The 144,179-nt window shown below is 45.9% G+C and overlaps 1 protein-coding gene across 2 annotated transcripts; it reads left to right on the top strand.

Annotated features, from left to right (window-relative positions):
- Positions 1–80,616: 80,616 nt before the first annotated feature.
- On the top strand, positions 80,617–139,098 carry JUP (junction plakoglobin). Of its 2 annotated transcripts, none has more exons than XM_077252473.1 (15): positions 80,617–80,717; positions 116,408–116,628; positions 119,367–119,617; positions 119,750–119,988; positions 120,092–120,293; positions 125,002–125,146; positions 126,391–126,494; positions 128,986–129,324; positions 129,856–130,011; positions 130,761–130,880; positions 133,007–133,157; positions 133,236–133,357; positions 133,494–133,533; positions 136,267–136,415; positions 137,213–139,098. In XM_077252473.1, the coding sequence occupies exons 2-14, from the start codon at positions 116,415–116,417 to the stop codon at positions 136,398–136,400; spliced, it is 2,217 nt and encodes a 738-aa protein (XP_077108588.1). In that variant the 5' UTR covers positions 80,617–80,717; positions 116,408–116,414; the 3' UTR covers positions 136,401–136,415; positions 137,213–139,098. The 2 variants fall into 2 exon arrangements, with proteins under 2 accessions (XP_077108588.1, XP_077108587.1); XM_077252472.1 differs by having other exon boundaries at positions 80,642–80,764.
- Positions 139,099–144,179: the final 5,081 nt, after the last annotated feature.

Genomic DNA, 144,179 nt, shown 5'->3' with positions numbered 1-144,179 from the left:
GATCATTATACAGTATGGAGAACTGTGTGGCCATTATACAGTATGGAGCATCATGTGCAGCCATTATACAGTATGGAGCATCCTTTGCAGTCATTATACAGTATGGAGCATCATGTGCAGTCATACAGTATGGAGCATCATGTGCAGCCAGTATACAGTATGGAGCATCATGTGTGGTCATTAGACAGTATGGAGCGTCATGTGCGGTCATTATACAGTATGGAGCATCATGTGCGGCCATTATACAATATGGAGCATCATGTGTGGTCATTAGACAGTATGGAGCGTCATGTGCGGTCATTAGCCAGTATGGAGCATCATGTGTGGTCATTATACAGTATGGAGCATCATGTGTGGTCATCGTACAGTATGGAGCATCATGTGTGGCCATTATACAGTATGGGGCACTGTGTGGCCATATTTTTTTGTATATGAAACAGTGTGATCAGCAGTGCTAAATGGGTGTGGTTGGGACGTGGATATGGATGTGACTAATTATGAATGGGTGTGGTCAGAGGCGTGGCCTAAAATTTGCCACGGCGTCTTCAAAAGTTGTGAGGTATGCCTAACAGCGTGTAATACACTCACTGTCAGGATTCAACTCTGCTTGCTGGTTACAGCCACCTCAATCATAGGTGATTTTTATACTTACGGTCACATGACAAACTACCTTTTGATCCTCCTTCTGAGAATTAGGAAGAGCAGCTAGTCAGCATGTTACTGTAATTGTGCAAATCGCATATGTGCTTGGGGGGTAGGGGAGGGGAGACAAACTGAATTCTTGCCCTGGGGGCAGGAAAATCTAGATACATTTCTGCTCTCAGAAAATCTTATTTTCACCTAGAAGAATTATTTCTAGATACAAACATTATAGGAAAGATACACTGACCACCAAGACACAGCAGAAGGCGGCCCCAGTGCATGAACAATATATGGGGGCCCTTTTGCAGGCCAATAGCTCTTTATATTGCACAATTCTACCTGCTTTGGAGATGAAAGTGCCCCCTCACCTCTTGGTTCTCGGTGCAGCTGCCTTAATGATATGTCCACCCCCTTGCTGACCATATTGTAATGATATATACTCTTTACATCGATTTTCCATAGTGGTTTGTACCTTTAACATAGTGCACACATAAAGCAAGGAAAACATGCTTCAGAAATACTTCTCAATGATGTACTGTCACATTTCTGTCTTGTTGCGCAGTAACATAACCCATGTGTTATTGGAGGGATGTTTTACAGCTACTATTTGAATTTTGGCCTCCGCCCTTTGCCATCTGACTCCTCGCTTCTGGGACACACCTGGATGAATAGAGACAGCACCCTGCCTTAGAGGCCTGTACATGTGCTGACGAGGCAAGATGATGGCTCCTTGTAACACAAATCTCTTGCACACAGCTGCCTCTCAGGTGAAAAGAATTTCACCACTGAGAAATGGAGAGGAATGTCTGGTTTGAAACCTTCTAGTTCTTAATGCAATGTGATCCAACTTTCTAATCATCTGGACCTGGACTTCAATTCCACCAGATCTTCTCTTTCAAATCATTTTTGTATTTCCTTTGGAGCAAAATCTACTATAAGATCCCCACCCCATTCAAAAACCAAGAACAAAAAAGCCAAAAGCAACATATCCTGCTTCAAACTTACCTTTGTTTATTCAACGTTTTTATAGATGATCTAGATAAGGGAGCTGAAAGTAAACTAAACAAATTTGAAGACAATGCGAAGCCAGGAGGGACAGCTAAGGCTAGTGTCACACTAGCGTTTTAAGGAGCTGCATAGGGCTGCGGACTCCCTCCGTGATGCCCCGCCCTCGGCAACACCTCCGCCGCTAGCTCCGCCTACTTCTGCATGCGACCTGCATACTTATCTTTAACATTAGGTACGCAGGTCGTGCAGCTGTATGTGGATGCTTCTGCATGCGTCATTTTGACGATGCGGAGAAAAAAAAAAGAAATTGCAACCAGCTGCGTCCTACGCTGGTCGCCGCATCGTCAAAACGATGCATGCGGAGGCATCCGCATGCAGCCGCACAACCTGCATACCTAATGTTAAAGATATGTACGCAGGCCGCATGCAGAAGTAGGCGGAGCTAGCGGAGGAGGTGCGGCCGAGGGCGGGGCTTCACGGAGGAAGTCCGCAGCCCTCCGCAGCTCCTCAAAACGCTAATGTGAAACCGGCCTAATAGGGATGAGTGAACAGCTTCACATAACTCCTTATCTGAATAGCTATAGCGCTTAGCGAATAGCTGCATCAGGAACCCGGATACCTGGAGCGCTCATGATAATCAGCTGTTCGGCTCTGCAGCTGCATGTGTCACGACTGTGTGACAGTCAACACATGCATGGAGAGCTTGTCTGTTGGGCTCTCCTTGCACGTGTTGTGACTCTCACACAGTCGTGACACATGCAGCTGCAGCACCGAACAGCTGATTATCAGGAGTGCTCCAGGTATCCGGGTTCCTGATGCAGCTATTCGGTAAGCGCTATAGCTATTACAATAAGGAGTTATCCTAAGCTATTCGCTCATCCCTAATAGCTAAAACTAGAGAAGACAGAAAGAATTCAGAAGGATCTAGATAAGCTTAAACAATGGGCAGTGACTAATAAAATCGTATTTACCAGGGAGAAAATTAAAATTCTACATCTGGGCGTTTTGAGGAGCTGCGTGAAGTCCCGCCCTCGGCCGCACCTCCGCCGCGAAAAATGAAAAAAAATTACATCTACAGAATGGGAAGAATAGAACTAAGCAACAACATTTGTGAAAAAGATGTATTAAGAAAAGCATAGAGTGTAGATCACATGAAGTAATTATCCCCCTCTACTCCTCCTTGGTCAGACCCCATCTGGAATACTGTGTACAGTTCTTGGCACCACATCTAACAAAAAAAAAAGACATACAAAAAACTGGAGTAAAGAGCTACCAGGATGGTGAGCGGACTCACTATGTCTTACGAGGAACGGTTAAAGGATCTGGGAATGTTTAGCTTGCAATATAGAAGGCTAAGGGTAGACTTAAAGGGAACCTGTCACCCCCAAAATCGAAGGTGAGCTAAGCCCACCAGCATCAGGGGCTTATCTACAGCATTCTGGAATGCTGTAGATAAGCCCCCGATGTATCCTAAAAGATGAGAAAAAGGTTAGATTTTACTCACCCAAGGGCGGTCCGATTCTGGTCCGATAGGAGGTGCCGTACCGGACCGCGACGCCCATCTTCATCAGATGACGTCCTCTTCTTATCTTCACGCTGTGCCTCCGGCGCAGGCGTACTTTGTCTGCCCTGTTGAGGGCAGAGCAAAGTACTGCAGTGCGCAGGTGCCAGGAAAGGTCAGAGAGGCCCAGCGCCTGCGCACTGCAGTACTTTGCTCTGCCCTCAACAGGGCAGACAAAGTACGCCTGCGCCGGAGGCACAGCGTGAAGACGAGAAGAGCATCCTATGAAGATGGGAGGCCCCGGACCGCGATGCCCATCGGATCGGACCACCCGCATGAGTATAATCTAACTTTTTTTCTCATCTTTTAGGGTACATCGGGGGCTTAGCTACAGCATTCCAGAATGCTGCAGATAAGCCCCTGATGCTGGTGGGCTTAGCTCACCGTTGAATTTGAGGGTGACAGGTTCCCTTTAATAGCGGTCTACAAATATCTGAAGGGATGTCGCAGTATAAAAGATCACCCTTATTCTCATTTGCGCATGGACACACGAGAAGCAATGGAATTAAATTGAAAGGGAGAAGATATAGATTAGAGATTAGAAAAAAAACTTAGCAGTGAGGGTGATCAATGAGTGGAACAGGCTACCATGAGAGGTGGCGAGTTCGCCTTCAATGGAAGTCTTCACACAGAGGCTGGACAAACATCTGTCTGAGATAGTTTAATTAATCCTGCATTGAGCAGGGGGGGTTGGACAACAAGAACCCTTGAGGTCCCTACCAACTCTAACACTATAGGATTCTATGAATATGGTAATATACACATTCTTTAGAGCTTCTTGGGCTTTTGATTGATCTAAAACAGGGTTGGTGGGTATGTGTACATGTACCGTAATTGCAAGTGGCCGTTGTTATTGAACAATATCTAAATCTGGCCACACATTAGAGACTCCATTTTTTTAATGACTTATCATTCATGGTCACTCCATCAAGGTTGTCAGCCTGGACAATAAAACCCTAAGCTAATATGTTGAAAATGATAAAATGACCAATTGATCTATGTTTTCTGTGGTTTAGTCAGGACTTCCAACTACAACACCAGACATGAAAGATGAGATAAAGAAGGTAGATTTTGAATACAATAACTACAAGCCAATAATCATGTTCAATTATATGCCCGGGTAAACAGGCTGACAATCAACCGACAAATGGACACAATGATCTTTTAATCACACAATTTGATTTTTCTTGCATAAAAATAATTGTTATCGAGAGCACAGCACAAACAAGTGATGTGCTGCAGATGTCAGCTATTATATGTTGAGACTTGACAATCACATTAGCAAAAATTGTGTCCCATCTTTGTTTGTCAGGATAGTAAATGACTACTAAACTACTTAGATAGTCAATTGGCATTTATTTCTGCTCTGACATTGGCCATTATTCATGTTCTGATGACTTTTAACCCATCAGTGCTTTCAAGTTTTGAAGAAGAGTTCATTTTCACTCTCCAAGCCATATAACCAGTGAAGGTCATTATGCCCTTAAAACACTTCTGCAGAAAAAAAAACCTTTCTAGAAGTAATTTCTTGTGCTCCATCCTTTCATATTCAAAGACAAGGAATGGTAAAAAAAAATACAAAAAAGTAATATATCTTGGAGTAAACATTTATGAGAATCCCTGATAATTTCGGTGTTCACAAGGTGGATGTCATGTGTCTGGTTTCGAACCCTTTAACCTGTGCTTTGTGGTCAGCTTGTTTGTTTGCCGAGCCACAGCAGATAGTTCTTTTCTTCAGGTGTTTAGATTCCGCTATGCTTGCTTCAGTCTTTTTAATGTAACAGGCGTTTTCATTTGTTTGCACTATCATCTTTCAGGTGCTGCTTTATATATTTTCCCCCTGCTGGTGTTTCCTGCTAGTGATAGTCTCATTTCGATCTCCAGCTATACTTCTGTAGTTTAAGCTAGTCAGCGAAAGACCAGCTAGGGATTATCTCTTTGCTGTTTTTTGTTCTTTACCCTGCATCTATCATGTGTTTCTTTTTAGGAAGTAGGTGGATATTTTCTAACAGTACATACTTAATCCTTTATTTTGTATTTCATGATTTGTTTTACTCACTTTAGGATCTCTCTTTCTATTTCAGCACAATTTCCCTTCTGTAGGTAATGTACACTCTGCTCTCTGGTTCTTTAGGGGGAAGGCGAAGTGCTTGACTGCCTTTCAGGCAGCATAGGTCCAAGTTGCCATCGTCTAGACTTTGGTTAGGGTTCTCTCAGCTCACACAGGAACCACTAGGGTCTGCGGGGTCAGGCTCTCTAACTGTACAGGAACTGGTAGAATTAGTTGCAGTTTTTAGTTTATCTATTTTCCTGAGTGAACTGCTAAACTATCATATGAGCTGCTGACCAACCAATCGGCTGAATCATCCAGTGCCGGATTAAACCCTATGGGAGGACCCTAGGCATTTGAAACCTTGGCGCCCCTCTGGCAAAATTATTTTCTAGAAGAAGTTGAAATTGCTCAAGCAGAATTGAGGGCAACGTTATTAATCAATAGAGTACTGTTAGGGTATGTGCACACAATGCGGATTTCCTGCGGATCAGCAGCATTTGTACCATGCAGAAACGCTGCAGACCCGCAAGTGATTTACAGTACAATGTAAATCAATGAGAAAAAAAAACGCTGTGCTAATGGTGCGGAAAAATCCGTGGGGAAACCCTGTGGATTAAAACAAGTAGCATGTGACTTTTTTTGCGGATCTGCAGCGTTTTTGTACCCATTCCATTATAGAAATCCGCAGGGGTAAAAAAACGCAAGAAATCCGCGCTAAATCCGCAGCAAATCCGTACAAAAAACAAACGCGACAAATCCACACCTGCGTAGTAGAAAATATCCATTATGTTACCTATGTATAGGACCGTACTGGGCTAATCGTCCCTTCTTTTTCCTCCTTTTTGTCTCTAATTTTGACGATCATGCAGCCCAAAGTAGATTTAAACATGTAAACACTATTATACAAACATATCATTACAGATGAAAAGGAGAGAAAGTGCGTATTTGCAGTACAAAAGAGTGCAGGACACGGTACAAGCTCCTACCACAGTAATAGATTTCTAGCAAATGGCCACTGCCCTTCACCCAATGAAATAGTTGACAGTTACTAATAAGGGAGCCCACAGTCAGTACCAAGTTGTAGGGTGTCAGGCATCAGGTAGTCCAGCCAATAATAAAGCCATGTAAGTACAGAGAGGCATAGATAGCATAAAGGTATTGGACTGATTATAACATACCTAGTGAAGACACCACAAAGGGAGAGGCTCAGCAGCATGTGTGTCCGCCCCGATGCGCGTTTCGGACCTGGCCGATAGCTGCTACTGCGCATGCGGCGCAATCTTAGAGGAGGATTTTTTTTCTCTAGCAAGATGGCGCTGCTGGCGCCTGCGCAGTAGCAGCTATCGGATCACCAATAGCTGCTACTGTGCAGGCGCGGCCGGCGGCATTTTCAAATGGATTTTTAAGAAACTTCAGGATTACATTAAACTAATGTGTATATAATTCATTACATATGCGATCATGCTGCAGCACAGGTGCCACCGCCTGCCTGCAGAAGGGTTTTTTTTTTCTCCAAAATATATATAATATTCATTACCAGGTATCATTGTAATCAGTATAACGGTGCCGACCTGACACTGCATGTAGGTTACTGTACACAATCCTGCTGACAGGTTCCCTTTAAAGGATAGGGCCGACCCCCAAATTGTCCTTTATAAATATCTATACTTACACCCTAACAACTTTTCTAATTAGTTTTATTATAATATACCCTACACTTCTTCCCATCTAGCTAATACCTAAATGTGTTTGGTTTTTTTGTTTTCGTTTTTTTACTTCTTTTCCTATACGATTTCATTTGAGAGGAATTTCAAATGTGGTGTCACAGGGGCTAGGGCTGCACTCACTTGCAGCGAATGTCACCCCTCCTGAAACAGGACGTCACCAGGGGGAGGCGCTACAGTTACTTAATACAGTTTCTTACATCGCCACACACTGAAGATGTCCTGGATTCATGGTGATAGAGGCTTCGGATGAAATAAGCATATCGCTGGTGTCACTCACTGCTTCTGATTCGCCTGTCAGGGCCGTGGGGATACTCGGTACCGGGTCTGGTACTTAAAGGGGATGTCACGGTGGTGGCAACCCGGTCTATGGCTCTGGGCGCCCAAGTAAAAGGGAATGTCCTTAAAGGGGTTTGTAATAAAGTTTGTGCTCATGACGCCACCTGTGGTATTCAGTCAGTGGGGTCCGACACTGCTTAAAAGGGGTCCTCTGGGGTGATGTTATGCCAGCTAAGATGGTATAACTTCGAACAGGTGAAGTAGGTCCCCAGGGCTCCCGGTGTGTAGATGGAGATGGTGAGTGGTGCAATAAGAAACTGAGGACACAGGTTTGCAGTCTCTTTACCTGGTTTCCTGAAGACTCCAGGCAGCCACAGTCCAGGGCACCAGATCACAGGTGCAGGCAGAGTCCGGCCAGCTTGGAAGCGAGTTCAGAGTCCCCTTTACCAGATGGAGTTAAAAGCCTTCCTACTAGCGCGGTTGTGGTTTATTTCCTTGCTGCTTTTGGCTTCTGTCAAGGTCCTCACAAATCTCTGTCCTCCTCAAAGGGTTGGACACTAACCCATATGACAGGTGCAGGGCTGCCACTAGAAATTTCGGAGCCCCATACTGGCAAAATTTTCGAGGCCCCCTTGAGACTCCGCCCAGGCTCCACCTCAGCCCCGCCTCCACCCCTCAAACTGTCCACAGTCCCACCGCTCTCTCTTGGAAAAACTCTACTTCTCACCTATCACACATTAACAGTTCCCATCACCATATCACACATATAGCCAGCAGCTTTTGTTTTGGCCAAAAGATTTTTTAAGCCACCACCATAACACGGTAGACACTTTTGGCCGGGCCCTACTCTACTGTAACCTACTAAATATTTGTTAAAATATGCAATACAATTTAGGTATATTTTTAATTATTTTTCAATTTTTAAAATGACCAATAATATCACATACAAGGAACAAATACAACACCATGACCAGACCACAAATTACCACCAGTGACCGAATAATATCACATACAAGGAACAAATACCACCGCACCATGACCAGACCACATATTACCACCACATAGTGACCAAATAATAGCATATACAAGGAACAAATACCACCACACCATGTCCAGACCACATATTACCACCACATAGTGACTGAATACAATACTGATCAGTAATAAAAAAAAAACACAATACTAATATCACCATCAGTTCCATTATACACAGGAGATGTGTACTTAGTATGCAGTGTCTGTGTACAGGTTATACAGTGATCACCAGTGACATTATACACAGGACCTCTGTATATAGTATACAGTGTATAGTGTCAGTGTATAGGTAACACACTGACTGACCAGTGACATCTCTAGGTGAAGTCCTTCTTTCATCCAGCACAGACCGCCATCACTTCATCCAGCCAGGACTTGTCTCTGCAGGAAATAACACAGTTATCTCGAGCTCCGCTTGCAGAACACATTACTTAATTTTTTCCAACTTCTACATTACACCACATGAAGAAAAAGAGGCAACATAGTGTCACTCTACACAGTAACAGGACCGCCCCCCCCATTTAAAACAGTGTCCTCAAAAAATAAAATAAATACATAACTGCAGTAATAATATCCCTTAATTAGCCCCTATGGTAATAATAATATCCCCCACCCTGGCCCCGTGTGTCTCATTCCTGGCTTCAGCCATATGTTCACCCATCCTGCCCTCATGAGTATCCATCCTGCCCCATATGATCTCCCCATCCTGCCCCATCGTATCCATCCTGTCGCATGATCCTGCACGATCTGTCTCCAACCCTGCTCCATCTGTCTCCAATCATGCCCACATGTCTTTCATCTTGCACCGTGTCTCCAATCATGCCCACATGTCTTTCATCTTGCACCGTGTCTCCAATCATGCCCACATGTCTTTCATCTTGCACCGTGTCTCCAATCATGCCCACATGTCTTTCATCTTGCACCGTGTCTCCAATCATGCCCACATGTCTTTCATCTTGCACCGTGTCTCCAATCATGCCCGTATCTCCATTCTGCCCCCTATGGCTCCAATAATGGGCCCAGCATCTCTGGCCCAGCATCTCGCGTCCAGCATCGCGCGTCCAGCATCGCGCGTCCAGCATCGCGCGTCCAGCATCGCGCGTCCAGCATCGCGCGTCCAGCATCTCTGGCCCAGCATCGCGCGTCCAGCATCTCTGGCCCAGCATCGCGCGTCCAGCATCTCTGGCCCAGCATCGCGCGTCCAGCATCTCTGGCCCAGCATCGCGCGTCCAGCATCTCTGGCCCAGCGCGTCCAGCATCTCTGGCCCAGCGCGTCCAGCATCTCTGGCCCAGCGCGTCCAGCATCTCTGGCCCAGCGCGTCCAGCATCTCTGGCCCAGCGCGTCCAGCATCTCTGGCCCAGCGCGTCCAGCATCTCTGGCCCAGCGCGTCCAGCATCTCTGGCCCAGCGCGTCCAGCATCTCTGGCCCAGGGCCCCCTGGATCGCCGCTCTAAAAAAACCAACAAAAAAACCATGAGTTCTTACCTGGCCGTGCTCCTGCGGTGGGCGAAGCTCACTCCCTCCACGCAGGTGAAGCACGCACTCGCCGGCGGCTGACAATGACGTCAGACGCCGGCGACATGCGCACTGCGGCTCAACTCAGCTGCCAGCCTCCGACTGGCTGGCGGCTGTTAACTATTGATGTGCGGGCGCGGGCCTGCACGTCAATAGCATGCCGCAGCGCCTGCAGGGGGGGCCCGGTGAGCAGATGAGACGGGGCCCGATGCGGGCCCCCTCTGCCCACCGGGCCCCATACACCAGTCATGGCTGTAATGCCCTGATGGCAGCCCTGGACAGGTGGCTCGAGCCTTTTTACAGGGTCTCTATCACAACCCGGGCTCTATGCGCCACTGTCTCCTGGGTATTAGGGCGGACAGGTTAAGTGTAGTCCAGCTGTCCTGCTGGTTTCTGCTGTGCCTCCTGGAGTACAACAACCTCAGTCTTCCGGCTACCAAAATCTGCGCTCTGTAGGGAGGTGTTATGATCCCAGTGGCTTAGGATCACAAATCTAACCAGCTAAGTCAGAGATAATAGGACAAGCTCTGGGGATGTGGTAACTGGACTGACCGCAAACCTGATTCTAACCAAAACACACTAAAGGTAGCCGTGGAACGTTTCCTGAAATCCTAGACGTCTCTTCACGGCCTGAGAAACTGACTACCCCTAAAGAGAAAGTAAGACCTCACTTGCCTCAGAGAAATACCCCAAAGATATAGAAGCCCCCCCACAAATAATAACGGTGAGTTAAGAGGAAAAGACAAACGCAGAGATGAAACAGGTTAAGCAAATGAGGCCCGCTAACGCTAGATAGCAGAAAATAGCAAGGGATCTGTGCGGTCAGTAAAAAACCCTATGCAAAAATATCCACGCAGAGAATGCGAGAACCCCCACACCAACTAATGATGTGGGGGGGAGCAACTCAGCACCCCAGAGCACCAGCAAGCAGGGAAATCACATATTAGCAAGCTGGACCAAAACACATCATATACTAGGACACATCTTGAACACAGATGAGCAAAAATAAGCAAACAAAACTTAGCTTCTCTTGGAGAGACTGATAACGGATGTAGCCAGGAGCAATCAGAATAGCACTGAATACAACGACAGCAGGCAACCACTGAGAGTCCAGCTGAACTAAATAGGAACCAGCTAACAGATAACGAGACAGCTGATCCAACCTCAGACCTGCAGAATGACACAAAGAGCCACCAGAGGGAGCCCAAAGACAACGCTCACACAGTACCACTTGTGACCACAAAAGGGAGCCCAAAAACAGAGTTCACAACAGTACCCCCCCCTTGAGGAGGGGTCACCGAACCCTCATCAAAACCCCCAGGGTGATCAGGATGAGCCACATGGAAGGCATGAACAAAATCGCCGCATGAACATCAGAGGCGACAACCCAGGAATTGTTCTCCTGACCATAGCCCTTCCACTTAACCAAATACTGAAGCCTCCGTCTCGAAATACGAGAATCCAAGATCTTCTCCACCACGTACTCCAATTCGTCCTCAACCAGCACCGGGGCAGGGGCCTCAACAGAAGGAACCACAGGCACCACATACCTCCGTAACAAAGACCTATGGAACACGTTATGAATGGCAAACGACGCTGGGAGGTCCAAACGAAATGACACCGGGTTAAGGATTTCCAAAATCTTATAAGGACCGATGAAGCGAGGCTTGAATGTAGGAGAGGAAACCTTCATAGGAACATACCGAGAAGACAGCCATACCAAATCCCCAACACGAAATCGGGGACCCACACCGCGACGGTGGTTGGCAAAGCGCTGAGCCTTCTCCTGTGACAACTTCAAATTGTCCACCACATGGTTCCAAATTTGCTGCTACCTATCCACCACAGAATCCACCCCAGGACAGTCAGAAGGCTCAACCTGACCCGAGGAAAAACGAGGATGAAAACCAGAATTGCAGAAAAAAGGCGAAACCAAAGTAGCAGAACTAGCCCGATTATTAAGGGCAAACTCGGCCAATGGCAAAAAAGTCACCCAATCATCCTGATCAGCAGAAACAAAACATCTTAAATAAGTTTCCAAGGTCTGATTAGTTCGCTCGGTTTGGCCATTCGTCTGAGGATGGAAGGCCGACGAAAAAGACAAATCAATGCCCATCTTAGCACAAAAGATCTGCCAAAATCTGGACACAAACTGGGATCCTCTGTCAGACACAATATTTTCAAGGATGCCGTGCAATCGAACCACATTCTGAAAAAATAGAGGAACCAAATCGGAGGAGGAAGGCAACTTAGGCAAGGGCACCAAATGGACCATTTTGGAAAAACGATCACACACCACCCAGATGACAGACATTCTCTGAGAGACTGGAAGATCCGAAATAAAATCCATGGAAATGTGCGTCCAAGGCCTCCTTGGGACAGGCAAAAGCAAACCGCTGGCACGAGAACAGCAAGGCTTAGCCCGAGCACAAATCCCACAGGACTGCACAAAGGAACGCACATCCCGCGACAAGGAAGGCCACCAGAAGGACCTAGCCACCAAATCCCTGGTACCAAAAATCCCAGGATGGCCTGCCAACACCGAAGAATGAACCTCGGAAATAACTCTGCTGGTCCATCTATCTGGGGCAAACAGTCTCTCTGGTGGGCAACGGTCAGGTCTATCCGCCTGAAATTTCTGCAGCACTCGTCGCAAATCTGGGGAAATGGCAGACAATATCACTCCCTCTCTGAGGATACCAGCCGGCTCTGAAACTCCCGGAGAGTCAGGCACAAAACTCCTATAAAGAGCATCAACCTTCACGTTCTTCGAACCAGGCAGGTACGAGACCACGAAATCGAAACGGGAGAAAAACAACGACCAACGAGCCTGTCTAGGATTCAGCCGCTTGGCAGACTCGATATAAATCAGATTTTTGTGATCAGTCAAGACCACCACACGATGCTTAGCTCCCTCGAGCCAATGTCGCCACTCCTCAAATGCCCACTTCATAGCCAACAACTCCCGATTACCAACATCATAATTCCGCTCGGCAGGCGAAAACTTTCTTGAAAAGAAAGCACAAGGCTTCATCACAGAGCAATCAGAGCTTCTCTGCGACAAAACAGCCCCTGCTCCAATCTCAGAAGCATCAACCTCGACCTGAAAAGGAAGAGAGACATCAGGCGGACACAAAACTGGAGCCGAAGAAAACCGGCGCTTCAGCTCCCGAAAGGCTTCCACGGCCGCAGGAGACCAATTAGTCACATCAGAACCCTTCTTGGTCAAATCCGTCAAGGGTTTAACCACGCCAGAAAAATTAGCAATGAAGCGACGGTAAAAATTAGCAAAACCCAAGAACTTCTGAAGAATCTTAACAGATGTAGGCTGAGTCCAGTCATGAATAGCCTGGACCTTGACTGGGTCCATCTCAATAGTAGAAGGAGAAAAAATAAAACCCAAAAAGGAAACCTTCTGTACTCCGAAGAGACATTTTGAGCCCTTCACAAATAAGGCATTAGCACGCAGGACCTGAAATACCATCCTGACCTGCTTCACATGGGACTCCCAGTCCTCAGAAAAGACCAAAATGTCATCCAGATACACAATCATAAATTTATCCAGATATTCTCGGAAGATGTCATGCATGAAGGACTGGAACACAGAAGGAGCATTAGAGAGTCCAAAAGGCATCACCAAGTACTCAAAATGGCCTTCGGGCGTATTAAATGCTGTTTTCCATTCATCCCCCTGCTTAATGCGCACAATGTTATACGCACCACGAAGATCTATCTTGGTGAACCAACTGGACCCCTTAATCCGAGCAAACAGATCAGACAACAATGGCAAAGGATACTGAAATTTGACCGTGATTTTATTTAGAAGACGATAATCTATACAAGGTCTCAGAGAACCATCCTTCTTGGCCACAAAAAAGAATCCTGCACCAAGAGGGGAGGAGGACGGGCGAATATGTCCCTTCTCTAAAGACTCCTTTATATAGCTCCGCATTGCGGCATGTTCTGGTACAGACAAATTAAAAAGTCATCCCTTAGGGAACTTACTACCAGGAATCAAATTTATAGCACAATCACAATCCCTGTGAGGAGGCAGGGCACCGGATCTGGGCTCATCAAATACATCCTGGTAGTCCGACAAAAACTCAGGGACCTCAGAAGGAGTGGAAGAAGCAATTGACACCAAAGGAGCATCGCCATGAATCCCCTGGCAACCCCAACTTGAAACAGACATAGCTTTCCAATCCAGAACTGGATTATGGGCCTGCAGCCATGGCAGACCCAAAACGACCACATCATGCAGATTATGCAGCACAAGAAAGCGAATCACCTCCTGATGTACAGGAGTCATGCACATGGTCACTTGAGTCCAATACTGAGGCTTATTCTCAGCCAATGGTGTAGCATCAATACCCCTCAGTGGAATAGGGAATTCCAAAGGCTCAAGGACAAAACCACAGCGCCTGGCAAACGACAAATCCATCAGGTTCAGGGCAGCACCTGAATCCACAAAAGCCATAACCGAGTAGGATGACAAAGAACAAATTAAAGTAGCAGACAAAATGAATTTAGGCTGTATAGTACCAACGGTGACAGATTTAGCAATTTTTTTTACGCGCTTAGAGCATGCTGAGATAACATGAGTTGAATCACCACAGTAAAAGCACAACCCATTTTGACGTCTATGATTTTGCCGCTCAATTCTGGTCAGAATTCGGTCACATTGCATAGACTCAGGTCTCTGTTCAGAAAACACCGCCAGATGGTGCGCAGACTTGCGCTCCCGCAAACGCCGATCAATCTGAATGGCCAAAGCCATTGAGTCATTCAGACTTGCAGGCGTGGGGAACCCCACCATAACATTCTTAAAGGGAACCTGTCACCACGTTTTTGGAAGATGGGATAAAAATAGCGTTAAATAGGGGCAGAGGTGGGCGTTACATTAGTGTGTTTGTTATGCGTTTATTACCCACCTAAGTTGCCGAAATACCTTTGCAAAGTCTCCGTTTTCGCCTGTCAATCAGGCTGGTCTGGTCAAAAGGGCGTGTTGTCTTCCCCCAGATTTTGCGTAGTTTTCCGTTGGTGGCGTAGTGGTGTGCGCATGCCCAAGGTCCCGAATCCTCTGCCAGGGGATTTAAAAGAGCGCGCTGTTCGTTATTTCATTGGTGATCGGTGGGCGCGGCCATCTTCCTTTGGCCGCGCGTGCGCAGAAGCGGCGCTCTGCTGGCCGCGGCTTCAGGAAAATGGCCGCGATATCCATCTGCGCACGCGCGGCATCCCGCGGCCATTTTCCTGAAGCCGCGGCCAGCAGAGCGCCGCTTCTGCGCACGCGCGGCCAAAGGAAGATGGCCGCGCCCACCGATCACCAATAAAATAACGAACAGCGCGCTCTTTTAAATCCCCTGGCAGAGGATTCGGGACCTTGGGCATGCGCACACCACTACGCCACCAACGGAAAACTACGCAAAATCTGGGGGAAGACAACACGCCCTTTTGACCAGACCAGCCTGATTGACAGGCGAAAACGGAGACTTTGCAAAGGTATTTCGGCAACTTAGGTGGGTAATAAACGCATAACAAACACACTAATGTAACGCCCACCTCTGCCCCTATTTAACGCTATTTTTATCCCATCTTCCAAAAACGTGGTGACAGGTTCCCTTTAATGGCTTCAGAAAGACCTTCACTGAAATTTGCAGCCAGGGCACACGCATTCCATTGAGTAAGCACCGACCATTTCCGAAATTTTTGACAATACACCTCAGCTTCATCCTGGCCCTGAGAGAGAGCCAGCAAGGCCCTTTCTGCCTGGTTCTTAAGATTAGGTTCCTCATAAAGCAATCCAAGCGCCAGAAAAAAACGCATCCACATTCAGCAATGCAGGATCTCCCGGCACCAGGGAGAAGGCCCAATCTTGAGGGTCGCCACGTAACAGGGAGATAACAATTTTAACTTGCCGAGCGGAATCACCAGAGGAACGAGGTCTCAAAGAAAGAAATAATTTACAATTATTCTTAAAATTCAGAAACCTAGATCTATCTCCAGAAAACAACTCAGGAATAGGTACTTTTGGCTCAGACATAGGACTGTGAACAACAAAATCCTGAATGCTTTGCACCCTTGCAGCAAGATGATCCACACTAGAAGTCAGACTCTGAATATCCATGTCTGCAGCTGAACTCAAAGCCACCCAGAGATGAAGGTGATGAGAGAAGCTGGACAAACTGCAGCAAAGGGAGAGGAAAAAAAAAAAAAATTGTACTCAGGACTTCTCTTATCCCACTTCTGCGATGCATTAAACACTTTTCAGGCCTACTGTACTGTTATGATCCCAGTGGCTTAGGATCACAAATCTAACCAGCTAAGTCAGAGATAATAGGACAAGCTCTGGGGATGTGGTAACTGGACTGACCGCAAACCTGATTCTAACCAAAACACACTAAAGGTAGCCGTGGAACGTTTCCTGAAATCCTAGACGTCTCTTCACGGCCTGAGAAACTGACTACCTCTAAAGAGAAAGTAAGACCTCACTTGCCTCAGAGAAATACCCCAAAGATATAGAAGCCCCCCCACAAATAATAACGGTGAGTTAAGAGGAAAAGACAAACGCAGAGATGAAACAGGTTAAGCAAATGAGGCCCGCTAACGCTAGATAGCAGAAAATAGCAAGGGATCTGTGCGGTCAGTAAAAAACCCTATGCAAAAATATCCACGCAGAGAATGCGAGAACCCCCACACCAACTAACGATGTGGGGGGGAGCAACTCAGCACCCCGGAGCACCAGCAAGCAGGGAAATCACATATTAGCAAGCTGGACCAAAACACATCATATACTAGGACACATCTTGAACACAGATGAGCAAAAATAAGCAAACAAAACTTAGCTTCTCTCGGAGAGACTGATAACGGATGTAGCCAGGAGCAATCAGAATAGCACTGAATACAACGACAGCAGGCAACCACAGAGTCCAGCTGAACTAAATAGGAACCAGCTAACAGATAACGAGACAGCTGATCCAACCTCAGACCTGCAGAATGACAAAGAGCCATCAGAGGGATCCCAAAAACAGAGTTCACAACAGGGAGGTAGCCCAGTCGCAGCTATTCTCCCCAGTTGTCATTCTCCTGTGCTTTGCTCGCCTGCACGCTCTCTACAATGTGTTTTCCTCTGTATTCTCTCTATCCTGGAGCTGCAGCACCCTCTTGGCTGCACCCTCACACTGCTCTCTGCCTCAGACTGCTCCAGCTGCTGTCTGGCACTAACTGACTTTCCCTCCAGACCAGAATATTTATATAGGGGAGCCACCCACAATCTGGATCAGAGCTCCCCCTTCTGGCCTGGAGTGTGAACATGTTGTATGTTTGTGTTTACCTGATGAAAGATCTTCCTTCGCTTCCAAGCGTGACATCACTCTTCCCGTGAGGAAAGAAATGCCACTTGTGACAACCAATGACCCCGGGGTGCTACACTTCTACCTCTGTTCCCTGATGAAGTCTTGTTTCACAGTAAGAAGTAAGAAGAAGCGGTGGCGGAGATATAAGCAGAAAGCAGGAGCTGTGCTCACCGCTTCTATCACCATGAGCATGGATCCAGACCATTTTCACAGGGCAGCGATGCAAGAAACAGTAGTAACTGCGTTGACGTCCCCTGATGATGTCCTGTTCCAGGAGGGTAAAAGACAATGCAGGGAGTGAGTGCAGCCCCAGCTTCCAGTGACGTCCTTTTTAAGACTCCTCTTGAACAAAACATCACGGGGAGGGCAGTTAAAAAAAAAAAAAAAAAACCCACACACACCACAACACATTCAGGGATTAGATCGGTAGGGAGAAGTGTAGAGTATTTTATAATAATGGTAATTACAAACGTGGTCAGGGTGTAAGGATAATTAGAAAGGACATTTTAGGTAGTGGACCACCCCTTTAACTTTATGGCCCAATCTACGATGGCAGGACATGAAATTAGTTTGAACTGAGCACAAGGACATTTACAAAAGAATCTATCAGTGAGGGTTGCTATGTTGAGATAGGAGGAATATGAGCTACTTATCTACAGATAGTGAAGGTCACTCATTACATGTACATTTTCTCTCAGTTTACCTAATGAAAGGAGACATTTCTTCTCAAATCACCTTGTCTGAAGAGCTGCTGAGGCATTATAATTGACAGCCTCTAAACTTCATCTTCTTTGGTTTCAAGGGAATCAAATTTCTTCCTTATGCAAAATTTGAGGTTGGTGCAAGAGGACAAAAAAAAAAAAAAAAGAACTTTGATAAGAGAGGACTTCGGCCAAACTTGAACCACTGAAGATCCTGAAGTTTGTAAAGCTGCATTTACTTGCAAAATAATAGTGAACGAATGTTTTTAAAATTGCTTGCTTCACATCTTGCCATGTAAATAGGCTGCCTATCACCCAAGGAGCAAAATGCTCATTTATCAGATTAAATTATTTTTTTCACAACGCAAACCAAAAAAAAATCTATTTTTTGAGGGTGTTCGTCCCTCTGTAAACAGGACTGGCTGAACAATCTCTATCTCTTATAGATCTCTCAGTGTGCATTGTTTTCTTTGGGCTGCCTTTGTAAACAGGCATTTAAACAACTGCCAATCTGTCAAGGTTTACTGATCACTGATCAGCGGTCACATCATGCTGCTGGTCATTCCATATAAACGAACCTTTAGTATAGCGTTAGCTCATGAGTCTGAATTATAGAGATTCCCTTTTTCCACTCTGAGTATCATTGTTCTCAGCAGCACGTCTTGTTTACATAGGACAAGCTGCTAAGAACGATTATTTTTAGGCAAGCTTAAAAATAATCATACCATCGAATAAGAATTTTATTGGCTTATTGGTCGATTGACAGCCTGATTCGAGAGGATAATTAGTGGTAGCAAGTGTTCATGTGAAAACGTGTTCCTGATAACTGTCCAGTGTAATGAATTTTTTAACTGGTCAAAAAGAGCCCATGAATTCATTACGCAGATTCTCAGAGCTAGGAAGGGAAGAAAAAGTATTGAAATAAAGAATCAAAAGTATCGGAATACAGACGACCATAGCAATAAGGTCAACAGATTTGGTGGATTTGGTGGTTTTCTGTTCCTCTTGGCATAGGTTGTAATAAGTAAATCCTTTTTTTGTTCTTTTATTGTGAAGGAAAAGGAGATGCTCTAATGGATTGCTGTAATATCAAGACATTTAACTGTAACTAAACTTTAATTTATTTTTATTTAAATAATTTTGCCCAGTATGGAAAGTTATCAAACTTTTCACGATTTTAAAAGGGATTTGATTTCATTCCTTTAATAACATGGCATGTAAATGGTTTCCATCCCTTGCTTTCCATTCTGTTTGCCTGCCTTTAGCTGCATTGACATTAGAACATACTCAAATGGAGTACAGATGATGGCAGTGAAAGGGCCACCACCTGTCTCCTCCTCTGAGTGTTTTGCTTACCAGAACAGTCTCCTGCAGCAGCTTATTCCAACTGGAGACACAAGTGCTCACTGCCATCATCTGTACTCCAAATGAGCATGTTCTGATCTCAATTCAGCTGAAGGCAGGCAACTAGACTTTGGGAAAAAGCAGGGAGCCACTAACAGGTCAAATCTCAAGTGATTGTCACAGTTTCATAAACTTTCCAAAATAGGAAAACTGGACAAAATCATAAAAAAAGTAACTCTTTAGGGACCTTCTTCACTTTACATCCTAGTATCCAGTGTTTTATGCTGTAGCATGAGTTTCTCCAGCATTTGAGAACTTGCTTCAAGAAACAAGTCCATTGATGAAGATCCATCAGCATAATCTGAGGTCTGGGGTATTGTCTGGGATCTCTACTGTAGTTAGAGCTATTCTCGCACTATGTACAATTTTCTCACACGACATCGCCAATCACTCAAAGTTATTCACCGTTTAACTATGCAACAATTAGATTTTTTTATGGTTATGAGTCTGGCCAGGGTGCGGAAAGGCTGGGGTGCTGCTGATATCACTTACGCATCATGCACCGCCCCTGTTTTCCTGACTGTAGCAGAAGATGATACAGGGATATTCCGGGCTGTAAATGGAAAACTGATGTAACCTGTATTTCCGTAAAAGCCATAACCCCGGCACATAATCTTCTAGGCTTGGTTTACGCGCAGGATCCTGATGGGGATTAATGCAGATTAGAATATATTATGTAGCACACAAATGATAACAAAATAGACTGCCACCAATGCTACCAGCTATTTTGCTGAAATCTATTGTTTGCTGTCAGGACATGAAAGGTGTGGTGTTCTCCTTCACAAAGCCCTGTCAGAGAATTGCATTATTGGACAGCCATTCCTTTCTTCCATTGGTGATCCTGATTGGAGACATGTTTTAAAGAGATTGTTCTTCCACAAAACATGCCACATCTATCTATAGGTTGTCTTGGGCATTGCACCAAAAGCATTAAGCTACTTACGGGTAGCTGCGTTTTTCGGAGGCCCATGACAGCACTACGAGAGAGGGGATCCGCCCTTCAGGAACAGGAAACCTACAGAGATACAAAAGGGCGGCACCTCTCCCTATGCATCAGTTGTATATTAGAGCCTGAGAGGACTACCGCGGTTAGTAGCACACAAATATTATATACAGTTTATATACAAAACTAATCCAATACAAATACCACACGTGAGATCTATATATATATATCTCATTATATACATTATAGGAAGTGCAACCCCCCGTGAATAGGGAGGGAACTAAGGGTGCTGTCATGGGCCTCCGAAAAACGCAGCTACCCGTAAGTAGCTTAATGCTTTATTCGGACTCCCATGACAGCACTACGAGAGAATTACAGAGATGTAAAACTACCTTAGGGAGGGACTATAGCCTGCAGCACCCTTAACCCGAAGGTGAGATCAGAGGAGCACCCCAAGTCCAACCGATAGTGCTTGAAAAAGGTGGAAGGGGACGACCACGTAGCTGCCTTACATATCTGGTCGATTGATACTCCAGATCTTTCCGCCCAGGATGTAGCCATGGCCCTGGTGGAATGCGCCCTCAGATTCTGCGGAGCCGGACCTCCACCTGCAGTATAAGCCAGAGAGATAGCCTCCCTAATCCACTTCGCTAGTGTGAACTTCGAAACTCTAAGCCCTTTCCTAGGACCTTGGAAGGATAAAAATAACGCATCCTCTCTCTTCCAAGCGTTAGTGACTGTGATGTATTCTAACAGGCATCTCCTAACATCTAATGTATGGAGTAGTTCTTCTTTGGCGTTAGAGGGGTTAGGGAGAAATGATGGTAACACTATCTCCTGTGATCTGTGAAAATGTGAGGCGACTTTTGGCAAATAGGCGGGGTCCGGTTTTAGGACTACTCTGTCCTGTAAAAACTCTGTATATGGGGAGAGTCTAGAGAGCGCTTGAATGTCCCCTACTCTACGAGCAGATGTTATCGCTACCAAGAACGCTGTCTTGAGGGACAATAATTTAATTGAAGCAGAATGTAAGGGCTCAAACGGTTCTCTAGTCAAGGCTGACAGGACTAGGTTGAGATCCCAAGGTACCGACCTGTTCTTGTGTATAGGTCTAGCTCTACTGGAAGCTTTTATAAACCTTGATACCCAATAGTTATTAGCAACGTTACAAGAAAACAGGGCCCCCAGGGCTGAGACTTGTACTTTTAGTGTACTCGTGGATAGGTTTAACTCTAACCCTTTCTGCAGGAATTCTAAAATTTGGTTAATTGGTAACCCTTCTTCAATTCTGAAATCTGAAGAGGCCAAGAACTTCCTCCAGGTTCTAGAGTAGATCTTTGTTGTTATATTTTTTCTACTCTTCATAAGGGTATCAATTAAGTTTGGGGAAAAACCTCTGTTTTTTAATAATGACCTCTCAAACACCATGCCGTCAAATGGAGCCCCTTCACCTGCGGATGGGTGATCGGACCTTGATGGAGTAAATTGGGAATGTCCGGAAGTACCCAGGGGTCTTCCACCGACATGGTCCTGAGCCACGCGAACCAAGCTCTCTTGGGCCAGAAAGGGGCGACCAGTATGACCCTTGCTCGGTCCTCCCTTATTTTCCTGACCACAAGAGGTAATAGGCCCAGCGGGGGAAACGCATAAGCCAAACGGAAGTCCCATTTGATCAAGAAGGCGTCCACTGCCAACGGATTCTCCCTGGGATTCAGAGAACAGAATTTTTTTGTTTTTCTGTTGTCCCTGGTGGCAAACAGGTCCACGTCTGGATGACCCCACATGTGGACAATCTGACCGAAGATGTCTCTGTTCAGGGACCATTCCCCTTGTTTTAACGTGTTGCGGCTTAGAAAGTCCGCTTTTATGTTTTCTTTCCCTTTTAAATGTAGAGCAGTTAAAGATAGTAAATTGCTCTCTGCTGTCTGGAGAAGGCGGTCTGCTACTTCCATCAGAGATTCGGAGTGTGTTCCACCCTGGTGGTTTACGTAGGCTACTGCCACCCGGTTGTCGGAGAGGATCTTGACATGGTGACCCTGTAGATACACGAGGAGTTTTTTAACTGCTAGCTCAATAGCCATTAATTCTCTCTGATTGGAGGAAGCTGATGTTTGAGGGTCCCATAGCCCTTGAACTACGATGTCACCCATGTGCGCCCCCCATCCCGAAGGGCTGGCGTCAGTTGTTATTACACGAGTCACATGTGTCACCCAGGGAACTCCTGCCGACAGATTGCCTTCTACTAGCCACCATCTGAGAGATGTAAGTACTACTGGACTTAACGTCACCTGACCCTGCAAGGACCCCTGTAAGGCTCTATCATTGTCCAGAACCTCAAACTGTAAAGGTCTGGTATGGAATTGGGCCCAACGGACGGCAGGAATGCACGAAGTTAGGGATCCTAACAGTGACATAGCCTGTCTAAGGGTCATGGATGGTTTATTAATCGCCTTCAACACCTGTTGTTGAATGTGGAGTAATTTATCAGGCGGCAAACAGCATTGTTGGGTCTCTGAATTTAATAACAGTCCGAGGAATCTCTGAATTTTTAGGGGCTGTAAACGGGATTTGTCATAATTTATAATCCAGCCCAGATGTTCTAGTTTGGCTATGGCTGTCATTGTTTGCGAAAGGCAATGATCTGCTGAATTCCCCACAATAAGGAAATCATCCAGATAAGGTATTATGAGGATATCGGATTCTCGCAAATATGCCATAACCTCAGCGACTACCTTGGTAAATACCCTAGGAGCTGCAGAAATGCCGAAGGGAAGGGCTCGATATTGAAAATGACGAACAATTCCCTCTATAGACACCGCCACCCTCAGGAACCTCTGGAAGTTCTCATGGATAGGAACATGATAGTATGCGTCCTTAAGATCTACAACTACCATAAAGCAGTGTTTGAACAACATCTTTATTGTAGTACTGATAGACTCCATTTTGAAGGTTTTATTAACCAGGAATTCATTAAGAGATTTAAGATTAATGATGGTCCTAAATGACTTATCTGGTTTTTGAATCAGAAATAGAGGAGAGTAGAACCCTCTTCCTCTTTCTGAATCTGGGATCTCAATCAGCACCTTTTTAAGACATAAATTGGTGACTTCAGCTTCCAAAGCCGTTTGTTCAATAGAGGAGGAACGTAAGGGGGTTAATTTGAACTTATCCCGAGGCCAATGGTCAAACTCCAGTCTCAGACCGTCTGATATAATGCCTCGGACCCAGTCACTATTAGTGATGTCAGACCATGCGGAAGAGAAGGCTGCCAATCTCCCTCCCACAGGGATTGCTAGTCATTGGTCTGACTTTTTACGTTCTTTTGAGGAACGGCGGAACATATAGCCCGTACCTCTCTTGCGTCTATCCTCCCATCTGAAATTATCTCTCGAGGGTGAGGACGCGCGTTTCCTTCCGCGACCAAACCTCCTTCTGTTGAAGGGGCGACGGTAAGATGCTGGTGCCAGATTAGGGAACTTCTTCTTATCATCACCTGCTTTTTCAAGCAAGTCATCCAGAGTTGGTCCGAAGAGATATTCCCCTTTACATGGGATAGCGCAGAGCTTGGATCTTGATTGGATGTCACCGGACCAACATTTTAACCATAAGGCTCTACGAGCCGCGTTGGAAAGACCTGCTGCTCTGGCCGCCATCTTGACAGAATCCAATGAAGCGTCCGACAGGAAGGCCGCAGCGTCTTGAATTACTGGGAGCGCATTCAGGATTGTATTCCTGGACGCACCTTCCTTAAGTTGTGACTCCAGCTGACTCAGCCAGACCATTAAGGATCTTCCTGTACAGGTTGCGGCCACCGCTGGTCTCAGAGATCCAGCCGCCATCTCCCAGGTACCTTTAAGAAAGGTGTCTGCCTTCCTATCAAGCGGATCTTTAAGGGACCCCATATCCTCAAAGGGTAATGCGGCTTTTTTGGACGCTTTTGCCACCGCAGCATCTAGCTTAGGGGCCTTGTCCCAGGTATCAACCGCTGCATCCTCAAAGGGATACCTGCGTTTTAAAGCTGGTGGTAACGAGCCTTTTTTCTCCGGTTTCTTCCACTCTCGGAGAATTAACTCTTGAACTTTATCTATCACCGGAAAAGATCTGCGTTTCTTATGGTCTAATCCGCTGAACATTAATTCCTGCCTGGAAGGTTGAGTTTTTGGCTCTTCCAGGCCCATCGTACCCCTGACCGATTTAACTAGTTTATCAACTCGGTCTAGCGGTAGACAAAAACGGCCAGAGTCCTCTTCTGATGACGAGGAAGAGGGAACAGAGCCATAGGAACCTTCCTCTCTTTCTTCCTCCGAAGAATCAGAGATCAAGGGAGTTTTAGGTCTTGAACTTCCCGCCTGGGATAGAGACCGCAGAGATTCCCTTACTTCTAGACGGATCATCTCTTTTAAATTAGCCGTCGTTGCAGATTCTTCCGCTACCTAGGGGAGGACAATAAGGTGATACCATCTATCCGACCTGATGTCCCTTAACCCCTACCACACCTGTAGACCTCACCGTCTGCTGTATACAGGGGGCACATAATTTTTTGGGATAAGAATCTGGCAAGGGGATTCCACATAGGGCGCACTCCTTATGTTTCGTCTTTGCACTTTTCTTCCCCTAGAATGACAAAGTATAAGGAGGGCCCGCGTCACTGAGTGAACATTCACGTAGATCACTTACCAGTGAACGCCAAGAAAGGTACCGGAACACGAGGGGGTTCTTTCCCAGTCGAAGCTCTCGATCCCTGCTTGGACGAGCTTTTGCGGCTGGACTGGTCACTCCTGACATGCTCCTTCTCCAAGGGCTTCTGTCGCACATCCAGTAGCTGAGGCTGCTCACCATCACTCTCCATGATGGAAGTGTGACCAAAAGCAGGGCTCTAACTCCGCCACCTGCTTAAATTCCCCCTGAGTTCCGGTCAGCAGGCTGCCTGGCGTCCTCCCATTGGTTTCTGCTGATCAGACCGCAGCTGGGAGGTCAGCGGTGGTCAGTGAGGAAACCGGTGTCCAGGATCGATGGGCGCCGCCATCTTGGACAGACTGCGCATGCGCAGCCATCCAGTAACCCGGAAGCGCCTGCCGACTCCGCCCCCGGCGCCACAGCACTCCGGAAACGCTCCTGAGAGCGGTGCAGGACGCCGGAGATGTGCGACAGCGCTCCGGTCGGCGCCGCTCTCCTGCCACCGCTACCCCACTACACCGCCGCAGCGCCGCATGGACCAAGGGGGCAGTTTATACTTACCAACGCCGGCACCAAACGGAGATCAGGCAATCCTCCGGACCCTGCTCCCTGCTGCAAACGCCACTGACGTGCAGTCCAGCCAGGACCACCGTGGCGTCTCCAGGGACATCCGCACCGGCCGAGGTAGGAGACCCCCCCGCTACCAGATTCGGCCGGCCGGCCTGGGATCCATTACGGAGATTCCATCTGTAGGATCCTGTCCCTTCAGGAACAGGAAACCAACTGATGCATAGGGAGAGGTGCCGCCCTTTTGTATCTCTGTAGGTTTCCTGTTCCTGAAGGGCGGATCCCCTCTCTCGTAGTGCTGTCATGGGAGTCCGAATAAATAAATTTTTTCTCAACTTTTCAGCTCAAAATGGAAACTGCTTTCTTCACCACAAGTGAATAACAAAATAGTCCCATCTTTGGGTAAGGCAAAATAAATCAAACGGTCTCACCAACTTGGTATCACAGGAACCTCTCAGGATATAACACCAGCTATGTCTTTCTCCAGCCTCTGCACAACTACACACCCATGAGCTAATCCACCTGCCTATTAGCCAGTCTGGGTCTGACAGGTCTATGGGAGCAACCTTTCCCACCCAGGCTTTTTGGTCGCTCCCAAATCCTAGACCCAAAAGAAAACCAGTCTCAGTATCATATTGTTACTGGTGCAACCTTCTCCCGGGACTTCCATCACTGCAGCCAGCCACCTCGATGACAAACCTGCCATCCAGGACCTTACCTATTGCTTTCTTACACCACTTACCTAAAAGTCTGTTTACACGGTCCAACCAGTGGCAGGATACAACTGCCAATCGGTGAATGCTATCCGATCTGCTGTCATTTGAATGCCTGTTTACACAGACCAAAGCAAGCGATGTGCTCTGAGCAAGCTATATTAGATCATCAGTGCACATAGACTGCCATAGTTTTTGGCAGCAGTAGTCCTGTTTACACAGGATGACGCACCGCCGAGAATGATGATATTTGTGCTTTCACTCAATGAATAAGTGTTTTTATCGCTCATTGGGAGATCGGTACCCCGTTTACAGAACAAGATAATTGTGAAACAAGAGTTTTTAAATAACGTTCGTTTGCAATTATATATCAGTGTAAACACCCCAAAGGTTAGAGCTACATGTAGTAGTCATGCCACAAAATAGTGCAACACTGCTACATCATAATTAATGTTAAACAACGTGGTTGCATTGCCACCCACAAATTACCGCACTCATTGCCAGAAATTAGATGCGTAAAGTTTAGCAGGAACACATTGCGATCTTATGTTGTACCGCAGTTTGCCATCCATGGGGTCTCCCAAATCTTTCCCAACAGAGGTCTGGGATTCTCTCTGCTGAATGTGCATGGTCATGTTGAAGTTGTGAGGATCCATTCTCCCCATGTTATTGGAAGGTTGCTCATGAAATATGAATCTTCACTTTAATTATGGAACGACGTCAGGTTTATATGTAATAAATGTAAGGATGTATAACCTGAGTAAGCGCTGTATTTTATTTAGTAATCTATTTACTGCTCTGTAATTTAGGATGAGCGGCCTCTTTCATGTAAGTGGCATTTGGCCCGGCCAACATAACTCGCTCAGTCAGGTAGAGGTCAGACAACTTGTCCCAGAATTCTTTAAGCCTTCACCGGTCACGGAATCATCATGTTAGATTCCCAAACTCCCTTCTATTCTTTATCTGTAAGAAGCCGAGCTGCATCCCCCAGGAAATCTATGCCGTCTAACTTGATTTATCAATTTACACTGGAACTTAATTACAAGGCGTCCTGCTACTCTGTAATGGACACTCGGCTCTGTATTCAATCACATGCTGATGTTGGAGAACTCCACGATTTCTTACATTGATAAATTTGCATTCTTCTGGAATTGCGACATTATAGACCCCAACTCTACACAACTCCCCCAAATAAGGAAATATAATAAAATAAATGAATGCAGACAGCTGATGGGCCGGGGTCTCAGCCATGTTCTAGTTCATCCCAAAGATGAGATAGCGGCTACATAGAAGCTCTTTTTTTCCAGGATAATCCAACATATCCTTGCATTATATAGGCAGCGCAATAATCTTGGAGCAGGATGGGGGGTTTATCTGTCTAATACTTAAATTAGTGCGAGGTGGTGCTACAGAAAAATATAATTTTGCTGTTCGGTAAAGCACAACAAAAAGATGTTCATAACAGTGACAGACTATGCGGGTGCTACGGTTGTCCTCATTCCTTAATATAATGGTTGGTCCTACAACATCAGTGATCAAGGGGGTGTGCAATAACCCCAAGCACCATTGAAAAGAAAGTTTGGTAGGCTCAGGAGAAACAACAAATCTTCCTGCAATTGGGCTTATGTCAGGGGAGGACATGTAGCCGATGTAGCTGCTCCGGGGCCTGGAGGTGGAGGGAGGACCTTGCAGAGCAGTAATAATGAGGGCAATCTGGCCAGTTGCTTGGAGTCAGAGGCTGTGGGGGGCCCAATGGCCAGATTGCCCCCATGATATGCGGCGTGCCGGGCATCGAGAGATCCTGCAGCTCCGCTGCTTATAGGAGAAAATGGCAATGAGGGATGTGGGAATTGAGATGGGACTAACGGGGACTTATAATGGACTTATGAACAGGATCAGGAGAAGGAGGACATTAAATATGGATGTAAAATGAATTGGATGGTGGAGGAGGGTGATAAGCCCCTGATAGCATCATAATGAATTGTGAGATGGGGAGGACGCAATCAGGGACTTAAAATTTGTTGGGAAGTGGGAGAGGAGTGGGGTAAGGTGCATGGGACACTTTATAATAAACTGAAAGTGGGAGAAGACTGTCAGGGACTTGTAATGAATTAGGAGGTGGCGGAGGATGCTCAGTACCTGATCATGTCTTCTCCCATCCCCAAATTCATTAGGATGCTATCAAGGACTTATAATGAATGGGGGGGGGGGGGCACAGGACAGGGACTATGTCTTTGTTCACACATTCAGGATTTGCAGCAGAAAACTCTGCTGCATATCCTAAGGTGCCTGATACTTCAGGGATCTCATTCACTTTGCTTGTACTGTGGAAGCTTGCATATATTCTGTGTGCACATAGCCTTACAGGTAATTGGGGAGAGTCACAGACTGAAAAAATTATATTTATTGGGTTGCGGAGATTAAAGTTAATGGGGGGCACAGTGCTGCTTATTACTTTAGATTTTGATAGGTGAGTGGCTAATAGTATATTAATGGTGGGCTACATATCTGTAGTCAGGGGTGCAGTGCAGTGGTGGGGGGAGACATGCATGTATACGATGTATGTGACCTTATTTTTTAGGGCTGCGATGATCGTGACAAGTCGTGGCTGGGAGATGTTGACATGAAGGTCTGTCTAGATGGAGAAGAAACAGCAGAAAACTACGCTAATCAGACAAGACGTCAGCGGTCACTGGATGCAAGTATTACTCTGTATCTGCACTGTGTGACTTGGAGTGATAATAAATCTATATATATATATATATATATATATATATATATCTATATCTATATCTCTCTCTATATATATATATATATATATTCGTGATTACTCGCTAATCCCGCCCCCTGCACAGTAGCTCCGCCCCACCACACAATCCTGCCCCCCACCCCATTACCACACACAATCCCACCCCCCACAAATCCCGCCCCCCCACCACATTACCACACATAATCCTGCCCCCAACACATCACCACACTATTTTTATTAACTTCATTTTAAGTTAATTTACCACCTGCGTAAGCGCTATTGAATGTTGTCATTATTTACTTTAGTTTAATCACCAGCAGCGTTAATTAGATAGCAATGAGCGTGCCGAGCGTTAGCTGGCTGGAAACAACTAGTGTTATTTATAAAATCCTTTAGGCTGCATTCTCACAATTCGTGTGAAATGTCTGAGCTGCCAGATTTTTTTTTTTCTTCATCAGATGGCACACGGACTCTTAAGAGTTTTATAGATCCACTAGATGGTGGCCCGATTCTAAAGCATCGGGTATTCTAGAATATGTATGTATGTCGCGCTGTCAGTGGGGGTTAAATTCCGCGCCAATATCGCTGATTGTCGCGGGCAGCCGGGCGCGATCAATCAGCGAAGCGTGGTTGAAATCCCGCACCAATTCACCACCAGACTGCATTTCGCTGATTGGTCGCGGTTGGCCGAGCACGACTAATTACCGAAGCGGTGTTTAAATCCCGCGGCAATATCGCTGATTGGTCGCGGCCTGCTGCGTAGTATATAGCACAGCCCACGTAGTATATAGCACAACGACGTAATATATAGCAGCCACGTAGTATATAACACAGACAGCCACGCAGTATATAGCAGCCACGTAATATATAGCACAGTCACGTAATATATAGTACAGACAGCCACATAAAATATAGCACAGACAGCCACATAATATATAGCACAGACAGCCACATAATATATAGCACAGACAGCCACATAATATATAGCACAGACAGCCACATAATATATAGCACAGACAGCCACGTAATATATAGCACAGACAGCCACGTAATATATAGCACAGCCCACGTAGTATCTAACACAGCCCACGTAGTATACACCAGTGTGGGCACCATATCCCTGTGAAAAAAATAATTAAAATAAAAAATAGTTATATACTCACCCTCCGGCATCCAGCAAAGCTGTCCCGATGCGCGCGATGCTGCCGCCAGCTTCCATTCCCAGTGATGCATTGCGAAATTACCCAGATGACGTAGCGGTCTCACAAGACTGCTAAGTCATCTGGGTAATTTCACAATGCATCTCTGGGAACGGAAGCTGCCGGCCGCATCGCGAGGTGCTGTAAAATGGGGCAGCACACCAACACTGCACACAGATACACTGCATGAGCCCCACACAGTCTCCCTATATACTCTGCATGAGCCCCACACAGCCTCCCCATATATACTGCATGAGCCCCACACAGCCTCCCCATATATACTGCATGAGCCCCACACAGCCTCCCCATATCCCATATATACTGCATGAGCCCCACACAGCCTCCCCATATACTGCATGAGCCCCACACAACCTCCCTATATATACACTGCATGAGCCCCACACAGCCTCCCCATATATACTGCATGAGCCCCACACAGCCTCCCCATATATACTGCATGAGCCCCACACAGCCTCCCCATATACACTGCATGAGCCCCACACAGCCTCCCCATATACACTGCATGAGCCCCACACAGCCTCCCCATATATACTGCATGAGCCCCACACAGCCTCCCCATATACACTGCATGAGCCCCACACAGCCTCCCCATATATACTGCATGAGCCCCACACAGCCTCCCTATATACACTGCATGAGCCCCACACAGCCTCCCTATATACACTGCATGAGCCCCACACAGCCTCCCCATATACACTGCATGAGCCCCACACAGCCTCCCTATATACACTGCATGAGCCCCACAGCCTCCCCATATACACTGCATGAGCCCCACACAGCCTCCTTATATACACACACTGCATGAGCCCCACACAGCCTCCCTATATACACACACACACTGCATGAGCCCCACACAGCCTCCCTACATACACACACTGCATGAGTCCCAGACAGCCTCCCTACATACACACACTGCATGAGTCCCAGACAGCCTCCCCATATACACACACTGCATGAGTCCCAGACAGCCTCCCCATATACACACACTGCATGAGCCCCAGACAGCCTCCCTATATACACACACTGCATGAGCCCCAGACAGCCTCCCCATATACACACACTGCATGAGCCCCAGACAGCCTCCCCATATACACACACTGCATGAGCCCCAGACAGCCTCCCTATATACACACACTGCATGAGCCCCAGACAGCCTCCCTATATACACACACTGCATGAGCCCCAGACAGCCTCCCCATATACACACACTGCATGAGCCCCAGACAGCCTCCCCATATACACACACTGCATGAGCCCCAGACAGCCTCCCTATATACACACACTGCATGAGCCCCACACAGCCTCCCTATATACACACACTGCATGAGCCCCACACAGCCTCCCCATATACACACACTGCATGAGCCCCAGACAGCCTCCCCATATACACACACTGCATGAGCCCCAGACAGCCTCCCTATATACACACACTGCATGAGCCCCACACAGCCTCCCTATATACACACACTGCATGAGCCCCACACAGCCTCCCTATATACACACACTGCATGAGCCCCAGACAGCCTCCCTATATACACACACTGCATGAGCCCCACACAGCCTCCCCATATACACACACTGCATGAGCCCCACACAGCCTCCCTATATACACACACTGCATGAGCCCCACACAGCCTCCCTATATACACACACTGCATGAGCCCCACACAGCCTCCCCATACACTGCATGATCCCCACACAGCCTTCTGATACACTGCATGAGCCCCAACATAGCCTCTCCATGTGCAGCATGTCACCCCCCATAGCCTCCTCATGTGCACTATGTCACCCCCATATGCCCATCGAAACACATTAAAAACAAACAAACAAAAAAAACAAAAAAACAAAGGGGTCAGCACAGATGGAGACAGTGAGCGGACGGGCACAGTGCGGACCGTGGCCCTCTGGTTTCCAGCCACATGGCTGTCTCGGTTCGCGGGCCGGACTGAGACAGCCAGAGGGCCGGATGTGGCCCGCACTTTGCTAAGGTCTGCTGTAATGTATTCACTTATTACGTATAGCGCTATCCATATTTACATACTTTCCTCTTATTATAACACCATCCTTTATTACGCACCATCCTTTCTATGGGGCGGTCCCTTATTAGAAAGCTTCCTCTGCCATTATGTACTGCTATATGCTGTTATTCACAGCGCCCTCTTTAATTATGCAGCGCCCCAGAGTCCTGGTCGTTGCAGTACTGACGCTCCGCCACTAAGGGGAGTGATGTTACGTCTGATGGCACTAAAGGAGTTCACCTGACCAGGTATCACAGACACCAATACACTTCACACTCCGGCCACCAGGGGGAGTGGTTCTATCTAGTAGGCCACTCCTCACACTCTGGTAAAACTGGGGGTTGGACAGGAAGTTAGGGAGAAAGTAGCTGGGAAGAGCTAGAGAGAGGACCTGTCAGGGGTGGGATCCTGGCAGAGTCCTAGAAAGAGACAAGATCGTTACAGAGTTGTGCCTGTGCCTTACAGCGGCAGACTCCTAAGGAAGGACAAGAAGCGAGGTTTATTGTGGAGAAGTGAGGAACGGAAATACAGCAAAAAGGAGATAATACCAGGAGGAGTTGTGCCTCAAGATCAGCAACATCCTTCTGAGGCGCGTAGCCGGTGGCTGGAACGCCAAGAAAGTAAGAGACTCCACGCATTACTTTAAACTACGGCCGGGCAGTTAACTATAGGTTGGCTGTCTCACCATTACACCTAACGAAGACAACGGAGGCAAACTGTGGGAGAGGGGCATCCCTAGGGTCCCTATAAAATAGCTCCAGGCCTACCCCATCATACGGGTGCGTCCTAGCCATATCATCTGGGGGAGAGAGAGAGAGAGAGAGAGAGAGAGAGAGAGAGAGAGAGAGAGAGAGAGAGAGAGAGAGAGAGAGAGAGAGAGAGAGAGAGAGAGAGAGAGAGAGAGAGAGAGAGAGAGAGAGAGAGAGAGAGAGAAAGAACAGAAATAGACATGACAGTTTTGAGGACTATCCCGTGGTGCTCAGCAGGGAAGTACTACAACACACAGGCGCTAGAAGGTAGGCACAGATTTCCACCTGCAAAGGGAACTCTGGATGTGCGTTCGGACCGGCAGGTCTCAGCCAGCCCTGTTAGCAGTGCTCTGGATTGCAGTAAAGAGGTAAAGAGACTGCAACCCTGTGTCCTCGTTATTCATCGCGACCTGCACCACGCACCACTACCTACAACTTTAATTGGACGCCCCTTAGCAGGGTCACGGACCAGGTCTAGCCACCGTGACAACCCCAGAACTGAGAGGCCCGGTACCGAGTACCCCGCGGCCCTGCGTCTGGGGGCGCTTCAATTACATAGTCCTCTCTTGTTAGATATAAAATGCCTGATAGAGCAGCTGGTGACCGGTGACCAGAAGACCAGTCCATCAGCTCCTCCATTAGAAAAGAATCTTTTCCATGCTCCATCAGCAGTCATTTCAGTTTATATCTAACTAAAGAGGAGGGTATATAAAAAAAAAAAAAAAAAAAAAACCAGGCATCATAAATAATCAGATATGTAAGAGACGGAGCTGTACATAAAAGAGGGCACTGTGTAATAAGGGATGGTAATACATAATAAAGGAGACCATGTAAGAGATAAATATATATCTCTTAAAGGAGACCATGTAAGAGAAATATATATATCTTACATGGTCTCCTTTATTATAAAAGGTCTAAGACGTTGACATCAGAGGTGTGCACTGGATTGCCATAATAATCCACCATGCTTGATAGAGAGCTGGTCCCAGCAGATGTGTGGACTGGTGCTGGAGCCAGTGCAGGGAATATTAGCCATTTTGGTCTTTGCGGTGTTATACTGTATTTGATCATGGTGTGATGGTATAACCTGGTCCTCCACAGAAAGTGTATATCTGAATTTCTCAGATGTACAATCATAATATAATATAATATAATATATACACACACACACACACATATATATATTATATACACACACACACACTATATAATGGTCTAAGGGTCACTTCCGTCTTTCTGTCTGTCACGGATATTCATTGGTCGCGGCCTCTGTCTGTCATGGAAATCCAAGTCGCTGATTGGTCGCGGCAAAACGGCCACGAGCAATCAGCAACGGGCATAGTCCGGCGGCAAAATGGTCACTCCTTCCTCCCCGCAGTCAGTGCCCGCTCCATACTCCCCTCCAGTCAGCGCTCACACAGGTTTAATGTCAGCGGTAACGGACCGCGTTGTGCCGCGGTTTAATGCACTCCGTTAACGCTGCTATTAACCCTGTGTGAACAACTTTTAACTATTGATGCTGCCTATGCGGCATCAATAGTTGAAAGATCTAATGTTAAAAAATAATAAAAAAAAAATAAAAAATTGTTATATACTCACCGTCCGTCGGCCCTGGATCAGAAACAGGCCTTCCCTGCTCCTCGCAAGGCTCCGGTGACCACTCCATGCCTTGCGGTCTCACGAGATGATGACGTAGCGGTCTCACGAGAGGAGCATCGGTAAACGCCTCGCATGGATCCGGGGCCAACAGAAGGGGAGTATATAACTTTTATTGTAACTTTTTTTTTTTTTTTTTTTTTTTTTTTTTTTTAACAGGGATATGATGCCCACATTGCTATATACTGCGTGGGCTGTGCAATACACTGCGTGGGCTGTGCAATACACTGCGTGGGCTGTTATATGCTACGTGGGCTGTGCTATATACTATGTGGCTGCGCTATATACTCCGTGGGCTGTTATATACTACGTGGCTGTGCTATATACTACATGGCCAGCCGCGAACAATCAGCGACAGGCGCAGTCCAGCTGCGAATTGGCGCGGGATTTGAACCATGCTACGCTAATTGGTCGCGGCCGGCTGAATCCTGTGTATTCAATGTATTATTCTAAAATCTTTATAAACTACATACATATTCTAGAATACCCGATGCATTAGAATTGCTCATTCATCTGAACTCGCCCCAGTAGAAAAGTTTGAGAGGTTTTTTCTATTGCTTCCTGGTGTCGCGTTTTTGCTTTTTGGCTAAATAAGAATCTGGGGATGTTGGTTAGGCACATTTTTATTTAATTTTTACTTAATTTTGATGTTGTGGAGATTCGGCACTTCATATGGCATTTTTCCCTTAATCAAAATGGCGCCGCGGTCTTCATAGTGGTTCTGCGCAACTGCGAGCCTGTGCAGTATGGGTCTTCTGATACTGACCTCACTGACATGCGCAGTGAGCGCATTAGGACGCCGGAGACCGTGGAAAGCATGAAAACAACATTACGAGTGTAAGTCCACTGTAATCATGATTTTAGGGATGGGATTGGGACACCTGGCTTTTTGTAATTACTAATTGCTCATTGAGCCAATTTTAAGAATAATCACGCAACATGTAATGTGTTCACTAATAATGAATTTAATAAGGATATTGTAAGTCACATTGATGCACTATTTAATGGACTGTTAGTATACATATTTTACCGGTATTTATAATATTACACATAATGAATTTTGTAATTGGATATGTATGAGTTTTGTATAAAGGGTTGTCTCACTCATGTGTTCACTGCTTGAAAAAGGATTTTGTATCCGAAACGTTCAGGCAATAAAGTCCACTTTTTTCTATTATTTTGAGCTGCTTTTCTTTTTTTGAGATAGATAGATAGATAGATAGATACACACATATACATACACACACACACACACACACATTTATTTTATATATCACACACACACACACACGTTAATTAAAAGGAGAGTGATTTGGGGGTCAGGGCTGATGGATTTATGGATTCAGCATCCAGACCACAGTGCTCAATTTTATTAAATAAAAATATCCACAATTACTAAAAGTTGTCACTTTGCAAGTGGACAACAGGCAGAAGATCAAGCTGTTCCCAGAGAAATGAACCACAATTGTATGCTCCACAGTGCAATAGAAGGAAAGTAAAATCTAGAATTTAAAAATTATACATCATTATGTATCAGATTTCAACTTTTATTTCTTAAATTGATCTGGTAAAATTAAAGTTGCGTTGTGATTGGAAGGAAACTTGATGTCTAGTGGCCAGAGTTGATAAATTTGCCCCATACTTTTAGATATTTCTGCTATTGACCCTTCAGTAGGTCCCTTAAAAAATGATTTACAGCTAATATCAGGTAATAGAACTGATCTCTCCAGTACCTATTAGCACCCAGCCATAAAGCCAACACTATTCCACATTTAAATGATTCAAGTTTAATATAATGGTTTAATTTTCATTGGCTTCTCTCTTCTTCCTCACTCGGCATGTGCCAAGCTTTCTATGGGAATGTCTGGCAGAGCCAGTAGAGAATGGATGTGCCCAGACAGGCCATGAATGTTAGATGCTCAGTTCATGCACACCCCTAGGTGTAAATGAACTGCTGGGTGGGAAAGGCTATGAACCCTGATGGATCTTTAGGGAAGAAACCCATCTGCTTCCCAATGAAAAACATGTCTAATGTCTCTTTAAAAGTCCCAAGTTGTCCCAAATTTGGGGAAAAAAAATAAATAATTTCTTTGGCCCCTTTTCATCAGATCAGCTACATCAGATTTCTCGCTTAAAAAGGGTGGCAAAAATCACTGAGCAACACAGAGTTGCACAAACATTTTTAGACTTTAGGTGTTCTTGTAACAGTGGTGGACTATGCTGTCACGTTTCCACCTTTGCAGACACCAATTGCGTCATGTGAAATATATATATATATATATATATATATATATATATATATCTCTACTATATAATTGTCTAAGGGTCACTTCCGTCTGTCCTTCTGTCTGTCACGGATATTCATTGGTCGCGGCCTCTGTCTGTAATGGAAATCCAAGTCGCTAATTTGTCATGGCAAAACGCCCAATCAGGAACGGCCATAGTCTGGCAGCGAAATGGCAGCTGCTTTACTGCCCTGCAGTCAGCGCTGAGCGCTCACACAGGGTTAATGCCAGAGTTAACAGACCGCGGTGTAACGCACTCCATTAACTCAGCTATTAACCCTGTGTGACCAACTTTTTACTATTGATGCTGCGTATGCAGCATCAATAGTAAAAAGATCTAATGTTACAAATAATAATAATAATAATAATTAAAAAAAAAGTTTATTCTCACCGTCCGACATCGCGCGCTGTCCTCGGCAGTGCAAGCGACAGGTTCCGGTGCCAAGGATGCTATGCGAGAAGGACCTGCCATGTCATGTGACCGTGATGTCATCACAGGTCCTGTGCTCATACCCTGGGACCAGAAGCTGCCGCATGCACCACACACACCGGCGCCAGGACTTCAAGGGGCCTTCGGAAGGTGAATATATGTTTATTTTTTATTTTAAGTCTTTTTTAACCACACATAGTGCCCACATTGCTATATACAACATGGGCTGTGTTACATACTGCGTGGGCTCTGTTATATACTGCATCTCTGTGCTATATACTATGTAGCTGGGTAATATACAATGTGACTGTGCAATATACAACATGCTCTGTGTTATATACTACGTAGCTGTGCAATATACTATGTGCCTCTACAATATACTACGTGGCTAACCAATATACTACGTCGGTTGTGTTATACACTACGTCACTGTGTAGAATACCCGATACGTTAGAATCTGGCTATATATATATATATATATATATATCACAGAGTCACTGGCAGAGTGGTAATAGGGAGATATGTGTTACTGCGCTTAACAGCGTCAGTGATATGAAGCCAGAAAATTTTTTCTCCAGCACACTACGTGTTGAGAGGGTTAAGTTACATAAAAGGGCTGGCATTATGTGGACCCTCATAAAGTGTACTGTCTCCCAACCACTCTATCTCCCGGACAGACCTGAATGAGGTGATGATCAATTACATGATGGAAATCAGAGGCTTAGGTTTAAATAACTGAGCTCTACAGGCAGTCGGGGTTCAGCTAGCCAGGAGAAAAGGAGTCTCCAGAGGCTTTGTGGCTTGTTGGGTCCAAACTGAACCTGTGCTGAGCCAGAGCGGGGTGCCGCCCACAACATACAGACGGTGTTGCAGCATTGTTGTTTTTTTTTCCTTTTCGATTGCTTGGACTGGTTTTAGCCAAAAACACCGAGATTTGTTGCCATGAGTTGGTTTACTTAGAGACGGTTTACCCAGTTCTTCCTACCTCTGTGCCGCCACATGAGTGAACTACCACTATATACAGTGCCTTGAGAAAGTATTCGGCCCCCTTGAACTTTTCAACCTTTTCCCACATAACATGCTTCAAACAAAGATACTAAATGTAAATTTTTGGTGAAGAATCAACAACAAGTGGAACACAATTGTGAAGTTGAACAAAATTTACTGGTTATTTGAAATTTTTGTGGAAATTCAAAAACTGAAAAGTGAGGCGTGCAATATTATTCGGCCCCGTTAACTTAATACTTTGTTGCGCCACCTTTTGCTGCGATTACAGTTGCAAGTCGCTTGGGGTATGTCTCTATCAGTTTTGTACATCGAGAGACTGAAATGCTTGCCCATTCTTCCTTGGCAAACAGCTCGAGCTCAGTGAGGTTTGCTGGAGATCGTTTGTGAACAGCAGTTTTCAGCTCTTTCCACAGATTCTCGATTGGATTGAGGTCTGGACTTTGACCATTCTAACACCTGGATACGTTTATTTGTGAACCATTCCATTGTAGATTTTGCTTTAGGTTTGGGATCATTGTCTTGTTGGAAGACAAATCTCCGTCCCAGTCTCAGGTCTTTTGCAGACTCCAATATGTTTTCTTCAAGAATGGTCCTGTATTTGACTCCATCCCTATTCCCATGAATTTTAACCATCTTCCCTGCCCCTGTTGAAGAAAAGCAGGCCCAAACCATGATGCTGCTACCACCATGTTTGACAGTGGGGATGGTGTGTTCAGGGTGATGAGCTGTGTTGCCTTTACGCCAAACATATCGTTTTGCACGGTTGCCAAAAAGTTAGATTTTGGTTTCATCTGACCAGAGCACCTTCTTCCACATGTTTGGTGTGTCTACCAGGTGGCTTGTTGCAAACTTTAAAGGGAACCTGTCACCACGTTTTTGGAAGATGGGATAAAAATAGCGTTAAATAGGGGCAGAGGTGGGCGTTACATTAGTGTGTTTGTTATGCGTTTATTACCCACCTAAGTTGCCAAAATACCTTTGCAAAGTCTCCGTTTTCGCCTGTCAATCAGGCTGGTCTGGTCAAAAGGGTGTGTTGTCTTCCCCCAGATTTTGCGTAGTTTTCCGTTGGTGGCGTAGTGGTGTGCGCATGCCCAAGGTCCCGAATCCTCTGCCAGGGGATTTAAAAGAGCGCGCTGTTCATTATTTCATTGGTGATCGGTGGGCGCGTCCATCTTCCTTTGGCCGCGCGTGCGCAGAAGCGGCGCTCTGCTGGCCGCGGCTTCAGGAAAATGGCCGCGGGATGGCTTTTTTCTTGCCACACTACCATAAAAGCCAGATTTGTGCAGTGTACGACTGATTGTTGTCCTATGGACAGACTGTTTCACCTCAGCTGTAAATCTCTGCAGTTCATCCAGAGTGATCATGGGCCTCTTGGCTGCATCTCTGATCAGTATTCTCCTTGTTTGAGATGAAAGTCTAGAGGGACGGCCGGGTCTTGGTAGATTTGCAGTGGTAGGATATTCCTTCTATTTCAATATGATAACTTGCACAGTGCGCCTTGGGATGTTTAAAGTTTTGGAAATCATTTTGTATACAAATCAGGCTTTAAACTTCTCCACAACAGTATCACGGACCTGCCTGTTGTGTTCCTTGGTCTTCATGATGCTCTCTGTGCTTCAGACAGAACCCTGAGACTATCACAGAGCAGGTGCATTTATACGGAGACTTGATTACACACAGGTGGATTTTATCTATCATCATTAGCATTTAAGACAACATTGGATCATTCAGAGATTCACAATGAACTTCTGGAGTGAGTTTGCTGCACTGAAAGTAAAGGGGCAGAATAATATTGCACGCCCCACTTTTCAGTTTTTGAATTTCCTCAAAGATTTTAAGTAACCAATAAATGTTGTTCAACTTCACAATTGTGTTCCACTTGTTGATTCTTCACCAAAAATTTACATTTGGTATCTTTATGTTTGAAGCATATGTGGGAAAAGGTTGAAAAGTTCCAGGGGGCCGAATACTTTCGCAAGACACAATATACTGTATTTTCTGGCATATAAGACTACTTTTTAACCCCTGAAAATCTTCTTAAAAGTCGGGGGTCGTCTTATACGCCGGGTGCCGTCTTGTACGCCGAGTGCAGACACCAATGTGTATATGGTGGGTGGGGGGGGGGAGTGGTCCCGATGACAAAGAGGGGGCATCTCACAGGAAAGTGTGAGTGGAGTATCCCCCATTACCTCATTGTAGCTGCAGCATGGGGTCTCTGTGCTGGGGAGAGGCGGCAGCTGCTGCTCCTCTTTGTGCCGCATGGGTGCTGTGCTGTGGGGCGGTGGCCGCCGCCGCTCCCCAGCACCCCACACTGCAGCTACAATGAGGTAATGGGGGATACTCCCCTCACACTTTCCTGTGAGATGCCCCCCTCTTCGTCATCAGGACCACTCCCCCCCCAAAAGGCACATTAGTCACCGGCCCTATAAGACGACATACGGCGTATAAGAAGACCCCCGACTTTTAAGAAGATTTTATATTTTAACTGGAAAAGTTGGGGGGGTCGTCTTATACGCCCAGTCGTCTTATATGCCGGAAAATACGGGTATATATATATATATATATATATATATATATATATATATATATATATATTTATTTATTATCCCTGAGGGTTCAGTCCCCACAGAGGTACTGCATCTCATCCAGTGGTGTGGTACCCCGCTCTCGGGTAAGGAGGTGGGCAATACCCAGAACCTGGACACTTGCATCAAAAACCAGACCTCTCAGGTGCAGGGAGGGATTGGGTAGAGGGTGTGGGTGGAGAGAGCAGAGTTGTCATGGAAACAAGAGTGAGGAGTGAGTTAGACAGTTGGAGCTGGGAACTTGAGCAGAGAGGAGCTTGTCCCAGGACCAGAGGACAGAAAGAGAAGGTCCTGACAGAAAGAAGAGAGAAGGGGTCCTAGGGGCATGGGTATTGAGCAATCCACCCATGGGGCCCGCATCCATGCCAACCATAGTCAGGTGGAGGGACCAGGTCACAGTGGGGGAACCGGCCCCAAGATTAGTGGAGGACTACAAGACTCAGCTAGAAAGCCGCATCCACACATTTGCTGAAAAGGCAGCCATATAGAATCAAGGGGACCTAGAGAACGTTGCCCAACAAGATCCGAGGCTGCTGGCATGAGACACTGTGTGAAGGTGCAGGGCAGGAGAGGTGGGAGCCAGCTCAGCGAGATGGCCAGGAAAGGAACATAAGAAGGAGGTTCTGGCAAAGTGCACTTAAAATTACCTGAGAGCTGGCTGGACCACAGATCCGGAGGACACAGCACCCTGGCTGGGGACTGCAAATGATAACTGAGTGAACTGTGGAAACTGCACCCTGCTGTGTCCTCTGAATTATTACCGCATCACCTGCCCTGCACTACAACATCCACATCACCTTTAAAACCATCACCGCCCTGGGGCCAAGCTCTACCTGTGGAGAGCTGTATCAACTCTGCTGCATCACCATCAGCCCCAGCGGTCTCTTTAAGTAGCGTCGGCCATCCGTAGCTTAGTACCACAGGTGGCGTCACGAACAAATCCCCTATAAACTTTTTTCCACTTCCCTTTAATTTCAATTGGCTTTTATTGGACTCCCTACGGCCCTAGCGGGTGCTATATATATTTTTTTTTCCATGTGAGGTGTAATCTCGGTTTAAAGAAATATATTAGGTAGTCATGTGATATACTGTGAATTGTCATGTAAAGGTTATGCATAATGTGAGTAGTATGCAGCATGGAATAAATATAGGGTAAGGGACTTTGGTAGGCATTGTAAATGTATAGTAATATGCTTAAATGTACATTGTAATGTATAATGTTTGAGAAGGAGATCAGCTGTAGACTGTGGGGACAGACATAGTTAAAGTTGGGGACTAGCCCATAGTGGTAGGGGCAAGCTGCCATAAAAAAGGGACCGCTTCCTCATAGGGAAGCTTGGTAAAAGGTCAAGTTCAAGTTGTAGTGGGCTGAAAGGGAAAGCAAAAATCAATCGTTTGGGGCAGTGGGGGCAGTGGGGGCATTACTGGAATCACTTGCGGGCATGCCTACAGTGTCCGGAGCTCAAGGCTTGATACAGGTACTATAAAGAGTGCTTTATCTTTGCCGTACCGAGGAAGATGGATGTGGAACCACGTTGTAGGGAAGGCAATGGATCCAGGGTGTGCTGCGGAACTGGACGGGAAATCCTTAGGTCTAACAGAAGCAGTAAAAGTAGAGACAGTCCAGAAGGAACTGATAGTAATCGTAAAAATGTGCTGTGTTAAGGAAACTAGAAATAAAATGTTGTGCCCGACACTGCGCATTACAATCTGATGACCTGGAACTGTCCAGTAAACTTCTATGTTGAAATGAACTGCGTGTCTGAATTATGGGCGGTGGCCCAGGAAGATGGAGGCCTTGAGACAGCGAGGGCCTGCAGTCTACAAGTGAGTGTGATTCACCCCACACCTGACAGAACATTTGGACAATTTTCCTGTAAAGTGCCAGGGTGTTATAGAGCAGCAGCTCGTCCACAGCTACCGCTCTCTGGCACCTTACACTTTCACCGCAGTGTCATCCGCCAAAATGGTGAATCTAGGCAGAGACAGCGACAAAACGAGAGTAACACCATAACAGCTCATCTAGAAATCTTACTCCAGTCCCTGTGACACACCATATTTCAGATGCACCAGATTCATTAAGAGGCTTGTGCCTCTTAATGAATCCAACTTGAATGGGCTACTTCATCAAGACTGGCGATGAATCAGGACCATCAGGACCTTCATTTTTCCAGACACAGGGCTCCATCTGTTCACGAGCTGCATGTTGCATTGTAACTGGTCCCATTTCAAAAAATGATGCTATGCTGCAATACCAGACACGGCCTATGGCCTGGAGACTTTGCCATCCCTTTGATCTAAATTTCTTCAAACTATCAAAATCTAGGCGATCAGTGAACAGAAACAAACTCCTTGCAGATATATTCTTTACATTAATCAGAAAAATTCCATAATTTACAATTTTTGGAAATTGGTCAGATACTGTAAGTTGGCGCAGTTGGTCTTGTGGACAAGTCATTGTCTATAGCAACAATGAAGAGGCTAGGCAGTACAAGGCTAGGCTAAGGGTGTGTGTCCACGGTCAGTAAACGCTGCTTGTTTGATGCTGCGCAGAGCTGCAGCGTCAAACACGCAGCGTCCAGATGTTCCAGCATAGTGGAGGGGATTTTTTGAAATCCCGTGTCCACTATGTGTGGAAACCCACATGCGGCGGGCCTGCGACTCCGGACATGCTGCGCGTCTTTTCAGATCGCAGCATGTCCGTACACCTTGCGGGGACGCAGCGTCCCCGCAAGGCATAACACAGGGCCCTATGGGAGGGGGGCGATGATCCCGGATGTGTACAGTTAACACATCCGGCATCATCGCGTCCAAAAAGGGGGCAGGGCTTAGCGCCGAGCGGCTTCGCCGCTCCGGCGATACCGCCGGCCATCCTGAACGTAGACGCGCAGCCTAAGACATTTTCCCTGAGGCTTGTCAATGCATTCTGTCAGCAAGTATAGGGTTAAAAGTTGTCAACAGAACAATGGTTTCCCAGCTGCCCCCAGGTATAGGGCAAATGGTCTTGGAGAGGTAGAAGATAAGGAGCATGGACCCTGGAATGTAGTCTAGCCCTGGAGCTGCAGAGGAGGACTGGGCAGCAGACAGCTGCAGGAAAGATTGATGGCCATCTCACTGCCTCTGCTGATAAAATGGATTTGTAATGTGCATTTATCATCCTGAATAAATAAACAGCTCTATGGCACAACAGTTCCTGTTCAGTGCATAAATTATGGTCTAAACCAAGACGTCAATGTCAAAAGGAGAAGACAGATAAAATCATTCTTAAAAAAAAAAAAAAAAAAAGGAGAATAGTTACAATGCAACTGCCCTCATTTTTTCCACTCAACACTCCTGACTGCAGAACTTCTGTGCTGCACTCATTTTGGAGATCAATACTCCAGACATTTCCAGTTTGACGCACAACTCCTTTTTTTCAAAGGAGGAATACATCACAGTTGCTTCTTGCTACCTCTCAGGTCACGTTCAATAGTCTGCATTTTTCACCCTCTACTGGTTTTGAATTACAAATCCTGACCAAATACTGAAGCGGTGACATGTTTCTATTATACTTTTCCTCTGATTGTTCCACTCTCCATTTTGGGCTTAAAAATACTGAACGTGTGAACGTAGCCTTAGGGAAGACCTTCAGGGAGCTTAAAGTGCTCCAGAGGATATTTTCCGACAATCCATTTCCCAGACAAACCCTGCCGAATTTGCTTCTGGATCCCAAGGCTTTACTCAATAGTGGAGCAGGTTGTCTCACAAATCCCAAAAAGTACTACATTCTGCATGGTTTAGATATGCCAACTATTCAGAATGTCCAGAAGAGCTCCCCTCTTTGCAGGAGTCTCCCAAACGTTCCAGGATTGTTGGCAATATGGTCCATATACACATAACTTTGTCACAGATCTCTCCACTCCATCTAAAAATGGGTTTTCCGATAGAGTTTAACTAAAGCCGGTTTAACCCAGGGGGTGTAATAAAATAACCCATAGTCCTATCCCTGAGGAGCACCGCTACTCTGCTCTCACAGCTGTGTCTTCCAAAGGGGGGAAAAGAAACTAGTATTGCAGGCAGCCAGTGGTCAATGGGTGGCTGCAGCCTTCTCATTCCATCTAAAATACCTCAGGGAAGGGAGTACAGATTCTTTTTTATTAAACCCCTGGGCCAAAATGTAGCGCCCCCACTGCCGCAGGGCCGAGGGGTACCCGGTACCGGGCCTCTGAGTCTCTGCTCTGGGGTTGTCACGGTGGCTAGACCCGGTCCGTGACCCTGCTGAGGGGCGTACAGTGATAGATGTAGATAGTGGTGGTGGTGCGGTGCAGTAAATAACGAGGACACCAGGTTGCAGTCTCTTTACCTCTTTACTGAAGGTCTCTGGGTCCTCAGTCCGGAATACGGTTCACCAGGCTGCGCAAGTCCGGCCGGTCCGATGGCACCTCCAGAGTTCTCCTTGCAGGTAGAAATCTGTGCCTTCCTGCTAGCGCTATGTGTTGTGGTCCTCCCCTGCTGTGCTTACGGGATAGTCCCCACAACTGTTGTGTCTTTCTCGTGTTCCCTCACAACCACTCGATTAGATGATGTTCTGCTAATCCTCCGTCCCTCCCGGTGTTATGGTTGGGACGCACCCGTATGACGGGTAGGCTCGGAGCTCTTCCGGGACCCTAGAGTCGCCCCTCTCCACAGGTTGCCCCCCAAGTCTGCATAGGTGATTTAGGTGAGACAGCCCGCCTGTGACTGACTGTCCTGCCGTTGGTTTGAAGTATTGCATGGAGCTAGATATATGAATACTTCCTCGGCGTTCCGGCCGCCGGTTGTGCACCTCAGTAGGATGTTGCTTCTGTCTTACAGCACGACTCCTACTGGTATTCTCCTTCTTGCTTTGATCTCGTTTCTCACTCAGCACAATATATCTCGCTTCTGATCCTTTCTTAGGGCACCGCCACTATGCTGAGCAGGCACGGTCCCGTGACGTTCTTTCTTGTTGCCAGGCCTCTGTCAGGGTCCCAAACCTGACAGGGACCCTACCGAATCTTCCCCACAACACCCCCTGCCACAAGGTGTTGCCTGGTTCCAACCCAGTCAGCTTTCTGAACTAACTTCCTGCCTGACCCCCAGTTTACCCACACGGTGAGGAGTGGCCTAATAAATAGCACCCTTAGCTCCCCCTGGAGGCCCGACTGTGAAATGTATTGGTGTATGTGATACCTGGTCAGATGAACTCCTTCAGTGCCATCAGACGTACCATAGCCCCCCTTAGCGGCGGAGCCACAGTACTGCAACGACCAGGACTCTGGGGCGCTGCACTCCCCCCCCCCCGGTTAAATCCAGTACTCCGGGACTGGGAAGAAAACAACAATACATGTCAGCAAAAAGACATACAATTTTTGTGAGTGCAATAACAATAAGCATATTTGAACAGAGCTTCCCTTTATGGGAGGTTAAATACTTTCAAATAACTTTTCTTACCCAACCGGGTATTCTACGAAGTGCAAAAATTTTTAAACATTAATTCAACATTGCCTTTAAGGATGTACACTCTGAATCCACTAAAGACCTTCTTATAACACATTATAAGGCTTAAGCAACTGTGCTACATTCTCCTACTTTATGTCTGCAGGACCACCTGTCCTAACGGCTCCAGACCTACTGCCTCTCCTTTCTATTACAGGACCGCTCCTTTCAGCCCGAGCCTTCTGTCCTTCCACTACTATACACAGTATAGAACATGTTTTTCCTTCAGTTGGAGATTACTGAGCCATCCCTATATGGCTCCTAAGAGGACTCACCACTAACCCCTACGGGTTCACTTCCTGTCCACATCCTTCTATTAACATTATTGAACATTTCTTACAATTAACTAATTGGTTACATATAACTTTCACATATCAACATTATTACTTCTTCTTTCAAAGCATCATCATTCCTTAAGTGCTATCGATGAACATCCCCTTTAAGAGGGGACCAAGTCTCTATGAGGTGGTGCAACTTTTCAAGCTGCAAGTCCGTATGCAGCAAGGACTCCAGTACAAGTTCCAATAACCGTATCTTCGCAAAGAGTCCGTCTTTTAGATAAAACAAGTAGAGAGCACCTTTAAGAAGGTGCAACTATGTACAAGGAGTTTGTATCATGCATTGTTCATGATTCAGCAGTTTCTTAGTAACGGCACAAAAGGTAGAAAACAAACCACAAAGCAGAAACAGTAGGGATCCCGGGTCAACAAAGGGATCCCTTTAAGAGTTAACCCTGGACGGGTTTTAGCAGCAATGTAGCAGCAAAAACAAACAGTTTGAAGAACTATTTACAGGTCATGCAGAGTTTTAAGATCTTACTCTTGTGGTGCAGAAGGTGGTTTTTGGTCCCCGACCGATGCAGCACCTGTGCTGGTAGTTGGTCTCTCAGATGCCATCAGATCAACCGGTGTCTGGATTTGAAGGCTAATCCGGCTTGCAAGTCCAGCAGCCGCTACAAGGCGTACGGTGGTGACAGTAACGTGATCTGGCAAATCTGGAGCAATCATGATCGGGGCAACAGGCGACGCTCCCTCAGGCTCACACCGGTGAACGTTCCGAGCGCACCATCCTTGTGCATTCCGGTGGCGAGTGTAGGTCACCTGATCCCCCCTTTGCAATGGGTCACCATCTCGACTGCAGCAGGGAGTTTTTACGTTGTAACTAGTAACAAAGACATCAGTTGGTAGTCCCGGTTCCTGTATGGAGCCCCATCCCCTCTTCGGGTGGTAGGCCAGCACAGTTCCCCGCTTTACCACGTCTTTCCTGCCGTGCGCAGACTTTCTACGTTGTGTATCATGTTGTTCAGTCTCGTCTCGATCTTCCCAGTGTTGGATTAGACATTGCTTATACTGTTCCCAGGTAAGTACCGCAAGGGTGAGGCTCTCCCCTGGAGCTCCATACGGCTCGCTCCAGGGGGTGTCCCACCGGAGAATCACCCCGTCCGGGCCTACATCTATGGGTTCCCCCATCTTGGTCGGTAGTGGAGGTACCAGCTTCCCCATCGCGTCGGGGGTGAGGACTACCCGCTCCACTGAGAGGAAACGGTTATTGTTGCTGGGGTGAGGAGTGGTCACCGGAGCGGGATCGGTCAGGGGAGCCGGATCGGTCGGGAGAGCAGAATCGGCCGGGGGAGTAGGGGTGCCGTCCATACCTGTGCCTGATGTGATTCCACCGATGTCGATCTGTTTAGTTGACGAGGACACTGGAATCGGCTGCAGCCCGGACCGCGGCTCTTCCGGAGTCACCTCTTGATGTGGCTCCGCCCTCCATGGTTCCGTGACTGGGATAGGTAGGCTCGGCTCCTCTACTGGCGGCTCCAAGGAGTTCAGGTCCTTCACCGGCGGTGGACGCGAGTCCGCCTCTGATGGGTGAGGGCAGGTCGGGATCACCTCGCCGTTGCTTGGGCACTTGCTGCTCATCGTCGCTGTCGGGCATCCGGCGGCAACGCATGCACCTGGCTCCGCCATTTCTCCGAGGTCGGGCTCCTTCTTCACCTCGTTCCCGCCGTTGCAAATCAGGGGGCGGTTCTCCTCTGCTGCTGGGTAGGTCGTCCTCTCGCAGCAGGAGTCGGAAGGGGCGGTCACTACTTCTGGCGCCGCTTTGGTAGTCTCCTCCCATGGCACGCCCTTCTTCCTCCGCGCTCCCTGGAACGCTGCAATGGCGGCGACTTTTGGCGGGAACTTTTGGCGGTAAATGGCAACACACAGTCTTTGCAATAAAGTACAGTCCAAGCACAATAAATCACAGTTCCAAGGCACACATGACCCGATTCCTCAGGCTTAAGTAGATCCTGTTCGTGATGACAAGTTGTAGCGCCCACACTGCCGCAGGGCCGAGGGGTACCCGGTACCGGGCCTCTGAGTCTCTGCTCTGGGGTTGTCACGGTGGCTAGACCCGGTCCGTGACCCTGCTGAGGGGCGTTGTTATGACCCCAATGGCAGAGGGTCTCAAAAGTACATACCAAGTCTGCAAACACAAAAAACCAGCTCATAGGGCAGTGGTAACTGGGCTGACCATATATCTAATCCTAGCACCACAAATAGCAGCAGCCGGGGAACGTGCCTACATTGGTTCTAGACGTCTCGCGCCAGCCGGAGAACTAACTGACCCTAGAAGGGAAAAGATAGACCTTTCTTGCCTCCAGAGAAAAGACCCCAAAAGTTGGATACAAGCCCCCAACAAATAATAACGGTGAGGTAAGGAGAAAAGACAAACGTAAGAATGAACTAGATATTTAGCAAAGAGAGGCCCACTGACTAATAGCAGAATATAGTAAGATGACTTATACGGCCAGCAAAAACCCTATTAAAATTTCCACGCTGGATATTCAAGAACCCCCGAACCGTCTAACGGCCCGGGGGGAGAACACCAGCCCCCTAGAGCTTCCAGCAAAATCAGGAATCACATTTAGTACAAGCTGGACAAAAAATAAGAGCTAAGCAAATAACCAAAAAACAAGGAAGCAGGACTTAGCTTAATTTTGCAAGATCCAAGACCAGCAGACAGGAGCAAACAGAAAGGAACTGATTACAACGATGCCAGGCACTGGACTGAGAAACCAGGAAGTTTATATAGCAACACCCCTGGACTAACGACCCAGGTGGGTGCCAAACTGAGGAAAGACAATCCTAGAGTCATATCACTAGTGACCACAAGAGGGAGCCAAAAAAGTCTAATTCACAACAGGGCGTACAGTGATAGATGTAGATAGTGGTGGTGGTGCGGTGCAGTAAATAACGAGGACACCAGGTTGCAGTCTCTTTACCTCTTTACTGAAGGTCTCTGGGTCCTCAGTCCGGAATACGGTTCACCAGGCTGCGCAAGTCCGGCCAGTCCGATGGCACCTCCAGAGTTCTCCTTGCAGGTAGAAATCTGTGCCTTCCTGCTAGCGCTATGTGTTGTGGTCCTCCCCTGCTGCGCTTACGGGATAGTCCCCACAACTGTTGTGTCTTTCTCGTGTTCCCTCACAACCACTCGATTAGATGTACTGCTAATCCTCCGTCCCGAGTAGGACGGTCAGGCCCACAGCATTGGAGAGCCAAATACATTGGAGGGCGACCAGTTCTTCCTGTAGTGGTTGACGGCATCCCCCTGAATGCTTTGCTGGACACCGGTTCTCAGGTGACGACTATGCCTTACGTACTCTATAAACGGTATTGGGAGGACACCGATATTACTCGTGGCCCCGATGACGATTTCACCATCATAGCCAGTAATGGTCAGCCATTGCCACAAGTGGGGTATAAAGAGGCCACCATCAAAGTGGGGCGGGTGGAATTGAAAGCCCAAGGAATTGTAATTGTCGATATTGACCGCCGAGAATGTAACCTCATGATGACTATCGGTACTAATGTTATAGAAAATTGTCTTGCAGAAGTTATTGTTTTGTTGCAACAGGTAGCAGAAACCGCTGGCCACAGTGAACAACGTGCCCTGCAAAAAGAAATCAGAGTTCTGATGCAGAGACAGCAGGTAGAGCTGAATGGTGGGGAGATTGGTCATGTCACTGTGAGTGATTCAAACCCCATCACGGTACCCCCCATGAGCGAGATGTTAATATGGTGTCGGGCAGCCATAGGCCTCAGGGGTAAAGACTACCAGGCCTTGGTAGAACCCGTGTATTCAGAAAATAGGCCTACTATCCTGACAGCTCGGGGGGTGGTTGACATCCGCCAGGGGAGGGTGCCCGTACGTGTCCTCAATTGTGGAGAGGAAGAGGTTCACCTCACCAAGTATGCCACGCTCGCCAAACTGTTTGCTGTCAATAATAATGTGATACAGACACCTGAACCCTTGGTCCCGTCAAACGTGGCGGAGGACAATGGTTCTGCAGGGCACTCGAACGATTGGTGTCGGGAATTGCATGTGGGCACTGACTCTACCCCATCCCATCAAAAACAAGGGGCTTACAGGGTGGTTCACGAGTACGAGCAGGTATTCAGCAAACACCCCTTAGATTTTGGGCAGGTGAAAGGGATCCAACACCACATCCCCACGGGAGATCACCGACCCATAAAAGAGAGTTACCGCCCTGTACCCCCAGCCTATTACCAGTGTGCCAAGGACATGTTGCGAGAAATGAAGGAGGCTGGGGTGGTGAGAGACAGTTGTAGCCCCTGGGCAGCTCCATTAGTCCTGGTTAAAAAGAAGGATGGTACAATGAGGATGTGTGTTGATTATAGACAGTTGAATCGCATTACACATAAAGACGCATACCCACTTCCCAGGATAGAGGAGTCTCTGGCTGCCTTAAAATCTGCTAACTACTTCTCTACCTTAGATCTCACCAGTGGGTACTGGCAGGTTCCCGTGGCGGAGGCGGACAAAGAGAAGACGGCCTTCACGACACCGATGGGTCTCTGCGAATTCAACTACATGCCCTTTGGATTGTGCAACGCCCCGGGGACGTTCCAGAGGATGATGGAGTGCTGTCTGGGGCACAAGAACTTTGAAACCGTGCTGCTGTATTTGGATGATGTCATTGTCTTCTCTAAGACCTACGAAGACCATTTGAAACACCTGGCTGAGGTGTTTGAAGCCCTGTCCAACTTTGGCTTGAAGGTGAAACCGTCCAAATGTCATCTGCTGAAACCTAAAGTGCAGTACCTGGGCCATGTGGTGAGCGCTGAAGGAGTGGCTCCAGACCCCGACAAGGTCACGGTGATCCAGGATTGGCCGAAGCCCAGTAACCTCCACGAAGTCCGGCAATTCCTCGGGCTGGTAGGCTATTACCGGAGATTCATTAAGGACTTCACCAAGAAAGCCGCGCCCTTGCAAGACCTGTTGGTGGGGCAATCAAAGAAGACCAAGGGGAAGAACACCCCATTTGATTGGAACGAGGGGCTGGAAGGGTCCTTCACTTGCTTGAAGTCGGCACTGACGGGAGAAGAGGTACTGGCCTACCCCGAATATGACCAACCATTTGTGCTGTACACGGATGCTAGCAATGTAGGATTGGGAGCCGTGCTGTCCCAGGTCCAGAACGGCAAGGAGAGGGTAATCGCTTACGCCAGCAGGAAACTTCGTCCCACGGAAAGGAATCCTGACAACTACAGTTCCTTTAAGCTGGAATTCCTTGCCATCGTCTGGGCCATGACAGAGAGGTTCAAACACTACCTGGCCTCTGCGAAGTTCACTGTCTTCACGGATAACAATCCGTTAACACATCTGGACACCGCCAAGCTCGGGCCCTTGGAACAGCGGTGGATGGCCCGGCTGTCCAACTACAACTTCACCATCAAGTACCGGGCAGGACACAAGAATGCAAATGCTGATGCCTTGTCTCGAATGCCCAATTTGCCAGAAGCAGAGGAAGACCCGGAGGCACTTGAAGAGGTGGAGCTACCTGCATTCCATCGCCCTAAAGCCACTCAGAACTCCCATCATGTGAGGAACAGGCACAAAAACCAACCGGGTGCCACGCTGAACCCCCTGCCCCACCACGGGTGGGCGGAAACCCAGGATGGTGACCCCGCGGTCCGTCGGGTGAAAGAGCTCTTGACGCAGGCAGGGTTGCATCCCGGCCCAGATGATCCACAGGAGACCCAACAGCTGTGGCGGGGGAGAAGCAAACTGTTTATCCATGAGGGCAAGCTGTGCCGGAGGAGCATCGACCCACGTACTCATGAATTGGTGTGGCAGATAGTGGTACCGAGGCGGGATGCGCCCATGGTTCTGGGAGCCTACCACGATGGAGCCGGACACTTCGGATGGAGGAAGCTAGAGAGGCTGCTCCGAGGGAGGTTCTATTGGATTGGCATGAAGAGAGCCATTGAGAAGTGGTGTCGGGAGTGCGCTCCATGTAGCCTTCGCCGGAAGGACCGTGACAGTAAACGGGCTCACCTGCGGCCTATCATCACCAAACGGCCGCTCGAACTGGTCGCGCTGGATCATGTGAAGCTGACACCTAGCCGGTCAGACTATATCTACGCTCTTACCATCGTAGATCACTACTCCAGATTTTTGGTGGTTGTACCTGTCAAGGATCTAACGGCCAGGACTGCCGCCAAGGCCTTCCAGCAGTACTTTTGTAGGCCCCATGGCTACCCGGAGAAGGTACTGACCGATCAGGGACCAGCCTTCGAAGCAGAAGTGTTCCAAGAGTTCTGCCAATTGTACGGGTGTAAGAAGATCAGAACCACACCGTACCATCCTCAAACCAATGGGATGTGCGAAAAGATGAACCAAGTGGTGATTGACTTATTGAAGACCTTGCCCGTAGAGGAACGGAACCTGTGGTCGACAAAGTTGCCTGACTTGGTGGATATATACAATCACATCCCAGTAAATTCTACCAACTGCACTCCAGCGTACCTAATGCGAGGAAGGTCTAGCCAGTTACCCGTTGATCTGGACATGGGGGTCCTAGTCCCCGAAGATACCTCACCGGATGCAGATTGGGATGTAGAAAGGCAGCAAAGGTACCGCAAGGTACAGGAGTGCGTAGAGAGAAGTCTCGCCCAGGCTAGGCAAAAACAAGAAAGGGACTACAACCAGCACGCTCCTGCGATTCCCCTGTCACCTGGTGAGCAAGTACTCAAACGAAAGAGGAGACTACACAAGCTCGATGACCAATGGGAAGCGGAACCGTATACCATCCTGCCATCCGATTTCGACAACACGAAGGTCTGTCTCATCAGCAAGGACGGAGGGGAGACCTCAACGGCGATATCCAGGGATCACCTTAAGGTCTGCCCTGATAAGTTGAGAGAGAGGGAAACGGCTCCAGGAATCTCCCCACCTGAAGAAAAGGAGAAGATGATCCACACTGTCCTTGGTGACTTTCCCCAGTCCTGGACTCAGATAAATCAGGCCATCGTGGTACCTGTTCTAACGTTCCAACAGCCGGACCCACCAGAAACAATGGTGGTACCAGATCATCCGGCCCCGCAGCCTCAGCCAGCTCAGCAGATCCAATCTAAAGATGCCATGCCAACCGTTGAACCGGCAAGTCCTCCCTCTGCTATCGGTGAATCTGTCGTACCCACTGTTGGTAGCAGCAGCCCTGAGAGCTCTAGCCTGCCAGTGCTACCCAGACTCACTAGAAGTGTAGCCAGAAGACAGTGCACTACACCAGCGGTAGCAAGCATAGCGGGCCCTGTTAGGCCAGTAGCAACTCCTGCGCTGCGAAGGTCTACGCGCAGCACTCAGAATCAAACTCCCCTCCGCTACAAAACTTGGAGGTATTAGTGAGGGCTGCTATTTAGTTGAAAAATGTTTGTGTGCATATCTTTTGTTACAGGTTTTAAAATGGACAATAGAGTAATGGACAGTGAATTGCTCTAAAAACTTCTAACAGGGGACCCCTTTGTTTACCCGGGGTCCCCGCAGTTTCAACCACTGAACTGAGAGTCATAAATTGTGCATGACCTAACCTTTGCAACGTTCAAGAAGTCCTCACCTCCCATAAGGGGAAGCACTGTTACGTTTAATTGTTTATACCCTTTCAAATTGTTGTGTGTTTCCTGTTAACATGTATTGTTGTTCTTGTTTTCCCAGTCCGGGAGTACTGGATTTAACCGGGGGGGGGAGTGCAGCGCCCTGGTCGTTGCAGTGATGACGCTCTGCCGCTAAGGGGAGTGATGTTACGTCTGACTGCACTAAAGGAGTTCACCTGATCAGGTAACACTCACACTACACTTGACACTCCGGCCACCAGGGGGGGTGGTTCTATCTAGTAGGCCACTCCTCACACTCTGGTAAAACTGGGGGTTGGACAGGAAGACAGAGAGAAGTGATTGGGAAGAGCTAGAGAGAGGACCTGTCAGGGATGGGATCCTGACAGATGCCTAAGTAAGGACAAGAAGCGAAGTTTATTGTGCCGAGTGAGAAAAGCAGGAATACAGCAAAGAGGCAATAGAATACCAGAAGGAGTCGTGCTGTAAGATAGAGGCAACATTTTTCTGAGGCGCAAACAGTCGGTGGCCAGAACGCCGAGAAAGTAAGAGACTTTAAGCATTACTTCAAACCACGGCAGGACAGCCAATTATAGGTTGGCTGCCTCACACATATCACCTAAGCAGACAACGGAGGCAGCTGCGGGAGAGGGGCGACTCTAGAGTCCCAGAATAACTCCAGGCCTACCCCGTCATACGGGTGCGACCTGCCATATCATCTGGGGGACGGAGAGAACGAACATCAGAGACAGACAGAATAAGTTGTGAGGACTATCCCGGGGTGCTCAGCAGGGAAGGACTACAACACACAGGCGCTAGAAGGTAGACGCTGATTCCCACCTGTGAAGGGGACTCCTGATGTGCCTTCGGACCGGCCGGTCTCAGACAGCCCGGTCAACAGTGCCCTGGATTGGACACCTGAAGCCTTCAGTAAAGAGGTAAAGAGACTGCAACCTGGTGTCCTCGTTATTTACTGCACCGCACCACCACCACCATCCACATCCATTATTTGGGCGCCCCTCAGCAGGGTCACGGACCGGGCCTAGCCACCGTGACAACCCCAGAGCAGAGACTCAGAGGCCCGGTACCGGGTACCCCTCGGCCCTGCGGCGGTGGGGGCGCTGCACAAAACAAGGTTTGGTTTTTATAGTGAAAAAATCTCTAAAAACTCAGCTCACTATGCTTCTTGCCCTGCTCTGAAGTTTACACACTTGTATAGGCTTAGACTAGTTGGGTGGTGAGATTATGAAGCTACGTGAATAATTCCTTCGTCAACCCAAGAGTCAAAATTAGGGAAGAGACATTTCTTTTCGTCTCAGATTGTTTATTTGTGGTCATAACTTGTAATGTGGAACAAGTTTGTGTCATATGGATTACAGGTGACTCCACTGTCTGGCAGGGATGGTCTAGGTCCAGCTTCATTTATTTTGCTTTACCTCACATAGAAATACCCATAATATCAGAATCACTCAATTTCCAGGGCTGTCTGCTTGGCTCATCTATGCTAACACATTAAGAGAAGGGGTTAAAGCTTCTCAAGTTCTAGGATTGTGATCTATGTGCAATGCCATCAGTTTCTTGTCAATTCCCTATAGCCCTAGGAGGGAGACGCCTGTAAAGTGAGTAATTCTGCCCCCTTGGCTTCCTGAAAGAGTGGCTGAAAATCCATTAGAAATGCAGGAGACACAATGACCTTGAGGCTCCTTTTCTCTGATAACAATGAGCCAATCAGATGAAATCAATTTCTCACTGATTCTTGCGGACAACCTACCTGGCTGCTGGGTCCCCTAAATGAAGCATTGGAGGTAACCATGGACTGCTTAAAATCCACTACTATAGAATTAAAAGATAATAGGGCTGATCATCAATACTTTTGTAAGGACATAATGCTTCACTGAGACCAAAATATCTGCTAAAGACAACTCCTTTCCATACTCCCTAAGGCTGCGTGTCCACGTTCAGGATGGCCGGCGGTATCGCCGGAGCGGCGAAGCCGCTCGGCGCTAAGCCCCGCCCCCTTTTTTGGACGCGATGATGCCGGATGTGTTAACTGTACACATCCGGGATCATCGCCCCCCTCCCATAGGGCCCTGTGTTATGCCTTGCGGGGACGCTGCGGCCCCGCAAGGTGTACGGACATGCTGCGATCTGAAAAGACGCGCAGCATGTCCGGAGTCGCAGGCCCGCCGCGTGCGGGTTTCCACGCATAGTGGACACGGGATTTCAAAAAATCCCCTCCACTATGCTGGAACATCTGGACGCTGCGTGTTTGACGCTGCAGCTCTGCGCAGCGTCAAACAAGCAGCGTTTACTGACCGTGGACACACCCTTATAGAAGCATATGGATTTTATAGAAGACATCTTGCCATGTAGGGAGCCTCTGTGAGACATAGTGGAAGGCAGTTCGCAAAAACTGGTTCTCATTCTGATGGTTCTGGTTTCTCCGAAGTTTCTTGGTTATGTCAAATATAAAATTTCATGCTGAAAAATGATCCATGTAAACACAGAGGTATCCAAATCAGGTACTTTTCACAACCGTTATAATTATGGATATAGTCAGAGGACCCGTCACATTTTAAAAAACATTGCGTTAAATTTCCCTGATTTTTGCCACCATTTTCCGTTGAATCAGTTTATTGCAGCGATATTTATTTCTTCTGCAGCACATTATGTGAAATCTCTGCTTGCAGTTCAATTTGTAGTATCTTCGCAGTCTTCTCTGGGCGCGTCAGTTTTCACTTCTCCCTCCCAGTTGCTGCCAATGGGAAGGAACGTGTGAATGCCCCCAGAAAAAGACTGAAGAAAATATCCAGTTGGTCTGCAAGCAGAGATTTCACATACTGGGGTTTAAAAAAAAAAAAGAAGATAGGTGCACTGATAAAGTACCATACTTTCTCAACAGAATCTGTCTGTCGTCCATGTCGTAATAGGACGTCTCAATGTTCTGCTCAAAGACAATTCAAGCCATGTCTTCCTTAGATAAAGCATAGATATAATCCGATAGACTGCTATGGACAACTGCTCTGTGTAGTCCAATGACTATTATCCAATCATTTTCTAAGTGCCTGCGACATGTTTGATAAGGACCTGCATCTTAAGGCCCCGTCACACATAGCGAGATCGCTAGCGAGATCGCTGCTGAGTCACAAGTTTTGTGACGCAACAGCGACCTCAGTAGCGATCTCGCTATGTGTGACACGTACCAGCGACCCGGCCCCTGCTGTGAGATCGCTGGTCGTGTCGGAATGGCCTGGGCCGTTTTTTGGTCGTTGAGGTCCCGCTGACATCGCTGAATCGGTGTGTGTGACACCGATCCAGCGATGTCTTCACTGGTAACCAGGGTAAACATCGGGTTACTAAGCGCAGGGCCGCGCTTAGTAACCCGATGTTTACCCTGGTTACCAGCGTAAATGTAAAAAAAAAACAAACAGTACATACTCACCATCTGATGTCCGTCAGGTCCCTTGCCGTCTGCTTCCCACACTGACTGAGCGCCGCAAAGTGAAAGTGAAAGTACAGCACAGCGGTGACGTCACCGCTGTGCTCTGCTCTCACTGTACGGCGGCACTCAGTCAGAGCAGGAAGCAGACGGCAAGGGACCTGACGAACATCAGATGGTGAGTATGTACTGTTTGTTTTTTTTGGTAACCAGGGTAAACATCGGGTTACTAAGCGCGGCCCTGCGCTTAGTAACCCGATGTTTACCCTGGTTACCCGGGTGCTGCAGGGGGACTTCGGCATCATTGAAGACAGTTTCAACGATGCCGAAGTCGTTCCCCTGATCGTTGGTCGCTGGAGAGCAGTCTGTGTGACAGCTCCCCAGCGACCACACAGCGACTTACCAACGATCACGGCCAGGTCGTATCGCTGGTCGTGATCGTTGGTAAATCGCTATGTGTGACGGGGCCTTTAGTTAATACAGTTGGAAAAGAAACAAGTCCATCAAGTTGAACCGAGGGACGAGAAAGGATAAAAGGCGCTGGGGAATATGCACAGCCATATGCATCAGTGGCAGACAGAGAAAACGGCCACTGTGCAAGAACAGTATATGGGCCCTTTGCAGTTCAATTGTGATGCAATGACAGAAGCTCTTTGCTGTTTTAGAGGTAGAAGTGGGCCCTTTACCTCTTGGAAACGGCTGCACCAATGATATTAGCTCTTTTGGGGCGAGCTGGATCATGCATATCAGTGGTGGACATACTTCCGTCCTGATCATAACTGCCCATTTACTGGACTAAACATTCAGAAAATAACCTTATCATAAATATGAACCCATGTCTTCCACTCCCAGTTAGTGTTATTCACCTTCCCCCCCAAAAAAGCCAAAAACCCAAAAAGTTGCTGATCGCTGGGTCCTACAATGGCTCTAAAGTCAGAATGGAGTACAGTAGACAAATCACACATGTAATCCGTGTTATATTCGGTGCGTTCTGCCAACCCTATTTATTAGGTGAGATAGGTGCGTTCGCAACCCGGGACCCACAGTGCAGAAAAGAACCTGCTGCTAAGTAAGGCGGCGAAGCAAATTAGAATAGACGAACTCTGTTACTTCACAGAGCCCGTAGTAAAGAGAATGCTGTGCCCTGTTTAGCTCACAGGGGACACAGCTACTGTGTAGAGCCGACAGTGGTCATGCAGTCCAACCAACACGCAGCTCCTCTCCGGTGGAGCCAGAATTCTATCGGCTATTAGCCAGCCCTGAATTCACACATAAACTCCTCGCCGGAGGTGCCAGCATTCTAGGGGCTTATTTCAGCCGGGTCCCTGACCACACACACGACCACACTGGCGCTGAGCTCGTATATATTTGATACTAGCGCATGGCCGTGCGGTCATGAGAACCTTATATAGCTGCAGCAACTTCAGGACCTTCCGAGAAGGACCAATGGAAGACTTCCACAGAACTTGATCAGGTACAGGACCTTGCTGGAGGACCAATGGAAGTTGCTGCAGTGCCTGAGCATGTGACCCTTGATCTCCACTGAGAGATCTTGCCCTGGGCATGCTCATTGCGTGCAAAGCAGGACTTAGTCCCAGAAAAGCCTGCTCGCCGCAGATCAGTGCAGGGTACAATAGCAGAGCCTGGAGAGGCAGCAGTAACCCTTTGCACAGTATCAGTCATAGTGAGATTCTGGGACAGACATCTCCGCAGAGCAGGCTCCACTGCGGCCGATGCAGAATGGGAGACCGCAGCAGACATGGTTCGAGATTCCCCCTGTGCAGCGGCGGGAACTCAACTCCTAACATTCCGCAAAAAAAAACAACACCCCAGCAAAAATGCAAGAAAAATACATACATTTTTTTACATTACATACAAGTTTTTACTGCCAAGAAAGCAGGCTGCAAAGACACTGCATGTGAACATAGCCTTATTGTCCGGTAGATCCCCTACTGTAAATAGGGGATGCAAAGCTGAGAAATTAAAAAGGTTGAGTGAACGAATGATCATACAATCCCTGCACGATCAGTGTTACATGCAAAGTGAAATTAAACAAGCGGCAATGGACTGGTTATGTTCTCAGTCGGCTCATTGCAGACAATTTGTCTGTCCGTGTAAGGAGACCCTTAGCTTTTGGAGTGTAGACCCGATATGGCTGTATTACACACGTCTGGGGAATGCAGTTGGGCAGCGTTTGCTTTTGTAATGAGACGAGGTGAGTCTCCATACACTTTACACCTGCAGGTACAAATCAGGTGAAAGCTGAGATAATACAGCGAGACACTGTCTAAACGTATCATGTACCATCCATGTTTACTAGTTGGGTATTTACAGCAAAAGTGAAAGAAGAGGAAACCCTATAGAAGAACCAAAGCCCAAATTAGCCAAAACTTGTCACACTTCGACATAAAAACAATCCCAAACTGTTTGCCCAGAAAGTCCCCTCCAGTGACCTGCTTATACTACCGATTTTGCAAGTTTAGCCACCTACAAAGAATGGAGGTCTGTCATTTTTATCGTAGGTACACCTTAACTGCAAGAGACAGAATCTAAAAAAAAAAAAAAAAAAAAAAAAAAAAAAAAAAAAAGGTACTATATAATTGTCTAAGGGGTACTTCCGTCTGTCTGTCCTGGAAATCCCGCGTTGCTGATTGGTCTCGCCAGCTGCCTGTCCTGGCTGCTGCGACCAATCAGCGACGGGCACAGTCCAATTAGTCCCTCCCTACTTCAGTCCAGTGCCCGCTCCATACTTCCCCCCCCCCCCCCCCCACCAGTCAGCGCTAACACAGGGTTAATGCCAGCGTTAACGGACCGCGTTATGCCGCGGGTAACGCACTCCGTTAACGCTGCTATTAACCCTGTGTGTCCCCAACGTTTTATTATTGATGCTGCCTATGCAGCATCAATAGTAAAAAGATGTAATGTTAAAAATAATAAAAAAAAACTGCTATTCTCACCTTCTGTAGTCCGCCGAGGCGCACCCGGCTGCCGCCAGCTTCCATTCCCAGAGATGCATTGCGAAATTACCCAGAAGTCTTAGCAGTCTCGCGAGACCGCTAAGTCATCTGGATAATTTCGCAATGCATCCTGGGAACGGAAGATGGCGGCAGCCGCGCGCGCATCGGCACAGCTTCGCTGGATCCCGGTGGGTGAGTATATAACTATTTTTTATTTTAAATATTTTTTTTAACAGGGATATGGTGCCCACACTGCTATATACTACGTGGGCTGTTATATACCGCATGACTGCAACAGTATATACTACGTGGCCAGTGTTATATACTGCGTGGGCTGTGCTATATATTACGTGGCCAGTGTTATATACTGTTTGGCCTGTGTTATATACTACGTCGCCTGTTATATACTGCGTGGCTGCTATATACTGCGTGGGCTGTGTTATATAGTACGTGGGCTGTTATATAATGCGTGGCCACAGTTATATACTGCGTGGCCTGTATTAACGCACCGGGTATCCTACAATATGTATGTATATAGCAGCCACATAGTATATAGCACAGGCCACGTAGTATTGTCTGCTATATACTACATGGCCTGTGCTATATACTATGTGGCTGCAATATACATACATACATAGATATTCTAGAATACCGGATGCGTTAGAATCGGGCCACCATCTAGTATATACATACCGTAAGTATATAAATATCCACAAAACATTGTATGATTTTTACATAATTAATTTGCATTTTATTGCATGAGAAGTATTTGATACAATAGAAAAACAGGACTTAATATTTGGTACAGAAATCTTTGTTTGCAATTACAGTAGAGGTCAGTCGTATCCTGCAGTTCTTGACCAAGTTTGCACACATTGCAGCAGGGATTTTGCCCCACTCCTCCATAGAGATCTTCTCCAGATCTTTCAGGACTGTCGCTGTCACGCACAGTGTGGGAAGGCTAAGTACAACATGAAGGGATGAGGGGAAGGGGTCCAACACTAGGGAAGAAGGGAGTGGGGACCACTAGGCAGATCTAAAGTCACCGTCTGCCCTAAACATCCTTATATAGGTTCTGCACCTATTGCAGAGCAGGAACCTAATCCCTGCCTGACCCTGGCAATAAGCCCTGCTTAGGGAAGAATGGGGTGCCACTAGTCTATCCCAACTACAGATGGGACAGACACAAGGAACACTTATCTTGAATAGACTCAGAGATAACACAGACATCCTAAAAGAGCACCAAAAGAGGAAGATAGCCGACGGCTATAGCTCCAAGCCTCAACAGGGGATAATGGAAATCTCACAGGCGATTCCCAGAAACAGACAGGAAGTGTATAAATACCCAGGTCCAGGTGTGTCAATTAGAGCTAGGGGGAGGTTGCCACTGGGTCCAAGAGTCAGAATGAATAGGAAGGCGTCCAGAAAGCCAACCACAGAGTTCTTCTGCAACCTGATGCTGTGCGACTGTCTGCAGCCTTTGACACACCCGTGACAGTCGCTGAGCAACACTGAGTTTCAGCTCCCTCCAAATATGTTCTATTGGGTTCAAGTCTGGAGACTGGCTAGTCCACTTCATACTTTGAAATGCTTCTTACGGGGCCATTCCTTAGTTGCCCTGGCTGTGTGTTTCGGGTCATTGTCTAGCTGGAAGATCGAGCCACGACCCATCTTCAATGCGCTTACTGAGGGAAGGAGGTTGTTGGTCAAAATCTTGCAATACATGACCCCATCCATCCTCCCTTCAATACAGTACAGTCATCCTGTTCCTTTCGTAGAAGAGCACCCCCAAAGAATGATGGTTCTCCCACCATGCTTCAAGGTTGGAATGGTTTTCTTGGGGTTGTACTTATCCTTCTGTCAAACACGGCAAGTGGAGTTGATACCAATACGTTGTATTTTGGTCTCATCTGACATGACCTTTCTCCTATGCCTCATCTGCATCATCCAGGTGGTCATTGGTGAACTTCAAATGGGCCTGGATGTGTGTTGGTGTGAGCAGGGGGACATAGTGTGCCCTGCAGGATTTTAGTCAATGATGGCGTAGTGTGTTACCAAGGGTAATGTTTGAGAATGTGGTCCAAGTTCTATTCAGGTCATTGACCAGATCAGGTTCTCTCGTGCAGTTCTGGGCTGATTCCTGACCCTTCTCAGAATCATCCTTATCACATGATGTGAGACCTTGCATGGAGCCCCAGACCAAGGAAGATTGACAGTTGTGACGACATAGCATTTAATCTTAATTATCCATACATCTATTTTCAGTAAGCCAGGAGCCATAAACTTATCTTTAGGTTGACTCTTCTTATAGGTTGAATTATTTGTAAATTGATGAATTTGCAAATTGATGAATGGTTGTTATTTACCTCTTATATCATCTCCTACAGTTTATTGAACTCTTATCTTTGCAAAACAGGAATGCAGGGTCACTGAACAATTAGGTTTACTGAGCTGTGATTGCACATTATACCAGGACATGAAGCTTGTTGACTTGCAAAAAGAAAAAAAAATAAAAATATATGAAAACGCTATGCAAATTGATATGCAAATTGCCTCTTAAGAGAAAAAGGACTTAAACTCTATAGCACCACCTGTTGGAAGTAGCGATCCTACAAGTCACAATCAACCCTTTAACAAGTAGTGCAATATGACTTAGGATGAAAGCCAAATCAGTATTGCCAGAAGGGCCGGTGCCAGTGGTGGGCTGCTCGATCCCTGCACGGTCTGCCACTGGGCCGCTGACTCTAATTCAACTATACCGGCGTCTATGATTGAGGAGAGAAGAGAGTCTACTTGACTACTGCAACCTCCTGCTCTGTGGCCTCCCCTCAAACACTCTCGCACCCCTCCAATCTATTCTAAACTCTGCTGCCCGACTAATCCACCTGTCCCCCCGCTATTCTCCGGCCTCTCCCCTCTGTCAATCCCTTCACTGGCTCCCCATTGCCCAGAGACTCCAGTACAAAACCCTAACCATGACGTACAAAGCCATCCACAACCTGTCTCCTCCTTACATCTGTGACCTCATCTCCCGGTACTTTCCTACACGCAACCTCCGATCCTCACAAGATCTCCTTCTCTACTCCCCTCTTATCTCCTCTTCCCACAATCGTATACAAGATTTCTCTCGCGTATCACCCCTACTCTGGAACCCTCTACCACAACACATCAGACTCTCGCCCACCATCGAAACCTTCAAAAAGAATCTGAAGACCCACCTCTTCCGACAAGCCTACAACCTGCAGTAACCACCGATCAACCAACCGCTGCACGATCAGCTCTATCCTCACCTACTGTATTCTCACCCATCCCTTGTAGATTGTGAGCCCTCGCGGGCAGGATCCTCACTCCTCCTGTACCAGTTATGACTTGTATTGTTCAAGATTATTGTACTTGTTTTTATTATGTATACCCCTCCTCACTTGTAAAGCGCCATGGAATAAATGGCGCTATAACAATAAATAATAATAATAATAATAATAGTCTGCTGACGCTACCTCTCCCATCATTCCCCGCTGTGTCCTCTGACACGGCGGGTGCGCGATGACGTCATATCATCGCGTACTTGCTGTGTGCCGGGCAGACTGCAGCCGCTGAGACCGGAGCCAGGAGCAGCGCGGGGCACGAGGAGAGGATTCTATGGTTTTGTTTTTTTTTTTAATATATCAATGAGTGATAACTGGATTGTGGGGCTATTGGGGGGGGGGTGCTACATTACATTCTATGGGGGGCTGTATTACATTCTATGGGGAGGATTACATCATACTCTTATGGGGCTACATTATATTCTATGGGGAGGTATGCTGTATTATATTCTATATTAAATGTATTCTATGTATTAAATTTATTATATTCTATGAGGGGTGATTGCATCATACTCTATGAGGGGACTACATTATATTCTATGGGGGGCTGCATTATGCTCAATGAGGGGGCTACCATATATTATATATGCAGGGGCTGCGTTATTCTATATGAGAGGGCTGCATTATATTCTCTGGGGGGGGTTACATTATACTCAAGGCTACAATATATTCTGTGGGGTGGCATCATTATACTATTTGTGAGCTGCATTTTACTGTATCGAGGACTATGGGGAATACATTATGCTATATGAAGAACTATGGGGTGCATTATACTATGGGAAGTCAATTGTACTACATGGATGACTATGGCGGTGCATTATACTATATGGAGCACTATGAGGAATGTATTATTCTATATGGAGGACTGTATTATACTATATGGAGGACCGAGGAGTGTATTATACTACATGGAGGACTGAGGTGCACATTATAATATATGGAGGACTATGGGGTGTATTATACTAAAATAGCAAAATGCTGCCTATTCATCGAGTGATTGGATTGTTTATGTGGGAACAGAAATCCTTGTTCTCAGCAGCACATCGCCGGTGTAAACTGTAGATGTGCTGCTGATAACATGATACTGTATGGGGACAGATTGATCTAATTGGGATTGTTCTGTCCCCATCATTCTTTCTCAGTTGGTGTAAAGAGGCCGGGAAACAAGCGAACGACTTCAGCATTGTCAATCACACTCGTTTAGTGGCCTGAGATCAGCGCATGTAAAAACAGAAATGCTTCGCAGGGAGACCAGGCAAGGATGATGACAGTTGTAGTTAGCACCCGGTGCCTGGGAATAGCGCTAACTCTACTGCTTTTCCCAGCCGCCAGAGCATTTAATTCTGGTATGTGCAATGATTTTTAGGGTTGATGTCAGCTGCTATCAATCATTGGTGTAAGTAATGGAGATGTGTCTATCAGACACCCCCACTACTAGCCCAGACCTGGCAAGATCCAGCGACTCTGAAGAGCGGTGACGGTAGTAACAATACCGCTCTTCACAGATGCCGAGCTCAGCGCAAGACCCGGAATATCTGAAGAGCGGTGACGTTACTGATGTCACCTCTTTTCAGATTCACCGGGTCTCGTGCTGCGCAGCGGAACCAAAAGTGGCTGTAGGCAAAGTTTATGGAGCATCAGAATGAGGTTCCATAGCCTTTGGTCGTCTCAATCCCTTCATTATCTACGAGATCCAGTTATGTAGGTAAAGTAGCGGCTTTTCTTGGTACTGCAACTAAAAGCAATAAATAGGACTGAGCTGTAATGCTGGAAACAGCTGTGATTATATGTTATATAGTCGTGTTACACTCCCCTCACTTCTTATAACCTACAAGTGTACAAAGATATTATACAGTCACCATGTGACAAGTGGGCCTGTGTAACTTCAAATGCCAGGGCTGAATTTTAGTCCTAGTCTGGCCCTGGTTGTCTAACATCAGTGAGGTCCTCCAGAACTAGACTTGTTCTTAGCAGCCATTCTTTACTCGACAAGAACCCCTCCCCAACTATTAACTGCATACACCGCAACAGGGGGTATGACAATGGATTTATGACATCAGAAAACATATTTGTAATAGTTGATAACAGAATAACCCAGAATATTGCACCATTCACATGCAGCTGTTTCATGGTCTATTAACAGCTGCATGTGTGTGTGTTAGGCTACATGCACACACAGCCATGTCCAGAGGACTTCCTGCAGCAGAACACAGCACAAGCTAGATAGACCTTCCATTAAAAATATTGTGTAAGTGTTCAGCTATTCCCCTATACATACTTATCTTTTTCTCGCCATCCTTTTCTTTATTTGTCACAATCTCCCATCTTGGATTTTTATTTGTGCTCCTGATGCCCCTGATTGGGGCCTGATATGTGCAAATTGCTTTTTTTATAGCATCTTAAAAAGATATGCAGCAAAAGAGTAAGTTTTTCAAAGTTTAAGGTGTGATTTTACCAAGTCCCCCACACCACTGTTTTGTCTGGGACTTGATGAGTTACCCTCCTCCTTACAAAAACCACAACACATTCACTAATGCAGATGAGGAGCACGCTACATACAAAACATGACCATATAAAGCAAGACAGATTTACCAACAGAATATTTATGTGGTTAAAAGGGGAAAAGACAAAACAAAACATGTTGAAGCACAAAAGCTCTAAAAATAAGAATAGAACAGAGCAGAGGGGGGCAATAGTAGAAAAGGGTGAGAAGAGGTTTGTGCTCTGAAGATGCCACAATGGGGTCCCACCCAGGGGCAGACATGTCTTTAGTGCATCTTGAGAGGCCGCAAAGGGGCCCAAGAGATAAATGGGGCCATGACCACCTCCAAAAAGAAGAAAGACGCTTCTGACTTAAGACAGACATTAAGGGGAGCTGCCAAACACTTCCATCTCTACTTATTGCCTGTATGATCTGAGGCTCACCTGTCCTGATTCCAGTGAAGGAAGACAGAATCAGCCATCCAGGAAATTTAGACCTGGCTTGAGCAACCAGACTATTCAGGTAGTAGGCACCCTGTCACTACTTTGCTCCTCAGCAGCACATCTCAGCTATTCCATGCTCCCAGCACTGCATCTTCCTGCCCCCTTGCCGAACAACGATATTTTGTGGTTCCAACATTATTTGGTAACAACTCTAAAACTAGTTATTGCTGATCCGGCTGTACTGTGTAGAGAGTGCGAGAGTGGTAGTCATGACTGAGCTGCTGTCTGGTTTCATTCCGGCACTTTCCAGACAAGGGTGTCCCAGTCCCAGTGTGCTGTCAGGTGTGGGGTGCATCCAGGGGTGTAACTACAACAGGTGCAAGGGTTGCAATCGCACCCGGGCCCTGAAGCCTGGGGGGGCCCTAAAAGTCCCTTTGGACTATAGAAAAAGCCGGATTACTTACCGGTAATGCTCTTTTAGTGGGTCCACGACAGCACCCTACTGGAGAGAGGGATCCGCCCCACAGGAACAGGAAACCTACAGAAAGATAAAAGGGGCGGTCCACCTCTCCTCAGTTTTGATTTCAGAGTACCCGAAGGACTGCCAATGTTAGGCAAATATCATTATTTAAATTCAAAACATAGAGCAAATAAGTTCGGTAAGAGGAATCTTACTTATTAGTATATACTATATTAACCTAGGGAGGGATGTGAGAGGGTGCTGTCGTGGACTCACGAAAAGAGCATTACCGGTAAGTAATCCGGCGTTTTACCCTTCGCCACGACAGCACCCTACTGGAGATTTTCCAGAGACCATCACCTAGGGGGGGACCACCGTGCTGAGGACAGTCCTGCCAAAGTTTAGGTCAGAAGTTGATAGGTCAAGCCTATAGTGATTATAGAAGGTAGAAAGATCTGACCAAGTGGCCGCCTTACACAGTTTCAATTGGGACGTCTCCTCTTTCGGCCCAGGAGGATGCCATAGCTCTGGTAGAGTGCGCCGTTATGCCCTCCGGAGGGTTTTCTTTCCTAGCGGAATATGCCAGTCTGATAGACTCCCTGATCCACCAGGATAAGGTGCTTTTTGTGACTCAATTACCTTTCTTGTGACCCTGGAAGGATATGAACAGAGCCCTACACTGTCGCCAGCTTCTGGTCCTTTCAATATATTTTAAAACTACTCTCCTAACATCTAGTGTGATATTTTTGTTATTCAGGAGTGGAGGGGTTACTGAAGATGGTGGGTAGGAGTATTTCTTGTGATCTATGAAATTTCTTTGCTACCTTGGGAAGGTAGGAGGGGTCTGGTTTAAGAATCAATTTATCCTGAAAAGTTAGATCTATAGAAAGAGCTTGGATGTCACTGCTACCAATAGGGCCGTTTTGAGTGATAGGTGTTTAACCCCTTCCCGACCTATGACGCATACGCTGCGTCATGAAAGTCGGTGCCAATCCGACCTGTGACGCAGCGTATGCGTCATGGAGGGATCGCGTCCCTGCAGATCGGGTGAAAGGGTTAACTCCAATTTCACCCGATCTGCAGGGACAGGGGGAGTGGTACTTCAGCCCAGGGGGGGGGGGGGTGGCTTCACCCCCCCATGGCTACGATCGCTCTGATTGGCTGTTGAAAGTGAAACAGCCAATCAGAGCGATTTGTAATATTTCACCTATGAAAACTGGTGAAATATTACAATCCAGCCATGGCCGATGCTGCAATATCATCGGCCATGGCTGGAAACCCTGATCTGCCCCCCGCCACCGATTCCCTCCCCAGTCCTCCGTTCTGTCCCGTACTCCCCTCCGTCTGCCTGTCCGCTCCCCCGTGCTCCGATCCCACCCCCCCGTGCTCCAATAACCCCCCCTCATACTTACCGAGCCTCCCGGTGTCCGTCTGTCTGTTCCATGGGCGCCGCCATCTTACAAAATGGCGGGCGCATGCGCAGTGCGCCCGCCGAATCTGCCGGCTGGCAGATTCGTTCCAGGTACATTTTGATCACTGTGATTAAACCTATCACAGTGATCAAAATAAAAGAAATAGTAAATGACCCCCCCCCCTTATCACCCCCATAGGTAGGGACAATAATAAAATAAAGAAAATCGGTATTAGTCTTACCGGTAATTATGTTTCCAGGAGTCCATACTGACAGCACCATGGAGGACGTCTCCCCTCCTCCTTGCTGGGACAGGAAACACACGAGAGTTTAAATATCCGGTACCACCCCTCACTCCTCAGTGTTGTAACAAGGACCAACTCATGGAATGATGCAAATAAAACTTTTAATGAATAAACCATATAACAAATAGTATATAGGCACACAAACTGATTAAACCAAAAGACAGAATGGGGGGGGGAAGTACCGGTGCTGTCAGTATGGACTCCTGGAAACATAATTACCGGTAAGACTAATACCGATTTTCCAGGACGTCCCTCCTGACAGCACCATGGAGAGTACCAAAGACCCTCCTTAGGGTGGGATTACTGCTTGGAGGACTTTCCTCCCGAAAGCCGTGTGCTGACTGGACATAACATCGAGTTTATAATGTCTACAGAATGTGTCAGCCCTGGCCCATGTAGCCGCTTTACAGATTTGTTCTACTGAGGCTCCTGCGTGCTCTGCCCAGGAGGCAGATACTCCCCGTGTAGAATGGGCTTTAAGACCTACCGGAGGTGACATGCCTTCTGACTGATAGGCTTCTGAGATCACATCCGTGATCCAACGTGCAATTGAGGCTTTAGACGCCTTCTTACCCCTGTTTTTACCCCCAAATAGAATAAAAAGATTTGGGTCTATACGCCAAGAGTTTGTAGCTCTAAGATAGTCCAGGACCCCCTGTCTGACATCCAGGGAATGAAGGACTCTCTCTTTTTCGTTAGAAGGGTTATTACAAAAGGACGGAAGTATTATTGCCTGGTTCCTATTTTTGATAGAGGCTACCTTTGGGATAAATGAGGGATCTAATTTTAAGATTAGACTATCATCCCTGATCTGGAGATAGGGATCCCTTGTACATAAGGCCTGAATTTCTCCAACCCTCCTAGCCGTAGTGACAGCTACTAGGAAAGCCGTTTTCCGGGTGCGGATAGAAATGGGCATGTCATCCCCCATAGCGTAAGCGCCTTTACACAGGGCCCTAAGGACTAAGTTAAGATCCCATGATGGTAATAGCTGCCTAATGGTAGGACGCATTCGTTGAGTGGCCCGAATGAACCTTATTATCCATGGGTGAGATGCCAACGGGTAGTCCAGAAATGAGCTTAGTGCAGAAATCTGGACTTTTAATGTGCTGGGACGGAGACCCAGGTTGAATCCCTTTTGAAGGAAGTCCAGAATACGGGGGATGTCCGGAGATCCTGATACAACGTCGGATCTGCCACCTTCTAGACAAAAACGTTTCCAGATCTTCTGGTAGATCGCTGAGGTAACAGGTTTTCTACTACTCTGGATAGTAGTTATGACCTGATCAGAAAGTCCCTTTGATTTCAGGATGTCCCTTTCAGGATCCAGGCTGAAAGACGAAGTCTGCTGGGGTCTGGATGGTATACTGGACCCTGGTGGATGACTCTCCCCTTGATCGGCAGCTCGACGGGATGGTCGACTGCTAAGCTCCCCAGTATGGGAAACCAGCTTCTTCTTGTCCAGAACGGGACAATCAGGATGACCTTTGCTTGATCCTCCTTGATCTTCCGTAGGACCGCTGGAATTAATGCCAGGGGAGGGAACGCGTATGAGAGAGGCTGGTTCCACTGCTGGCTCAGTGCATCTATCCCTTCTGGGAGATCCGCGGGGTTCAGAGAAAAGAATCTTGGGGTCTTCGCGTTTCTTCTGTTTGCGAATAAATCGATATCGGGGGTTCCCCATCTGTGACATAATGTCTGGAAGATACTCTGTTCCAATTCCCACTCTGTTGGGTGCAGATCCCTTCTGCTTAGATAATCTGCTACTATATTTTGAGAGCCTTCTAGGTGGATAGCCGTTATTGATAGTACTGTTTCTTCTGCCCATTTGAAAATAGTCTCTGCCAGATCCTGCAGTGGCTGATATCTTGGGCCTCCTTGGTGGTTCAGAAATGCGACCGTTGTTATATTGTCGGAGAAGATTCTTACGTGATGATCTGAGAGTGTAAGCTGATTGTGTCTTAGTGCTTGCCAGACTGCATATAGCTCTTTGAAATTGGAAGATCTGCTTCTGATGCTTGCTGGCCACCTGCCTTGCAGAATTCTGCCCTGTAGATGTGCTCCCCATCCCCAAGCGCTGGCGTCCGTGGTAACAACCACGTAGGGGGAGGTAATCCATAGGACACCCACCTTTAGGTTTTTGGTATGTGTCCACCAGTGAAGAGACTTCCGTGTTAAGATTGACACCTTTAGCGGAGCCTCTAAGGAAGACTGCCGACGATCCCATACTGACAAGATCTGCCTCTGCAGGTGTCTGGAGTGGCTTTGTGCCCACCTGACACATGGTATACAAGCTGTCATTAGCCTGAGAACTTTCATCGCCATTCTTATGGTGACTCGATGATGCAATAGGTACTTGACCTGCGTCTGGATCGTCTCTCGTCTGACATCTGGCAAAAAGGACGTTCTTAATCTGGAATCCAGACATACACCCAGGAAAGTTTTCCTCCGTTCTGGTAGTAAATCGGACTTCTGCCAATTTAGTACCCATCCCAGATGTTCCATTAGTGCAATTGTTCGAGTTCTGTGAGCCACCAAACGATCTACTGAATCTGCCACGAGAAGGAAGTCGTCCAGATACGGAATTATTATAATGCCTTGACTTCGCAGGAAGGCCACCATTTCTGATACAAGCTTTGTAAAAATGCGAGGAGCTGAAGCCAGTCCGAACGGGAGGCCTTGGAACTGAGAATGGAAGGTCCCTGATGGCAGTGCTACTGCAAACCTCAGCAGCTTCTGAGATGAAGGATGTACTGGAACCTGGTAGTAGGCCCTCTTTAGGTCGATAGTACACATGACCGCATTCTGGTTTATGAGCTGAACTGCTGATCGAATGGATTCCATTCGAAACCGTTTGTATCTCACCCAGGCATTCAAAGGCTTTAGATTTATTATGGTGCGAGTGTCGCCCGACGGCCTTGTGATAGTAAATAGGGAGGAGTAGTGCCCTCTTCCTATCTCTGACTGGGGAACCGGGATTATTACCTCTGTCCTGAGCATGACCTGTAAGTCTTTTAGTATGGCCGACTCTGCCGTGACTATAGTAGGAGCAATGGATCTTTCTGGGGGAGGTGAGTAAAGCTCTATGCTGTATCCGTCTGATACAGTCCTGCGAACCCACTGGCTCTGAGTAATCTGAGCCCAGTTTTCTGCAACCCCCCGCAGTCTTCCCCCAATGTTGGTGGCGTCATTGTGGCTTATTTCTAGTGGATGGACTAAAGAAAAAGCCTTTGTTTCTGCTACTCTGTCCACGGGAGCCTCTGTAGGATCCTCTGCTGGACCGACCTTGGCCTCTTGTATCGAACTGCCTCTTGGAGAAAAAGTTTCTCCGAAAGGGCTGAGGTCTTTTGGGTTTATCCTCCGGAAACCCTTTCTTTTTGTCAGATGCTGACTCAAGGATAGAGTCTAGAGCTGGTCCAAACACCCTCTGTCCCGAAAATGGAATAGAGCAGAGTTTGGACTTGGATACATTGTCACCAGACCAGGATCTCAACCATACTGCCCGCCTAGCTGCATTAGACAGAGAGCTGTTACGAGCTGAAAATCTGACTGACTCTGCAGTCATATCTGAAAGGAATGCCATAGCGGACTTCATGATAGGGAGGGAATGCAAAATATCAGATCTAGGGGTCTTATCAGCTAATTGCTCTTCCAACTGCCCCATCCACAAATACATAGACCTGGCCACCGAGGTGGCTGCTATGTTTGTTCGAATCAGGGCCGCAGATGCCTCCCAGGCCCTTTTCAGGAGAATGTCTGCCTTCCTGTCCATAGGATCACGAAGACTGGAGGAGTCTTCAAATGGTATAGCCGTTTTCCTGGTGACTTTAGCCACGGGAACGTCAATTTTAGGGACCTCCTCCCATAATTTAGCTTCCTCCAGATCGAATGGCAAACGGCCTTTAAAGTCACGTGAGAGAACCAAACGACGCTCGGCCTCTTTCCACTCTTCCAGGATCATAGCTCTAATATGTTCACTTATAGGAAACACAGTCTGATTCCGAGCTACTAGTCCCCCGAACATTAAGTCCTGCCTGGACTGTGGTTTGGAGGTGTCTTCGATCTGCATCGTATTTCGTACTGCCAGTACGAGTTCATTCGTTTCTTCAGACTGGAAGAGATACTTCCTGTTCTGATCATGGCTTCCTGCAGGGATTTCTCCCTCCTCTTCTGATGGGGAATCCCTGAGTTCGGAACCTTCATCAGAAGAACACTCTGGCTCCCCCTGGGGTTCTTCCCGTCTAGCACGCTTGCGACCCGTTATAGGACTGGACGGGCGAGACTGTGCGAGGCTGGATATAGAAGCCTGAACCTCCTCCCGAATTAGGGACCTCATCTCGGATAGCAGAGACGACTGCTCGTCCTTCATGACCTTAGAAGTACAGGCTGTACATAGGGTCTTGCCATGGGAATCTGGGAGCTTTACGTGGCATACGGGACATCTTATGCTCTTAGCCGTGGCCTTCCCAGATTTTAGCCGTAGCAGGGGGAGCAGCGGGGTTTCCCTTATCCTATACAACATAAGATAGGGAGTAATAGGCTAGACGGTGTGCGGTATACTGCCACAGGCAGACTTACCCCTTCCTCTTCCACTCGGTCTTCCATATTCTGGTTCTGAGGTATACCGTGCACCGCCGTCCGAAGCTGAACGCTACCCACAGCGACCGCTTCAGTACAGCGCTCTCCACCGTGGAGCGTTTGAAATCCCCGCTCCTAGAACGCCACCGGAAGTGACGTTTTTCGCCGGCTCTGACGAAACCGGAAGTGAGGCGGCTCTTTAGCTCAGGAAGTGCCGGCCAGCTGTAACGACTCCCGCACCACGCCAGTAGCCTGGGGACCTGCTGGGATCGCTGCCGCGCCGAGAACCGAGAGCCCCCCACCGGGAGAAGCGGTTCAATCCCGGAGCTTAGTCCCGCTCCGGGCCTTTGGGGTAGAGGGACTCCCGACTGGGGAGTTTCGACCCTGAGCCACTGACAGGGGGAAGGATCTGGATAACCGCACGATCCCCCTGAGCTCGGTAAGCATGCTGCTTCTCTTCGTGTGTCCCTCCGTGCAGGGACAGGAAAAACACTGAGGAGTGAGGGGTGGTACCGGATATTTAAACTCTCGTGTGTTTCCTGTCCCAGCAAGGAGGAGGGGAGACGTCCTCCATGGTGCTGTCAGGAGGGACGTCCTGGAAAATATATTTACTTTTATTTTTCCACTAGGGTTAGGGTTAGAACTAGGGTTAGGGTTAGGCTATGTGCACACGGTGCGGATTTGGCTGCGGATCCGTGGCGGATTGGCCGCTGCAGATTCGTAGCAGTTTTCCATCACCTTTACAGTAATAATCTTTATTTTTATATAGCGCTAACATATTCCGCAGCGCTTTACAGTTTGCACACATTATCATCACTGTCCCCGTTGGGGCTCACAATCTAAATTCCCTATCAGTATGTCTTTGGAATGTGGCAGGAAACCGGAGTGCCCGGAGGAAACCCACGCAAACACGGAGAGAACATACAAACTATTTGCAGATGTTGTCCTTAGTGGGGGCTGCCCATACAGTACCTTGTAAACCTATGGAAAACCAAATCCGCTGTGCCCATGGTGCGGAAAATACAGCGCGGAAACGCTGCATTGTATTTTCCGCAGCATGTCAATTCTTTGTGTGGATTCTGCAGCGTTTTACACCTGCTCCTCAATAGGAATCCGCAGATGAAATCCGAACAAAAAACACTGGAAATCCGCGGTAAAACGCAGTGCCTTTTACCTGCGGATTTTTAAAAAATGGTGCGGAAAAATCTCACACGAATCCGCAACTTGGGCACTTAGGGTTAGGGTTGGAATTAGTGTTAAGATTAGGCTTGTGGCTAGGGTTATGGTTAGGGGTGTGTCGGGGTTAGGGTTGTGGTTATGAGTGTGTTGGGGTTAGGGTTGTGATTAGGGTTATGGCTAGAGTTGGGATTCAGGGTGTGTTGGGGGTTAGTGTTGGAGTTAGAATTGAGGGGTTTCCACTGTTTAGGCACATCAGGGGTCTCCAAAAGCAACATGGCGCCACCAATGATTCCAGCCAATCTTGCATTCAAAAAGTCAAATGGTGCTCGCTCCCTTCCGAGCCCTGACGTGCGCCCAAACAGTGGTTTACCCCCCCACATATGGGGTACCAGCATACTCAGGACAAACTGGGCAACAACTATTAGGGTCCAATTTCTCCAGTTACCCTTGCGAATATAAAAAATTGCTTGCTAAAACATAATTTTTGAAGAAAGAAAAATGATTTTTTATTTTCACGGCTCTGCGTTATAAACTTCTGTGAAGCACTTGGGGGTTCAAAGTGCTCACCACACATCTAGATAAGTTCCTTGGGGGGTCTAGTTTCCAAAATGGGGTCACTTGTGGGGGGTTTCTACTGTTTAGGCACATCAGGGGCTCTGCAAACGCAACGTGACGCACACAGACCATTCCATCAAAGTCTGCATTTCAAAACGTCACTACTTCCCTTCCGAGCCCCGACATGTGCCCAAGCAGTGGTTTACCCCCACATATGGGGTACCAGCGTACTCAGAACAAACTGGGCAACAAATATCGGGGTCCACTTCTCCTGTTACTCTTGTGAAAATAAAAAAAATTGCTTACTAAAACTATTTTTGAGGAAAGAAAAATGATTTTTTAGTTTCTCGGCTCTGCATTGTAAACTTCTGTGAAGCACTTGGGGGTTCAAAGTGCTTACCACACATCTAGATTAGTTCCATGGGAGGTCTACTTTCCAAAATGGGGTCACATGTGGGGGAGCTCCAATGTTTAGGCACACAGGAGCTCTCCAAACACGACATGGTGTCCGCTAACGATTGGAGCTAATTTTTCATTCAAAAAGTCAAATGGCGCTCCTTCCCTTCCGAGCCCTGTCGTGTGCCCAAACAGTGGTTTACCCCCACATGTGAGGTATCAGTGTACTCAGGAGAAATTGCACAATAAATTTTAGGATCCATTTTATCCTGTTGCCCATGTGGAAATGAACAAATTGAGGCTAAAAAATTTGTGGGAAAAAAAAAAAAAAGACTTTCATTTTTATGGATCAATTTGTGAAGCACCTGGGGGTTCAAAGTGCTCACTATGCATCTAGATAAGTTCCTTGGGGGGGGTCTAGTTTCCAAAATGGGGTCACTTCCAATGTTTAGGCACACGGGGGCTCTCCAAACACGACATGGTGTCCGTCAAAGATTGGAGCCAATTTTTCATTGAAAAAGTCAAATGGCGCCCCTTCCCTTCCGAGTCCTGCTGTGCGCCCAAACAGTGGTTCCCCCCCCCCCCCCCCCCATATGGGGTATCGGTGTACTCAGGACAAATTGCACAATAATTTTGTGGTCCAGTTTCTCTTTTTACCCTTGGGAAAATAAAAAAAATTGTTGCTAAAAAATCATTTTTGTGACTAAAAAGTTAAATATTCATTTTTTCCTTCCATGTTGCTTCTGCTGCTGTGAGGCACCTGAAGGGTTAATAAACTTCTTGAATGTGGTTTTGAGCACCTTGAGGGGTGCAGTTTTTAGACAGGTGTCATGTTTGGGTATTTTCAGCCATGTAGACCCCTCAAACTGACTTCAAATGTGAGGTGGTCCCTAAAAAAAAAACAAAACAAAAAAACGTTTTTTTAAATTTCGTTGTAAAAATGATAAATCGCTGGTCAAATTTTAACCCTTATAACTTCCTAGCAAAAAAAAATAAATTTGGTTTCCAAAATTGTGCTGATGTAAAGTAGACATGTGGGTAATGTTATTTATTTACTATTTTGTGTCACAACTCTCTCGTTTAACAGAATAAAAATTCAAAATTTGAAAATTGCGAAATTTTCAAAATTTGCGCCAAATTTCCATTGCCAAATAAGAGGGAACCCGCACAAATACGCTCATATCTATTAATGACTGTAAACTAGGGGAAAGGTCAGCAAGACACCAGTGACCTGTCAGAAGCCATACTGCTGAATACCTAATCAGAGCACCACACGCAGACCCCCACAAGCCACCCCGAAGCACGGGCATATCATTAACTCAAAACTACAAATAAAGATTACACAACAACCACAAGATGGATTTCATCAACCCAGGTATCATTGTAATCAGTATAACGGCGCCGACCTGACACTGCATGTAGGTTACTGTGCACAATCCTGCTGACAGGTTCCCTTTAGTGTTGAGCATTCCGATACCGCAAGTATCGGGTATCGGCCGATACTTGCGAGTATCGGAATTCCGATACTTTTGTGGTATCGGTATCGAAACAACATTAATGTGTAAAATTAAGAATTAAAATAAAAAATATTGCTATACTCACCTCTCCGACGCAGCCTGGACCTCACCGAGGGAACCGGCAGCGTTCTTTGCTTAAAATGCGCGCTTTTACTTCCTTCCGTGACGTCACGGCTTGTGATTGGTCGCGTGCCGCCCATGTGGCCGCGACGCGACCAATCACAGCAAGCCGTGACGTAATTTTCAGGTCCTCAATGCCTAATTCTAGGCATTCAGGAATTTAAAATTACGTTCCGGCTTGTGATTGGTCGCGTCGCCCATGTGACCGCGACCAATCACAAGCCGTGACGTCACGGGAGGCAGGAGACGCGCGCATTTTTAAAATTACGTCACGGCTTGTGATTGGTCGTGTCGCCCATGTGACCGCGACGCGACCAATCACAAGCCGTGACGTCACGGGAGGCAGGAGACGCGCGCATTTTTAAAATTACGTCACGGCTTGTGATTGGTTGCGTGCCGCCCATGTGACCGCGACGCGACCAATCACAGCAAGCCGTGACGTAATTTCAGGTCCTCAATGCAGAAATAGGCATCAGGACCTGAAATTACGTCACGGCTTGCTGTGATTGGTCGCGTCGCGGTCACATGGGCGGCACCCAACCAATCACAAGCCGTGACGTAATTTTAAAAATGCGCGCGTCTCCTGCCTCCCGTGACGTCACGGCTTGTGATTAGTCGCGTCGCCCATGTGACCGCGACGCAACCAATCACAAGCCGGAACGTAATTTTAAATTCCTGAATGCCTAGAATTAGGCATTGAGGACCTGAAAATTACGTCACGGCTTGCTGTGATTGGTCGCGTCGCGGCCACATGGGCGGCACGCGACCAATCACAAGCCGTGACGTCACGGAAGTAAAAGCGCGCATTTTAAGCAAATAACGCTGCCGGTTCCCTCGGTGAGGTCCAGGCTGCGTCGGAGAGGTGAGTATAGCAATATTTTTTATTTTAATTCTTTATTTTACACATTAATATGGATCCCAGGGCCTGAAGGAGAGTTTCCTCTCCTTCAGACCCTGGGAACCATCAGGGATACCGTCCGATACTTGAGTCCCATTGACTTGTATTGGTATCGGGTATCGGTATCGGATTAGATCCGATACTTTGCCGGTATCGGCCGATACTTTCAAGTATCGGACGGTATCGCTCAACACTAGTTCCCTTTAAGGGTTGTGAAATTAACTAAATCATGATTTCCGAGGTGTCTTTCACTTTATGACTAATTTTAACGATTAATGGATTTTTCTAATCCCACAGATCAGACTTATTACAGGCGCGGTGATACCAGATATTTTTTTTCTATACTTTCATGAGACTTTTAATTTTATAAAATATAAATTATATATATTTTCTTTCACTTTTTTACTCCCTCAAGAACCTGCAATTTGCTACTACAGTCATGGCTGGAAGTGTTGCTCACTCGAAATTGTTCCAGAAAATGAAGTATTTCTCCCAGAAATGTATTTTAATTACAGATTTATTTCCTTTGTGAGTATTGGAACAATACAAAAAAGAAAACTGAGGGAAAAAAAAAAAAAAAAAAAAAGGCAAATTGGACATAAAACCCCCATGATGGGCATGACAATTGTTGGCACCTTTCCAAAATAGCAGGTAAACAACTTTATTTCCAGTATGTGATGCTCGTTCAAATACACTTGTGGCAAGTAACAGGTGTGGGCAATATGAAAAATCACACCAGAAACCAGATTAAAAAAAAAGGGAGAAGTTGACTCAATCTTTGCATTGTGTGCCACACGAAGTATGGAGAGAGAAAAAAAACAAAAAACCCACTGAGGACTTGAGATCCAAAATTGTTGAAAAATATCAACAATCTCAAGGTTACAAGTCCATTTCCAGAGATCTTGATGATCCTCTGTCCACAGTGGACAACATAAGACGTTTACAAGCCATGGTACTGTAGCTTGTCTCCCTGGATGGCAGAGAAAATTTGATGAAAGGCTGCAACATAGGATTGTCTGAGTGGAGGATAAGAAGCCCCAATCAAGTTCCAAAGAAATGTAAGCCATCTTGCAGGCTCTGGGTGGAAACTGTCAGCATTTGAATGACATGAAACGCTATGGCAGGAGTCCCAGCAGGAACCCACTGCTGACAAAAAAACAAACAAAAAAAAAACAGCCATTTGCCAAACTGTACATGAGTAAGCCAAAATTTTTCTGGGAAAGTCTTGAGGACAGATGACAGAGCTTTTTGGTAAAGCACATCATTCTACTGTTTACCAAAAACGGAATGAGGCCTACAAAGAAAAGAACACAGAACCTACAATCAGATATGGTGGAAGTTCAAATATGTTTTGGGGGTGTTTTGCTGCCTCTGGGTGCCTTGATTCTGTGCAAGGCATTGTGATATCTGCAGATTACTTAAAGATTTTGAGAAAACGTAGTGCACAGAGGAAGAAAGGTGGGTTTGTGTCCTAGGTAATCGGTCTTCCAGCAGGATAATGACCCCAAACAGACTTCAATTAACACCAAGAAAAGGAAACACTGAGGCAAAAATAAGATGTGTGTAGCTGTAGTGCAGGAACAGGGGCAGTGCCTGCGCCACATGCCGCGCCAGCGGGATGTCATATACAGTAGTCAGAGAAGGCGCCAATCCCGGTTCATTAACCCGTCAGATGCTGTGGTCGATGTGCAGCTTTTGAGAAAAAAACAAAACAAAAATCATGTCCTTAAAGGGTTAAGTAGGGTTTCTGGACTAATGGAGCATATAAGGGCGGATTGTCTATCATTACATGCAGAGGCTAGTTAATGTGCCATGGCTGGCCGTAGTGTTCGCCCCCAATGCCACATATACACGCACACCTGGAGCACAGCTGATAGCCCACAGACAAGGCATTGCCTGCCGGCTGCTGGTCGTCGTGTCGTTATACGGCTAGGTGCATGATGACTAACCCCTGACTCACCAACTCCTTACCTGCCCAGGTGAAACTATGACGTAATTCCAAGGCGGGGTCTCATAAAATTCAGCTAGGCGGCTCCAAGCTTCTTATAGGCTCAACTTGATTTAAATGACATGAGTAGTATCCTATCATATTGCACGCTGTGAACTTGTAACCAATAATAAGCCGACAAAGAAAAAGAGCGTACGACTTAACCAATCGAAACCAGAATGGGCGGGAATAGCAAGAAAGGTGGAGGAATGACTGATGTTTGTGCTCTCCAATAAGATAGCAAGGAGGTGCAATTGGTGGGCGGGGATAGGATAGGGGCGGCTCCTCATTGGCTGGGAGGTGGTTGTCGCTGTCAGCGAGCCCTGTGTTCGGGTTAGTTGTTGGAGCGCTGAGGTCTGGGTGAGTGCGAGGATAGAGGCGCTTCTTCCAGCGACTTTCACCGCAGGGTAATGACCGGAGCCGTTTTTCTGTGTGTACTGGGCCTGCTCCTTTGTGTGTCGGCAGCAGTGGGGGGAGGGGCACACTACCTGTGTGTCTGACCTGGGGGGCAATGGGCTGGGTGCCAGCTGTGTGCTTTATGCGCTGTCACCTGGGAGGGAGGCTACCGTGGGTGTGGAACCATAACTCCCAGCGAGCCCTGGAAGGTCGTGAGCTACTTGGCATGTCTGCTGGGAGTTGTGGTGCCTCTACAGCTGCAGCTAGGGGTTGCACTGAGCATGGCCACTGTGTGATATAATATATATATATATATATATATATATATATATATATATATATATATATTTCTCCTTTTTCCTATATATATGGGTGCGGTTAGACCCCCCACCCTATAGATGCCGCGTCGTTGTGCCTAAATCATGGCGTTAATATAGGTTATGTGGTGTTGTAGGGTGCGGTGACTGTTTAGGGGGCACATGGCCAGAGTACCCATTTTTGCAGTGACCCAACCTGTGCATAGTGTATACCGATGTAGCAGAGCTGAGCTGCTCCTGGGATGTCTCACTGCTTCTCTGGCCGCCTGGCTCTGCTACATCTGTGCGCTGCTCCGTCGCTTTTGCCCTTTGCTCCCCCATATAAACTGCACGACCTTCAAGGCAAATATCTAGCAGTCCTATAACAATGCGCGTACAGTAGGACACATTGCAGTCCTATGTAAACCCCCCAGTGCAGCCTTGCAGCACCTGACAGACTCGTCCCTGCTCCCGTAGTCTCCTTTCTCGGATGACCTCATTGTGGGCAGGCATGGCTTCCTTTGTGATACCTGTGACCGGTGCACTCCCTGATCTGTGCTGTCTAGGAGATGACAGGCAGCAGTGGTATTATTCCCGGCTGTCACAGTGTTATGTCAGTATGGGGTGTAGCCTGTGTCCCCCTCCGCTGTCAGGAGCGCAGCGCATCCCCTTGTTGTGCTGTGAACTTTGCACATCGGTGGGGCAGGGCGTCCGCCTACATGGCCGCTGCCACTAGTGGGAATATTCTGCCTTTATTTGCTGATCCAGCAGGACAATGGCCGCTTGTGTGGGGGATATTCTGCCTTTGTCGTCAGTGGCAGCAGGATTTAGGTTACTGGATGGCTCCAGGCGGTGTTTTGTTTGTGTGTTATGGGTATATGTGTAAGCGTACAAGGGTGGGCATCACTTACAGAGGTGGGGGGTCTGTGAAGTGACAACTGGGGTCCTGAATGGATTTGGAGTCAATTAACGCTATGAACCCCCCTGCCCACCATAGTCAGAATATTGCATTACTCTGAACACCCCCTTGGAAGAAGTGGAAAGTCACATTTGTTCCCTTCCAGACTAGGGTATGTGGTGTTTATTCTGTGTACTATAGAGGGCCAGGATTATTTCCTGCAGGTCTGTGTACGCTCCTCTGTGTGTGTGTACCTGCCCCTTTAAATATGCATGACCTTTTATTATTGCTTTGGGGTTTATACAATCCTCCTATTTTTAGCCTGAGTTTCCCCTTAAATTATACCTGGGTGTTAACTTCAACGTGACGGCCAACAGCCACCAGCGGAAGGCGTAGGGAGGGACTATGGAATATTCCTATAGTGCAGTCATGGCTGCCGCAGGTAGACGTCTGTAGTCTGCTGACAGATGGGACATTAATACCGTGAGAGGTGGGTGTTACTAAGGCAATGGTGTAATGCGGTCGCCAATGGTATACTTGTATGCATAGACGTCAGTACACGGCAATGATGAGACTACCATACGACCTTTTGGGGGTACGTGTACCTCAGAGGGGGGTTGTGATCAGTGCCCCCCATAGATGATCCACTAAAGCAGTTCCCACTCTGTAGGGATGGATCTGACCATATTACACTATGGATCCGGCTGTACACCACTTCCACCTCCCCGGGTCACATGACGTCTGACGATCAAATGACCCCCTAACCGCCTTAAGTTTAAAATGTGTCATGGTGAACGTCCCTTTAAGTAATCTGTATATTTTGGGGGGATCATACTCCTTTAAGAATCTAAAGGGGTCATGTGGGTGTCAGGGGTGCTGTGGGGACTTATTGCAGAACAGAAACGCGTGTGGTTGCTTACAAATTGGGAACAAATGCGGAGCTTGGTTAATGAGGTCATTAGAATTTTTTTTTACTTTCCAACTCCTTATAGTCTCAAATGTGGAACCAATTGTCACCACAATGTGAGAACATAGAAACCAGTTTGGATTTCCTGTGCCTGGTTGGTTTTAGGCCGGTGGTGTAGGAGTTAACCCGGCTGTGCTTTCCATATCTCATCCATGTGAGAAATTTCAGGGTTACTCCCTGGTTTAGTCATGGGAAGGTTTCTCACTACAAAGAGTAATCAGACAAGGGCAGGGCCTGGGGTGAGGCCGAGACGCTGCCAGGTTATAGCTGAGCTGTAGGAAGCTGCAGGCAGCTGGGCGTTGCTGGCGTGTCCTGGTGACTAGCGCCTAATCTCACTCGCTTACCTGCAAGCAGAAGCCAAGTCAACACTTTGACAAGAGTTTCTGTTGACACATCGGCCTTACCTGTGGGGTCCGCCTCACCTCTTCACTGGTGGAAGCATCTCGTTTTCAGCTATCTCCGGAAATCTGAGAAAACCCTAAATTGTGGTACAAAAATATGAGATTTGAAGGGCTTGTCCAGTTCTAAAGAACAAAAATGATATAACTTGCTGATAGTCTTCAGTTTTCCAAACGTCTACTATTTCCAATGTTCTATTGGCTGTCACAATATTAATTTTCACCTGCTGTCAAAATAGACTGCAGACTATTTCTCACCCCTCCGCTGTCAGGAAGACAGGCGGCCAGTGGTGTACTGGGACCCTGAAATATGGATGCGTAAAACCAGTTATATTAATCTGCTCTTCATGCGCTAATGCCTGGTGAGCTTGTGTACCATAGCAACCAATCAGAGGAGACAGCTACAACCAAAAAGAGAGACTGCGCCTATAAGACAGGGGGCGTGTCTCAGACTACCGCAGGCTCCCTATAGACACTGTTCATAAAGTGAAGTCGCGGGTCTCTTCTCTGCCCTATGGAGAGGAGCTCAAAAAGAGGAAAGATCTGAGGAAAATAAATAGCAGGTAATGTTCACCTACCGGGAATTACTTATGAACCAAATTTTATTCGGTCTCCCATGACAGCACCATGAGAGAGGGGATCCGCACTTCAAGGACAGGAAACCTACAGACATGAAAGGCGGCACCTCTCTCCCGCATCAGTTGGTTTCCTGACTGGTAATGACTTATGAAACACATTTTCAAGCTGATGACTGGAAAGTTGTTTGTTCATTCTCCTACAGTCATAATTACCATGACTTGCAAGTCTTCTCAATGGGGCGTTGCGTGATTGGTGCAAGAAGTGCAGCATTTAATATGAATCGGCACTTACTAGCGGATGTTATATGACATTTAAGAAGGGGTTGTTGAAGTGCACTGCTCCTTTATCGATGCCGTATACCAGTGCTCCCCAACTCCGATCCTCAAGAGCCACCAACAGGTCATGTTTTCAGGATTTCCTTAGTATTGCACAGGTGATAATTGCATCACCTGCACAGGCAATAATTCCATCACCTGTGCAATACTAAGGAAATCCTGAAAACATGACCTGTTGGTGGCTCTTGAGGACCGGAGTTGGGGAACAGTGCCGTATACTGTGCAATGCCCGACTGTCCGGGGGTCTCCCGACCGGAACTTACGGCCTTGTGTATGTGGTGGTTTAGGTTCGAGAGACTTTGCCCATATACGGTTCATAAATACACCCGCTTTAACCCAACCTTAAAGTGCTAGGCCCCGAATTCATTACGACTGGCATCTTAATGATGGGCGTGCAGGAACAAGAGGCGTCTAATTCATTAAGAGATGCACACCACTTAAAGGGAATCTGTGGTCCAGGCAGTGATGATCTCCAGGTGATAAAACATTCATTGTATGGAAACAGTCAGGGACCTGAGTTACATTTCTGACGTTGTGTCTCCACTTCTAAATAATTTGTTGGGCGGGTGGTGACACTTTCCGGCTCCACCCACTTTGGCGGATTGGCCAAAAGTAGCGTGAAACCGGAAGTCGTAATAAAAATTGTATTCATTTTTTCTTTTCTGTGAATTTTTAAACTGTAGGTCAGAATCTGGTGTAACTCTTTGAAATTTTCTTTGCTGAAAATTTGTGTGATGACCAATATGGCCGCCAACACGTCTCCCGCAGACTTGGATGGCAGACCTCTGACCGCCGTATATCCCCATAATTGCACTGATGAACTCTCCGAAAGTTGGCTGACCCCCTTATGTAATGGCGGCCATACTGGTTTGTTCCCAGCTTTCCCATTGCAGATGTCGGAGCGCCGCGTGCTGTAAACCATATTGCCCCCTATTGTTCTGCTGTTATTAGCTGTCCCGTCCGTGTACTCACAGCCCCCAGTTTTGGCAGCCACGGCCTCCCCAGGCGCTCGCAGTACATTTGCGCTGGCTATTTTTGGCACGGTCGTCCTGCCAGTTGGAATCTTTTTGTTTTGCTTTTCAAACAAATGGAAATTCTTTTCCTGGCGGCTTCTGCTGCGTCTGAAATCTGATTTCATTGTGTTCGGTGTGATGAACTTCCTCGTTGTTAACCCTTGCCATGCTCCAGCTCGGCCTGTGCCAGATTTACGAGCAAAGTTATCACCTTGGCATGTTGGCTGCATTTCTGGTGGTTTTTTGCTGTTGGCCGAGGAACCAGGATGGACATGCGATCTTTGCCCTCCTCCCCCACCTTCTGTTTATCTTGAGATTTATGGTAGCCGGGTTAAAAGGCAAGAATGCTTTTGCTGAGCTTCTGTCAGCAGGCTAGCACAATGGCCACAAGAAGTTGCCAGGGGATAATACGGCCATGACCCTGTGTGGAAAAACGTCCCTTCTCCATAGTCCATTTGTGCTAAGCCTCAAAGACGTTCCTCTATGATGGCATCTCTGCCATGTGTATGCCTGACCACCTATCCTTCCTACACAAGAGGTCTGTACTCGCTAGTCTGACATATAACCTAACAAGCCCTCTGGGGTAGCCATCATTCATACTTGCCAACATTTACACTACCAGATTTGGAGCATATATGTCCCGCCCCAGAAACTGCAAATAGTCTTTTGGACATGGTTTTCCTAAACCTCCGCTACCTTAACGGCCCAGTTCCAGGGACGGTTGGCAATCCTGAGGACTTGACTTGAATGTACCAGCAGGAGTTGTAAGTTCAGCTTTGGGTGTGAGTAGAGTGCTTGGCTCTCATGTTATGCTGAGTGTTGGGGAGGGTGACAGGATGGAAATGTATGGGTTTAGTCCTATTCTGGAGGTTGCCATCCTGTATTCATACTGGATGATCTCATGAGTGCCCACTTCGTTGGCGACTGGACAGGGTAAGGCTGGTTTGTCTTGCATATTATTTTAGAAACTGATCAAATGTTGTGGCGCGCAGGTGTGTTTGTACAGAGCAGGTGGCAGTGGATGTTATCGATGAATATTCGATAAATGTTGGCTGGACCCTCCAATTTCGACCAGATTGGCCAACAATCTAATGTCTGGGGGCCACGTGTCCTGTGACCTATGATGTTGTGGGTCCTAAGTTATTTGCCCAATCTTTTTGTTCGGCAGGGAGATAAGCCGCTGTCTGACGGTGCCTTTAGTCATGTGGCCCGACTTGTTGGGTCAGACATTGACTTTGGGGAGTTTTGATGTTGCAGATTTTCTGCACCCATTAAGGAAAATGGGTTACTTGCATTTTTTTTTTTCAAAAATACACAACGTAATTTCTTACCAAAAACTCATTGTGGGAACGTAGCCTTAAGGTAGCCACCTCCAATAGGTAGCACGAGAGCCCTTTTACTCTTCTAGGGGAGAGCTAGTTTGCGTATCCCATATTCCCTATTTGCTCTACCTCAAACCACAGAGTAAAGGGGATTGCCAAAGACTAAAGAAACCAGAATTGGAGCATCGGGCAAGAATTTTTGAGGTAAACCATTAAATAATATTTTTAATGCATTAACAGAAAATTCTGAACGATCGGGCAGTAGTGGGGACCCTCAAAACTGACGATCTGCTATTACTACCGTGGTTGCCCCTGTGTTCTAGATGACATTGGAATTGCGGCGGTGCTGAATTTTCCCACCCTTATGTGGGTGTATCACACTCAGATTTTCCTACAACCACGACTTGTCGTGATGTGAAAACACTCGGGGTCAGTGACCCACTCCTCTTTCTGTAGTCACCACAGATCCAGGGCGGCCATCACCCTAATATATTTCTAGTCCTACATTAGGAGCTATCTGGATGGTTTTGCTGCTTGTGGCCCCTGCGGCTGTATAGAGACTGCACCCATTGCTCGCATTGTTTTGGTTCCCGGAGGAGGGGGAGGCTGAAGGCCCCCACATCAACCTGTTTTCAGGCTACATTCACATTCCTTGCATTCTAACAGCAGGGGCCAGGCCTCCCTTTACCATGAGTGTCAACAAGCAGAACTGCCCTGCCCAGAGCTCGCATCTCCCCGCTGATCGGGGTACGAGGCAGAGGGCATGTAACTGGTGCCGACTGATGGTGCCACCATGGGCCTAACGAAAGAACAACTGAGTGTATCTGCAACTTTCGAGTCGACTCTATAGTTGTTCCTCACGCTTTAAGATCTCTGCTTGCTGGAAGTGAGCTGAAACATTCCTGGTTAGGTTTAACATGCCGGCTACTGTCCTGAAAAAAAAGCCTTTTTGAGGCTGAAACGTTGTCTTTTTGCTTTTGTGTTGTGTTTTTTTTAGTTATGTTATTAAACCACCACAGTCACTTATATTGGGCAGTACCTCTGCTGTGGCCAGTAGGCCACGTCGTCACGCTGCCAGTGTGAACAAGACTTTCAGAAACGGTGCCATTCATGTCCATAGGCCAGATGTGCTATTGCAGCTTTGTCCCATATACCACCATCCTGATATTGGAATTTTATACAATTTAACTCCGTTTGGGTATTTTTATGCCTTACTATCCTTTTTCTATGTGGTACGTATTTGGGGCCGCTGCTTTCTCGTGCCTCTGTGAGATGACCCTGCTGCAGGCTGTATGGCACACTTCTGCTTTAATGCCATCAGTGCGTCGGTGACTGACAAATTGTCTTTTAAATTGTCCGTATTGACCTCTAGATGTAATAGCCATCAATACCCGGCACTCGGGCTGATATGAATATATGGATTTTTGAATTTTGCCTTCTCCGCCTGCTTTGTATTTTTAAGCTTCTGAGACAGCAATTAATAGACTTTTGGGAGGTGGCCGCTTTGTGGTGTAAATGATTGGAAACTGCACATTCATCACAATGTCTGTCTGAAAACACGTCTAACCAGAGAGGTCACATTTTCAGGCTTGTTACTTCACGTAAATATCAGGATGGCGGCAAATCAGCCGTATATAACCGATATATAATTGACGTTTGGCTTAACGAAGCGAAAACTGGGCTTATGCATATTACATATTCAAGCTCCTTGTTGTATTGTTACGTAATATGGCTCCCATAGCTTCTGTACCTGTGGGTGAATCTTATACAGAAGCTTCTAAGGGAGAATATGGTCCTATGCTGTAACTATGCTACAGCACACTGAGTACTGGAGAGACCCTATTTACTGCTTTGCAGTCTGTCTATGAATACTATTACCGTAGTTTACTGTGGATTCCTTTGATTTGGGAGAAAGGGATTTCTATAACATTATCAATGACCTTAACGTGACTTTGACTTAGTCATGATTACCCTCCTTGCAAATCTTGTCACCCTGTGATAACTTATGTATAGTTTACCCATCATGAATGACCTATTGGGCCATTTGACCTGGATAATAGGCAGCCATGTTTGCCGCTGCCCTCTGTTTGCCGCTGCCCTCTGTTTGCCGCTGCCCTCTGTTTGCCGCTGCCCTCTGTTTGCCGCTGCCCTCTGTTTGCCGCTGCCCTCTGTTTGCCGCTGCCCTCTGTTTGCCGCTGCCCTCTGTTTGCCGCTGCCCTCTGTTTGCCGCTGCCCTCTGTTTGCCGCTGCCCTCTGTTTGCCGCTGCCCTCTGTTTGCCGCTGCCCTCTGTTTGCCGCTGCCCTCTGTTTGCCGCTGCCCTCTGTTTGCCGCTGCCCTCTGTTTGCCGCTGCCCTCTGTTTGCCGCTGCCCTCTGTTTGCCGCTGCCCTCTGTTTGCCGCTGCCCTCTGTTTGCCGCTGCCCTCTGTTTGCCGCTGCCCTCTGTTTGCCGCTGCCCTCTGTTTGCCGCTGCCCTCTGTTTGCCGCTGCCCTCTGTTTGCCGCTGCCCTCTGTTTGCCGCTGCCCTCTGTTTGCCGCTGCCCTCTGTTTGCCGCTGCCCTCTGTTTGCCGCTGCCCTCTGTTTGCCGCTGCCCTCTGTTTGCCGCTGCCCTCTGTTTGCCGCTGCCCTCTGTTTGCCGCTGCCCTCTGTTTGCCGCTGCCCTCTGTTTGCCGCTGCCCTCTGTTTGCCGCTGCCCTCTGTTTGCCGCTGCCCTCTGTTTGCCGCTGCCCTCTGTTTGCCGCTGCCCTCTGTTTGCCGCTGCCCTCTGTTTGCCGCTGCCCTCTGTTTGCCGCTGCCCTCTGTTTGCCGCTGCCCTCTGTTTGCCGCTGCCCTCTGTTTGCCGCTGCCGCGTTTCTCATTACATAATGCATTTACTAGTTGTGTATGAGAAGTTGTTGTCAGATGCGTTGTGTGCTAATGGATTGGAAATGGGATAAAGGTCTAACGGGGGCTCTCCATATCTACGAGAGCTGAAAGCAAAACACCAGTGTCCAATTAAATAGCCCTCCTATGCTGAAGTCTGTAATTCTTCTGCAGATCTAAGAGGCCATTATCCAGATTTATGTGCATTTCTCACTCCGTTCTTTGTTGCTGGGGGGAATGTTCTAGCGTGTCTGTGTTGAATACTTGCTTGATGTTTTAGTGCTGAGCTAGTGCATGTTTGCACAGTCTACATTTTTCTCGATGACATAGTCCAGACTGACAGTGAGATAGTAGCACCTTGTTTTGAAACCTTCCTGTATAGCCTGTGTTGCCTGTTGTGATGTTGGGGCCCTTTAAAAGTGGAGTTCCCTTTCTGAGGCAGATCAGCCAACTGTATGGCGGGGGGTGATCAAAAAGAGAATGGGGCATGTTGAATTTCAATATACTCTATTCTTTGTGCTCGAGCACTAACTAGAGATGTACATCTCAAATCGCACCTCACTGGGCCGAAAGCTGGTCTTCAGTTCTTTACCAAGCATCCGTCAGGTGCCTTGTAGGGTTTACGACGTCATGATGATGATGATGATTGAAGATCTGAGCTTGTGGATTGTAATAATCACCTAGGCAGGTTAATAATGGAACTATTTTTATTCCTTACATCCATGGTCTTACAGCAATTCTGGGTAGATAGTCACAATGCAGTGTCCCCAGTCCACAAGACCCCATCCTGGCGCCGATAGTTCCACTGTCTCACAACTTTGTCAGCCCACAGCTTTTGTTTCTCCTACCAGTATAGTCTGTAGTCACAGTCCATGCTTCATACCATGACCGGAGCACATGTATACCACTCCAGCTGCCAACAACAGCCCTTAAGATAGTTCCTCATATCCAGACAATGGATATCACGACCGTAGCACGTGTATTAATCTCCAGCCGGCAACCCATCTCCAGTCTCCATAGGCCATCCATACAGGGGGCACCAGGCCCTCACCAACAGATCCTCAGCATCACTGCACCAACTGCTTACTCTTCTCCCTCTCCTGGGATCAGCTCCTTGGATTGGCAAAAGTGTTCACACCCCCTCCTTAAACATTTGTTTATAGATTTGAGAATGAAGAATATTCCAGAAACCCAGTCTCCAGCCTGTGTATTAGAGATGCCCCCTGCAGAGAGGAAGAAAGACACACATGCGCCCACCAGATGCAGGACAGAAATGCTAATGTAGTCCTGATGTATACGTGAGAGCCAGCCAGCTTTTCTCTGCTTACTGTCACTGAATGGAAACATTGATTTGTGAGGCTGAACACTTTCCAGGAGAGATTTGTGCACCTTAAACTGACGAGCAAGCAAATCTCTAATAAATGCAACAATAAGCTCGACGTACCAGTGCTCCGTGCTGGAATAAGTTCGTGGCCAGCTCCTCACAATGTGTAACAAGCGCTGTGGAATTCATGGAACTATATAAGCGTGTGAATTGAAAATTAATGTCTGTTGCACCACGTCTTTATGGTGTAGAACTTTCTAGTAAAAGCCAGCTGCCATGGTGGTGTGGACTGGAGGCAGGACCAATGTATCGTGAATCAAATTGATAATCTACAGCACTAATAATACCGCCATCGCTTTCTGGCAGCGGCTTATTCCCTTTTCCCCCCATTGAGAACACATTCGTGTGTAGGTACATAGCCACCTTAAGACCTGAAAAAGAAGCTATCACCAGAAAATGACCTGTTGTTTCTTGTGATACATACATACATACATACATACATACATACATACATGCATACATACATACATACATACATACATACATACATACATACATACATACATACATACATACCTCCCTCGGAATTTAGGTTTAGGTCAGGAATGCTGACAAGTGTCTTAAGGTACCGTCACACTAAGCGACGCTGCAGCGATAGCGACAGCAATGCCGATCGCTGCAGCGTCGCTGTGTGGTCGCTGGAGAGCTGTCACACAGACCGCTCTCCAGCGACCAGCGATGCCGAGGTCCCCGGGTAACCAGGGTAAACATCGGGTTGCTAAGCGCAGGGCCGCGCTTAGTAACCCGATGTTTACCCTGGTTACCAGCGTAAAAGTTAAAAAAACAAACAGTACATGCTCACCTGCGCGTCCCCCAGCCTCTGCATCCTGACGCTGACTGAGCTCCGGCCCTAACAGCAGAGCGGTGACGTCACCGCTGTTGCTTTCACTTTCAGTTTAGGGCCGGCGCTTTAGTGTCAGGAAGCAGACGCTGGGGGACGCGCAGGTGAGCATGTACTGTTTGTTTTTTTAACTTTTACGCTGGTAACCAGGGTAAACATCGGGTTACTAAGCGCGGCCCTGCGCTTAGTAACCCGATGTTTACCCTGGTTACCAGTGTAAAATATCGCTGGTATCGTCGCTTTTGCTGTCAAACACGGCGATACACGGCGACCTAGCGACCAAATAATGTGCAGACCTTCTAGCAGCGACCAGCAATTTCACAGCGGGATCCAGATCGCTGCTGCGTGTCAAATACAGCGATATCGCCATCCAGGTCGCTGCAACGTCACGGATTGCTGGCGATATCGCCTAGTGTGACGGTACCTTTATCGAACAACTTGGTTGTCAGTCTAGTAAATACTTCAAATAACTATTTTTGGGCTCACACTTGTCTACTTGCTCGTCTGTACTAAATACAGGCGGTAGCCATGGTGTAATATGAATTTACAAGGTCTTCAAATTGAGGATCTTTTCACTGGCAAACGGAGATATGGCTCGTGCATAGTCTTGGTCTTTTCTGTAGTAAATTATGGATTCACTGGAGAAGGACATCATGGTCAGAAGAATGTAAGGGACAGGGCAAAGAGGATGACCAGCATCCCGATAGCTTGATAGAAACAAAATTATGGCAGAGAACACCCTGGTGGACCTATCCAGGCTTGCACAAGATCGTTCTTCCTACAGATCGGTCATCCATCTAGTCGCCGTGGCTCAAGATCAAGCCGAAGGCCATTAAATAATGACTTTGGTACAGGCCTACAAGATGCCATCAACCTTAATAAGCTTGATCAACTCTTTTTTTTTTTTTTTTTGAATGAAAAAATATTGGCATTGGTGAACCTCCTCCTTGCCTCTTCTGTTGCCCTGGATTAAATATGGTTGGTAAGGATCTGCTACATGACAACTGAACTGAAATGACTAGTTGTTAGGTAGTGATATTTCTAGCAACCAGATTGTCAGATGTGATCAGAGGGCTCAATTAGGATTAGGAAAAATCGGCATTTCAGCAGTCTAATTGTGCTAGTCACCCATGCCACACGTCCAGAATATGGCAGTTTTATTGTTTGTTTTTTTACCAGCAGTGTTTTTATACTTGCTTTTTTTTTTATTCAGTACACAGGTTTCTCCAGACCAGAAAGCTCCAGCATCATATTTGATTGTCCCAGGGACACATTAGAGCATGGCACGATTAATTAACCCGTTCCCTCCCACCGGGTCCATTAACAGATTGGACCCATCACTCTAATTAAAATATCTTGCAACCGCATGGGCACAATTTAGACTTGTTCTTTCTTTATGCCCAAACATCTGTAGCTTGGCATCTGTTTTAGCCGCACTCCGCTGCCTTAATCTCTTGCAGCAGGGAAGGTGGTGATTGCACCGTAATTGCTGTTCAGCGGGATGGAAGAACGGCTCGTGTGACCTTACGAGACCTGAATGTATGCGCAACTTCATAGGAAAGCACAATCGCCCCCCCAAGGGGCAGACAGAGGCTCATGTGATCAAATGGTATCTGTGACTACTAATGAAAGTGGAAATGGGGATACAGAGTCCTAACTCTGTTGGAAAGACGACTGTCTTGAACTATTTTTTTATTTTTTTTTTAATTTATAGGGTTTTCTGTATAAAAGTTGCCAGATTAAAATAAGGAGAGTTAAGGACTATGACCACTTGGTTAGGCTATTTTCACATTAGCGTCATGCACTGCACGTCGCAATGCGACGTTGCGGCGCACCGACGCATACTGTGGAAGCGCCGCACAACGGGGGCAGCAGATGCTGTTTATCAACGCATCCGCTGCCCCATTGTGAGGTGCGGGGAGGCGGAGTTCCGGCCGCGCATGCGCGGTCGGAAATGCTGGACACGACGCACCAAAAAACGTTACAAGCAACGTTTTTTGGCACGACGGTTGCGACATATGGCAATGCGTCGCACTGTCGCTAATGCAAGTCAATGGAGAAAAAACGCATCCTGCAAGCACTTTTGCAGGATGCGTTTTTTCTACCAAAGGACGCATAGCGACGTGCAGTGCACGACGCTAGTGTGAAAGTAGCCTTAAAAAGACCAAATTACATACAAGGAAATGGAGAGGCGCAAGAACAAAAGACAATAACCCTAGATTCAGGAGAACTGCTGCATTTAAACACACACACAAAAAAAATAAATACATTGCATGTCTATGGCAAATGATGGGTCCTCTTTAAATGGGCTTCCAGGACCAGAAAAATGTATCTGCCTTTTCCCAGATGCAATGTCACCCTTGTCCGTCCATGACTATTGATTATAATAGGGAAGAATTGCATTACCATTAATTGCCTACAGACCAGTGTGGTGCCATTTCTAATATAAGTGGATGGAAGTAGAAGACCTTTTCCACACCTTAAGGTACCGTCACACTAAACGATATCGCTAGCGATCCGTGACGTTGCAGCGTCCTGGATAGCGATATCGTTGTGTTTGACACGCAGCAGCGATCAGGATCCTGCTGTGATATCGCTGGTCGTTGATTAAAGTTCAGAACTTTATTTGGTCGTCAGATTGCTGTGTATCGTTGTGTTTGACAGCAAAAGCAACGATACCAGCGATGTTTTACAATGGTAACCAGGGTAAATATTGGGTTACTAAGCGCAGGGCCGCGCTTAGTAACCCGATGTTTACCCTGGTTACCAGTGTAAAATGTAAAAAACAAACAGTACATACTCACCTTCGCGTCCCCCGGCGTCCGCTTCCTGCACTGACTGAGCGCCGGCCGTAAAGTGAAAGCACAGCACAGCGGTGATGTCACCGCTCTGCTGTTAGGGCCGGCACTCAGTAAGTGCAGGAAGCGGACGCCGGGGGACGCGAAGGTGAGTATGTAGTGTTTGATTTTTTACATTTTACACTGGTAACCAGGGTAAACATCGGGTTACTAAGCGCGGCCCTGCGCTCAGTAACCTGATGTTTACCTTGGTTACCCAGGGACCTCGGCATCGTTGGTCGCTGGAGAGCGGTCTGTGTGACGGCTCTCCAGCGACCACACAGCGACGCTGCAGTGATCGGCATCGTTGTCTGTATCGCTGCAGCGTCGCTTAGTGTGACGGTACCTTAACACAATCCTTAGACAAGTAAACAGATATCACTTGCTAATCTATTACCCAGTACACGACTCCAGTGGCTTTCTCTTCCGGCTGCTTTTGACGCTCTTGGCCACTAGTTACTGGGCCAGCCACTTTCGCATGTTATCTGCTGCATCGGTGAGAAATGGTCGGATTCTGGTCAATCTTATTAGAGAATCTTATGATAAAATACCCTGCAGTAAATAAATAGCAATGCTGCATGAAAATAACGTAAATTACTTGGTTAACATAATTTTGATAACAAAACCCCCCTCCACGTGGCCGAAACGCGCGTTGGGAAGGTGGCATCGTGGTCCCTCAGGTAATCAATTTACTATTACCGGTACTTTTACTGGTCATGCTCTATTATCTGTATGTCATTTATTAACACCTTCGGATGTGGTTTGATGGTGTTTGGTACATCTGTTTACAATTGGAATATGCATATATACTTGTGCATACCTCTATGAATCTTTTACACGAGGCACTGACACTTTTTGGGCTGACCACTTATCTGGTTTTCTTTGTATGATTGCCTGTTGTGTACCGCTTTGCCACCTCTTTGGGGGAGTCCTTTCATATTCCTGTTGACTATTTTTATTTTTTGAGTTAATAAAATTGTTACTTTTACAAAAATCTGGTTCTTCTGGTGCTATTCTTTCTTTTTTGGTTAGGTTGTATACACAGTTTAGGGTCATCTGCCTTTTATATTGTGCCAGTTTCAGGTGGCACCCTAATTTTTACTTCGCCCCAGGTCATCGTGTTTCCAGTGACATTTCTTGTTAAGTCTGGGTAGCTGATCTACATTTTATTCTCTGCTTTTCTGTCTTGAAATGAAACCTATGAAGAAGTAGATTCCTAAAAGCCTAGAGGCAGCGAGCCGCCCCAATTCTACCGAATTCACACCGCGCTCCACAATGCATCTGTACAGTCAGTTCTCGGCTTTATTCAATGCTTTATCTAAAGGATACAGGGAACTCTGTGCATATTCTGAGTCATCCTATTCTTGCTTCACTTTCCTTATTGTCTTAGGACAAAAAGCCCTAGAGCTTGCTCAGCCACATATACAATGGTAGCCCTGCACGTTGACCCGTGTCTTCCCCGCTGCTTTTTATAGCCAGCTAATTGCTGTAAAATCTCGATGCGGACTCTGAACGGTAACGGGAGCTCTAGTGCATATGATTCTATGTAAAGATTGCTCTAATGGACACGTTTTATGAGCTTCTGAGGCTATGGTTCCTCTACTGCTTTTCATCTCCTACAGTTAAGTATCTGGAGTTCATTACCCATAGCGTTTATCCCTGAGAAATGTTCAAGACTTAGGTTCTTTGATTAACATTTTGATCAGTGTGTAGAAGCCCACTGCCACGTGTTGTCGGTGCTGTCTTGTGACCGCCATGACACTGCATCAATAGGGTGAGTGACCCAGGGGACCCACTGCACTCATGGCACCAGGCAAAACTCTCACCGCCCCCAAAGAGACACAGCAACGATGGCTGACACACACCAACCAAAAAGCGGACCGATCTAAAAACTGTGCCATACCGCTGGGATATGATTAAAAAAAATTGGCTAGTTTAGCAAAGATTCTTAGGCCGGCTTTGCTGAGCACCTTTTTGGGGCTGGTGCCTTGCCATTCTATGGTGAACTAGACACCTACTGGATGCATTTACCTGGTGCCTGACATCAGCGACCACATTACTTTAATGGATCCTTGTTGTTTGAAAACTACGTTACATTTTGGTCTGTTTTCAGACTATACAGCTGGTTATAGTGTATGGACATCTGGGTCTAGTGACCTCCTCAAAACTGGGATGGTGACGTCACTAATGTGAGACACTTGGCCAATCTGCAAAGAAGGAGGTTAGTCTCTCCACTGGCAATGGTCCACCGGTAGGCCATATGCCTGAGCTCTATGCATACTCCCTCCAGTATCGTCCACTGTTCTACAATAGTTAATTACTTTATCCGTAACTTGGAATCCTTTACATACTGTAGTTCAGGAACTAACCATATGCTTCAGACTTCTGGAGCCAGACTAGATACAGACATGATTCTTTGATAACAAGAAAGAGCTCAGTGTAAGAGCCAGGTATCCGAAAATTAAAGGGATCGAAGAAATGTATGGTCCTGGGTTTTTGATTATGGGTGAGCTTTCTGGAGCGAGTTCAATGATTAATTACAACTTGCTGTGACCGCCTATGGCATAATGAGTGAACCAATGTGCCAGAAGTATGCCATCTGAGGACATGTGAGCTAGGTCAATATTTGCTCTTGTTCTATGGCCTTTGATGTTTTAAAACTCTTGATGGCAGAAATGGTAGATAATTATATGTGTATACACTTACATGGTCCACATGCTCCTCATAATGTGTACCAGTCTGTTTGCTTCAGCAGGAAAGACTACTAGTGATGAGCGAACGTTCTCGGATAACGTGTTATCGGGGTATTTTTTAGGTGTTCTTTTCCCAAACTTTTTATTGAACGTTTTAAAGTTTGTAATAAGGGAAGGAGGGGAGGAAAAGAGAATAGTGACAAAAAGGGAAAGAAGGGAACATGAAGGACCTGCAAGTCCTTAAATATACAATAAAATAACAACTATGCGAATACATAGAAACAATACAATATTATGCTTGGGGGAATAGTTCTATCCATCTGGACCGTTTTCTGGAGTATGTTTCAAATTTATTGTCAATCAGGGCCAACTTATGTTCACAAGAGTTATGAATGTGAATCTTATCCATAATATCCTGGAACAAAGGGGGGGTCTGATCTCTTCCAATGATAAACAATAGAATTTTTGGTAATAAGGAGGATGTGAATAATAATCGCGACCAGGGATGGTGAGATTGATTGGGTATCCAGAGACAGCAGAGCCAGTTGTGGTGAATTTTATTAATTAAATTAGATATATTTGTCTATAGGGGTCTGATGTACGGGCATTGCCACAAAATATGGATTAAACTACCACGTAGACCACAACCCCTCCAGCAATCTGGGGAATGAGATTGATTAATTTTTGTCAGTCTGGCAGGGGTATAGTACCAGCGAGTCAAAATTTTATGGTGGGTCTCTTGGAGGGCTATAGCAATAGAGGAGGCGAGGGATGCAGAGAATGCCACCTCCCAGTCTGTAGTGTTGGGATTTAAGTTCTGATTCCCACTTAATTATGTTTTGGTTTTTGATAAACTCCGAGCAATTGTTAATCCAATTGTATATGTACTTCACACGCCAAAAAATACCATGGTCAATATTATTGATCAGATATTAGCGGCCGCCTCAGAAATGCGCGGGGCAATTTTCAGGAACTTGTTAATACTATCTTTTAACATCAAATATTGACCAAAAAGAGAGGAGGGAAAATCATACTTGTTTTTAAAGTGACTAAATGGTTGGCATTTTGAGTCAGAGAAGGTCTCTTAGTTTATTAATGCCTTTTGTTGTCCAAAAGTAGTCAATATTTTGTCCAAATAGAGAACAAATAGAGGGGTAAGGAGAGATTCTTCAAAGAGTCAAATTTGTTAGTGCCTCTTTTTGGATATGCTAATTTCTTCCATGCCTCTAAAATTGGTTGTAGAATGGGATGGGGAGTTGTTTGGTGTTTTTTTTTTTTTTTAAGAAGGGAGTCTAGGATTAATCCATTTAGCGATTTATTGTTATTAAAGAACAATTTGAGATCATACCAAGCCGGGATTTCTGAGTGTGGCCACCAATATAAACTAATTTTTTAATAAGAATGCATAATAGTAGGCTGAAATATTTGGGAGACCTGCACCTCCTAGAGGTTTGCTTTTGTAAAGAGTATGTGTTGCCACTCTGGCTTTTTTACCTCCCCAAATTAACAAATGGATGTGCGATTACAGACTGGTCAATAATGAGGGAGAAATCTGTAGGGGAAGGGATCTCAAGATATATAAGATCTTTGGCAATATGTACGATTTAAATGTCATTATCTTCCCCCACCAGGAGATTCCCCTGCCCCCATAGATGTTAAAGTCTGCAGTGATTGATTTGACAAGAGATTCAAAATTAATTTGAATCAGAGTTTATATCTCTACCGAATTTTAGACCTTTAAGCCCCCGTCTCACTAAACGAGATCGCTAGCGAGATCGCTGCTGAGTCACAAGTTTTGTGACGCAACAGCGACCTCAGTAGCGATCTCGCTATGTGTGACACGTAGCAGCGACCAGGCCCCTGCTGTGAGATCGCTGGTCGTGTCGGAATGGCCTGGACCTTTTTTTGATCGTTGAGGTCCCGCTGGGTAGCACACATCGCTGTGTTTGACACCTTACCAACGACCTCGTTGACGACTCAGACACTGAATCGTCATAATAGCTCCCATGTGACATCGTTGTACAGGTCGCTACAGGTCGCTGGTGAGATGTCAAACAGTGAGATCGCAGCAGCGATCGTTGGGAAGATCTCACTGTTTGACATCTCACCAGCGACCACATAGCGACGCAGCAACGATCCCTGAAGGTCGTATCGTTGTCGGGATCGCTTTAGCGTCGCTAAGTGAGACGGGGCCTTTAGAGTGTCTTCAGACCAGCGCCAAGCCATTAGTTTTCTAATGTTAGTGATTTGGTTGACATCTAAATTAAATTGTAAAATGTTAGATTTAGAGTCACTAATCTTAAACTAGGAAACCCTCGAAAAAGTTTGAAGTAGGGGTAAAATTTTACTAATAGAATTGTAGGGGTTAGAAATTGATAAAATTATATCGTCCGCGAAAAGGCCGATTTTATGTCCCGTTGATCAGTTTTAATACCAGAAATATCAGGGTCTTCTCTAATTGACTGTGCCAGAGGCTCAATGGCCAGGACAAACAACAAAAGGGAAAGTGGGCAACCCTGTCTGGTCCCATTGGAAATTATGAACGGGTTTGATAGATGATTATTAACATATACTCTCGCATTGATTTTTTTTTTTTAGGTGTTCTTGAATAATATGTTCGAGTCCCTGCGGCTGCGTGTTTTGCAGCTGTGAAACAGTCACGAATCGTGCAGCTGCGGGGACCCGAACATTATTATTCAAGCATGCTGAAGATACTCTGATAACACCTGAGCATGATCAGATAACACGATACCTGAGCATGTTCACTCATCACTAGTGGCTACAAAAGTGTCTTAAAGAAGACCTTTCACTGTATTATTTTTTTTTAATCATCAAAACGAATACCTCCTGCAATGCTACGGTTTTTTTCTTCCGTTCTAAGTGAGGGCCAGGTAGTATTTCAGTTCTCCTGCGGGGGCACTGTAGGCAAATTGAACACATGATTCCACCATAGACTACACCTATTCAATTGGATATGGATATCTTGTTTAATGATACTAAGTTTTGGATATAACTGAAACTTGTACAAATAGATTTTTTATTTTTTTTTGTTCATAAAATCCCCACAAGCTTGCGTGTGGACCCAAAATAACTAAATACCTCTTGAGAAGTAAATGAGAAGTTGTTGGCACAGCACAACAGTAGTAAAAACTTAAAATTCCTTTCCGGTCTACTCCATCCTCCATATTTGTGTGCAAGATCTGTCCGGTTTCTGTCTGCACAATGGAAAGGTAACACCACTGTTCAGCCTCTGCTTACCCCTTGTTGATATTACTCCGTGAGAGCGTGATCATTTGTTAGTGCCACCTTGCAGGAGTTTAGTCCCTCAAAGCTGTTTTTTTTTTTTTTGCCCATCAGAAGTCCTGAAATCTGTTATCTACACACAGTGATGTCAGACATGTTATGTTTATAGCGCTGGCAGCCAGTTTAGTGTGACGAGAATCCAACGTCTACGTTTTATGATCAAAAATGTTGGTTTTCTTTACCTTTTCAACACGACTGATATCATCTGAGAACGTGTAGGTGAGGAACCAAACAAGATGTCTTGTAGAAACTCTCCTTGTTGTAATCATATGGTCACTTGGTTTAGCAAATATTGTATTTGATCTCCTAGATGGAAATAGTGATGTTTTTAGGAGGAAACATCCTCCTCCATCTGATGGACCTCCTGAGCTGCAGCATCTCAGGGTACATTGCTATTGTAAGTGAAAATCTTCGAACCTCATAACTCCATGAAGAGTGACTGCGGTGGAATTTACTTTTCATTGTGCTCGAGTTTGTGCTGGTAAACAATGTCGCTTCCTGCCTGTCTCAGGAAGGATCATTCTCATTTCCATGTGTCTCTCTGCAGGAACCATATCCTATTGTAGGTTAACTCCAGCCATCCCATAACCTACTTGTGACCCACCAGGAATAATACATGTCCTGTGTAATAAAGAGTGTGAATACCATGGAGGCAGGTCACGGGGCTGCTATGAAGGTGCCCAGTCTTGGTGGGTTCTGTCCCCTTTTGTGGGAAGTGCATTATTGGCAGGCGATAGTGGTGAAGGCTAACGAGGGTTAAAATATTGGTCGCTAATACTGATGACTTTGACTCTGCTGCCTCCTTTTCACTATGTGACCTATATGTTACATATAGAAGGCTGATATCTTTGGTTTTGTTACATATTCTTGGGTTTGGCGATCGACCTTCAGACTTTGGTTTGAAACCATTGTAGACATTATCCAAGTAGAGAATATAGCAACACTAGGCATATATATCTCTAGACACCATCATATCATATAGTTGTAAACACCACACCAAAAAGTCTATAATTTTGAGGGTAGGTCAATTTTAACATTGAGCAAGAATATCAAAAATAAAATCCAGAAAATCACATTGTATAAATGTATATACATTTATTTGCATTTTTCAGTGAGTAATAAGTATTTGCCCCCTCTGGAAAAAGATATATTACTTGATGGCAAAACCCTTGTTAGCAAGCACAGCAGTCAGATGTTTTGTGTAGTTGATGAGGTTTGCGCACATGTCAGGAGGAATTGTGGTCCACTCCTCTTTGCAGATGATCTCTAAATCATTAAGATTTTGAGGCTGTCACTTGACAACTCAGAGCTTCAACTCCCTTCATAGGTTTTCTATGAGATTAAGGTCTGGAGAATGGCTAACCCACTCCATGGCTTTAATGTGCTTCTTTTTGGATGTATGTTTTGGGTCATTGTCTTGGTGGAGGGAAGGAGGTTGTCACTCAGGATTTTACGGTACATGGCTATTCTCCCATTGATGTGATTAAGTAGTTATGTGCACTTAGCAGAGAAACACCCCCCCAACATAATGTTTCCACCTCCATGCTTGACAGTGGGGATGGTGTTCTTTGGGTCATAGGCAGCACTTCTCTTGCTCCAAACACGGTGAGTTAAGTTAACGCCAAAGAGATAAATTTGTCTCATCTGACCACAGCACCTTCTCCCAATCACTCACAGAATCATCCAGGTGTTCATTGGCAACCTTCAGATGGGCCTGCACATGTGACTTCTTGAGCAGGAGGGCATTGTGGGCACTGCATGATTTTAAACCTTTACGGCATAATGGTTTTCTTGAGATCATTAACAAGTTCTCACCCCCCCCCCCCCCCCCCGTGTAGTTTTAGGATGATCTCTCACCTTCCTCATGATCAAGGATAATCAATGTTAAATTTAACCTACCCTTAAAATTATAGACTGTGCATGTCTTTGTCAGAGGGGCAAACTTACAAAATCCGCAAGATATCAAATGCTTATTTCCTTCACTGTATTCCATTTTGCTTTTTTAGCATATCCTTGTTTTTTCCATGTGACCATTTTGTCTACTATTAGGAAAGCATGGCTGCTTTTTTCCCTCTGATAAACAGCGCTGCAAGTGTCCCTGGGTTCTTTGGTAAGGCATCTCACAATTTTTGGGATCGGACTGATCTTCAATAATTTACCTTTGAACAGGTATGGAACTGCTTTTGTCAGAAGGAAGCCATGCTTTTCTAGTCCTGCACAGCCCCTATAACATTTCAATCATGCATTCTTTTTCTTGGTGTGTCAGGATGGAACCCACCTAACTCCTCGACATTGTTGGGTGCGCACAATGCCTTTTTGGATGCCAGATCTTTCTGGTATCATCTTGACTTTTACTGTGGCGTGGATTCCTGCTGCTCCTCGCCGTCTGTTTTCTTCCCTCTCATAGCATGCATATACAGAGTATCTGCAGATACATCCCCCCCCCCCTCCCTATTTTAGACTTATTTGTAGACCAAGTAGTTTCAGACTGTTAGGATGGTTGCAAAACTATTGAATGACTACAAAAGATTGCATTGTCAGATTTCCATCTACAAACCCCAAATGTGGATCCATTTTGACTAGATTGACCGAATTGCCTTTCTCAGACCACTCGCTCCATATCCCCTATGTAGAGCTCCGCTAATTGACGGGCTTGACACTTCTTTGAAAAAGATCCTTTAGAGTGTAGATTTTTTTCATTTTTAATTTCCGGGCCTTCCCCCCAATGACTATTTTGGAGGTTGTTAAAGAACATGTCCTGGACAACGGCGTCTCTTCCTCTCCCGCCATGCCCTGCAGAAAGGCTCATTCTGTTCTCATTAAGTAGATAATTGTAACAAGCAGCAGTGAGTAGAGGCAGTCAGGGCCTGTTAATCAGAATTAGCTTGACATCTTTGGGGCTTTCAGAATCGCAGCTCATTTCTGGGCTGTCACATATCCACACAGTTACCGGAGCTGTCAGCGGTGCTGGGGGACTTGCTTCTTTGCAGAGCTGGTAACTCATCAACTGCTCAAGTTGAGAAGACCAATTTGTATTGTAGCGGAATGGAGGGGGGGGGGCAGTACAGACAAACCGAGGGTTAAATCTACAATTCTAGAGAAAACGTACATGTCGCATATCAACAAATTGAGACATGAAGTGGTTTTTAAACTCATTAAGCCAAAGTATTTTTTTATATAGTTCGACACAGGGCCGGACTGGCAATTCTGGCAAATGCCAGAAGGGCCTGTCTGGTCGTGGGCTGCCTTGTCTGCTATGTTAACAGAATCTGTGTTCTCAAGACACCCATACTGTTAAGGAGTTGCGATGGAGCACAAAGTTGCTGACTCCATTACTTACCCCGGCCGTGGGTATCATTAGAAATATTGGTCTTGTAGAAAATCTTCCTTTCCTCCATCCAGGGTAATATTAGTAATATATCCCATCTGGTTTATGGGGACTGGAACAACATGGGCCTGTGTGATCTCAAATGCCAGGGCTGAATTTCAGCCCCAGTCCGTACCTGGTTCGACGGCTAATTAACTTGACCAGTTTGTGGTCTATATAAGAATCAAGATGCCTGGAAACACCCATCTAGGTGGTGGTAGTAAGGTGCCGCTTGGATGTATTGATTTCCTAACCAGTAATGAATATAAAGACTGAAGCCGAAAGCCCGGGGAATGTCTAACCTTTGTTACGGTCTTTGGTCTACCTGTGCTTTTCCTCAGTGAAAGTTGGGGTTCTTTTACATGGGCTCCTAATGAGCGCTGACCAACCTAGCCAGTCGATCGATGCTCATTTACTAGTATTGGCAAATGTAGGATTTCAAACAAACGTTTATTCTTGGCGTGCCATGGTTGAACCTCACACCCATCTACCACTATACAGTTTACATAAGGATGCGCTACCTTCGAGCAAGGATTTTTAGGTCTACTTAAAAGATGTGATTGAAGACCAAAGAGCAAATTTATAGTTCCCTTGATCACCGGTCACGTGTACACTGGGGAATAGCGCTTTCTAACACACTCAGATGAGCTTCGCTTTTTTTTTTTTTCTTGCAATACATCTAATACAATTCCAGTTATCTGGTGTGCGCTCATCCAAAAAAAAATGATAATTCAACAATCCTTTCCAAAATAGCAACAAAGTGGGACGTGAGATGAGGGAAAGGGAACCATACGGGGAAACAGAAGCAGATTTTCTATTGACATATTCACATTTTCATTATTCACATTTTTTTCTTCTAGGAACTCGTCCCCTTTTAAGTGAGGTTTTTTTATACGGATTTGTTTATACTGTAATAATCCAGAATAGTTGATGATCCAGATGGCTGATTATGAACACAACACGTACACAGAGCCTGTATGGCAGCAAAAAGCCCACACGACTCTTCCATATGGGAATGTACTCCACCACAAACCAACACAATAAAGCATGTTATAGAGCAGAACGCTCCACCATCCCTCAGACTTCATTTATGATTTTATATTAATTGTGGAGACACAGGGAAATATCCTATAATCCCATATTAAAGAAGCAGCCCCCCACACTGGCACTGAAAAGCGACTATACATGTCTCAAATAGTCACCCTACCTTGTGCTCTCCATTTTTCTCCTGCGCACGGCACAAAAAGGAGGAGGCAAACTGAAGTTACCGTCAGGTAGGGACAGAAATGTCAAGGTCCCCATGCGTGTTCCATCAAGATGTGCCAACAAATGATCATTTGTTCAGTGTTGATCGCAAACACCACACAGAATACATTGGGCAAAATTGGATTTTTTTTTTACCAACCAATTGTGCAGATCAGACAAAATAATTCCATCATTCCCAACTAGTGGTCTTTTTTTTTTTTTTTTTACTATTACTATCTGGTAATTGGTCGTTTTGGTCAAAATCTACAATTTTATAAGCCTTTCGTCTAATGTATGGGCTCCTTTTAATGTATGGTCTTTGCAGAGATCCTTCAAGAACAAATGCTTAGCTGAAACCCCAGAATCTCTGTATTCTTGATTTGCGATAGAAATTGAAATGTGTGCCCGATCTAATGAAATGAAAAATGCTTAAACTATTAAAATAATCAATTTAGGTCTAAAATGGATTCTAGGAAGGTGGTTCCCGATATTCTTCTCCACAGAACAGCATTGTCTGATGGCACTTTGATCCTCAAGTTGTACCTGTTTGAAGCACAAGTCTTTCTTAGGCTACTTTCACACTAGCGTCGTGCACTGCATGTCGCTATGCGTCGTTTTGCAGAAAAACGCATCCTGCAAAAGTGCTTGCAGGATGCGTTTTTTCTCCATAGACTTTTATTAGCGACGCAGTGCAACGCATTGCCACACGTCGCAACCGTCGTGCGACGGTTGCATCGGATCGTCGCCACCAAAAAACGTTGCTTGTAAAGTTTTTTGGTGCGTATTCTGCAGCATTTCCGAGTGCGCATGCGCGGCCGGAACTCCGCCCCCGCCTCCCCGCACCTCACAATGGGGCAGCGGATGCGTTGGAAAACTGCATCCGCTGCCCCCGTTGTGCGGCGCTTTCACAGCTAGCGTCAGTGCGCCGCATCGTCGCATAGCGTCGTGCAGTGCACGACGCTAGTGTGAAAGTAGCCTTAATCTCATTTCCAGTCACCATCATTGTCTTTGTTTCTTCTAATGGCCAGGCATCAGCTGCGTCTCTCACTTGGTTCAAGCAGAGCTCAATCTGATGTGTCCCCTCCGGGGAGTAGCACCTCGTCTTCTATGTGGCAACTTTCACTCACAGCTATAATGAACAGAAAATGGAAGTTTTCAGTCTACAGCAGCGGCATGCTGGAAACGTATCATTAATTCAGGATGGAGCTGTTTGCAAGGATTTCTGCTTGGTAGACGCTTGGTCTGTCCATCCATGTAGAAAAAAAGGCCATTGCCAAAGCCATATTATCGGTGCTGAACGTACGTGGGTTAAATCCGACTAAACATGAGATGGAGTCATAGAACGTAATGACAGGAAAGGAGTTAACGTGACTGTAATATGTAATTTTGCTTTTTTTTTTTTTTTTTTTTTTACACGAGACAGGCACAGAAACCTAGCAGATAACGTGTCTTGGCCTGTGTGGAGACATTCAGAAAATAAAACCATAAAAGGGTGCTCTTGAACTCTGTCCTTGCGGTCTATGGCCCTGCCGTCTGCATCATGCCGCTTTCAGGTGGACCACAGAACGCACTGCAGAAACGCCATGTGAACATAGCCTTAGTAGTAAGATGGTTATAGACCTATATGTGTGGTCTTAGAGCTATTTGGCAAAAATCCTACCCCAAATATGTGACAGACGAGCTTCAGCTGACCATGCCTCCTATGGTGTCATACTACAAAGATTCCACCCAAATCTTGAAGGAAAATTACATCCTGAAGGTGTACATGCTCAATACTGTTACGGCCACCATGCCAGCGAGAAGCCATTATTCACAGATGACGACAATTCACCTTAGCTCATTGTTAGATAGGTATGGTTCGGTAGCGCTGTACTTCCCATCCATGCCTCACTGGACTCCAGAAGCCTGGCCATACACTTTTGATGAGTCTAATAACTGTCTGGGTGGTCCCTCATCTGTTATTTGATGGAAAATGTTTAAAGGGTATGTCTAAGAGTACAATATTGAAGATCTAACCGTCTTAAGGTAGCTCACTATTATCAGATAAGGGTCTGACACCCGGTTTCCCAACCGATCTAATGTTAACAGGTTGCACGTCCTCTGGATCTCGGCTCCATATACCGTGTAGGTTCTGTAGCTCCGTTTCCGTTCACTTCAATGGGTGCTGAGTTGCAATAACTGAGAGGACACTACACTGTGTACGGGTGCTGTTGTATCTTGACTCGAGACAACAGCAGATCCTGTTAACAGCACATCTATCAGTAAATTGGGAGTCGGACCCTTGCAATAAAAGTATAATGACAACCCCTAGGGGTATGTAATTTATTTGTGCCTGAGCAAACACTTGTCCAACAGACATCTGAGGCTACTTTCACACTAGTCCGTCGGTACGGGCCGTCGCAAACCGTCGGCCCGACGTATCGACGGACAGTGTGTTAAAGTAGCACAACGTGGGCAGCGGATGCAGTTTTACAACGCATCCGCTGCCCATTGTGAGTTCCAGGGAGGAGGGGGCGGAGTTTCGGCCGCGCATGCACGGTCGAAAATGGCGGATTCGACACACACAAAAAAGTTACATGGAACTTTTTTTGTGCCGACGGTCCGCCAAAACACGATGCACCCCTCGCACGACGGATGCGACATGTGGCAATGCGTCGCTAATGTAAGTCTATGGAGAAAAAACGCATCCTGCGGGCAACTTTGCAGGATGCGTTTTTTTCTACATAACGACGCATTGCGACGTGCGTCACACAACGCAAGTATGAAAGTAGCCTTAAGTGTATGGCTAGCTTTTTGCATAGCCCTTTAGTGACACCAAGACCTAAAATGTCCTAAACTTTATATATACAGGGACTTGTGAAAGTTTTCACCCCCACCGTCCCTGGCAATTTTCGTTTTTTGCTTCCTCACAACCTGGAATTTCACTTTCTTTTGGAGAGTGTTTGCATCAGTTCATGTAAAAACATACATACAACTATGAACATTTTGTTTTCTTTTTTTTGTGAAGCAAAAAACTAATTGGACAAACTAACTCAAAACTTCAGTGTGCATAACTGTTCACCCCCCTAAAGTCAGTACTTTGTAGAGACTCCATTTGCAGTAATTATAGTTGCTTTGGATAAGTCTGAGCTTTCCACATCTGGCCACTGGGATTTTTGCCCATCTCTCAAGGCAAAACTGCTCCAGCTCTTTCAAGTTAGATGGTTTCCTCTGGTGAACAGCAATCTTCAAGTCTGACCACAGATTCTCAATTGGATAAAGATCTGGGCTTTGTCTAGGCCATTCCAAAACCTTTACATGTTCCTCCTTTAATCGCTCAAGTATTGCTTAAGTAGTATGCTTTGGGTCATTGTCTTGTTGGAAGGTGAAGCTTCATCCTCCCCTTGACTCAAAACATTTTCCCTGTCCCTGCTGTGAAAAAACACACCCAGACCATGATGCTGCCACCACCATGTTTCACTGTGGGAATAGTGTTCTTGGGGTGATAAGCTGTGTTGGTTTGGAGCCAGATATAGCATTTGCATTGGTATTCAGAAGGTTAAATTTTGGTCTCCTTTGACCACAGCACCTTCCTCCGTAAATTTGGGGAGTCTCCCACATGTTGTTTGGCAAACTTAAAATGAGCCGTAAAATTTTTGTGTGTAACTAAAGACTTTTTTTCTGCCAACTCTTCCATAAAGGCCACCTCTATGGAGTGTACGGCTTATTGTGGTCGTATGGACAGATACTCCAAGCTCTGCTGTGAACTCTGCAGCTCCTTCAGGGTTACCTTTTGGTCTGTGTGCTGTTTCTCTGATTGATGCCTGGGGCCGAGAGTTTTGTACGGCGGCCCTCTCTTGGCAGGTTTGTTGTACCATGTTTTTTCCATTTGATGATGGATTTGATGGTGCTTCAGGAATCATCAGATTGGAATATTCTTTCTTAGGCTACGTTCACATTTGCGTTGTTGGGCGCAGCGTCGGCGACGCAACGCAAAACGCATGCACAACGCAGTGTTTTGTGACGCATGCGTCCAACGTTACAAAAATTGACACTTCACTTTTTTTTTTTTTTCAAAAGACGCATGCGTCGATCAACGCAGGACGATGCAGGCACTTGCGCCCTATGCGTTTTCAATAGACACTAATGGTTTTTTTTGGCGCATTTACGACGCAAGTGCGACGCATGCGTTTTTTTTTAAAATTAGGACGCAGGAAAACTGCAACATGTAGCGTCCCCTGCGCCCTGTCTTGTGCGTCTATATGACGCATGCGTCATAAAACGCTAGAAAACGCATACCGACGCATGTCCATGCGCCCCCCACGTTAAAGATAGGGGCGCATGACGCATGCGTCAAAGACGCTGCGCCCAACAACGCAAATGTGAACGTAGCCTTAACCCAAGCCTGACTTGTACGTGTCAACTTTGTCCCTTGTCTGGAGGTCTTCATGGTGTTGGTTAGTGGTGCCTCTTACTTCAGAAAAGGTGTGCATATACTGACAGACCATGTGACACCTAGGTTGCACACGATCAGATTTTCTTTTACTAAGCATATGACTATTGCAAAAGGGGTGAATACATATACACGCTAATTTTTATTTATTTAATACCAATTTAATTTATTCCTAATTTTTTCTCACTTCACCAACTTGGCACCAAATAGTTTGATGCATCACATACACATCTGATTGCAAAAATATTTAACCACAGGTTGTAATGTAACAAAATGGGTAAAAAGCAGATGGGGGGTGAATATACACTGTATATGAATATGATAGCCATGCCTGGCTTACACATAAAGATATTTACCTGCAGACCATTTTCTGAGCCAACTACATTTGGTAGCATGTGCCGGGTGACTCTTAAGCAGAAGCTACTAAATTGAGCTTGTCTGCAGATAAATATCTCACGTCTATGGCTGGTTTTACCTCGCGGTGTGGCGACATTGTGATTCATTGCTGAATTACTAATTGTATATCTGACCTGACAGATGTCACTGTGGTTTGGCTTCGTGATGTCACCCGCTCCCCTCCCCCGTCATCCCCCCCCCAGGAATGTTCCTGTCAGCCCTGGGTGGTTTACAGTCCGGTAACACATGTATACAATGCACATGCAATGTGGACACCAGCCACTAAATAATTAATGCCGCCATTTGTTTTTAATTTGTAGGAATCGCTGTACTTTAGCATTGTCAGCCGGATCCTCTCTGACAGTCTTGGTCTCCTGCCTCAGATGGGAAGTGAATGTGTCACTCGATGCATTATTTAGCGGTGTGGCAGAGCATGCCCGGCAGTGCAGGATAATGTGCTTGACAGGCAGCCCCAGGTTTTTCAGGCTGGGTAGAGGCATCGGGCCCAGCGCGGGCAGGTTGGCATAGCACTGGGGCACACCTTCTCCAGAAGAATCATCTGCATGTTGCCCAGTGCCAGTCTCAGAAGACCATGGTGTACAGTGCAAGTGCCAGCAGCCGCAGCAATGTGTGACTGTGTAACTTGTGCTTCCTCCTCGCTGCTTTCTATAAAGGAATTTATGATTAATATAGGATCTGTACAAACTTGTTGATGATGCCCCCACCAGTCCGGATATCACAACATTCCTGGTTTGTCATACTTACATGGCGGAGGAGGGTCGGCAAATGGAGAATTAGGAGAGGCAGAACAAGATACTGCTATGTAACCCTAATCTGTGTCTTTTGGGTGGTCCCGGACCTATTGGAGCTTCTTGTCCCAGATCCAAAATCTAGCATAAGTAGCTCACCTCATGTGTGCCATTTATAATACTAGCGCCTCCTTATGTGGCCTAGGGGCCCTTTGTACCCTGTAAAGCTCGGCCTCTTCCACTAGAGCACAGCCTGGCACCATATTTCCACATATCCTATATCCTGGTGTTACCCGCTGGGACACTGTCCCTTGTTCTGCCAGCTGTAATTGTCTGATACAGCCAGGTGGCTCTCACAATTGCAGCACACAGATAAGTGCCCTCAAATCCTGGCATCAAGCGTGCCCTTTTTGTTTCCCGTATACTGGGAGCATGTCTGCATTTTCCAGTCACACAAAACCTTTGCAGCGGCTCATTGAAGTAACATTGTGTTGACACACTCTTCGCATTGTGCTTGTGATCAGCATATTGAGTGGCCCTTTGTCCGCCAGTCCCATGGGCCAGCAGAGATGAGCCTGTGCCTGGAGAAAGCCCTGAAACCAAATCTCCATCTCTTCCCTGCCTCTCGTTTTCTAGGTAAACCAGCTTGGCTGCTTCTCCCCCACCCTGTAACTCCAGAGGAAGCCCAGGGACTCTGTGACAGGCTGACATTCCAGTTCTGGGTGTGCCGCCCTCTGACAAGCAGCTGGCTTTGTCTCTGCTTGTTTGTTGTCTTGCTTATTTTTCTTTTTTTCCCTGCACCCCCATTTGGCACATTATTCCCTAACAAGGCGTCTCCTCGTCCTCCTCCACTCCCTGTCGTCTTTCTTCTGTTTCAAGAATCATTTTGCTTTCTCACTGTAAGTTTTCATGTTGAATGACCTTTTTGTCTAAAGACCTTCATTAGATTTGGGTTGTACCCATACTTTTGTAACTTATTGAAAGTTGTTTTTTTTTTTTTTTGGCTAGCAGGGATAGCTTGATCATGGGCTACCACAATTCGCAATGGTAGCTACTGTCTGATTCATCAAGTCTTCCCTTCACTGATCTCGCCACCTTCTTCCACCCATCCCATGTGCAAACTCCAGCATTTGCATTCACATGGTCTTCTAACATTTCAGCTTCACAGTTTTGTCTGGGTCTTTCCTTCACCAGTGTCGCACATTGGACTACAGACTTTGACCCCAAAAAACCTTTGTATTGTCTGATCAATTTTGAGACCATCCAAAGTGAAATTGCAGGTTTTCTCCAGATCGGTGGAAGTGGTCAATGAGTCACCCAGGTGGAAGTAGTCAAGAGGTCGACAAGGTGGAAGTGGCCAAGGTGTCACTAAGGACTCTTTACTTATAATTACTGGTTGTGTTCAAGGTAAAGGTGTAAACGCAACCATATTGGTTGACACGCTAAATGAATAATTTTTCTTTTATATTGTTTACAGCAGTCAATGCTTTTATCTGCAGGGTAGGTGAAAACTCACTGACCGCTAGAACCTGCCCTAAAGGACAGAAGCGGGAATATTCCCCTGACTAGTCACGTTTATCCCTGTTACAAAATTGAGTGGTCACTTGATTCTCTATAGGGTCTAGCATGCCCATTGCCACTACATACTAACGGATAAAGGTGCCCATTCTGAGGATCAGTGATGGTCCCAGTGGTCAGACAGCCACACATCAACAAGTTATCAAATAACACTGGACAACTCTTTAATAATTTTGTATGTTTTATATGGTTCAGTAGGTCCTTCAAACATAGCAGTAATCTAATACAGTAGTAAGAAGCTAATCAGTTTGCTTGTATTATGGCTTTAGCATCACTTCATGAGCTTAGAATAAGGTGTATTTGCAACTTTCTTAGAATAAGGAAAGACCTTGCGGAGGAGTCGGCAAATCTCCTAGGCCCTGCCAGATCAGAAACTAGGTTTCTAGGTTTTCATTTTCAAACAGATACTTTAACATCAGGCGTCCAGGAGTAGTATGTAATAAGGCCATTTGGCTTCCATGCAAATGGTTGTCTAGGTCCAAGACTCTAGGTGGTACAGTCTTCTTGCTAAGTAAGGCTGGTTTCACACTTGCGTTTTGATCTGCAGCGTTTCAAAGAAACCCGCAGGTGGTGAAAAAACGCATGTAAACGCGTGCAAACGCCGCGTTTTTTAGACGCATGCTTTTTTGCTTGCAGAAAAAAAGCGGCGTTTTGACGCGTTTACATGCGTTTTTTCCTGCGTTTGCGTTTTTGAAACGCATGCTGAGAAGTGTGTGAAAGCTGCCAATCATCAAAATCAACTAGAAAACTCACTATAAATAGAAATAACTAGGGTTAGGGTTAGTGTTAGGGGTAGGGTTTGGATCCCTAGGGTTAGGGTTAGTGTTAGGGGTAGGGTTTGGATCCCTAGGGGTAGGGGTAGGGTTAGGGTTTGGATCCCTAGGGTTAGGGGTAGCTTTTTATTAGAAGAATGTCCTGGTCACCAGGTCACTGATAAGCCACCCCCCACCATCAAGGTGACAAAGGGATCCAAACCCTACCCCTAACCCTAGGGATCCAAACCCTAACCCTAGGGATCAAAACCCTAACCCTACCCCTAACCCTACGGATCCTAGGGATCAATAGGGATTGGCTATTATGTTGACCTGGTGACCAGGACATTCTTCTAATAAAAAGCTTTGTTCAATGTGGACACCCCAAGATATACGGTATTGCTATAGAGTACTAAAAATATTAACTCGTAGAGTATTCACTGTCATATTGTTAGGGGTAGGGATAGGGTTAGGGTTTGGATCCCTAGGGTTAGGGTTAGGGGTAGGGTTAGGGTTAGGATCCCTTTATCACCTTGATGGTGGGGGGTGGCTTATCAGGGTGTATTATTGTTTTTTTCTATAAAAACGCATGCGTTTTTAACGCAAGCAAACGCATGTGCTTAAACGCATGCGTTTACATAGACAACAATAAATTTTTTTGCAAAAAAAGCCTCTAGAAATTACTACATGTTGCATTTCTGCGACAGAACGCATGCAGCAAAAAAACGCATGCGTCGTTAAACGCAGCCAAACGCGTACAAAAAAACGCATGCGTCGTTAAACGCAGCCAAACGCGTACAAAAAAACGCATGCGTTTTTAAATGTTAAACATAGGGAAAAAAAAGCATGCGTTTTTTTCTGTAAAAACGCTGCAGATCAAAACGCAAGTGTGAAACCAGCCTAAGACTTTTACGCCGGACTGCACTCCCTGAGAAGGCAAAGTACGGTAGCTTTCCTCAGAGGAAAAAAAGAAATGTAGATCTCTGGTGACACCTATAGATGGTGTCCACCCCATAAACAAACCTCGCCATATGATTATTTTGCCCCAACCATAGTCTGCTCTGAAATGTGACTCCTATCCCACAGACTGCTGTTTTAAAGATGACATTTCCTTTTTAACAAGTGACTTAAGGTACCTTCACACTAAACGATATCGCTAGCGATCCGTGACGTTGCAGCGTCCTGGCTAGCGATATCGTTTAGTTTGACACGCAGCAGCGATCAGGATCCTGCTGTGATATCGCTGGTCGTTGAACAAAGTTCAGAACTTTATTTGGTCGTCAGACCGGCGTGTATCATCGTGTTTGACACCAAAAGCAACGATACCAGCGATGTTTTACTCTGGTAACCAGGGTAAACATCGGGTTACTAAGCGCAGGGCCGCGCTTAGTAACCCGATGTTTACCCTGGTTACCAGTGTAAAATGTAAAAAAAACAAACTACATACTCACCTTCGCGTCCCCCGGCGTCCGCTTCCCACACTGACTGAGCGCCGTAAAGTGAAAGTACAGCACAGCGGTGACGTCACCGCTCTGCTGTTAGGGCCGGCGCTCAGTCAGTGCAGGAAGCGGACGCCGGGGGGCGTGAAAGTAAGTATGTACTGTTTGTTTTTTTTACATTTTACGCTGGTAACCAGGGTAAACATCGGGTTACTAAGCGCGGCCCTGCGCTTAGTAACCCGATGTTTACCCTGGTTACCCGGGGACCTCGGCATCTCCAGCGATCAAACAGCGACGCTGCAGCGATCGGCATCGGTGTCGCTATCTCTGCAGCGTCGCTTAATGTGAAGGTACCTTAAGGGCAGGTTCACACATTGTGTTTTTTCAAGGGAAAAAAAACACAGAATTTTAGAGCACCAGCAAAGTGAATGAATAGGATTTCTGAAACCTCATGCACACGCTGCTTATTTTTTTTCGCTTTGCAACTTGATCCTTCAAAGCATTTTTTTCACATTTTTGCGGTTTTTTTCCCCCCATTCATATGAATGAAGGGAAAAAATGCACATTAAAATTGTATCAAAGTACGTATTTTACACAGCGGTTTTCCTGCCATCGGTCTGGGTTTTGGTGCCGAAAAAAATCTCCTACAAATACTCAGTGTGCTTATATATTAAGGAAGGTTGAGATATCTTGTCAAGATGCTATGCTCCATCATTGAGGTGTTTTCCAGTCTTCTGACATGGAGATACTTCCCTTCCTCATTGCAGGCAGGACTAGGTTTGCATACCTTACTATGACTAGTGACTGATGAGTTGATGGGGAGAACACTCCGGAGGATCTGGGAAGGTTCTGATGTTTGGCCAAAAATGAGACCATGTATGGCCAATGTTCAAAAGAAACTATACATCACTTCTCTCCTGTTAACCACTGCCATGAAATATCACTTCACAGCTGTAGGAGATTTTGGTGGATCTTAAAACAATCTAAGGGCTATGGCCAAGTAAAGTTGGAAGGATCTGACCACGGATATATGTTGTCAACCTTGTCAGAGTAACTTTGATATTGCATGTCCTAACTTAGCTTGGTTGGCCAACTCTTCTGTTCTTCTATATTGATGTTGTAATGTTCGTTTGCTCTGAAGTCTCGTCTTTTGCCATGAAAGCTCACTGATGATTATTTCCTCCACGGTGGAGAGGATCGGGGGTGTGATAATGGGATTTTTGGTTTGCCAATTCCTTTAGAGCCCTGAGACTGCTCAGCTTCTATCCCAATTCCAAGACCATCTTTAAAAATGCATTTTGCAGAGCATCTGCTGATATCAAACTGGGAATATTGTCTTCCAGCATCTGTTCTTTCCAGGCCCCTCTCGGAAGCTGTAGCTACCCAACTGTGTATTCAGCCATTAATGACATTGCTTAATGAGCGTATTGCTATTAACATGGCGATGGAGAACATAGTATAGCGTGTCCCTGTGTTACTCTAACTTTATGTTGTAGTATAGTATATCTGAGCGTTCAGCGGAGACCCACTATGTGCCACCCAGTGCGTTGCCTGTGCTCCACGAATCGCTGCCACTTTTTTCCCATCCTATTACTACACACCATCTGTCTCCTGCATAAAACATTTTCACCAAGCACACCAGCTGTAAATATCTTGTGAGGTTTTTGTGTTTTCCTCTCTGGAGGAGCTGAATATCTCCCAAACACCAGAACTCTTCCTAAAAGGGCAGAACACCTCACTTTAGTCTGTTACCTGTATATTTAGGCGGCATTGCCTGTACGGGTTGCTTCATTGCCTGTACGGGTTGCTTCATACGTGGCCTGTTGATTTAGGGTTGTCTCCTGCTTATGTTTAGCTACTGGTTTCTCTTAGCAAACAGATGGCTTCATGTGGCCGCGTCGCGCTGTGTGTATTGCGGGCACATTAGCTGAGCAGACGTAACTGATCCTCGCTGTTTTCTTCTCCACAGAAGTAGAATGGAGTTAATCGAGGTAGCGGAGCGGCCCATTAAGGTCACGGAGTGGCAGAAGACTTACACCTACGATTCCGGCATCAACTCTGGAATTAACACCTCAGCACCATCGCTGAATGGCAAGACCGTGCTGCTGGACGATGACGACTTGGGATACTCTCAACAGTACACCACCGTGAAGACCACCACGTACTCACAGCAGCAACAGCAAGGACCAGGTATTTTCTTTAGGAATGAACATCACTATTCTCAATTTAAAAGGGTTGTTCACTACCTGGGAAGTCCACCTTGTAAAATAAAAACACCATACCTTACTTCCCACACCATGTGGTGCCGCTTCAGCAATGTCCGCACTAGAGCTCCTAGGGCTCGCGTGAAATTGTTATGCCACCTGAGCCCGGCAGGCACTGTCACTACTTCCATTTGTCCGATAGTAGTGTTGCAGGGCTCGTGGCAAAATGATGACATGTAAACCCCGGCGAATCTGACACTGACAGCACTGAAACGAAGTAGAAGGCGAATAAGTATAAGTTATTTTTATTTTACAAGGGGGATTACTTCCTTTAAAAATGGGGTTGTTTAGATATTGGACAACCAAAATTTCCTCACTTATCGTAATCTTGAAAGGGTTTTCCAAAAATTATTTACTTTCCACGGTTTATAAACTCAACTTTACTCACCGAGCCCCTCTTAAGCATGTCATTATAGACTACGGACAGTTAGGAGAAAGAGCTGTTGGAGGAACTCTAGTTCTCCCATCAGTTATCTACATCAACTCCTCACATACACATGAACATGCGCTTTGGTGGAGCGTGCATGCGGAGAAGGAAGAAAATCTTTTCCAGATAATGTCGGGTGACTTATCCCCCCTGAGAACTAAAGGGTCTGGCATTATAGTTAACTGCCCACTCCTTTTGTTCTTCGTTGTTTGTCAGTGGACTCCCAAACACAACAGGTGGCTGGCTGCTCCCTCCATAAATGGCAGTTTTGGCCTACTTTTAATGTGATTTGTATGGGGGCCTTAAAGGGGTATTCCCTTCTCCAAGATCCTATCCCAATATGTAGTAGGAATAATAGCAAATGCCTCCAATTCGAAATGTAATATAGTTTTTCTGATTTTTCTATGTCTTTCCTCATGTGGAGGCATTGCAGGACCTTAGGTATCCATGGTTACAATCACTAGCAACTAGCTAACTGTCACTATCAGTGGTCGTAACCATGGATACCTAAGGTCCTGCAATGCCTGCACATGAGGAAAGAGACACAGCAAATCATGCTATATGCTATACTACATTTCGAATTGGAGGTATTTCCTAGTATTATTATTACTACACCTACTACATATTGGCATAGGATCTTGGCGATGGGAATACCACTTTAATATAAAAACTTGCAGACATTAGTGCTGGCTTTCCTAGTGGTTTTTATATTTTCTTGTTGTTTTAGTGCTGCTTGTCCTGACATTAGAGGTAGAACCTATCATGTTATCAGACACCAACTTTATACAGAGATGCCCCCAGTACAGTGGCGGTCTGTTTCTCATTTTTGTGTCCCACTCCTTTTGTCAGGCCTTCATCGGTGTCCATAGATGGCGCGTACCATACAAGGTTATTGTTTGCCTGGGCTTCTCACAGCATGTCTCTTCCGTGTGAATTTCCAGGGGAAACTGTAACGTTTCCTTTTATTGCAGCTGGCACCATTAGCCTTAGCGTGGCAGCGATTCTGACCTTGGGCAGCGGCATAAAGGCTTCATTGTTACCCTGCACTTGTCTGCAGCATATTTAAGCAAGCTCTTTAGAAGCTGTTTGGGTCCTTATGGCGACTTCCTACACAGCCAGCCTAGACTGCAGCCCTGAGCTGGTTACAGCTCCAGTATCATACACCCGTCCTGGGTTTTGGAACTGCGTTTGCGACTTCTGTTAAGAACTATTGATTTTCATGGACGTATCGGAATTACCTTGACGCACGTTTTCACCCCTTCTTATTTAACCAGCCCATACTGTTCGCACCTCGTAGTCACAGCTTTGCAAGGAGAATTTTAATGGACTGTTTTTCTGTAATGCATTGTATGTTTGCCAAGTGTGTCTTGTTAGCCATTTTCTTTGTTGCTTTTAATTAAACAATTCTCCCGTCTGTAACAGTTTTGGGTAATTAGCCAATTGCACTGTAAATAGGCTGCGAGGATGTGGATAGGAATGGCTGCTTGAGAAGACTTTGCTCCGTCTGCCCGTATCTAGTGACTAGCAGGGGCTCCGTAAATAATTTTCCTTTATATGGTGGTTGGCTATTGGGATCTATGGCATCTGAGAGGGGAAAAGAGGTAATGGCAAGTCCTCATTTGCTTGGATCTCCCTTTTAAAGGGGTATTCCTTTCAAAGATTTGTTGCTCCTGGAGGTCCTCCCTTTGGGAACCACATTAAGAAATGGAGGCATGCCATAGGTTCCTGCTCAATGGATGGCCGGGCATCGCTGAACAGGAAAAAATGGCCCAGGGAGTCTTGCAGTGCTACTCATCCTGCTCCTAGTTTATCCCCAGAGGTCTGTGATCATAAAGTGAGAGCATACCCCAGAAAAATTTAATCACACTATAAAATGGGAAGAACCCTTAAAGACTTTGTTCAAAGTTGAGAAGTTATCCTTTATCCATTGTAGGTGGATATATATGTTCAGTTCACAATTGCTGGGGGTCGAACTGCTGTGACCCCCACTGAACCCTGGAGCTTTGTGTGAATGGAGTGGAGGTTGAGTATTTTGCCCTATCTATGGGACTGCTGGCAATAGACAGGCTTGAGTTTGATTTTGATACTGTTCCAGGTAGAGAGCTGTCTTTTGCATTTCTATGGGGGCCATTTTCATGCATTAAACCTTAATTCGGACCGTTGTAGATACTGCTTGATTGCTGAGAAATTTCAAGGATTTTTAATTTGAGGTTTTCATCTTTTCCTTCATCTCATAGACATGGAGTCCCAGCTTGCCATGACACGAGCCCAGCGTGTTCGTGCAGCGATGTATCCAGAAACTGTGGAAGACTCATCTTACCTATTAACAACACAAATTGACGGGCAACAGACCAATGTGCAGAAACTTGCCGAACCTTCACAGATGCTGAAATCTGCCATTGTCCACCTCATCAACTACCAAGATGATGCTGAACTGGCAACCCGCGCCATCCCTGAACTGACCAAACTCCTGAACGATGAGGATCCGGTAAGAACGCATCGAATCTAAGGAAATACGGTTAGGGGAAATTTGAGCAGACTAACCTTGAGGGAGAAAAAGGGTAGAGTCCAGGAACATTGATCCTTGGATCAATCAAGTGTCCTCATTTTATTCCCTCAGGTGGTAGTGAGCAAGGCCTCCATGATTGTTAACCAGCTCTCCAAAAAGGAAGCATCCCGCAGAGCACTGATGCAGTCCCCACAGATCGTTGCAGCCGTTGTACGTACCATGCAGAACACAAGCGACATGGAAACTGCCCGCTGTACTACTAGCATTTTGCACAACTTGTCCCACCACCGAGAAGGGCTTTTGTCCATTTTCAAGTCTGGAGGAATTCCTGCTCTCGTTCGAATGCTTAGGTAACCTCCCCACCAAGCCTTGGTCTCGATTAGACCATTAAAACCAATGTTTTCTTTTTCTATACAGGTATCACAATTTAATCTTTTATTTTTTATGTCCTAGCTCTCCCGTGGAGTCGGTGCTATTTTATGCCATTACGACTCTGCACAATCTCCTGCTCTACCAGGAAGGTGCCAAGATGGCTGTACGTTTGGCTGATGGATTGCAGAAAATGGTCCCATTGCTTAACAAGAACAACCCCAAATTTTTGGCCATTACAACAGATTGTCTTCAACTCTTAGCATATGGAAATCAGGAGAGCAAGGTGAGCCGACATGACGTAGTGAAAACTGAAACTATAGCACCCAATGTTGAGCATGGATTTAGACTAGCTAATCTACCGCATTAAGTGAGGGATGATTTGGCTTTGTCTAAAGGTACCTTCACACGAAACGACATCGCTAGCGATCCGTGACGTTGCAGCGTCCTCGCTAGCGATATCGTTTCGTTTGACACGCAGCAGCGATCAGGATCCTGCTGTGATGTCGCTGAATAAAGTCCAGAACTTTATTTGGTCGTCCGATCGCTGTGTATCGTTGTGTTTGAAAGCCAAAGCAACGATACCAGCGATGTTTTACACTGGTAACCAGGGTAAACATCGGGTTACCAAGCGCAGGGCCGCGCTTAGTAACCCGATGTTTACCCTGGTTACCAGCGTAAAAGTAAAAAAAACAAACAGCACATACTTACATGCGTCCCCCAGCGTCTGCTTCCTGACACTTACTGAGCGCGGGCCCTAAAGTGAAAGTGAAAGCACAGCGGTGACGTCACCGCTGTGCTGTTAGGGCCGGAGCTCAGTCAGTGTCAGGAAGCAGATGCTGGGGGACGCATGTAAGTATGTGCTGTTTGTTTTTTTTACTTTTACGCTGGTAACCAGGGTAAACATCGGGTTACTAAGCGCGGCCCTGCGCTTAGCAACCCGATGTTTACCCTGGTTACCCGGGGACCTCGGCATCGTTGGTCGCTGGAGAGCGGTCTGTGTGACAGCTCTCCAGCGATCAAACAGCGACGCTGCAGCGATCAGCATCGTTGTCGCTATCGCTGCAGCGTCGCTTCGTGTGAAGGTACCTTAAGCCAATCGACAGTCATTTAACAGCCTTTATAGATCTGCTGATCGCACTTCCATACACACTGATTGTTAAGTCGATTAATCTCTGTGCATAGCCAGGGTTCTCAGCAGCACAAGTACTATTTACACAGGAAGATGTGCTGCCGAGAAGGGAGATAATTGCACAAGCGTAAAAATAATTTCACCCAACGTGTGAGCTTTTGTCTTGTCGATCAGTTGATTGGCAGCCTGTTTACAGTCTGAGTATAGGGAAATTCATATTCCTAGCAAAGCTCACTCCTGATAATTTGTCTTATGGGGTGGATACGTTCTGTACACCAGTATTAAAGGGCTTGCTGGAATATGATGCTGCAAATTCATTAAGAGGTGCACACCAGTTAATAAATTTGGTGCATTCTCTCGGTGGCATGTGCCTCCATTGAGCCTCACCAGCAATGCTGCACTATTATTTATTATGAATTACTTGTATAGCGTCGTCCTATTTCTCAACGCTTTACATAAATTATCGGTGGAAACCCCAGCACTGCAAAGCAACAGTGTTAGCCACTGAGCCACCATTCCACCACTTTTCAAAATGCTGACACTTTAGCAATATTTGACGGGTTGGTGTAGCCACACTACGCCCAGCCCTGCGTTGACTGCTCCCAATTCGCCCTAAATTGGCAGAACTACTTCACACTGGCATGAAAACGGCAAATGTTGCAAAAACTTTTGCACAACATTTTCGTGACCTTTTTAAAACATTTGACACAAATTTTCTGGCATAAAAGCTTGGAGTTGGGCGCTTTCTGTCACTTAATGAGATCTTAATGATGGAACAGACTTAGATAAAAAACAAATCACCAAAATAACAGACTGTGTCTTAGCAGATAGTATTGTGCTTTTGTCCCTTCATTTTATCCTCCGAGACCTCCACTGAGCAGAACTACTGACCAGAGTTGAGAAAATCTTTCAGTATTCAGTTGGATTACGATTGCTAGCGAGTATTGTATTTGCTATATTCGCTGAACGCCATTGGGGTCAATGGGAGTAGAAATGAGCAAATATGTTTGGAAACGTAAAAACATAAATTTGGCACAAATATGGCAAATTCGGCGATCGTTTCTGACCATATTTGCTCATCTCTACTACTGATATATCAAAAATGATTCCCGTTAAGGAACATTTCTCAGGGTGAACTGGCCATCAAAAATGGGAAAACACATTGGTATGGACAAGTTTATACATTCATGGCATCTTGGGGTTTAAAAAGTGGACTCTGCAGAATGATGACCTTGTCCCATCGTGCTAAACGCAATTTATAGGAAACATGTATTACAATATTTCTTTGCTCCCTCAGCTAGAAGTCAGATACCGGTCTGTGGATGTTTGTGTGCTCGCTTTGTCCTTGATTGTAATAAACAGCTGCGTACCCCGCCTGCGCCTATTGTAACAAGCTGTCTTCCAAACCACATAATAAAGCATAAAAGACTTCAAGATCTGTGTTTCGGGAAGATCTGCAATGTCAGTTGAATAACTGTGGAAAGAAAGCACATTACTACCACCACCTCCTGCCCTCTTCCTCCACCTCCACCAACTTCTGCCCACCTGCCCCCCCCCCCTCCCCAAAAAAATCAAAAAATCCTACCTAAATACAGACAGAGCAAGGTGGTGAGAGCAATTTTAAATGGTTCTTGGATCAATTATCTATAAATATCTACTTAGAACTAATCCTGTATGTATCTAGATAATGATATCCCCAGTGTATGCGCACTAATCAGTGCCTTCCGCATTCCCGGGTTGGCATTGCCATTTAGAATCTGCAGTAAGGAACGTGGTCTTGCAGTGAACATGACTTCATCGGGAAAATTTATGTACAGACCATGTGTGGTTTTACAGATAGGCTTCATTCACTTAAAGCCCCGTCTCACTAAGCGATTTACCAACGATCACGACCAGCGATACGACCTGGCCGTGATCGTTGGTAAGTCGCTGTGTGGTCGCTGGGGAGCTGTCACACAGACAGCTCTCCCCAGCGACCAACGATCAGGGGAACGACTTCGGCATCGTTGAAACTGTCTTCAACGATGCCGAAGTCCCCCTGCAGCACCCGGGTAACCAGGGTAAACATCGGGTTACTAAGCGCAGGGCCGCGCTTAGTAACCCGATGTTTACCCTGGTTACCAAAAAAAACAAACACTACATACTCGCCTTTTGGTGTCCAGGTCCCTTGCCGTCTGCTTCCTGCTCTGACTGAGCCGCCGTACACTGAGAGCAGAGCGCAGCGGTGACGTCACTGCTGTGCTCTCACTTCTCACTGTACGGCCGGGAGTCAGTGAGAGCAGGAAGCAGACGGCAAGGGACCTGACGGACATCAAAAGGCGAGTATGTACTGTTTGTTTTTTTTTACATTTACGCTGGTAACCAGGGTAAACATCGGGTTACTAAGCGCGGCCCTGCGCTTAGTAACCCGATGTTTACCCTGGTTACCAGTGAAGACATCGCTGGATCGGTGTCACACACACCGATTCAGCAATGTCAGCGGGGCCTCAACGACCAAAAAAAGGTCCAGGCCATTCCGACACGACCAGCGATCTCACAGCAGGGGCCTGATCGCTGGTACGTGTCACACATAGCGAGATCGCTATGGAGGTCGCTGTTGCGTCACAAAACTTGTGACTCAGCAGCGATCTCGCTAGCGATCTCGCTATGTGAGACGGGGCCTTTAGAAGGAGCTCTTCTGCACTATGGGACACAACCCATAGACAGAGGTGCAATCTCTTGAAGAAAGCTGATGTTTGAAGATAAAAATTATATCTAGAAACTGCACCTCTTTTGGCAATGTCTGGACCTAGTATTTATGCTTGGCGTATTCAAGTGACTATAATATCACCCACAACCTGTGGACAAGAGTGGTGCAGTTTCTGGGTCAATAATAGACCATTTTTATGAGAATTCAGCACCTTTTACATCTGAGAAGATTCCAACCCCCCAACTATAGAGGTCTTCATTTTCTGATTCGTAAAGAGATAACCGTGAGCACAACTAGAAGACGGGTGCTAAGGTTAGATTCCCAAACCATACAGATTAATAGTAAGAAACCTAGCACTCAACTTAGGTGGATGATACGGGAAAATATATTGTAGTAAATACAGGCTAACGTTTCGGTCGATGTTGACCTTTATCAGTTACTACACAAATCGTCAGAGCACAAACGTGTGTTAGTTTATATAACAAAAGGTAGTAAATACTAGATAAATCATTATACCAACAAAAGTATATACACAAAATAAATGCGAGGTCATATTAACATGCAGTAATATATTGGCAGAGCCGAGAATCAAGCACAACTCATATCTCTATGGGTGATCGTAAGGTAAAAGTGAGTGATAGGGTGGCCCAGTGGGTATAGACGTACCGAGTAGCCGATGGATAGTAGCCGTTTGGGGGTAAATTTATTCCCTGGGTAAACCTATATGAAAGATTTAAGGTAAACAAATGGACTACGTTTGTGGGAGCCGGATGGTCAACAAATAGGCACACTTGCATATAAGGACTTGTATATATGCAGCTATATATAATTTATTTAGTATTTACTACCTTTTGTTATATAAATTTACACATTTGTTTGTGCTCTGACGATTTTTGTAGTAACTGATGAAGGTCAACATCGACCGAAACGTTTTCCTGTATTTACTACAATAGATTTTCCCATATCATCCACCTAAGTTGAGCGCTAAGTTTCTTACTATTATTCATTTTCTGATTGGCCTCTGATTCTACCTTACAAAAGGGTATCACTAAAGGGTAAAGTATCTATGAAAACTCAGAAATTGATGGCAATGTCGTTGTGTGTTTTTTAAAGTGTTGTAGTAACATTGAAAAAGGGTCTATTAAATTAACTCGCACCCCCACATCTCAACAGCTCATCATCCTGGCCAACGGAGGACCCCAAGGGCTTGTGCAGATCATGAGGACATACAACTACGAGAAGCTTTTGTGGACCACCAGCAGGGTGCTAAAAGTCTTGTCCGTGTGCCCAAGCAACAAGCCCGCCATAGTTGAAGCAGGTGAGGACTTTGTTGTGACCCATTTGGCATTAGTCTTTGAGTGGTAGAAGAACGTATTTGTTCTCCCTTCCCTTTTCCCTGTCTGTTTTTAGTCACAAAGTGGTGAGGATAGTAGAAGATCCCAGGGGAATACTTTGTAGATCCAGCTGTGGATGTTATGTTCCATGGCTTCTCGGTTGTGGCCACAACATTTCCTTTCACTTCTTTTGGATTTCCCAGCCCAGTCTGTACGGTCACAGTTGGAATTTAATTTTCACTTGTTCTACTTGGCTATATGTGAAGATGCCCCTGACCACTCGAAACAACATGCCATTGGTATTCATGTAAGGTCATGACTTGGTGCTGTTTATGGAGGGAAACTGCAATGTTTTTCTAATACTGTAGTACCCCTTTAAGATTGTAAGATGATATGGTGACCTCTTCTTGGGAGTGGGGCTTTCTTAGTTTCTGGTGATGTATGACTGAAACTTCTGCATTCTTGCAGAGGAGGAGGACAATTTTCCTTTAATCTGTTATTGTGATTTTTTTTTTTTCTGTAATCCTTCTCCACTAATTCCGCTGCTTTCCACTCAGTGAGTCAGCTGCTAGACCGTCTGTTCTGAGCCATCAGACATCCCTTTGTGATGTGCTCTGGCATGGCTTGAAGGCACAAAGCATGCAAAAGCTGCTCCATAACCTGTCACACATGTCTGCGTGCAGTGCTGGCTCACAAGGGAAGCCCAGCCATGTAGTCCTTTTCCCAGGAGTGGAGATCCTAGAAGTCATGTGTTATGGTGTGGAAGTGATTGCCTTCCTTAGGTGCGTTGCTTAAGTGCAGGTCACCAGAGTTTGACTTTCCACATCTGCATCCATTTTCATGTTTGAGCAAGCTGTCTTCAAGGTTGAGGTGCTCTGATCCTTCTGCTCATGGTCTATAGATCTAAACAGCTCTTACTCTTGTCTGTAGAATAGAAACTTTATTGGATATGTCGACCTTGTGTAGCCAAGGGCTGAGCTTATACCCCCACTAGAGTGATATTAGAGCTCTTCATGATCCAAGATAAGTGAAAATTACTACTTAGGAATGTTAATAGCAGAATCTTTAGTTTTGGCCTGAAGGATTCTGTTGTGTTTCAGGCTGTTGTAAACACTAGGACCAGGTACGTGTCACAGCATGCTTTTTGTGGTTGCCTTGGGTCTCGTCAGCCTTTTTATCGTTTCTAGTCATCCTTTGGTAGCTCTTTAATTGTCATCTTTGCTTCCAGGAGGAATGCAGGCTCTGGGGAAACATCTCACAAGCTCCAGCCCTAGGCTTGTACAGAACTGCTTGTGGACTCTGAGAAACCTGTCTGATGTGGCCACTAAACAGGTGAGGAACTTGCCATTGTAAAAGTCGATGGGGAATACTAAGTGTGGCCGGTAGATTGATGGGTACCACTGATGTACGGTTGATGTCTACTGGTTGGTGATCTACAGGCATTCTGTAGTCCAGGGTGACTCTTCACACAAATCTAAATTATTAGATCTTGTAAGCAGTTGGATCCATAGTGTATATTTAAGCCTTCAAATTATATCCATTTACATTTAAGGAAATGCTCATGCTAAAGTCCAAAAATATCCGTACAGGAACCATATGATTTTGTATAAAGACATGAAGTTTTCGGAGAAATATCTGGTTTCCCTATCTGACAAAAGGGAAGTGTTTTTCATAAAGATTCGGCTTGTGCTAAATGAAGCAATATTTATAAGGAAGTCAATGATTACACCATGGGCCGTGTACTCACTCTCGGCACTGTGACAGATTTCATAAAATTACATGAGACATACGGACCTTGTGTCATGGGGCATTGTAATCAGCAGATTCCTAATACGTCCAGATCACAATGCCGAATCACAGCCATATTTATGTGTAGGCACACCCATTTATTAGCTAGTAGGTCCTTTTTCTAAAAATTGTGGAAATGCCTACAAATTCTGCTTGTTTCTACTTGGTCACCAGGACAGATATGTTCTAGATGTCATCCGGGTAATCTGTCCCTCTCCCACCTTCCATCAGGTGTAGATTCTGTACCTTTTAGGGTCTGCTTTTTTGCAGTGGTTTTTTTTTTCCTCCCCCAAAAATCAGAGTGGTGTCAGGAAAAGTGCTGTGTACAATATATGCATTTTTTTTTTTTTTGTAGAATATTTTACTTTCTTTTGAATGGGTAAAAAGTGCTGGAAAAACACTGAAAGAATGGACATATTGCGTCTTGGCAAAAAAGCAGAAGGGCTCAAAAGCACCTGCAGAAAAGTGTGTTCGTGAGATTTCAGAAATCTCATTGATTATGCTGGTACTGTAAAACGCTGCATATTTTGCACATCTAATGCACTATGTAAAATTGCAGCAAAATCGCTGCAAAAATGCCACCTTTACAGTGATGCTTGAACATTTACTTGCTGAGAGATTTGACTTGAATCCCTCATTGAAAACAAGTATGCTCAGCTAAGGTGAGCGTGCATGTGCATAGGGACATAGGTAGACCTTCTTTGGAGGTGGTGGGTGAGGAGGGCATGTTGAAAGCCAACATGGTTGATCTTATTTTCTGAGAGAAGAGTTTATACCCTAACACCCATTTACATAGTACGCTAGAGAGGTGAAGGATAGCGCTCCAACTCTCCTGTGTATGGGTTCACAACAAGACACTGTCCCATTCTGAGAGATACTTGTCTGATCCTGGTAAGGTCCCACCATTGGTGGAATGGATGGAAGTCTTCTCGATCTCTGGTCTCACCACTCCTGATGCTCTCCATACCCAGTTCTCATTCTCATCTGATCTTTGTGTCAGGGCGTAGGTTCAGGCCGTGGGCAGATGTGTTTTGTACAAGTTTCCACCTGGACTTTTACAGGGTGGCCATGTATAATGTCTATCTGCAGTACAACCTTGATTCAGCGATGACGGCTGGTGTAGATGATCCCATAAAATGGAAGAGTTTGTCGCCCTCATTTTGCTCCTGTGACGAGCTGCAGAACAATATTACAGGCAGCAATTAAACCAAACATAGGTGTGTACGCGGCTGAGATACAGCACACACCTTACATGTAAGCCTGCCGAGGTTTGTGGTTTGAGCCGACCACACCTCAGCGTGCATTGGAACACTCGGCCTTGTGTCTTCTTCCATTTATCACCACTTACTCCTTTATTTGTAGCTGCGTAATCCCAGAAGAGCGGATATCATTATGCAGCGTTGACCTCACCTGTCATTAAAAATGAGAGGTTCTTTAAAAACTTTACCCTTCAATAGTCCTCCTTTGTATACAGCAGCTGTGTCAGTCATTCCTTCATGTTTTACTCTGTGCAAGAAAGTTTCTTGGGAAACCAACAGCAAGCAGCTGTTAACAGATCTCATTTATATTCTGTTCTGTCTAGTACAGATGTTAAAGAACCTGAGAAATTCTTGTGTGAATTCTTAATTACCTGCAAGTGTCTGTGGGCATGGGTGCTGTTGGTATTTAGGTGTTCTGCTGACCATACACGTTACATAACTGTCAGCAGTACGTTTGGCTGATCTCACGATTTCCCCAGGTTCAGCCTGTCTCATCTGCCAGCAACTGATCTCCAAATGGAGATGGCGATTAAATGTGATCACCCTATCCTTGTGTCCCCAGACATCAGTAGTGGCTCACATACATGTGAGATGATCAGCCAAAATTGACAGCTTTGGCATCCTTTTATCTATTGTGCATGGAGACCTTCAGTGTGTTATGCCACCATATGGCACATTGGTAAATATGTAAATTATTTTCCAAGATTCATCAAATCGGTCATGGCGCAGAGTTGTTTGCTTTTTATCGTTACAATGGTTATTGCTTTTATTTGCAGGAGGGCCTGGACAATGTGCTGAAGATCCTGGTGAACCAGTTGAGCTCAGACGACGTCAATGTCCTGACCTGCGCGACAGGTACTCTGTCCAACCTGACCTGCAACAACAGCCGCAACAAAACTCTGGTGACCCAAAGCAACGGGGTGGAATCTCTGATCCACACCATCCTCCGAGCAAGTGACAAGGACGACATTGCCGAGCCCGCAGTCTGTGCTCTACGACATCTCACTAGTCGTCACTCTGACGCAGAGGTGGCTCAGAACTCCGTGAGACTTCACTATGGCATCCCAGCCATTGTCAAACTGATCGGCCAACCCTTCCAGTGGCCTCTGGTCAAGGTAAGATGGTCCTAGTGTACATTGCCTGCCGCCATTACCAGAGAAGCTTGTACTGCTCCCATTGGAACAAAAATAAATCGGTGAGCAGTTACTGCATCACTTAAAGGGTATTCCCGTCTCCAAGATTATATCCCAATATGTAGTAGGTGTAATCATAATATCAGCAAACCCCTCCAAATAGAAATGTAGTATAGTTTGTCTGATTCGCTATGTCTTTCATCAATGTGCAGGCATTGCAGGACCTTAGGTATCCATGGTTACGACCACTGATAGTGATAGCTAGTTGCTAGCGGTCGTAACCATAGATACCTAAGGCCCTGCAATGCCTGCACATGAGGAAAGAGACATAGTGAATCAGAAGAACTATACTACATTTCTATTTGGAGGTATTTGCTAATATTATTATGATTACTCCTGCTACATATTGGGATAGGATCTTGGAGACTGGAATACCCTTTAATTCTGTATACAGCAATATTTCAGGCTGTTTTTTCTCTTGTAATCTTTAATTGTCATTTGTCAAATTTACAGGCAACCATTGGCTTGATAAGAAACCTGGCGCTGTGTCCTGCCAATCACGCCCCGCTTCATGATGCCGGGGTCATCCCCCGTCTGGTGCAGTTGCTGGTTAAAGCTCACCAGGATGCACAGAGACACGCAGCGTCAGGAACCCAGCAGCCGTACACGGTGAGTTCAGGGGGTCGTCATATGGCGGTGCCATGTTTTGTTGCATGCTGGACATACAGGGCACTGGTTTTTGGATGGGTTGTAAGCTGTGATATGCCAATGGGCCACAACAGATTAGACCAGTCCCTGTGTAGTCATCACTGTCTGAAGAAAGCAGCTGCCGGATATCCGTGTTTATTCTATCTGGTTTGGCAGATATGAAATCCACCCATCCCAGTATGTAGGACCCACTGTGGCTTTCAAGATTGTATTTGGGGGAGGGGAGTTGCCTAAATAGTGTTGGGTTGTTAGAGAGACTTAAGGGAGTTGTACATGATCAGAAAAACATGGCAGATATTAAGGAAGGATGGAGCATGTTGGACTTAGGCATGGGCCCATATATTGGCCCTTTGATGAAGGCATCTGGAGGGCTAGAATGTAATTTTGCCTTTCCTTGTACCCCTCTTGCATCGGTGCCGTCCTCTCCATGCTGCACCTTTAGTTCTGTGGACATTGGAGATCCGTGGCATGTCTTTGCTGCCAGGATTACACTTATGCTGCCGGTCTCCTTTGTGCCGAAATATTTTATTCAGGGGCGAGCCGTAGTCTCGATCACATCCCCAAGTACAAACATCCTGAATGTTGTCACCGTCCCTTACTTCTGACAACATGAATTTTTCATGTCCAGCCATTCTCTTGATTCATGGTGCTAAGTAGAGTGGAAAACGTTCCGGTTAGTCGTCATCGGCTGTCATATACTATTTCCCCAGGATGGTGTCAGAATGGAGGAGATTGTGGAAGGCTGCACCGGAGCCCTGCACATCTTGGCCCGCGAGCCCATGAATCGCATGGAAATCTACAGACTCAACACCATTCCCTTGTTTGTACAGGTACTGATGCGTGATTCACTTGTGACGGGACTGGTGGGTGCACAGGTTGGGGTTCACATATTTATTTGATTCATAAAGGCCAAGTGGTCCATATGCCCCATTGAGGTGTGTCCATATGTAATACAGCGGGGCGGAATCTCCTGTTCAGTATTCCACTGTTAGAACTAAGGTTAGCGCTTAAAGGGGGCGACCTATGGTCTTATCCAAGCACGTTCACCCATCACTACTTACTGACAGGTTTTCTTTAATATACTGTTATCATCCAGCTGGCCAACTTTAGGCCCAGAGTACAGACTGTCATAAAATGGCCTTTCGTCTGCTAAGGGGTTAAAGGGCAGATTGTGGGGAATTTGGCCTTTGCTGCCAAAATTTGGATAGTATGGAATGTAGAATAATGGACTTCCATGTGTTTGATCTATCCTCACGGGCTTGTCATTTCGAGTAGGGAACATGAAATGGCATATCAAAAAGCAAAATTTTAATATGCTCTAAAACATTGTCCTACCTGCCTCGCGCCACTCCCAAGAACTGGCTAATGGGGCCGTATGAAATTAGGAATACAGCGCCACTCTTGTCCATGGCCGTGTGTGGTATTGCGCTTCACCTGAATAAAGCTGTAATATTAGGCACAGCCCATAATGGCGCAGTCTCTAGAAAAAAATTCCTTTTTAGTTATCTGGATATTTAACCTTGGCTATAACGTATTGCAGTAAGGAGTGTCATACGGTTTATTAAACCCCGAGGTGTCTGCTCTCAGCCATAAAAAGATGGTGTCCTCCGATGGTGGTTTATTGCTATAGAATAGAAATCCCGTCCCCAAGAGCAGGTTGTGCTGATGCTGAATAGTCACCGCACTACGCGCCCTTTTCCTGACCTTGGCCATTAGGCCCGGCGTGATGGCTGCTGGAATCCTCCACGTAGGCAATAAATGCTGACAAATGTGGCAGCCGCTCTGCAGAGGAAGTGTTGTGCGGCCGTGGTCCCTGGATATTCCAGCGCTGGCCGCTGCACGCTGTAATTGATTAGTATAGAAGAATACTGCCTCATTAATTAGTCATTTGTGCATCTAATTGCTCCATTAACTTGATCTATATTTCCGGGATGTCGATGGGCAGAGTTACAGTTAAAACCGAGGTTTCTTCAGTGAGACATGGAGGATCAATACGCGGTGTATGAGATCTGTGTATATAGTGTATACAACCCCTAATGCTCCACCGGAGCCAGTACAGTGGGGGATGGGAGGTGGGCTAAGCGCCTATAGGAATTATTCACTGTCGTCTGATTTACTGCTCCGGCACATACCATACATATATGGACAGGAGTGTACAGTGGGCACCCTGGGCAGTTGACAATAGCTCTAAAAGGGCTAAAGTTAAAGACCTGAAAAAATGATAAATATAGAGATATCTATCTATCATAATAAATATATATATATATATATATATATATATATATATATATATATATATATATATATATATATATATATATATATATACACATATATATACACATACATATACACATACATATACACATACATATACACATACATATACACATACATATACACATACATATACACATACATATACACATACATACATACATACATACATACATACATACATACATACATACATACATACATACACACTAGGAGTCTCCTCTTATTGTGCCTAAATGTATTAAATGAAAGGCGTGGGAACGCTCAGCTATTTAATGTGTTTGGGGGTCTCAAAACTCTCCTCTTTCCCATTGAAAGTAACATGAACACCTGACTGAAACAGTCCGAAGAAGTAATACCGCCACACAGTGCTGACATAACACTGATCCTGCTATGAATCCTACCCCAGAGTGTGATGGAGTCCACTGGATTTTTGACCCTCCTAAAATCCACGCCTAGGCTAAATAAAAGTAGCTATAAATAATACTGCCACACAGAGCTCAAATAACACTGATTTACAACCTAGTAGTTAATCATTCTGAATTGTCTGAAGTCCACAGGGTATTGGCCCCTTTTACCCTCCTTTATACTGGTGGCGTATATAATCCCGTATATGCGTGCAGGCAGAGGCTTTGTGATCGCGGTCCTTACTAACACGATGGCTTCTGATTCCATACAGCTCCTATACTCCCCAGTAGAGAACATCCAGAGAGTGGCGGCAGGAGTGCTGTGCGAGCTGGCTCAGGACAAAGAGGCCGCCGAGACCATTGATGCGGAGGGAGCCTCTGCCCCACTTATGGAGCTCCTGCATTCCCGTAACGAGGGCACAGGTGAGACTCGTGGGGTTTTTGCCGTGTGACCTCCTGTGGTTGCAGAGCAGCTAACCTTAGTTTCTCCTTCTTGCCCAGCCACCTATGCCGCTGCTGTCCTGTTCCGGATCTCTGAGGACAAGAACCCTGATTACAGGAAGAGAGTGTCTGTGGAACTGACGAATGCAATCTTCCGCCAGGACCCCGCAGCCTGGGACGCGGTAAGTAATCGGAGCTCCTCTAGACTGGCTGCTATTCCTATTCGTAAGACTAGGGTTTTCCATGCACGTCCCATCTGCAGATCATGGCATCGGGGCTGTATGGGTTAAACTGACAATTTTCATTGTTCTCTTGTAGGCTCAAAGCATGATCCCCATTGGAGACCCTTACCCAGATGGTAAGTTACGGAGCCTATTCTTTGTAGCCCCGCTTCCGCTGTCAGAGAAGAACAGCTCTTTTTTCTATTGAGACTTTACATTAAAGGGGCTAGTTCACAGGCTATACCCATTTTCATATTCTAGATTAACTCCTTAAAGACTATTTTGTTTTTGTGTGGCGAGCTGACTGTTTTATATTAATTTTAGTTGTTTTTTTTTTTACTTGATGAGGGTCAGAGGGGATGATTCAAATTTTTATATTTAACTTTTCAGTTTTCTTCTTTCTGTTTTAACCCCTTTGACAGAGCCCTTTTGTGTTTTTCGCTCCCCTTCTTCAGAGCCATAACTTTTTTTTTTTTTATACAGCCATGTGAGGGCTTGTTTTTTTTGGGGGGGACGAGTTGTACTTTTGAACGACACCATTTGTTTTACTATATCGTGTACTCTAAACGGGGGGAAAAAAATCCAAGTGCGGTGAAATTGCAAAAAAGGGCAATTCCACAACTGGTTTTTGGATTATTTTGTTTTACCATATTCACCAAATGCTAAAACTGACCTGCCATTATGATTCTCCAGGTCATTACGAGTTCATAGACACCTAACATGTCTAGGTGTTTTTGTTTTTTCTGTTTTTTTTATTTAAGTGGTGAAAAAAAAATCCAAATTGCGTCATTTTCCGAGACCTGTAGCATCTACATTTTTCGTAATGTCGGGTCGGGTGAGGGTTTATTTTTTTGCACGTCGAGCTGACCTTTTTATTGATTCAATTTTGGTGCAGATACGTTTTTTTGACCACCTGTTACTGCATTGTAATGCAATATTGCGGCGACCGAAAAAAGTAATTCTGGCATTCTGACTTTTCTTTTTCTCACTCGCGATCAGATTAATTCATTTTTTTATATTGATAAATCGGGCGATTCTGAATGCAGCGATACCAAATATGTGTTTGATTTTTTTTTTATTATTTTTTTTTATTATTTTGAATGGGGCGAAAGAGGGGTGATTTGAACTTTTATATCGTTTTTTTATTTTTAAAAACTTTTTTTTTTTTTTACTTTGGACATGCTTCAATAGTCTCAATTGGATACTAGAAGCTGCCATAACCAGATCGGCTCTGCTACATTCAGGCAATGATCAGATCGCCTGTATGTAGCAGAATTACTGACTTGGTATGAGCGCCGACCACCGGGCGGCACTCATAGTAATCCGGCAGTGACAACCATAGATGTCTGCTGGAGACCTCTAGTTGTCATGCAGACCCATCAGTGACCCACGATCACGTGATGGGGTCACAGATGGGCGGGATTTCCTGCACGCTGGCTGGAAGCGTATGTTAAATGCCACTGTCAGAATTTGACATTAACATTTAACGGGTTAACAGCTGCGGGTGGATCGCGATTCCACCTGCGGCTCTCAGGGGCACATGTCAGAGCTGGCCTATGGAGGTCACTCTTTGGCTACCAAGATGGCAGTGATGGGTACATTCAGTAGGCCACCGATTTCCATGACAACTCATTGGTCCCCCACAATCAAGTCATGGTGGGGGAAATGGGAGCTCATGTGCTCGATTACCGGTGCACATTTCATTTAAAAGTCAATGGCATAGACTGACTGCGGAATTTAAGTGGTTAACAGCAGCGAGTGGAACTGAGCTCTTTTGCATGCTGCGGTTAACAACTTAAATGCTGCAGTCAGTCTATTCCAGTGACATTTTGAGGAGCTGCACATGATAGAGCACAGAGGCTCCCATCAGTACTTACAGTGGCTTGCTAAGTGTTTAAACCCCCCTCGCACGCCCCCTTGATTTTGTACCTATTTTGTTACATTACAACTTGAGTCTTTAAATATTTTTGTAATCCGTTTTGTGTGTGATGCATCAGCACTAAATAGGTTTAAATAAGCGAAATAGTAATAATCCAACCAAGTTGTGTCCCCTCATGGAATCAAAACCTATGACTTGATTCACAACTAGATATCCAGATTCAAATTTGTATTGATCAATAACAAAAGTAACAGAAAAATACAAGTAGTGTTGGTGGCCCTCTGTAGTGTTGGTGGCCCTCTGTAGTGTTGGTGGCCCTCTGTAGTGTTGGTGGCCCTCTGTAGTGTTGGTGGCCCTCTGTAGTGTTGGTGGCCCTCTGTAGTGTTGGTGGCCCTCTGTAGTGTTGGTGGCCCTCTGGTGCAAATGTAAGTTTCTGAAGTTAATGATTTCTTATTGTGCTGATGCCCTCTGCTGGTGACTTGTGGTAATGCACTTTATAAATTACTTACCTTTTCCTCTATACAATCCAAGAAGTGTCATTTCTCCTTGCGGAGAGTGACATGTTAAGCATGTCAAGATGAGGAGACTTAAAGCCGCAATGCTCCTCTGGGAAATATCCAAATTGTCTCTTCAGAGAGGAAGAGGGCTAGAACTCTAGTGCCACCTATTGGAAGTAGCAATCCTAACAGTCAATGTCGACCCTTTAACGAGCCTTGTCACATGACTTGGGATAAAAGCCAAACCAGAATCTCAAGCAATTTAGATTCTGGTTTGGCTTTTATCCTAAGTCATGTGACAAGGCTTGTTAAAGGGTCGACATTGACTGTTAGGATTGCTACTTCCAATAGGTGGCACTAGAGTTCTAGCCCTCTTCCTCTCTGAAGAGACAATTTGCATTCCTCTATACAATGAAATCATTATCTCCATTTCTCATATTTTTTTTATTGGTCTTCTGTATTATACACTTTACGCGACTATTCAATCCTTGCAGAAATGGAGAATTATCGTGCCATGTACCCTGATGACATGCAAGCAGACCACATGGGAGATATGGACCCAGACTATGGCATGGATGGCTACAGTGACCATGGAAGGCTGGCATACAATGAAAACATTATGTCCTGAATCCACACGCTCAAGGTTTGTAGGCAGGGGCTGATGCTCTTAGGTCGTGTTCACATGTTGCGGAATCTGGACCGCAAATCCGCATCACTTGACAGCGCACAAGTAAATGGTGCTTTCAAAGTCCCGGAAAAAAAATCCACATGAAAATAAATAAATGATTTCAAATCTCCAGTATGCTCGTTATTATGCAGATATTGCCCTACTCGAGGCTTGGAAATCCGCAGCCAAATACCAATTAACACCTGTGGATTAGTTGTGGAACATTAGTGTGAACACGGCCTTAGTCCAAAGTTGTGATCTGTAGAGTCAAATTTAAAGGGAATTTTTTCTGTCTTTTCACGATTTCTAGAAGTAAATGACCAAATTACGGTGTCTGTATACTTCAGCTGTCGGTTAGCCCCATTCACACACGTGGTTTTTCTGAATAGTGAGACTAGGCCCTGTTTAATCCTGATATCCCCTAACACATCGGGATATCACACAGGGATACCTGAATGGCCCCATACACATCAGCCAACGCATGGCGGCATCGGGTGAGCACTGAGTGAACACACGAACGTACATGCACGCACGCACGCACACATGTGGACACACACGCACGCAATACGTAGTTATATTGTACTTGGCAGTGATGGCATTCTATAGTGTTATTTGGGCACTATTGTGTATAGGGGCTGTATCGGGCACTGTACGGTATATGGGGAGTGATGGGGGGCCGTAGTCCATAGATGGACTGGTCCAGTATGGCTTTCTTTGTTATCTGATCCTGTTTTTTTTTTTGTTTTTTTTGTTTTTTCTGTTTTCCCCTCTAGAGCCTCACTGTGGAAGAATACAATCCAGCCCGAAGTGCCTACAAAGACCCTGCCCCTGCACCTCTTACCTTGATTGTCTCCCTTTTTAAGAGAAGCTTTTATTTAGACTTTTGCATGGGGGTCTTTTTTTTTTTTTAAATATTTTCTAACCATTGGGGATTTTGCTTTTAGGGGGCGGTGTATTAAACCCTTATCTGCCAGGCCTTGAAGTTGATACACTGCTCTGCTCCATGCTCCTTTTTAAATCTTTTTGCATTGGCCTCAAGTGTTTTGTTTTTTTTTTCTAGAGATTTATAAATATATTCTTTTTTTTTTTTTTTTAAATAATTTTAATATGCTGAAAGCTTCTCCTCTGCTCTTGCAGTACATTTCCACTATTTAGGAGCTGTAACGCAAGGTTGTTTCGTCTGCCCATTTCCCCACCTTCTGTAGTGCTTTGTGCCCCCCATAGCGACACATGTAAGACTTGGCACACGCTTATTGCTGTCCTCCTTGTCTACACACAGCCATGCAGTGTCACTACAGTGGTTGAGGGAGTGTTTTTTTTTCTTTTTTTTTTTTTGGGGGGGGGGGGGGGTTATTTTTTTTTTAAGCTGGGTTATTGGCTTTTTGTGAATATAGCCCACATTTAAGACTTAACTCAGATTTTCTTGCTGGTTCTCTGTTTATACAGCTCGTCCTTTGACACTGTGGAAATTTTAAAGTGGAAAAACTTTAGAAAAAAATAAAATTTTCATTTAAAAAAAAAAAAAAAAGCAAAAAACCTTGTTTTTTTTTTTTTTTTTCTTTTTTCAATGTTTGCTAATGCATTATTGTCCAGTTGTGATTGATGGGTCCATTTGTTTTGTTATAACAGTCATCTCAAACACACACACCCGGTTTGCTTTAAGGGTTGTCTGCTAGAAATAGCGCCACATCCGTCCGTTGGTCGTGTCTGGTATTGCAGCTCAGCTCTATTGAAGTGAATGGGACAGAGCTGTAATACCACATACAACCTGTGTGCAGGTGTGGCGCTGTTCTTGGAACATAACAGCCATGTTCTTTTCTATTCCCAGACAACCGTTATAAAAATATCCATATCAAGTAGATTAGTATGGGATATAAATATGTATCATACTTATCTGCTAATATAAAAAAAAAAAAAGGTGGGGGTGTTGTAGGGTTTTTTTTTTTGTTTTTTTTTAATTCACACAATTATCACTTTGCATTTTTTTTTTTACTAGACTAAAAATGGATCCTTTCCTTGATGTACGAGACGCAACTGTAAAGTTTATTTCTTTTATTTGTAAGAAACAGGAAAAAATATTAACTATTTTTTAATACAGTCTTTCATTACCAAAATATAGAGCATATTGAGAAAGCGCAGCAGATCAGTAGCCCGGCCCAGTACTAGATGGTTACTTTTTTTTTTTTTTCCTTTATATTCATATATTGTGCAAGTGCTACTGCTTATCACCATGTTGGAGACTTTAGAATTTCTTTATTTTTTTTTTTTTTTAATCTTTGATAGTAATGGAAATGTATAGTAAAAAAACCTGTTAACACGTAAGTGTGCGAGTAATGTAAGAATCTTCATATTTTTATGATTTTTTTTTTTTTTCCTCAATGTCGTGTGAAGCCTAACACCCTGCACTTGGACAAAAAGTGGAATCCCAAGGTGGTTGTCTTGTGTGTGGGCAAAAGGTGCACTTTAAAGCCTATTTTTCCTCTTAAAGTAATACCTGGACTATTAAAAGTATTGCCGTACTATCTCCGAGCGTGATGTTTGAGTTCAGAAATGCACATTATATTAGTAACTTGTGGAAATGTTTTTGACCATGTATATACATTCCCCTATTCAGTTTCATATGAATCTGTTTTGGCAATAAATCTAATCTGCTGCTTTGTGTTCGACTTTTTTTTTATTTTTTATTTTTTACTTTTTTTTTTTTTTTTTTTTTTCATTCATGGTTATGGTTGAATGAAACTTGGAAAATGCTTATCTTTATACTGTAATATTTGTATAGACGCAAAGCAGCTAATAAAACAAATTTAAAAAAAAATGTGTTTTGTGTGTTTCACTTAATACATGATAATTTCCATCCCAGACTGGACCAACAGGGCACAGGCTTAGGGCACAGGCTTATATAGAGGCCCAAATTATTATGCTTTGCAAAATCGGTTGTGAATCAAATACTTATTTTCCCCACTGTCCATCCACCTCTTGGTGCCACTCGGCTCAGTAAGCAGGTGTGCATATTGCTATACTTACTGTATTTTTCGGACTATAAGACGCACCTCAAATCTTCAGGAGGAAAGTGGGGGAAAAAAAATGAATGCGTGAAATGGAGGTCTGTCTTTCAGTCCTGAATTCAGCTTACCCGGGGGGATCGGCAGCGGCATCACAGGGGGGGGGGGGGTTTGGTTTTCCGGCAATGATATGACCCAGACTGGTGCATCGGTTCGGCGGTGCAGGGGCTAGTGTGACATTTGTGAAAGCCCGGAGCCCACGCACATCTATTGCTGCGATGCAGTGGTCTCTGGGAAATCCCAGGCTGGTGGTGCAGGGGCTCCGGCAACATTTTGTGAAAGCCTGAAACCCCCTCACTTCTATTGCCTCGATGCTGTGGCCTCCAGGAAAATGACCGCCGGAGGCTGAGCATGTGCAGATTGAGATCTCAGCGGGCATTTTCCCAGAGGCCACAGTATCGAGGCAATAGAAGTGCGGGGCTTCGGGCTTTCACAAAATGTCGCAGGAGCCCCTCACACTGCTGTACCAGCTGCACCAGGCTGGGATGGGAACAGCGTTGGACCACCGGAAGACTCGTCCGACTCCTGCTGCCATCACACTAACTGAAAGTACATTCTGACTATAAGACCACCCCCGTTTTCCCCAAAAAATTTTGGGGAAAAAAGTGCGTCTTGTAGTCTGAAAAATACGGTATTTATAGCACCAATATATTCTGCAGCGCTGTACAGAGTTGGTCACCTTTCAGATCAGTCCATATACCCAATCTAATGCTTCCATATGTCAGGCATGGAAACTAATTGGGGCTAATTTAAGAGGAAATCAATAAACATAAGGCCTCGTTCACACGTCACAGATTTCCTCTCATTTGCCAAAAAAAAAAATAACAGTATTCAGCACACTGGGGGTAAAAAACAATGTTCATCAGCGTTCGGGCAGGATCAGTTTTTTACCATCTGTTTCCCTTCATTTTTGTGTTTTATTTTATTTTTGGACGGAAAAAACAAAAAACTTGTGCACAACACCATAGACCAGTGGTCCCCAAGCTTTCTGCTCGAGAGAGACAGATCCAGCTAGGAGAGAGGGTCACAAGCCACAGCCAGCTCCTGCCCCACTCATAGTAGTGGCAACCAAAGTCCCCTATACGGGTATAATAACCAATGGTTTTCTACAGCCACAGTGTTATCCTGTCTCAATTTTACCATACTTAGTTTATCTCTAAACCCCTAAGACCAGTGTATGGGCATCCAGATCTGCTCTCCTATGCAGGGCTACTCACAAAATTCACCATTCTGTGTCGTACTCTTCATACCCATTAGCTAGATCTTGAGCTAATGCACCAAGTCGGCAGACAGCCTGTGACCCGCGGGTTGGGGACCCCTGCCATAGACTATAGCAGGTACAAGTTCTAGCTGTGAGAAACAGAACTCTGGTTTAAAGTTGACATTTTGAAAGAGCATTTAGTATGTATTATTTATGTTTTGTACAGTCCTTGGTTGGGTTTATTGGCCTATTATAATCAATGGGTCTCTGAATACAACAGAACATAGATGCCATCCAAGTGCTTTCCATCCTTTGGGTAGGAGAAGCTTAGAATGTTTTTTTCCTTACAAGAAAAACTAATGTCACACTGAGGGGGGAAAAAGGGCACGCACGCAAACATGTCAGAAAAAACATTGCACAATAGCAATAAGGGAACTGCTACAGATTTTTTTTTTTTTATTATGCTTTGCTTTTATACGTTATCTTATTCTGCAGCACTTCATGTACATTATCACTGACCCCAATGGGGCTCATAATCTAAATTCTCTATCAGTCAGTATGTATTTGGAATGTGGGAGGAAACCCACGCAAACACAGGGAGAACATACAAACTCCTTGCAGATGTTGTCCTTGGTGGGATTTGAACATAGGACCCCAGCGCTGCAACAGTGCTAACCACTGAGCCACCGTGCTGTTGGAATCCACCCTACAGTTGATTTCCAAACTGTTACTACCCAGAACTGCTAGCTTCATAATTAAATACCAAAATCTTATCAGATGATAATCATCCAGAAACTCAGGTTGACAAAGAAGTGCATAATGCATAGCAGACCTCAAGCACATTCACACCAGATTAGTTTGTAATGGTCGGGGGGCACATTATCAAATTCTTAATGTGACACCGTTTCCTTTCCCTTCCTTCACATACAACGGCACTTTCCCAGTGTTCATGGACACAGACACCGTTCTTGAAATGAAGATAAACGCAGACTGCTTCGACCCTAAGGACAACTCCATTTTCTTTCTGCAACCTGACGTAAGAGAGCTCCTGCTACCACCCCTCTGTTCCCCGCTACCTGACTGTCTTGGATCCAGCTTGTAGACAAGGCTGTCCCAGTCCCAGCATGTTTAGAGTCCCCAAATTTTTTCTGCTGCCCTCATTGTTTCTATTCTTCTGTGTGCGCCACACACACCTTTCTCTTATTGTCTAGACCAGGGGTCCCCAACCTGTAGCTCGGGAACCACATGTGGCTCGCGGTCCCATGAATTGTGGCTCACGGCTGTCTGCCAGCTTGGTGCATTTGCTCCAGGTCTAGCAAACAGGTATGAAGAGTACATCTCAAAATGGTGAATTTTTGAGTAGCCCTGCACAGAAAAGCAGATCTGGATGCACATATACTGGTCTTAGGGGTTTAGAGATGTTTTAGGTATGGAGGATGATATTACCTGTTAGAGGAGGGTCTTGAAGCTGGATGTGACAGTGTGTTGGGAGTCCTTGATGGGAGAATACTGAATTGGGGCATTGTGGTAACCCCTAGATCTCAGTGTACTGCTTTGGAGTGATTTCTGTGGAAAAGCTTCGATTATCATTATACCCGTAATGGGGGCTTTGGTTGACACTATGTTGAGGGCGACAGGAGCAGGATGTTGCTCATGACCCCCCTCTCAGTGCTGAATGTGGCTCTCTAGGTCAAAAAGGTTGGGGACTGCTGGTCTAGACTCTAGAACAGGGGTCTCAAACTGCATTCCTCGTGGGCCGCAAACCTTGTGTGTTTTCAAGATTTCTTTAGCATTGCACAAGGTGCTGTAATCATTATGTGTGTAGGTGATTAAATTATCACCTGTGCAGTACAAGGAAATCCTGAAAACATGACCGGTTTGCGGCCCTTGAGGAATGCAGTTTGAGACCTCTGCTCTAGAACATCTCCCTCTTTGCTTCAGATGGAACCTAAAATCTCTCAGTAATCCCTCAGTCTAAGGCCGGGATCACACATGCGAGAAATACGTCCAAGTCTCGCATGGTAATACCCGGCTCTGCCCCCGTCACTCAGGAGCGGAGAGTGCGGCCGCATAGCAATACATGCAGCCGCACGCTCCGCTCCAGAGCGACAGCGGCAATGCCGGGTATTACCATGCGAGACTCAGACGTATTTCTCGCATGTGTGATCCCGGCCTAACTCCCACCTAATGGCTGGCCTATTGGGTTACGGTTACCTATATCCTGTACTAACAGGATAGAACAGTCATCTTAACTGTAACCCATGACTGCCATATAATGGGCATATCATAAATAGCACATTTTATGATGAAATACAGTTACAAAGATTGAGAGGAGTGGGAATCCTCGACTACCCCCTCACTTCCTCCTATTCTTTAAAGATTGCCGTCCTCTGCAATACAGGCCTATAAAAAGGAGGGTTAATGCAATAAAACCTTTTTAAATCACTCTAAGATTATTGAACTGCTGTTTTGATCATGACGTCTTCTTACGAACGACAGCCCATCTCGGTTAAAGGCCCTGGAAACTAGAACAAAACAGTCCATACTTTTTTATGAACAAGTCACGCAGTCTCTAAGACAAGCTGGAACTGGTCCTACAAGGAACAAAGTAGGCAGTCCATTTTTTTAAACTACTTCACCGCCAGGCCTTCTTGGCAAGAACCCCGGATGTGAGCAGTGGCCATAGAATGACAGTCCTTATTTTGTGCACCTGCCTTTTTCATTCTAGTAGAAAAAGGTGCAACAAAAATAAAGTTTAAGCCAATTTGGCTACAACGGGCTTCTCAGCCCCGAGGGTATTTTCTTTCCACACAACAGCAACAGGCCAGTCTGGCCTATGAGAGTTTGGGAGAACTAAGCCCCTTCCCTTCACGGGGGAATCAACAGGCCACATGATCATTTAAGGAACAGTCCATTTTTAGGACACAAACAAGGGGGTCACCTTAAAGACAGGTCCCACGAGATATGACTCGCCTCCAGCCGTACAAAAACCAGGGGAAAAAAGGCATTTCTTCACTTTCTCTGCTCCATGAAGGCAGCCCGAACAGTGGGGGACGAAGGTCTTCACCACTTCCATGGCTGATCAGGGTATTTCACTGTCTCTGGATCCAGCATGAAGCCATCAGCTCGCATGCCGCCATTGTCCACCTGAGCTGTACCATACATGGTGATCTGGCAGCGTTGGATCACCTGCAGAGCTGTGGCCCCTAACGCAGCTTGCTTTTGTCGTCCTGCCTTTTCCAAAAGTGCCGACTCCTCTTCTGGGGGACCTGAGACTGTGGTTTGTTTGAGCTGATTTTTTTTTGGCCCACAGAGGGATCTGACCACTATTCAATGGGCCACAAGTGACCTTCTCTTCACTGGGAGTTTTCACATTCTCCTGAAGATATCCTCCAGCTTGAGGAACCTGGGCAAACCTTTTCTTTTGTCTGATGCCGGTAAACCAGCAGCAATATCCTTGTCTGCGGTTTTGAAACA

Source organism: Ranitomeya variabilis, chromosome 4, assembly GCF_051348905.1.
Source record: "Ranitomeya variabilis isolate aRanVar5 chromosome 4, aRanVar5.hap1, whole genome shotgun sequence".
Lineage (NCBI taxonomy): Eukaryota > Metazoa > Chordata > Amphibia > Anura > Dendrobatidae > Ranitomeya > Ranitomeya variabilis.
This window is presented reverse-complemented; position numbering and strand designations above follow the sequence as displayed.

Bases quoted from the DNA above. Each gene is read 5' to 3' on its own strand.
- JUP (XM_077252473.1), top strand. From the start codon at position 116,415: ATGGAGTTAATCGAGGTAGCGGAGCGGCCCATTAAGGTCACGGAGTGG. The intron at 120,294-125,001 runs GTGAGCCGACAT...ACATCTCAACAG, and splicing joins ATGGAAATCAGGAGAGCAAG to CTCATCATCCTGGCCAACGG. The intron at 133,358-133,493 runs GTAAGTAATCGG...GTTCTCTTGTAG, and splicing joins ACCCCGCAGCCTGGGACGCG to GCTCAAAGCATGATCCCCAT.